General features: G+C 43.3%; 2 protein-coding genes across 4 annotated transcripts; one reads left to right on the top strand and one right to left on the bottom strand.

Annotated features, from left to right (window-relative positions):
- Positions 1-21,912: 21,912 nt before the first annotated feature.
- Positions 21,913-54,848, top strand: DNAI3 (dynein axonemal intermediate chain 3). Its single transcript, XM_066625430.1, has 21 exons — positions 21,913-21,949; positions 24,709-24,890; positions 26,503-26,607; positions 28,165-28,320; positions 30,293-30,492; positions 31,097-31,213; positions 31,697-31,887; positions 32,713-32,837; positions 32,965-33,054; positions 34,624-34,701; positions 36,656-36,802; positions 38,682-38,755; positions 40,191-40,347; positions 42,379-42,463; positions 47,902-48,032; positions 48,886-48,949; positions 50,037-50,167; positions 52,160-52,364; positions 52,770-52,861; positions 53,578-53,700; positions 54,609-54,848. Exons 1-21 carry the CDS (start codon positions 21,937-21,939, stop codon positions 54,744-54,746), a joined length of 2,604 nt encoding a protein of 867 aa, XP_066481527.1. The 5' UTR covers positions 21,913-21,936; the 3' UTR covers positions 54,747-54,848.
- Positions 54,849-62,505: 7,657 nt separating this feature from the next.
- SYDE2 (synapse defective Rho GTPase homolog 2) lies at positions 62,506-108,247 on the bottom strand. 3 transcript variants are annotated; one of them, XM_066624214.1, is made up of 8 exons: positions 106,674-108,247; positions 95,165-95,869; positions 83,852-84,948; positions 82,523-82,649; positions 74,150-74,331; positions 70,550-70,781; positions 66,675-66,731; positions 66,021-66,109 (listed from the first exon to the last, which is right to left on the bottom strand). In XM_066624214.1, the coding sequence occupies exons 1-7, from the start codon at positions 108,085-108,087 to the stop codon at positions 66,721-66,723; spliced, it is 3,768 nt and encodes a 1,255-aa protein (XP_066480311.1). In that variant the 5' UTR covers positions 108,088-108,247; the 3' UTR covers positions 66,021-66,109; positions 66,675-66,720. The 3 variants fall into 3 exon arrangements, with proteins under 3 accessions (XP_066480309.1, XP_066480310.1, XP_066480311.1); XM_066624212.1 differs by lacking the exon at positions 66,675-66,731 and having other exon boundaries at positions 62,506-66,109; XM_066624213.1 differs by lacking the exon at positions 66,675-66,731 and having other exon boundaries at positions 62,506-66,109; positions 95,177-95,869.
- Positions 108,248-137,548: the final 29,301 nt, after the last annotated feature.

Below are 137,548 nucleotides of genomic sequence, written 5' to 3'. Positions count from 1 at the left end.
CTCTGATACATTTTTGTGGTAGGTTACATGTGTTGTTACCCTTTAAAGCAGTGATTTTCAGCCTTTTTCATCTCATGGCACACTGACAAGGTGCTAGAATTGCCAAGGCACAACATCAGTATTTTGACAATTGACAAGGCACACCATGCTGCTGGTTGGGGGCTCAAATCCCCCAGTGGCCATACTAATAAATGACCCTCCCTGGCGTACCTGTGGACCATTCATGGCACACCAGTGTGCCACAGCACAGCGGTTAAAAATGGCTGCTTTAAAGAGATGGAAGGTTCTGGGATAGAAATATACTTTAAATAAATATGTTTCACTGATCCAAGAACATCATTCAAAGCATGGTTATTATAAAACCATGAATCTTTAGGTTATGCCATGGTAAAACTTTAAGGTGCAACTTAATCTTTTTTCATGTTCTAAAATGTATTCCTATTCCACTCATAGCACTTCTTTCTCCTCCCTTCTTTCTGGGCATGTTTCATTTCATATACTGTGCAGGTTTTCAGAGCTTTGGACCTTTACCCACTGAGTTAAGTGGAGCTTTGGGGAGGGAAAGCCTCTGGACAAGAAGACTTGCAGGGAATAAGTGTTTGTAACAATAAATTTGGTTAATTGCTATAGGTAAGAAGTACTGTGTTAATTCCTTTGTACACCACAGCTGTTGTTTCTAGAGATGAGGACATGTTAATTAGCCAAAAAAGTGGGCATTGGGAGACTGAATGTTTTTCAGATGGGACAAATTGGTGTAGTTGGCAGGATTAAAAGACAATAATGTGTATAGTGTCAAATTTATTATGTTGTCATTCACATGTATAGTGTGTGTACATTTTCTTGAGGCATCCTGTATCTAGGTTTGTGACTCACTTGCTTACTCAGAGGGGTAAAACCATACTGGTTGGAAAGCTGGCACTTGTTCATGCATAAATAGAGCAAGTCATCCTGTTTATTAGAAGGATCTAGAAATCTGCAACATGCTGCAAGTGGTGAAGGGCACATCTGGCCATCATCACCACTGGGCTTCCAGTTCATCCACAGATGTTCCCTAAAGCTGCACCCTTGAGATCTTTAGGAGTGGTTGGGTGGCAAGTTGTAGTCTCTCTCACATGTCACAAGACCTGCCTTCTACAACTACAGCCGTTTTCAGCTTTAGGCTGCAGTTTTAGTTTTTAGGCTATCCACACTAAATTTGTGTGGATAAGCTTTTAGGCTATCCACTAAAATTGAGTGTTGGGCGGGTTAGGACAGACAAAAGAAAATATTTCTTTACTCAGCGTGTGGTCGGTCTGTGGAACTCCTTGCCACAGGATGTGGTGCTGGCATCTAGCCTAGATGCCTTTAAAAGGGGATTGGACAAGTTTCTGGAGGAAAAATCCATTATGGGGTACAAGCCATGATGTGTATGCCCAACCTCCTGATTTTAGAAATGGGTTATGTCAGAATGCCAGATGCAAGGGAGGGCACCAGGATGAGGTCTCTTGTTATCTGGTGTGCTCCCTGGGGCATTTGGTGGGCCGCTGTGAGATACAGGAAGCTGGACTAGATGGGCCTATGGCCTGATCCAGTGGGGCTGTTCTTATGTTCTTATGTTCACACTTACATGGGAGTAAGCCCCATTGACTATAATGGTAGACATGCATCGGCTTGGGTTCTTAATTATTTTCTTAAAGTCCCAGATGGAAGAAAGAAGACTTCATAACAGGGCCCTTAGTACAGTATCTGAGTCTTTAATGACATATCCTTTCCATCCCAAAGTTGTAATTATGAAGAGCAATCGCTTGGTGCTGTGGGAGGAGGAGGAGAACTCCTCTGAATAGATCCCTTTGATTGCATCTTAGCAAAAGCTAGCAAAATGAAGCTGAGATGTAATTAAGCTATTAAAGCCATTAGCTGGGCTGAAGAAACAGTCTCAAGGCTGTTGTGTAGTCAGCAAGAGAGTCTGGCTTAGTCACCAAAGAGGCAAGGGCAGTCCTACAGATGGATGGATGGATAAATACACTAGTGATCTAACCACAACCTCTGGGTTCAACCTCAGTCCCAGACACAACTGTTGCTGTTTTGTCTTTCATACACAATTAGAAAGGAAATAGGGAGAGAGGCGTAGTAGCCCCCAGGTAAAATAAGAACCCCCCCCATATTGTGGGGGGGGGAGATCTGAAACAGATCAGGGACGTGACAAGGAGCGACAGGTTTGTAATCATGGGGGACTTCAATTAGCCTCATATTGACTGGGTCAATTTGTGTTCTGGTCATGAAAAGGAGACTGGATTCCTTGACGTGCTAAATGACTGTGCCTTAGAGCAGCTAGTCATGGAGCCCACCAGAGGACAGGTGACTCTGGATTTAATATTGTGCAGTACTCATTACCTGGTTAGATATGTCAATGTTATTGAGCCATTGGGGAACAGTGATCATGCTACAATCTGTTTTGACATGCAAGTCCGTGGAAGAATATGGGGCAAATCTCTCACAAAAACCCTCAACTTCCAATGAGTGGACTTCCCTCAGATGAGGAGGCTGGTTAGAAGGAGGTTAAAAGGGAAGGTAAAAAGAGTCCAGTCTCTACAGAGAGCATGGAGGTTGCTCAAATCAACAGTAATAGAGGCTCAGTGGAAGTGTATACCGCAAAGGAAGAAGGTCTCCACTAAATCCAGGAGGGTGCCCGCATGGCTAACCAGCCAAGTTAGAGAGGCTGTAAAGGGCAAGGAAGCTTCATTCCTTAAATGGAAGTCTTGCCCTTATGAGAAGAATAAAAAAGAACATGAACTGTGGCAAAAGAAATGTAAGAAGATGATAGGGGAGGCCAAGAGAGACTATGAGGATCACATGGTCAGCAGCATTAAGGGAAATAATAAAAGCTTCTTCAAATATGTTAGAAGCAGGAAACCTGCCAGAGAAGTGGTTGGCCCTCTGGATGGTGAGGGAGGGAAAGGGGAGATAAAGGGAGACTTAGAGATAGCAGAGAAATTGAATGAGTTATTTGCATCTGTCTTCACAGATACCGCTGCCCGAACGGCCCCTCCTGACCAAGGAATTAAGTCAGATAGAAGTTAAAAGAGAAGATGTTTCAGACCTCATTGATAAATTAAAGATCAATAAGTCACCAGGCCCTGATGACTCAAGAGTGATTAAGGAATTGAAGAATGAAGTTGCTCATCTCTTGACTAAAATATGCAACTTGTCCCTCAAAACGGCCACAGTGCCAGAGGATTGGAGGATAGCAAATGTCACACCGATCTTTGAAAAGGGAAAGAGGGGGGACCCGGGAAACTATAGGCCAGTCAGCCTAACATCTAAAAGTGGGGATAGGCTTGTAAACTAAGGCTGCAATCCTATCCACACTTACTTGCACGTAAGCCCCTTGACTATAATGGGACTTACTGCTGAGTAGCCATGCATAGGATTAGGCTCTAAAAGATTTCTCCCTCAAAGCACACGCAAGCGAGCCAGAGCTCTTCGGGATGCACTTGGAGGAGGGGGGGCCAATGCAATGCATGCTGGGAATTGCAGTCCAGTCGAGGCTTCAAGGGTAGTTTGTCTGCTTTTTGTCACCAAGCATCCAATGGCACGTTGGCTTCGAAGGGGCGGGTTAAACCCAAAGAGCACTCATTAGCTCTTGCGCCTGCCCATCTTGAGCGGCTGTTGACCATAGCAACTGAACGACGCCTGCTGTGAGTGCGAGGACAGCCTGAAGGTTCCAAAGCAATTGCAGGCAGGTGAGTTGTGATCTCCACCAGGGAGGGGAAGGGTTTGGGGCAGCTTTGAGCATCAGGCCAGCAGTGCGTTGGGACACCGAAGTTGCCTATGAAGTTGATAATTCGCTGGGATTTTGCAGCCAGTTAAACAAAAATCCTGCACAGGGCAAAGCTGGCTCTGCAAGGCGTAGACCTCAGAAATTGTTTTCTACGAGCCCAATCCTATGCATGTCTACTCAGAAGTAAGTCCCATTATTGTCAATGGGGCTTACTCCCAGGAAAGTGTGGATAGGATTGCTGCCTGCATCCACAGCTGGGATATTGTCAGTGGCCATTTGTGTGCAAGGTGCTGGAAAAGCCCTGGTTTCCCCCCCCAAAATCACAAATTAGACTGTGTTTAAGTGGAGGGTTTTAAAAAAAAATCCTTGAAGGTTGAGATACTAATGTATCCATGCTAACAGAATGGAAAGGGGGAATACTGTGCATGAAAACCAACACATTCAGATTTAGGATTTTAAAAAACCTCTATCTCTTTATGCGAAAATCATTTAAAATAGCGTTTCTCAAGCTGTGGGCCACTAGATGGGTCACAAGCTAATTTTCACGGGTCACGAAGCACCTCACTCAACCGTCACTGAAAACACAGAGCTAAAAATGCAGGGTACAGAGCCACTAGGCAGGGTGGGCGCCCGGTGGGAGAGGCATGGTCCTTTGCCCTGAATAGGTGGGAAGATGGGATGCTGGAAAGGTGGAAGGGCTGTACGGTTGGAGAAGGATCCAAGTCTGTGTTCTGCCTAGGCTGAGGTTTGGAGCCTAAATTGATGATGTCACTTCTGGCTTTGACATCGCTTCTATGTTAACAACTTCACTTCCAGGAGGTCTCGAAAGATTGTCATTCTAAAAAGTGGGCCCTGGTGCTAAAAAGTTTGAGGACCACCAATCTAAAGCCTCTCATGTGTAGGTCTAGGTATCTTCTTGAAAAAATCCAAGGTTACTTAAAACAGGAAGTAATGTAACTGTCACTTGTATCAAAGTAAGATACTCCTGCATCTGCATTTTGTAATTCATTTGCTTTTGTGGGGATATTATTAAACAGGATTGCAGACTAAATAATTAACATTACTTGTTGAGGCCTGTAATTAGAACATTTATAGGATTTTGTGGAAATTCCTCTGTTTAGCACCGACCATGGTCAAAAATCTAAAGTTTCATTTTAAAATGATAGCATGTTTCTGGTCAATATAGTGCAGAAATGAATATGAATCTTATTATCTCCCTAAGGGCGCAATCCTAAAGGCGCCTAGCACCTCCAGAACAAGTGTTCTGGTGGGGCTATATGCTTTCCCACTGTCACAAAAGGTGACATGCTGGAACACATGATCTGGCCACCAACATAAGTGACAACCAGCTGGCTCTGTGCTCCAGTGGACGCCTGCCAGACTATATAAATGAGAGTAGGGAGTGGGAGGGAGAGGTGAGTAGGGGGTGGGAGGGAGGATGGGCAGAACAGGGTGGGAATGGGGGTGGGCAGGAGGACTGATCAGAACCAATGAGGGGGTAGTTTTGGTGACAGTGGCACACACTGAAACCTAACCCCCTTCTCGGCCTCGATCCACCTTCCTGAATGCATGCGGGCTTGCACTAGTGATATCACTGGCACAAGTCTGAGTAGACCAGGTGGGCCAGCAGGGGCTTACCCCCGAGGCAAGGGAACAAATGTTCCTTTATTCTGAGGAGGCCTCCAAAGGCTGAAACTCCCCCTTGGGATGCAGTGGGTACCACACTGGCGCAGCTGAATAGCCATGAAGTGGCTTATGGTGGATTGGGCTGTGAGTCTATAAGAAGCTAACTATAGTAACTTGCATATCTGAAATTTAGAAAATTACATCCTGCATTGTGAACTTTCAATATTAATAATTGTTGTGAGAAACAGGGGTCTGCTCGGTGGCCTGAGCAAAAGGGACTTAGCCCGGTGTGAGGGAAGAAATAAACAAAAATACCAGCGCTGGGTTTTAAAATCTTATATTGCAATATAAGGACGCAAGTCAGCGTGTGCCTAAAAAGTTTGCATCCCAACCATGTCTTTCAACAACTTTTTATACATTCAAACAGTCCATGCAGCACATTCTTAACATGTTGTTTGTACATATAACTATTTTACTTCCTTCCAGGAGAAGGGATTATAGTTTATCTCTTGTCTTTTCCTTGGTAGACTAAAAATATCTTCATATCTCTGTTACCTGGAGTTCTTCTGAGGTCTCCCAGAAATAATACCTAAAATCAGTGAATGTCCCCACTGAACTGTTTGATGAACTCTGTTCACCCACTGTTGTTTGTGTTGGCTCCTGAGGCAGCAGGAGTCATTCCTTAATTTACTTATTTACCCTTCTCTGGAAGACAAAGGAATAAGAAGGGATTATCCTGCTTCCCAGCCCTTTGCCCTTTTGGTAGTTTCAGCACATACTAAAATTCATGATGGGGTCTCTAAAATGTCTAATGACAGAATACATTTCATTCAATTTGTTTTATAATATACTCTCACTTCATAATGAATGCTAGATCTCCTTCACTTCACATTGTGCTGAAAACATGTGCACTTATCTTGCATTGTCTGGTGACTTCCTTGTACCTTCTTAGATGGGATGAGCCTCACCTTCCCTCAACGGACAAGCCACAAGGATCCCTCTGAATGTTATTCAGTGCTGTTATAAATTGCTGAGGTACTGCATGTATTTGAGGCATATTAAAAAACAAAAACAGATGGTCTGCCAAACAGAAACAATTTGATGTTTTAACACCTGACCAATGCCCAAGCCAGAGTCTATTCTGGCTTATAAAGCAACCTCCATTTTTATCCTGTAAACCGGTATTTCTCACTGTGGGTCAGGACCCACTACATGGGTCGCATGCCAATTTCAGGTGGGTCCCCATTCATTTCAATATATTATTTTTAATATATTAGACCTGATGCTACCATATGTAACTGCATTTGGTAAAATGTTACAGACCTTTTGTAAAATGTTACAGGTGCTTTTAACAAACTATTATTATTATTATTATTATTATTATTATTAATAACAGTATTTATATACTGCTTTTCAACAAAAGTTCACAAAGCGGTTTACAGAGAAAAATCAAATAATGAATGGTTCCCTGTCCCAAAAGGGTTCACAATCTAAAAGATGCAAAACACCAGCAGACAGCCACTAGAAAACACTGCTGGGTTGAGGAGGGCTAGTTACTCTCCCCCTGCTAAATAAAAGAGGAGCACCTACTTGAAAAAGTGCCTCTTACCCAATTAGCAAGGGTAATTGTATTGTATTGGCAACCTTCAGTCTCGAAAGACTATGGTATCGCGCTCTGAAAGGCGGTTCTGGCACAGCGTCTAGTGTGGCTGAAAAGGCCAATCTGGGAGTGACAATCCCTTCCACAATGGGAGCAAGTGCAGTCTGACCCTGGTCTATCTCCCTGGCTATGGACCTTCCTTCATTGCCTCTTTGCCTCAGACTGCTGGCAAAGTGTCTCTTCAAACTGGGAAAGGCCATGCTGCACAGCCTGCCTCCAAGCAGACCGCTCAGAGGCCAGGGTTTCCCACTTGTTGAGGTCCATCCCTAAGGCCTTCAGATCCCTCTTGCAGATGTCCTTGTATCGCAGCTGTGGTCTACCTGTAGGGCGCTTTCCTTGCACGAGTTCTCCATAGAGGAGATCCTTTGGGATCCGGCCATCATCCATTCTCACGACATGACCGAGCCAACGCAGGCGTCTCTGTTTCAGCAGTGCATACATGCTAGGGATTCCAGCACGTTCCAGGACTGTGTTGTTAGGAACTTTGTCCTGCCAGGTGATGCCGAGAATGCGCCAGAGGCAGCACATGTGGAAAGCATTCAGTTTCCTCTCCTGTTGTGAGCGGAGAGTCCATGACTCGCTGCAGTACAGAAGTGTACTCAGGACGCAAGCTCTGTAGACCTGGATCTTGGTATGTTCTGTCAGCTTCTTGTTGGACCAGACTCTCTTTGTGAGTCTGGAAAACGTGGTAGCTGCTTTACCGATGCGTTTGTTTAGCTCAGTATCGAGAGAAAGAGTGTCGGAGATCGTTGAGCCAAGGTACACAAAGTCATGGACAGCAAGGGGTATTAGCAAGCAAGCAATTACCCAACAAGCTACTACGTATATTCTTTTAACAATGCTAGTAAATGGAACTTACTCCTGGGTAAATATGGGTAGGATTTCAGCCTAGGATAGTTAAAAACTTTCCTGCTTGAAAATGTCACTTCTTATCTTGATATCACTTCGGGTAGGTCCTGATAGATTTTCATTCTTAAAAGTGGGTCCTGGTGCTAAATGTGTGAGAACCACTAAACCATCTGTTAACATACACTACACTTCCCAAAAGTCAAATTCAATATCCCAGGCCCCTCCCATTGCTAACCTCCCATCAACTACACAGGCCTACAAAATTGAGGGTCAGAAAAGTTTTTCCCAGACTTTATGATGGTTTGATATGTATTTGGGGTGCCGATTCCAAAAATGGCATCTGTTTTGCCCTATCGCGTCTAGTTTTGGAGATATAGTATAGCCTCATTAGTGAATGGTTCAAGCAGCTTCCTCATGGGGAAGCCATGGTGTAGGCTTCCTCATGAGGAAGCTGCTTGAACCATTCACTAAAGGGGCTATGCTGTGTCTCCAAAACTAGATGTGATAGGGCAAAACAGATGCCATTTTTGGAACTGGCACCCCAAATATACCCAGGAATTGGTGTAATGTTTAAGGAAGCAAAATGTGTGTTGGCCTGTGCTATTATTTATTCTTCCTTCTCAACTCCCTAGCACCAGGACCTACTTTTTAGAATGAGAATCTGGCCTGCAGCTTCATGTAGATTAATATCATAGCAGCATAGAGAACATAACAGAACTCCATTGGCACATGGAGTCTCACAATGAGCAGCAATTCCCCCAGCACCACTTTCTGAACCCTACCTTCCAGGAAGAATGGGAATCACCATAAAGTGGTACTCCCATCCCAGCCACATAGTTCAAAGGATACCATGGTCAATGGCACTGATCCAGCAGAACTAATAGGGACATATTTCTTCTACCTAGTGTCCAGCACAGATCATCCTCCAGCCTGTTTCAGGTCCAGGCCAGAAATGAGGCTGAAAAAAGATCTAGATCAGTGTTTCTCAAACTGTGGGTTGCGAGCCAATTTTAGGTGGGCTATGAGCCAATTTCAGCCAATTTCAATACTTTATTTTTAATATATTAGATTTGATGCTACCATGGTTTGTGATTGCATCTGGGGAAATGTTACAACTCTGTACTTTTAACAAGCTACTATGAAGATGCTTTTACCAAAGATAGTAAATGGGACTTACTCCTAGGTAAGTGTGGGTAGGATTGCAGCCTAGGATTGTTAAAAATTTTCCTGCTTGATGTCACTTCCGGTCATGACATCACTGCCTGTGGGCCCTGACAAATTCTCATTCTAAAAATTGGGTTCTGGTGCTAAAAGTTTGAGGACCACTGCTATATGGTACACGTTTTCCTGGGAGTAAGCACCATTGTGCATAATGGGACTTACTTAGGAGTAGACATGCCTAGGATTGCTGAACCAATTTCAAAACTCACCAAAACAAGGACTGAAGTGAAGGCAGGATTTTAGACATTAGATATAACAATAAGATGGGTAGGATTTATTTTTGTTTTCCTTCTGAAAGAAACATGGCTCTTTAACGCTTGAAATGACTTTTTCTGGAAAAGCTCTTGTGACATCCTTGCTCTGTGAATTAACAAGGGGTGGGGGGAAAAAACTTTGTGTTCTACACCTGTGCATTCTGATGATCCAGTTGTTTGTGTTGAAATAAATTACAGCCTTTAATGAGTATTGCACACAAACATGACACTTTAATAGTTCAGTCTGGTTCCCAATTAATCATTCATCCCTTCTTGATTCAGACAGCACTCGTGTTTCTGCTGATAACTAATTAACTTTTCCCCCTTGAGCACCTAGCAACTTGCTATTCAGTTTCATAATGTTAAAATGTTTCAGCCCATTAGATAGTTAAAAGAACACACTGTTTTGACTATGTTTTGTTAATTTCTGGTCAAGTTAATGTAGAAATCTCAAATAGCAAGTTATTGGCCATTTGCAGTCTTGTTTATGCACGACCAGTTTAAAATGTTATTTTATGGCACTAGAATTGTGGGTTGGTTTTGTTAAATACAAATGTAGCCTCCCCAGCTAAAATGTGGCAGCTACATTTTACCCTATTGTCAATTTAGTGGAAAGTATCTTTAATTAGCCCCAAAAGATAATGGGGAAGACTGAGCAAAATTTAAGTCTGTTTTCATGCAATGGTTCTGAAGGACCAAGGTTGAATGAACAGAAAACAATTAGGCTTGCAATCCTGTCCACACATACCTGGGAGTGAATCCCACTGAATTCAGTAGGACTTACTTCTGAGTTGACATGCCTAGGATTGCAATGTCCCCCTCCCCAAGTGAATGAAATGAAAATTATCATCTTTGTGAACAACTCCCATTCATTTCAAAGTGTGCAGGAGAAGTTGTTGTAGGTGCAGTTTGTGCACACCACATGTAAAACCACATCCTGATTTGTTTGCCACTTCCACATTTGATTTTACTAAAATTAGTACCTTATATAATGTGCACTAACCATACCACAATGCCTCTTGACTCAAGCAAATGGTTGAATGAATACTCACAATTTCTTTCATCATTGCCATTGTCCAATGCCCTCCTTTTCTTCCTTTATATTCTTTATTAATGTTAAAAATAACACAATCCTAGGCAAGTCTACTCAGAAGTAAATCCTATTATGCTCAGTGGGACTTACTCCTAGGAAAGTGAGAATAGGATTGCAGCCTGTGTTCAGTATTCTGTTTGCTTATCTGTCCACCAGTTTCTTCGTCCATATCATTAGTTTCCTCTGAAACTTACATTATTCATTCAATAGACTGAATTTGCAGTGTCACTGAAAAACTACTGTGTTGCACTGTTTTCCATGTTGGCTTTCTATCTTTTAAAAGAATTGGTTCCTGATGATTTTCTGACTTTAAATGGAATTGCAGTGCCAACCTGTTCAGTGCAAGCTGGCAAGAGACTAGTGGAAGGAGTGGGATGTGACACAATTAGCGAATATAGTTGGTGATGCCTTACTACATTCTTGGCCTTGCATTTCCCGGTTGCACTGCCTTCTAACATGTCCTTCTATACAGTCCCTTTTGTCCATCGCCAGAGTTTTGTCATTTTTAAAAATCACTTGCAGCACAATCCAGTGCATGCCTATTCAGAATTAATACCTGTTGAATTCAATGGGGCTTACTCCCAGGTAAGTGGGCATAGGATTGCAGCCTCAAAGTGTGAGTAAACACATTTTTTAAAAAAACCCAAACTTTTTCATTTTTTTCAACAAAGCACAATTGCATTAATAAAAAAATAAACTAGATGATAAGTAAGTAAGTGGGATTGCTCTGGCTGCAAAGAGGAAATGAGTAATTAGAGGGCGAAGAGCCAGCAGGGAATGACTAATAAAAGGACTGGTTTCAAATAGGGAACCTTGGTTGATTTGGAACAGAATATTCAGTTCTGCAAAAACATAGACTCTTGCCTATTAGGATGGGCACTGTGAGATTTTTGTGGGAAAAAGAGCCCTATTAAGTGCCATGCAGAACTACCTTTTACATTTTGCTTCCAGATAACAGCAGAAAAGTCATGCGTTGGCAGCAATAAAGGACCACCACGTGACCAGAAACGAACACACAAAAACACCCATATTTCTACTTCCTCATCCACAAAGATCCTAGCTGTTTCATAATGACAGAGAAAGACAGCAATTCCCCCTACATTTTTCAGTTGGTTTGATGGTCATGTGTCATTAGTTGTTGTGTTAATGACCCACTTTTGATTCTCTCCCCACACTGCATTCTCTCCCCACCTCCTTACAATTTACAAGAACTCAAGCAAGAGAAATGAAGTTAACTTGACAGAATATTTTTTTAATGGGTTGAGAGAGATCCGTTTGATAGTTTGCTGTTTTTTGGAGTTTACTGCCTTGCCTTGTGTGTGGCTTGTCTAAAAATAGCCCTATGATTAATCTGAGAAACTTCAGCATTGCCTCTGTCCTTGTGATTCAAGGTTTGGATGAGTTGGTAGAAACAAATCATATTTTCCAGTCAGTGGTTATTTCTTCAGTGGCTTACTGTAGAAGTGAGTGACAGTATTTCTGTAACCACTCAGTGATATTCAGGGCTGCTGGGTATCCTCTTTTTCACATTCTTCTTAGCTTGATAAAATGATGAAAAGTTGAACAGGCCCACAATAATAGACAGATTACAAACTGTCATGTATTCTAGATGGAAATGACTTTTAAAGTCATCTAGGCCAGATGTCATCATCGCATCCTGTTCCACAGACTAGTTACATGCTGGGTAAATAAATATTTTCTTTTATCTATCCTAACTCTCCCAACACTCAATTTTAGTGAATGTCCCCTGGTTCTGGTATTGTGAGAGGGAAAAGGACATCCTCTATCCACTCTGTCCATCCCCTGCATAATTTTGTATGTCTCAATCATGTCGTCCCATCCCCCCAGGCACCTTTTATCTAGACTGAAAAGCCCCAAACACTGTAGCCTTTCCTCATAAGGAAGGTGCCCCAGCCCAGTAATCATTTTGGTCACCCTCTTCTGCACCTTTTCCATTTCCACCTTTTCCTTTTTGAGATATGGTGATCAGAACTGGATGCAATACTCCAGGTGTGGCCTTACCATCAATTTATACAATGGCATTATAATATTAGCTGCTTTATTTATTTATTATTTATTAGCTGCTTTATTCTCGGTACCTTTTCTAATTATTCCAAGCATGGAATTACTTTCTTCACTGCTGCCTGCATATTGGGTCGGCACTTTGAGCTGTCCACCAGCACCCCAAGATCTCTCTCCTGATTTGTCACAGACAGCTCAGAACCCATTAGCCTATATGTGAAGTTTTGATTTTTTGCGTATTACTTTAATGCGTATTACTTTACACTTACTTACACTGAAATACATCTGCCATTTGGCTGCCCATTCTCCCAGTTTGGAGAGATCCTTCTGGAACTCTTCACAATCCCTTCTAGTCTTCACTACCCAGAAAAGTTTAGTGTCATCTGCAAACTTGGCCACCTCACTGCTTAATCTGGTCTCTAGGTCATTTATGAATAGGTTGAAGAGCTCTGGTCCTAGAACAGATCCTTTGGGCGCACCGCTTTTCACCTCTCTCTGCTGTGAAAACATCCACTCTCTGTTTCCTGGTCCACAACCAATTCCTAATCCATAAAAGGACCTGCCCTCTTATTCCCTGCCTGTCAAGCTTTCTCAGCAGCCTTTGGTGAGGGACTATATCAAACGCATTCTGAAAATTCAGATATATAATATGCACGGGTTCTCCTGCATCCACATAACTGTCAACCTTGACAAAGAATTCTAAAAGGTTCATGAGGCAAGACTTACCTTTACAGAAGCTGTGCTAATTCTCCCTCAGCAAGTGAAGAAGATATAAGTTTTGATAAAATATTTTTGATTGAGGGGAAGTATATAAAAAAAAAGTACAATTTTCTCCTTGAGATAAGAATGGAGGATGAGACAGTTAAAGATGCAGTGGTGTGCTGGGCAAAAAATTTTAGATATATCGATGGATGACTGGAAGCAAATTTGGAATATAAATATTAAGATAACTAAATGTCTTTTAAAGAGAATTTATATAAAATGTTTTATAGATGGTATCTAACTCCAGAGAAATTAGCAAAAATGTATTCTGGGTCATCAAATAAGTGTTGGAAATGTAAAGAGGTTGAAGGAACCTTTTATCATATTTGGTGGACATGTGAAAAAGCAAAGAAATACTGGAAAATGATACATAAATTGTTGCAAGAGATACTGAATTGTGTATTACCATCCAAACCAGAAATATTCCTTCTAAATGTGACATCAGAAATTAAAGACCAATGTAAGAAATACCTTATGGTACATATTGCTACAGCGGCAAGAATATTGTTTGCGCAAACATGGAAATCTACAGACGTGCCAACTAGAGAAAATGTAATAGACAAAATTTATGAAATAGCAGAAATGGAAGTTTTAACAGAAAGAATGAGAGATTTAGATAGAGTAAGAAAATATTGGAAGCCTTTTTATAACTGGATAGATAATTTTAGTTAAACAATATTGAGTGTTTTGATAAATCTAAATTTTTATACTGATAAATATGATAGCCTTTGTATTGATGATTATTGTGTTTTTTCCTGTTTTGATTTTTTTTTAATTATGCATGTTGTAATCTAGGGCCAATACCCTCATGTGTAACCTGTGTAGTACCTGCCCAAAGTCTAACCCATTTTCCTTACCCGTATCTGTAATAAATAAATAAAATATTAGAAAAATAATAATAATAATAATAATAATTAATAATAATAATAATTCTCCTTCAGCTTGTTCATCTATGCATTTTAAGATTTTATCTTTGATGAAGCCATCTTATCTGGAACAGATGTTAGGCTGACTGGCCTATAGTTCCCTGGTTCCCTGTCCTTCCTTTTTTAAAGATCAGTGTGACATTTGCTATCCTCAATCTTTTGGGACCATGGCCATTTTAAGGGACAAGTTGCATCTTTTAGTCAAGAGATCAGCAACTTCATTCTTCAGTTCCCTAACAACTCTTGGGTGGATGCCATCTGGGCCAGGTGACTTATTGATCTTTAATTTGGAGAACACAGGAGAAGGATACGGCAGTGCCAATATGTTGGATGGGGGAGGTATTAATGGTCTCTGCTGTTAATAGAACTAAAGCACCTATCAGACCAATCCAAAACTGTGCCAGCACAGTGTGAGTTAGGAGATGGTTGGAGGTCTCCTCGGGGTAAGGGGATGTTTTCCCCCTTACCCCAAGTCAAGTGCCAGCCTGCCTTATGAGGTTTCTCAGATCCATGCCAGCTATTTAGCTGATACAAATCCGGAAAACCCAGTATAACACTGGGAGGGCCAAGTAGTGGGTTAGGATATGGCAGAGGAGACTGCTGATGATCCCACCCCCATTCCAAGTTTGATCCACTCCATTCCACGTTCCCCTGCTCAGAGATGTCCTCTCCCTACCACCTTCCCTACCCAGCACAAGCCTGTGTGCTCCATCTGGAAGCAGCGCCAACACAGGCCTTTGAGGCGGCGCTACCAGCTCACAAGTAGTCACAAACATGCTCTATGGCCTGTTTGTGACACTCTGAACCAGCACAAGGACAGCTTCACCAGCTCAGGCTGTGAAACAGATATATTAGTTTTACTACTCTGTCCACAGAATTTGTGTAATATTGTAGTTAAGAATGTAAACTGATAGACCTCAATTCAGACCTTACCCAAGCAATGCTCTCATTAAGTAGTCTTAGATGAGCCACTGTCCTGTCAGCTTCACTTCCTCCAGTGCAGTTGTAGGGATTATTGAAACAATGCATGTGAAATGTTTTGAACATTCAAAAAGTGTTGTATAAATGCTGAGCATTATACCATGTAGATGTGGTCCAAGGATTTAACTTCTTGTAGTGGTAGCTCAACATTGCCAACACTATGTTCACAAAGTGTGTCCTATGGCTCTATCTTTTAAACATATGAAGCCACCCTATATTGTCAAGTCCAGAGTGGACAAAAGCAATTAAAAAAATTAAAAATGTTAATACAGTCACATTGTTTGGTTTGTTTGTTTGAAGAATTTCTGCCTTGCCTTTCTACCATACATTGGGGCACCCCTGCTGAAGCAAAGCCCGTGCTTAAAATCTCGTACAGTTGCATCTATGGCTTGGTATCAAACACACAGAATCCCAGTGCAACTTGCAGCTTGTAGAACTGCATTCCTAGTGACCTGATGACAATCCAGCTTATTAAGCATGTTTTAGTGGAAAAAAATGAGCAATGCTGAAATCCCTTAGTGTGAAATGTTCTTTTGTTGGATCATGTCCTATCTGTCCATCTCTTGTTATTCAAGATTCAATTTTTAAAATAGTGTTGTGTTATACTCTGGACCAATGGTTCTCATGCTTTTAGCACCGGGACCCACTTTTTTAGAATGAGAATCTGTCAGGACCCACTGAAAGTGATGTCATGACCAGAAGTGGCATCATCAAGCAGGAAAATTTTTCACAATCCTAGGATGCAATCCTACCCACAAATACCCAGGAGTAAATCCCACTGACTAGCATTGTTAAAAGCATATACGTAGTAGCCTGTTAAAAGTATAGATCTGTAATATTTCCCCAAATACAGTCACATACTATGGAGCATCAAGTCTAATATATTAAAAATAAAATATTGAAATGAATGGGGACCCACCTGAAATTGGTTCGCGACCCACCTACGGGGTCCCGACTAACAGTTTGAGAAACACCATTCTGGACAATGTCAAGAAGTACCCACTCCAATGATGAAGCTGCAGTTTTGTTTGCTGTTACATAGATCATTTCCACACGATGGTGCTAGAGTTTTGTTTTTACTCTACCTCTCTTTTCAGTCTCATCTATGGACCATTTCTGGACATTTTTTATATTTCATTCTTAAGCACAGAATTAGGCCCTTTAACAGAGCTGAAATTTTTTTATACATAAATGAGCTTTTCTTGAGAATAAGGAAAATCACTCTTCAGCTGAAGTGAGTGCATAAAAAACTTAAGATGCCTCAGTGCAGCTAAAAAATACAGTACTGAAATGGCAACAAAATATCAGTGCAATCAATATAGTTCAAACCAGATAGCAGAAATAATAATTATAAAGCAGCAAATTGTAACAAAACTGTGAAAGTCTTGGGTAAAATGTAAATCTCCTCCAGTACAGGACATTTTAACCATGTTTCTAAAAACCACAGCTGAGCAAGCCTGCTGGCCCTCTCTTGGGAAGCAGTGTCATAATGAGGGCACAACTGAAAAGAATACCTTGACTCTACCTTAGGTCAGCTAATCTAAAGTCTGACAGACCCTGGCTGTACCTGTCAGGACACAATGGGAGGCTCATACAGGAAGAGGCTTCCCTGACGGCCAAACAAGATCTGTCATAAACAGGATCTCCAGCAGTTTGTAAAGATTTAAAAGCAGCTCCAGGAAGTTCAGATCAGGATGTGGTGCTTGTGGGAAAGGTCCGACCCTTTCCCCATGCTGTCTTCCCAATTTAAATTGTTCTCCATTGCTGCTATTTGCCTCGTGAGAGAAATGTGGGGGAAACCTATGTAGCTGTAAGGTACCTATATGAGTATGCCCTGCAAAGCATATAGCAGATAAAGGAGGGCATAATCTTACCAGTAATGCAAAGGACTGGTAGTAAACCATAAAACCCTCTATAACTTGGGGTCAGAAATATAAAGAACCATCCTCTCCCCTAAGAAACTACCTGCCCATTCACTGAAGCCATCTTGTGAGATCCTGATCCACATGCCCTGAATTCTGAGGTCAGGCCTGTGGTGAATGGGTTATAAGATTGGGTGACAAGACTTTTTCTGTGGTGGCATCCTGGTTAAGGCACTCTGCCCCTGCAAGAGGTTCATGTAGCACCTATTCTTTTGAGTGTTCTGTGCCAGACTAAAACAGTTACATTGCAGTGGCGTAGCTAGCGAGGGGTGGTGGGGGTGGTCCACCCCAGGTACCAGCCTTGGGGAGGGTGACACCACAAATGAGCCAACATCTTGGAGGTTAGGATTAACCCCATCATGCTATATACTGTTGGATGTGGAATTTCCTGCAGAATCCAATGCAAAAACAGCAGTGAAATATCTCCTTTCCATCAAAAGTTATGGCCCAAGAACCAGGAACAAAAAGAATGCATGGAGTTCAATGGAAAGTGAAACCAAGCCATATTGCATGTTCACTCCCAAGTAGGCAAACATGCCTTAATGCTTCAGAAAGGGCAGGCTGAGAGGAATCCAATGACACCAGAATGGCTCCTCTCCAATGAAAGCAGCCCAAAAAAAACACCCAAGAAGGAGGTCCCTCCCTCCAAGCAGTCCAATGTATTGAGCCCTGTGGAAAGTGACAGTACGCCACATGGTAGCGTTTACTTGTGAGTAAGCAAATGTGCCTTGGCTCCTGGTCAAGTCAGGTAAATGAGAATGCAAGGCTAGCTGCATGGTCCCAATCTGATGAAAATGGAGCTCAAATGCTTCAGAAGGCAGCAACCCCCGCCCTCCAAAGAATAAAACAGAGGCTTGAGCTGGTAAGGTGGGCACTGGAGAGGGTTGAAAATCTGACTGATTTTTTTGTGGGGGGGGGGTGGTGGTGGTGGTATTATTGCAGGCAGGCTACAGAGAAAATTCACTTGTTGAAACAGGGTTGTTATTCATTCCATGTCATGACTATTATTATCTCTCAGTCTCACCTACCTCACAGGGTTGTTGTGAGGACAAAATAAGGGGAGGAACCATGTACACCACCCTGATCTGCTTAGAGGAAGGGTGGTATAAATATGTGAATCAATCAATTAATATAATCAATATTATAATTAATAAATAATTACATTAATTAATTATGTCATATGGAGTGACAAAAATTTATGGGCCCCAAGTGCCAAATGACCTAGCTACACCTCTGGTTACATGTACCCGAGCTTCTCAAAATAACAAGCTGTTGTGCAGCAGTTCTTTTTACATAACTTATTTCTTTTGGCTTTATTTGGTAGTTTGTTGTTTCATGAGTATTCATTTTTACTGTAAGCCACCTGATGAATTTATCAGGTTAAAGGGCAGGATATAAATATCTTTTAAAAATGAATCAATGAGGAATGATCCCATTTCAAGCCTTTCCAGGAGCAGCCTTAATAGGGCTGTCATGTTTTGCTTGCCAGTCTCATGTAGCAGAAATGTCATGGGTGCAGCTTTCTCCCTCATTTCATCTCTTTACATACTGGGAAAAGTGGCAGATGCAGTTGTCTGTATGTTACATAATGTTACTTTTTCCCCTGCCATGAGCTTTAAAGGGAACAGAAGCCCTGAAAGAGAAGCGTGACTTATGAAGGATCAAAACAGCATGCAATTCAAGATATCCCAGTCCAGGATCCAGGATGCCCTGGAAAGTTACAGAGTGACTTTGGAATTACACACAGCTGTATGGCAATCTTTTGCCCCTTTGTAAGGGTTCCCGAGGTGAAGATTCTTGGATTGTGCTATGAAACTTCTTGGAACAGCAGAATATTTTAGGCCAAACCTAGGAAAGCTTTGATCTGCACTTTGAGCATATAAGAAGTATCTGTCATTGATTATAACTAGAGGTGTTTGAAAACAGTGCTATTTATTTTACTCAGAAGCAAGCCCATTGAGTTCAGTAAGACTTAGACTGTAATCCTATCTTATTCACCAGAAACAAACATCTCTAGTTATAACCACTGTAACTCAATGGTGTATCTGGGGGAGGGGTTTCCATGGGTGCAAGTGACCCTGGATGTCACATCTGAGGGGGTATCACTGACATCCCAGCTGTGCTGCCCTGAAAGCCACTCTTGCCTGCTGTCTCCCCCCAGAAGCGTTCTGAGGCTGGAGAGGCCACGTGTGACCTCCCTGACCCTAAGATAGTCTTCTAAGGCCTCCAGAGGGCCTTAAAACATTTCTGGTTTTCAGCCAAAAACTGAAAGTGACATTTTAAGGCCCTCCAGAGGCCTTAGAAGGCCAGGACCACCATTGACCAGAGCACGGGTTATTAAAAGCTGTCATTTTTAATTCTAGCTCATGACCTATTCATTTCTCCTCCTTGCTACATGCTCTGTTTATTTTCCAGACAAAAATCTGAGCAATGGCTGAAAGCCCCGGAGCCACCCGTGGCAAGGGTTCAGCAAAGAAAGGCAAAGGGCCACCAAAAGCCAAAGGCTCTCCAAAAGGTTCTCCGAAAACCTCTCCAAAAGCCTCTCCGAAAGGTTCTGCAAAAGGCTCACCCAAAGGCTCGCCCAAAAGGAAGCAAAAATCTCCTGGTAAGTGTAGTGCTGCAGGACTAAAGTAAGTCACTTTTCTGAATTCTGCTGCCATATGTAACAAATCTGAATACAGTATGTCTAATCTGAATACAGTGCATCCAGAATTTTCCACTGTAATTTTCTCAGTTACTCAATTGAAGGTTTTCAGTGATTGACTATAAGTATTAAAAAAAAAAAAAAGACAACTTAAGGCTGCAATCCAAACCACACTTTCCTGAGAGTAAGCCCCATTGAACAAAATAGGACTTACTTCCGAGTAGACCTGGTTAGGCTTGTGCCCTAAGACAGATCACTGAAATAAATCAACTCAAGAGGGCAGAAGCAATGAAAAAGGCCAACTGATGTTAGGAATAATTGAGAAAGTGATTGAAAATAAGGCAGCTGAACAGTAAAATGCTTTATAGAAATCTATGATCTGGCAACTTTTGAATACTGCATCCAGATCTCATTATCCTGTCTGATGGATGATGTCATAGCACCAGAAAAGGCTACACACAGTGATCAAGGCATTTTCCATATGGAAACAGACTAAAGCGTTGGGAGGCACTTTAGACTGGAATAAAAAGATGACTGGGGGGGACATGATAGAGTGTGAGAGAGACTTTTCTTCCGCTCTCATTGAAATTCTGGGTGAAATGAATGATTGACATTCATTCATCAAAAGAAATTGACTGGCAGTGGCTTCAGGACAGATGAAAGGGAGACCTGTTTCCTGAGCCTAGGTTAAATGGTGGAATATTTATGTGAAAAGAATGTGAAACCAGATCAGATAGAAACAGCTGAATGTTGTGGTTCTTGAAAGAAAGAACCTTCTTTCATTTGTAAAAATCCCTACGGGGATTTAAATAAGCCTGCCTATGTAAATCGCCTTGAATAAAGTCTTGAATAAAGACCAAGAAAGGCGGTATATAAATACCTGTATTATTATTATTATTATTATTAATTCTGCCACAGGATATGACAACACCCACTAGCTTAGATGGCATTAAAAACGAGTTAGACAAATCTGTAGAGGATTGATCTGCCAGTGACTATGAGGCATGGTAATGAAATGGAACCTCCAGTGCCAAAATCATCTCTGAGTTCCAGATGCTGAGGGTAGACAATAGGGGAAGGGCTGTAACTGGCATGCCCGACTTGTGAGCTCTGCAGAGTAATCTGGCTGCTTAATGTTCTGATCCGACAGTCAGTCAGATCTCGCTACAGTGGTCCATGCCCTAGTGACATCTTGTTAGGATTCGTGTAACACACTCTACATGGGGCTGCTCTTGAAGACGGTTCAGAAGCTTCAGTTAGTGCAGAATGCGGCAGCCCAATCCACGCTGAGTTTCGGCAGCCTGAGTCTGCCATGCCGTTGCTCAATCTGGCTGCCGTTCCGAGCGCAATTCAAGGTGGTGGCAATTACCCTGTAATCATTCTGTATGTCATGAGACATGAATGGGTTGCCTTCTACCGCATCATCCTGTCTGTCCCCTATGATTGACAGATACAGCTCAGGATACCACTGCCATCTGAAGTCAAGAGGGTAGTAACAAGGTGCAAAGCTTTTTCTGTTATGGCACTATGCAGTGGCATCACTACAGGGGTGCGGGTCACACTGGGTGATGTGCACTGGGGGGGTAACATTGAAACAAACCCTGTTAAAATACCTCTATTCTATCAAAGGTTATAGCCAAAAAAAACCCAGCAGAGGGCGAGGCAATGGAGTATGCCCATGCCCTCCGCCCAGGGCATTGCCCTACCCACTGTGTGGGAAGAGGTCCATCATGGGGGTGACGCACCAGCCTCCCGTACCAGGTGATGCAAACCCTAGTTATGCAACTGGCACTATATCTATGGAATTAACTCCCAGAAGATGAGGGCTGCCCCTTTCTATATAGTTTCTGGAGAGGTTCAAAAACACACTTGTTTTACATGGCTTTTGAGGAGGGATGATGCCCCTAGGGACCCCTTTTAAAAAATTAGTGTATATAATTACCCTGTGCTGCTTTTATGGTTTTAGTTTTGATGTTTTTATCTGCTTCTTGTAAGTTGTTCTTATATTCTTGTATTTATTTTTATATGTTTAATTCTTTTTGTTCTATTATATTCCACTGCACACCGCTTTAAGTTTTTGGAAAAGTGGTCTATCAATCTTTTAAATAAATAGTGTTGCATTTACTGGACAAGATGGATTCTTGGTTTGGGCTCTTCTCAAGTTAAGACCATTTAATCTCATTTCAGCTAAGAAAGATGAGGAACAAGACCTATCAATGGCAAGCATGGGTAAGTTCTTCAGAAGAGAATAGGTTTTGAAGGATGTGCAGCATGCAGGATCATGAAGATCATAAACAATATGAAAGAGAAGAGAAACATTTTTGTTCCTGAGCTGCAAGAGGTCATAAATAAAACTGTAAAATTAAAACACAGTGCAGCATTTTAGAGGTTGTAGCAGTAGGAGTTGATAAGTTATTCTATAAAGTAAGTGCTAACATAACGTGGGGAGCACTCAAAAGTGGGTATGATATAAGGCAGTGATTTTCAACCTTTTTCATCACATGGCACATTGACCAGGCATTAAAATTGTCAAGGCACACCATCAGGTTTTTGACAATTGACAAGGCACACTGTGCTGCCAGTGGGGGCTCACATCCCCCATTGGTGGGGGGATTGGTGGTGGGTCATTACTAATAAATGACCTTCCGTCAAATTCCTGTGGCACACCTGTGGACCACTCGCGGCACACCAGTGTGCCATGGCACAGTGGTTGAAAATGGCTGATATAAGGAATCGTTAGGCATTTGGTACTGTTGTAAAATCACTAGCTAATTCTGACTGAACTTTGACCATTCTTAGGGCATTTATGAACCAGACCGTGAGCTTGTTCTTCCTCAAATAACAATACCTAAAAGTCCATTGTCTTTCATCTTTTGGGATATTCAGGTAGAGGATTCTAATTATGTTACCAATGTGTGAAACATGCCAACTAACTGTTCTCCTTTTATGGATTTTAATGAATCACTATAGCTGAGCAGATGCAGTGGGAGGACCAAATATGAAAAGGCTTAAAGGATAAATGTGGAATTTATCACATGTTACATATTGATAGACATTTGCAGAGGGATTTGGATTTCTGGATGAGAGAGATTAAAATAGGATTTATTGTTTTGTCAGTTCCAAAAAGGATTAAATGAGCAGAGGGTTCCCCAAAACATGTGTACCTTGCTGGTCAATATTCTTAAGCCCAAATTTCATTCATTTTTTTTAATAACCAAAAATATGCCTGTCCTTGTCATTTGAACTAGCCTGTTGTATGCCACAATGGCTATTCTTTAACTGCAACAGAAGTAGCAGTCTTACGTGTGCATCATATTGTGTATATGTATTGACTGTCCTCATTGAGATGAATAAGGCAGCCAGGATACAGACAAGCTCTGAGTGCGCTGGAGCAATTAGCATAAATAAATAAATAAAAATAACACAGTAGTGTATCCTGCAGAACGTTCCCCCAATGGCAGTTTTTTTCCTAGTAAAACCTTGCCTCTGTGTTGCCTGTCACTTGGAAAACAGCAGGAGGAAAACTATATGGATCTTTTATGTGTGCTTTCAGATCTTGTGAATGGGGGGGATGGGACATGTGCTAACCCCACATCAGGAGTACTTGCACGTTTACTATGGGTGCAATCCTAACCGGCACTTATGCCGGCATAGGTGCCCTGGGAGGGTTGCAAACGTGCCATAAAGCACGTTTGCGCCTCCGTGGGAGGAAGCTGCATCGGTGCATCTAGATGTGCCGATGCACGGAGGCCGGCAGAAGCCTCCACGGTGGCTTCCTCCCCGCCGCTTGTGCTGGCGCACCCACACTGACACAAGCGGCGAAGGTAGGTGTGGGGGAGCGTGGAGGAGGTGGGAGGGGGGCATTTCTGGGCAGGGGGAGGGCAGGCGATGGGAGACCCCGGGGGTGGGCGCATGAGGAGATGGGGGCAGGGCTGGGACCTGGTGGTTAAGCCGGATCCCAACCCCCATCCCCGGGGAGAACGGAGCGGCTTCAAGCTTCTCTGCTTTCCTTGGACTTGCGCCACCTCCAGAGGTGGTGCAGGTCCGAGGAGACCCATTGGGGCACGCAGCCCTTACCCAGGGGTAAGTGGAAGAGCTTCCCATTGCCTCTGGCTGAGCCACGGCAGCCAACGAACCTGCATTGGATGCAGCGCAAACTTCCTGGCTTGCCTGCTCCAGCACAGGTTTGGATGCACCCTATAATACTCAAATCATCCATGGGTCTAATCTCCCAGGAAGTTCTCCTCTGCACAGAAAATCTATTAAAATATAGATTACAATATGAATCTTTGTAACATTGGAGGACCACTTGAAAGAGATTCACCTGCTGGAAGATTCAAATGATAGCTGATCATTCTGAGCACTGCAAAATTTGTGCCTCCAGATGTCTTTTGCGCATTTTCTTATACGCTTCTTAAACTCGTACATTGGGAACAGTGTCAGCAGAACTTGTCCACAGTGCAGCCTACACAGTTGCACAATGTTTCCTCTTAATAGGAAAAATTCTTATTAACAAATGGATACACAAATACTTTTGGTTTGGACTTCACAATTATAATTACAACTGTACTGAATGTTCACCCATTTCAATTCTGTGGTTCAAACTAGTGCTTTCACTCCCTTTTAACACGGGGGTGGGGTGAGGGAATTAATTTTTCTTTTTGTTTTCTTGAAACTAGAAGGGCAAATTTTTTATCTATTTAGAAAACCTGTTTCAAAATATGTAATGGTTGTTCCTTGATCCCTGATTGGTTAGGATCACTAGAACAGTGAAAGAAGTCCTAGTCAAGGCAAAAATGTTTCTGAAGCAGCAGTAATGTGAGGAAAGTGTCTTTTCTCACTTCATTCCAAAAAAAATGCACTCTCTAATTATACTTGTGCAGAAATGCTGTGAAAGTTTTTAGATTTTCAATAACGTGTTTGAAATGCTGAGAATTTTTTGACAAATTTCTCAAAACTTTTTTTGCTATTGTTGTTTACATTTTCAGGCCACCCAGAGATCTTTCCCCTGGTCCTCACAGAAAAAACTCAGGAGATATTTAATTGTCGTGCTGATGTGGATGTCACTGCCGAAAAGCCTTACAAACTTGTGAAAAAGGAGGATATAATTCATGATATGAAGACAAGAGCAGCAATTTCTGACTTCCACCCATTTAAAAAACTTGTCCTAGTGAGTTGCCCCTTCTAGGGAATGAGTACTCATGTTTTGTGCGGGAACTTGGGTTCACTGGTTTAGGCATTATTGAACTCAAGTTGCATAGTATTAGACCTTCACATCAATAACATATGAGGTCCTTCTGTTAACTGACACATTTTATGCCTTTTGACATAATTGACACATTTTAAACAGGCAGTAGAAATAAAGTTGAGCTGCAATCCTATATGCACTTTCCTGGGAGTAAGCTCCACTGAACACAATGGAACTTAGTTCTGAAAAGACATACATAGACTTGTGCTTTTAGTTCTCTCTAAAATGGTGATTACTGATTACTGAAAAACAGTGCTGACTTCAAATATAAGGGGAAATGCTTTCATTTCCTTGAACTTGTATAATGTTTTTGAACACTTTGTTCAAAGGCATTTCATAAGCTCAGCAATCATGTATCGTCTGTGTACAATATGATTTTGTAATTGAACCATAGATCTACAATTTTAACACCTTCTGGTCTAATTTATTTTAATGCCTATTAATCATGTTCCATTGAACACTTGGAATGATGAGAATGTGTATTAATAAATCTCTTTTTTCCTGCTATAAATTGCTAAAACTATTTGTGAAAAATCTTCCTTGGTGTTTCATAAACATGGGTACCAGAGGAAGGGGAATCAGTGCTGATAGAGTGGAACCAAATCGGGGAAAGTCGCAATTGCCTGACCTTTTTGTAGAATTCCAAATCTGTTTGATTGTCATGATTGAACAAACAGTGATGACTTAGAAACTGATGCCTAAGGGCCCCGTCCTATTCAGTTTTTCAGTCCCAGTGCAGCTGTGTCAAGGGGGCATGCTCTGCATCCTGTGGTGGGGAAGGCAGTCACAAAGGCCTCCTTGAGGTATGGGAACGTTTTTTTCCCTTATCTTGAAGCTGCAGAGGTAGCACCGGAGCTGGAAAGTTGAATAGGATTGGGCCCTTAGAAAGTAAGGGCGCTGGATCTGGTGAGGTGAACAGAGAACACTGCAGGATATAGTGGGGCAGGATGGTAGTATATTCTGGAAGAAGCATAAGGAGGGTTGCAGTAGCAGTAGACAACAAAATTGAAATTGGAGACAAGGGTTGCATGATCTCAGGTCTACCACTGCCACCTCTGCACACAAAAACAAAAGTCTCTTACCATTCTCCTGGTGCGTTTTCTTCAAATACAGAAGTGCAGAACTTCTGGTTTAATTTACCAAGACTGTGCTAATGGGCTTCTTCAGTTGAGTGGTCCTGCTAAATAAAACCTGAAGTCCTCCACTTCTGCTTTTGAAGTTTCTGCTCCAAGAGCAAAGTACGGAGACAGATTATCTGCTTTCTGCTCACTGTTGGTGGGTGGAAAGCAGATCAATATGACCTGAGTCCATGACAGTCTGGAACGAGGCATTGAAAGGCATCTTGTATCTGCCCCTCCCTTCCCTTCCCTTCCCTCTGCAGTCCACTGCTGATGCAACCCACATCACCTTGCCTAATGGGTTGGCTGGTTCCACTGTTGGTCCCTCATATCCATCTGGTTCAATAAATGTCACTTGTAGCAAGATGCAGAGATCATTTCACCTTAAGTCTTATCAGCTGCTCATATTCACACAGGATTATCCTGGGGAAGAACTTCTGATTGTCTTTGACAGAGAACTAAAATATGGACAAATCTTTTATCTGATTGGAACTGAAGAGGCAAAAGAAGGAATTTTAAAAGTAGGACATTTTGATATGATTCCACATGTGCCAGATAGAACATCAAAGCAGTGTCATGGGTGCAAGTGACTGAAATGGAGGTGAACTACATTTTAATATTGCACATGCCATTGAATGTGGCTAGATTGGGGTTGGGAAGGCACCATTTTGCAGTGGCTCCATTCCTTTTTGGTGGGTAGGAAAGTGGTGCTGAGACATAACTATCTGGCCCCTTGATCTTTGTGCTGTGGGGTCCCACAGGGTTCTATCTTGTCTCCTTTGCTGTTTAACACCTGCTTGAAGTCACTGGGGAAGAGTATAGAGAAGTTCAGGCTGAGGTGTTACTGGTATGCAGACTGTGCCCAGCTCGACTTCTCTTTTTCATTTGATTCTAGACAGTTAGCCGAGGTTTGAATGTGTGCCTGAACTTCATGGGCTAATAAGCTATATAGGAGGGGTTGCCAAACTGCAACTTGTGAGCCAGATGCAGCTCACAATTGTGCAGCTCATGGAAAAATGTGGGCTGAGCTCCTTGTTGCCTCACAATTAATATAAAAGGTAAATAAAAATTTTTTCAAGCTTTGTCATTATTTACCTGGTATAAATTGAGAGTCAAGTGGATTAAAGCATAAATTTAATGTTCGTGGTGAGTAAATATATTTAAGAATTTAAATGCTTCTTAAATATTGTGGCTCTCAAACATCTGACATTTGTTGTAAATGGCTTACGGTGCTATCCTATCTTGCGCTGGAACAGGCAGGCCAGGAGACCTGCACTGTATCCAGTGCAAGGTGGGGCCCAAAGTGGCTCAGTCAGAGGTAAGGGGAAACTTTTCCCCTTACCCCCGGTAAGCCACTGCAGCCTCAATGGGTCTCTGCGGACTTGCGCCACCTCTGGAGGTGGCATAAGTCTGAGGAGAGTGGAGTGACTTGTAGCCGCTCTGTACTGCTCAGAAACGGGGACTAGGATCTGGCATGCCTGCCTGCCCCCGGGACTGTCCTTCCTGCTTCCTCCCTGCCTCCTCCCAACCCACCCCAGACCCTTGCATTGGCTGACTTTGGCCAACGCAAGTCTCCCTGCCTGAGTCGACATGGAGGCTGGATTCAGCCTCTGCAGGCCAGTGCACGTCCCTGTGCCGGACCAGCCAACTCTAGAGGAGGCGCAAATGTGCTGTAAAGCACATTTGCAAGCCTCCTGGGCTGGCACAAGGGACTTGCACTAGCCCAAGGGTGAGTTTGGATTGTACTCTTATTCGCTTACATTAAGTGAGTTTGGCTACCCCTGCTATATAGGCTAATAAACTATACTTGAATACAGGCAAGGTGAAGTTGTTGCTGGTCTGTAGGAGAGCCATCTTGGATCTAGTAGTTCAACCTGTTCTAGACAGGGATGCACTCTTCCTAAAAGTTCAAGTTTTCAGTTTGGGAGTGTTCCTGGATCCAACCTCATGCTTAGGTGATCAAGTGACAGCAGCCAGATGTTCTTTTGCAAAGAGTTGTAAGCTGCTTTTTTGGGGGGGAGGGGAAAGGTGGAATACAACTGCCTAGATAAATAAAATAAGTACTTTTTCCCTCATAGTCTCCAGAGCCAGAGGAAGAGGAAGGAGAGGTTGTCGAGGGAGCCCAAGATGAAGGAGGCTCCCTCCTTTATAAACCTCCTGTACGCAAACCCTGGGTCTCACTTGGAAGTGAAAAGGAAATTGAAGAAGAATCAGTAAAGGAAACAACAACAAAGGTCAGAACATACTGTTTGGTCCTACAAACATGTTTTACATATCTACATGGAATAACAATATTGAAGATATTACTTACAAAGTCAGAAAGTATAGGATTTTTGGTGAATTTCCTAGATCTGTCCATTCCATGATTAAGGACCCAATCTTATCTTTTCCATCCCCACTGATGCAGCTGCACCAAACAGTGCTGGATCCTGTGGGAAGGGGAAGTTTGGAAAACTTGGGAGAAGAAAGGGAAAATATTTTGTCACAATAAACTGTTAAAGAATTTATGATGTTCCTCAGAAAAGGATCTTCAGAGAAGTCTGAAAGCTTTGATAAGTCCCTTGAGAACCCAACGATGTTGGGTCTATAGAAAAATAAATACATCTTAAGATAATTGAAATAACCTAAGTCCACTCCCCCACCCAGTCTTGACTTCCCCCTGGTTCCCCCCCCCTTTCCACCCTTTTCCCTCTCATTGAATATTCTAAACTTCGCCTTTGTGGGATGGCCAGCTTGTGTTCTATTATGAAACAGATATTTGTACACTAAACAAAGTAAATGGAGAGTTAATTTAAAGACATCTGTGTCATGGTTGTAGGATAATTATATACAATACTAGGAATGGTTTCTCCCATTGATATTGTTTAATGATAACACAGTTTATATTCAGGCTTTGCCACAAAGTTCTTTTCCAGTATATACAAACAGAAAAGGGTATTTTGATTAAATGTTAGGAAGAACTTTCTAACAGTGCAAACTGGCAGTGAAACAGGAGGTAGTAGACTTTCCGTTGTTGGAGATCTTTAAGCAGAGGTTGGTTAACCCTCTAATGGGTATGCTGAAGCAGGGCCTCCAAGAGGAATTTTAACAGGGGGTACAAAGTTTTTGGGGGGCACCTTCCCAAAGGGCGAGAGGAGGGGATGAAACAGAGCAGGGGTGAGGGTGACAAGAGTATGCAGAACAGAGGTGGGGATGGGGCAAAACAGGGCAGGGAGAGGATGATGACAGGTGGAAAAGTCTTTGGAGCCCAGATCTACTGGGCTTCCCAATGCAGAGCCCAGGTCTACCTGCCCATGCAGTGTTGGCAGCTAGATACAGTAATATGAAAAAAACCAAATGCACTCCTAAGTCTCTCTACAAAATTTTAAATATAGCAAATTATTGCAGAAAATTAGCAGCTTCGTATTTAGGCTCACACTAGAATGGAAAGTGTCCTGTCTGACCACAACATACTTCTGCAGCAACTATAGCCCCTCTGCTGTGTCCCTGATCATACGCTCTTTCATGAAAGTGGATCTACACACCAAAGAGCTACTGCAGCAGGCCAGTTTCCTCCCAGATTTGACACCATGTTAAGAAGAGTCATGTATGCATTTCTTGGCCCAGTACGTATGGCTTTCGGTAGCAGCAGCAACCACTCACCCAGCATCCCACACTGGCAGCAAATCCAGGGGAAATAGGAAAATACAAGATCCCTGGAAATTTCTGGGCCCCCATCTTTGGCTCCTGGGCCCCCTTTCTGACTCTGGGCCGAGGTATAAATTGCCCCCTTTAACCGCCTCTCCTAGACACTGTGCTGAAGTTGTGGTCAGGCTGCATTGACAGGGACTTGGTCTTGCAGGTCCCTTCCAATTCCGTGACATGAGTGCAGGTAACATCATAAACCACCCTGCAAGGACCTCTGTGGGTGTGAAGCTCATGTCAGCAGATACAATTCGAGAGCTCAGTTGCCCTTCTTGTCATTGAAAATGTTAAACATCAATGAAATCTGATTAAATACAAGCACCATCTTTGCAGTCTAGTATTTATTCTAAAATTGCCCTTATATTGCCTTAATGCAATTCATGCAAGACACTGTATAGTCAAAAATATATCTTTATTAAAAACAGTCCTCCCTTCTGTCTCAGCTATCAAATCATCAAACCTAGAACTGACATTTCTCCAAGGAAACACTTCCATTAAGCAATATTTTGTCTGTACTTGCAGATTAAATATATGATTTCTCGACCACACAAAGAATTTGGAATTCGTATGAAATTCCACAACAGAAATGCTTCAATTGATAAACATGGATATGTGGAATGTACATCTTACCAAGATAAAAACTTCACCATTCAGCAGCTGGAGCATCATGTTGGGACGCAGGTAGTTCCGCAAGAAAAAGAGACAGGTACTCAGACAAAATGGTAAGTGTAAGACTTTACGCATAGTATAGTAACCAGGGAAATGACATTCCTATTAATTTGGAGTCTGCTAGTATAACTGAGAACCAAACAACCTGCAGTATTTAAAATCTGCTGTACTTTGAAAACAGAGTCAGGCACTTAGAGAAGTTACAATTTCAGATTATTTATTGATTGCATTTATATCCCATCTTAAGGCCAGCATTTATTGGGTTTCCCATCCAGAACTAACCAGACCCAGTGCTATTGGGCTTTGGCAAAGCTGCTGATATAATCTGCCTTGCATCCCATGACCTGGGATGATGTATATTACCTTTTCCTTGTGCATCCTAAGCCAGAGTGATCCTAGAAATGGGGCTGCAATAAAAAGGAGACCATGTCAAGTTCTCCTCTCACACCGTTTAATCTACCTTACCTGTGTGTTTCTCCATTTGCCACAGTAGAAGCAAAGATATGGAACTGGGAAAATTACACAGATAATCTGGCAAAGAGACAAGGACAAGCTCCATGTCAAGTGTCGCATGAGGCATCTAGTTCTTTCCTTAATGTTGTGAATGTCCATCTTTCTTCTCAAAAATTTCTAAACAGTGTATTTCATTGACCTTAGGACCTACCCCAAAAATGCAACAACACAGTATTACCCTAGAGAATTTTCAGATGAAGAAAAAGAGGTGTATTTGTCATCAGAGGAGCTGAAAAATTTTATACTCACCGTGGCTACAAGGTTAAGTATCAAGCTTCATTAAAAGTGATATATGCTTAAAGTAGCTAAAATTTGTACAATCATAAAATAAGATTTATAGGGAAAATATGCAGGGACAGGTAGAAGGTAGGTTGGGAGCTATTGATAGATATCTAACTATTCTCTCTTTAGAAATCAGCCAGTATTTCTCCGATATGAATGTGATAATGAATCATCTCAAAAAGAAGATGTGATAGAGAACTTATCTTTCTTGTTTCCTTGTTCTTGAACAGTGCCAGATCTCATATTTTTTTAAAAAATGATTTCTCCCAAGTGTATACCTCTGATAAGTATAGAGATCTTGGGTATCAGCCACACCGAAGCTATGGCATGTACCACTTTAGTGGATGTGACACTATTTTTCAACCGAAAAATGGGTCTTTCCAGAAATAATAAAGTACACGAAGGCCTGACTTTGAGAAGTGGCATATAATTTGGTTTTTTTTTTATTTTCCTGTGCTGCAGAGTTGAAATCGCACTGCAGCAAAATGAAATAATGAATGCCTTTTTTGATGACTGGAAAGCCCTTGCGGAGGACGAGAGTGGCTTTGTGGGGAAGTCAGATGTTTTCCTTAAGGAATACCAGTCGTTTACAGACCTGCATTATCTCAAGGATAGAACCGTGAGCGACATCTGCTGGCATCCAACCATTTATGGTAAAGTTTAGAGAATATTCAGTTCAAGGCTAGAAACATTGTGAGGCAAGTTCTGAAGGCTTGGAAAGATTGAAATCTGTACAGTCTGTTGACCTTTCTCTGTAAGAAAAATGTTTTGTGATAGCAAATGATACATTGTAGCTTAGATAGGCAGGTTTCAGCAGTGATTAAAACAAAAAAAGTGGAAAACAACACATCAGAGGTGCTTGGTTCACTTCTATCCAACATCTTCCCTGTTGGCAGGAATGGCCTGCTAAAGAGACTGGGTGAAGTAGCTCCCTCGGGTGGTGGGGGGGGAAGGCCGCATGCAGCCCTTGCTTATTCTTCACCTCCATCAGCTTCCTTGCTGTGTAAGTAGAGGCTGCAGCAGAGGTGAAGGTGGCACTAAGGGAAGGTGGGCATGCTTGCCAAAGCAAGTGGGCAGGGCCAACAGAGGAGTAGGTTAGCCCTCCCTGGGAGGAAAGTCAAAGCATTTGGTGTTTTTTGACTTAGACCAATAGGGTAGGGATAGGAGAGAGGTTTATAAAAGTTTGAACAGTGTAAAGAGAATCATTTCCCCCTCCTATTATGTCACCATATTAGAACTCAGGGTAACCCAATGAAATTGACTAGCAGTTGGTTCAGGTCTTCACCACCATCAGGTCTTCACTACCATCAGTGGTGATGATGATTTGCTTGGAATTTGTGCCTGGCCATGCCCCTAGATAATCCTTATCACAATTTCTGACAGTACCCTGTTAAAGCTAAGTGTGAATATGGCCTCTTAATCAGAACACACAATGCTTTCCCACTGCAGAAGGTGAAGCTGCATTTGTCTTCATTCAGGGATTGTTGCAGTGTCCGTAACGGAACGACTTTCTTATGAAGAGCGAGTGGAACAGCCTGGGAAATTACTCCTGTGGAATGCACCAATTCTTTTTTGGAGTTTTGCAGACCCGATTCACCCTCAGGTACTTAAGAGAGAACTTTAGTGTGTCTGAGCTGCTCAAACAACAAAGAAGCAATCACATAAACAGAAGACTGTGGTCAAGTCTTAATTTTTCTCCCCACCCCTGTTTTCATAATTATATTTTTTAGCTGATGCTGGAGTGCCCCGAAGACATCTACTGCTTTCAGTTCTCTCCAAGTGATCCCAACATCATTGCAGGAGGCTGTTTGAATGGACAGGTATGAGATCTGCTGTATGCCCTTTTTATTTGTTCAGCACTGACATTCAACTGTCTGTTTGCCTTTACAGCAGACCTCACATGGCCTCCAGCAATTCTGTAAATATTCAGGGGTCCAACACAGACTGAAGCTCAGGAGTTTATTATCTACTACAGTCTTTGCCCTCCCATCAACTGTGCAGGAGCTTGTTCTGAAAGACTCTGACATAAAATTCTGCCTTTAGAAATTTGGGTACTTGTGTGAGTCCTGCCTGGGACATCCCAAAATGACCCCTTTGAACCTGGTTGGTTAATTTATGCAAAAGAGTCAGAGTCTAATTGTTGTTTCATTCAATTCATTTTTACACACATGGGAAACCCTGGCCTCTGAGTGGCCCGCTTGGAGGCTTGCTGTGCAGCATGGCCTTTCCCAGTTTGAAGAGACACTTGGCCAACAGACTGAGCCAAAGAGGCAAAGAAGGAAGGCCCATAGCCAGGGAGACAGACCAGGGATAGACTGCACTTGCTCCCAGTGTGGAAGGGATTGTCACTCCCGGATTGGCCTTTTCAGCCACACTAGGTGCTGTTCCAGAACCACCATTCAGAGTGCGATACCAGAGACTTTCAAGACTGAAGGTTGCCAACTAAAGGGTGCCAACTAGACACACATCACCCTCATCATCATATGGAATAAATGGGCGCAAAACACCAAAGAAACGTGGCCAGGTTATTATTACCAGGGCTGGCCTTAGGCTGATTTGCCTGATGTCTTCAAATTGGACCCCATGCTTTGGGGAACCTTGCACTGGGAAAGCTGGCATATTGATGCCCAGGATGGTGGTGAGCAGAGCATCAGCTCCTGCCTATCTGCCCACCCTTAGGACTGCCCACCCTTGGGACAACTTGGGCCTCCCAGAAGTAGTTGGTGGTGGCGTCTTCACATCACTGTCAACTATCTCCAAGTGCCACACTTTATGCATGGCACCACAAGTGTCTGGCTCACCTGGTGAGTAGGGGACTGCGGCGAGGGTGGGGACCCCACATAAGCACCAGATATTGGGCACTGCTGCTACTGGGGCTGGCCCTGATGATTACTATTACTGTTTATACAACATCATCAATGTGTTTACTGCTTCATAAGCAAAAAAAGTACTTGCCTCCAAGGAGTTTACAGTCTAAACTTTAACATTAGGGAATAAAACCTAGGAAGGGGATATTAACTTCCAAACTAGTTGCTTCATGATATGACACAAAGTGAATTTCACTACCACTCAAGCCTCATCCACTCTCTGTCCTGCTCAATCTCAGTGTTTTTATATTGCCTCCTTGCTTGCATAACTCAGGCCTGATCTTATGATGTATATAAAGAGTATACAAGGAGCTCCTGGCTATTGTGTGGAATTCTCCTGTTTAAAAGACAATCGCTTTTTAAGAAGTCCCTCCATTTTCAGTGCTATGAAGCACATTCCTTTCGGTAACCTTTAATAATACTCAAATGTACTCATTCTGTTGAGACACATTTTGTTCTTTTTGTCATACTGCATATCAACATGTCGGTTAAGTATGTTTTTCCCCCTGCTGCCCATCATAGGTTGTACTGTGGGACATTTCAGAATATGAGGAGAAGTTAAGAAGTGCAAAGACAGGCACAGGAAGCAAGAGCACCACAGTTAATATGGTTAGTGCTTCTCTACTTATCGTTCCATCAGGCAGTATTTGCTAATGTTGGGTTGATTCACACAAGATGTTTCCCTTTACACTTGAAGCACCAATCGTTCTAGAGTACATATTTATGTGGACAATCTAAGGGAGGTGCAGACAGATGACCCTGGAGCTACAAGTAGCTCCCCCAGTGATCTAAAGCAGTGGTTCTGCTCCCAAAGTCCTACTTGGAAGTTGGAACCGCTGTGAGTACATGCGGGGGTGGGAGGAGGGAAGTGGCCCCAACAGCGTTGTAGCGATCGCAGTGCTGTGGGGACCCTTGGACATCCCTTATACCTGCGGATATCCTGCAGCCTCCCTGAGGGTCTTGGAGGCATGCAACTCGGTTCTGATCTTGGAGCTCACTTCCTGTTTGCACGAAATGATCTCCGAGATCGGAAAGGAGCTGACTGCAGCCATGTGGAGGGTTATGGAGTCTGCTGCAAGCCTCCAGGACTCCCAGGAGCCTGCAAGACACCCCCAGGTACCTGGGGATGTCCATGGTTCCCCACAGCTCCATGAGGGACCCATTCCTGGGCCACTCCCATTAAGGGGAAATGGCTCAGGTTCTGTTCACAACAGTGGGTCTTGATCCACACTTTGGGAACCTCTGATCTAAAGTCACTCATGATTTAAAGGCACTCTTCAACCTTCTGCATGTTTCTTGCTGCCTTGGTGGTTGAATTTTTTTCCTCGTTTCCTCCCTGGCTCTTGGGAACCCAGGTTCCCAGCCTAGCCACATGTGAGGGAAGGAGAACAGAGGCCAAAATGGGCACAGCACCAATATGTTAGCATTGTACCTAGCAATGTCAATCAGTTTGGTATTTACTGGAAATTGATAGTCTTTCCATTGCCAGCACCCACGACTAGAAAGCTCAGATAGAAAGAGGCCACTTTAGGAGACCTGCTCTCCCAGGTTAGCAGAGAGCCCCCCAGTCCAGGGAATGCACTTACAAAACAAGTCAGTAGTGGACTGTAGCAATCTGGTAGGCATAACAACCCTCTCAAGTGAATTTAGGGCAGGTCTAGTGAAGGTAGAATTAGAGGAAATATATTTTAAAGGCTGAAGAAACAAAGCAACGCAGAGAGGGGTACAAAGGCATGGATCAATAAAGCAAACAGGAACAAACACCAAAGAGGGTGTTGGCAAACTGCTCATTTGGCCACGTGCCTGCCGTCCCCCCACATCTGTGGGGAGGACAAGCACACAAAAGTGATATTTGGGGGGATTGAGGCAGTGTGGGGCACACTGCCTTAGATGCCAGGAGTTCTTGGGCCAGCCCTGCCCCTCCTCCATATTTCCTCTTCTGCTCCATTTTCTTCTTCCTTTTTTAAAATTGAGGGAATGGGGGAGAGCAGTGGGGGTAGCAGCTGATATACCACATGGGCTGCTGCTTGTGTGAAAGCCAACAAGCCATCACCTGAGGTAATTGCATCAGGCAGCCTCACATACAGGCTGACCTTACTTGTCGTCATTTGACTTAATTGGCCTTTGCAAGCTTCAGGGCAGAGCTTTAGATAAGTGGCGATCAAAGTCACGACCACTGTGCACTTCAAATGTGGTCCCTGTCCGGACCGTATCTGAGTGTACCTCCTGGGCACCCAGTGAAGTCCTCCTTGTTTGGAGGACAAGGACACTTTGGGCAGTCTTGTCTCTCCCAATGGCCTGTCATGCAACCTTCTAGGATGCTGGGCAGAAGACGCAACTGCCCAGAGCGTCCCTGTCCTCCAAACAAGGAGGACTTCGCACGGTGCCTGGGTGGAACCGAAAGGTCTGCTCACCAGGCAGATGGATCTGCCCAAATGCCAGATCCGGCCCCTGGGCTGGGTTTTGCATGGCCCTGCTCTAGATTTTCAAAACAGTGTTAAATAATATGCTATAGCTTTTATAAAAATGCTAATTTAATTTTTTTCTCAAGAAGAATCATTCTTCATTTCAGCCAAGCTTCATGCTGGAGCAACAAATTGGGAAGGAGCCACATGTGGTGAGGTACTGCTCAGTCTCTTCTATAGACTACAGCCATAAGTCAGTAATAACAGATCTACACTGGCTTCCAGACACTTTTGAGGTAAGTTTTGTAATTAATATTTCATACTTGGGCCAGTGCTGCAAAAAAAAAATATGTGCCTCCTTCCTTCTTATTTCTGTGCTACTGCCTGGGACAAACAACATATGAATAATTATTTGAACTACACTCAAGAAACAATGTTTTGTATCCTGAGTCTCTTGACTAACAAGATGATCCTAGGCATGTTTACTCGGAAGTAGGTCCCATTGTAGTCAGTGGGGCTTACACCAAGGTAACTATACATAGGATTGCAGCCTAAGGCCCTGCTCCTATCTCCCACCATTAATGTTGCAGCCGCTCTGACAGTCATGCCTGAGGTATTTTCTTCTTACCCCTGAATAGGATCCTTGTGGCCTATAGGTCTCCTCAGGCCTACACCATATAGCTGGTGTAAGTCTGAGGAGAGAAAAGGGGAGAGGTGGGTTTGAAAAGAGGGGATTGGATTCTGGCATACGCTGATGCTGTTCTATAATGGGGTTGGTACGTTCTGCTGAGAGTAATCATTAACAATCATTTTACAAAAATAGCAAGAGTAATCAACACTATGAAGTTATAATCACAATAACTTTGCTTTTGGTATCTGGAGAGGATTTCAAAACATGCTCTCTTTATTCTGGGAATTTCTAGCCTGGCCTCAAGATCAAGATGGTGATAACAAGGCCACACTAGACATGACTTCTAGCATTAGCTATGGCTGATACGGATTGGCTCGTCTGAGGCTCCCTTGCATGTTTAAGGGAGAGGCAGGATTTGAACCAGGATCATCCAAGTGCATAGGTCAATCCCATATCTGTGTTGTCAACTGTCCCTTCTGTGGTTGGATGCATACAATCTGCCCTATATCAATGCACTGCATTATACATAAAACAAAATACCTCTGGGAGAATAAGCACATTGTGTACGAAAATGACACCATGCTACTACACTGAAACAGTGGAAGAATACTGAAAGGTAGAATCCAATCATTCTCAGTCTTTTGGGTTTGATTAGAATGTGCTTCTGGAGCCTTGGCCATCCAAGTGTTTTTGCACATGTAGAAACCTGATGTGCTGAGATCTCAACCCCGCAAGCCACATTGCACTTTCTTCAGCCCATGTGGCTCATGCTGCATGTGCTTGCATTGCAAATCAAAACCATTCTTTTGCCAGTTTTGTGGTTTTTTTCTGCACTTGAAGTTAAACCACATTTTACACCATTTTGAAATTCTCTGAAACGTTGCACAATGATTTATTATTCTGAGATAAAGAAAAATGACTACATTTTGAAATCTTTTTCCTGCTTTTCCATTCTGGAGAAATACACAAAGCAGCTGGGCAATAGTAAAATAATCACATCCAAAGTTAATTTTGAGGGGCACATTCTAAAACAGCTGCATCTTATGTCTTGCTGATAAATGTGAAAGGCATTAATGAGGCGATTAACTTGATGGATTTAATGCAGTGGCAGTCAACAAATCCAACAAGTGAGGTTTTGCAAGCAGGACCAAAATAAACTTTGCTTCTCTCCCCCCTCCCCAGATGTTTTCAGCTGGACACTAGCCAGGCGACATTGGTTTAGAGCAGCCGTTTTCAACCACTGTGCTGTGGCACACTGGTGTGCTGCGAATGGTCTGCAGGTGTGCCACGGGAGTTTGGGGGAGAGTTGTTTATTAGTAGGGCCATTGGAGGATGTGAGCCCCCACCAACAGCTGGTGTGCCTTGTCAATTGGCAAAAATCTGATGGTGTGCCTTGACAATTTTAGTGCCTTGGCAGTGTGCCGTGAGATGAAAAAGGCTGAAAATCACTAGTTTAGACTTTGCAGCCATGCCAGCATTTGGAGGTCATGACTTTTGCATTCAAGCTTCTGGTGCTAAACACTATTTCTCTTGCTCTTTCTTAGGTCAACAGAATGGGCACTGTTTTTGAGAACAGAGCTGGAATATGCGCGCAGCTTGTCACCTGCTCACCAGACTGGTAGTACTTTTTTTAAAAAAAGTTTTATTTGCAAAATGAGCTACGTATACCTTTCACTGTTTCTTGGTTCCCCTCCTCCCTGCACCTCATTCCCTCTTTCTTCCTATAGCTTCACACAGATAACTAGTTTCGTATTCAAACATATAAAGAGTAGGAGATGACTATCTCCATGATACCAACTACATTGTTTAAAAAATGCCACCTGCAAGGATCAGCTGTATGAAGTTTGCATCACTTTAAAGTGTTTCAGTGTTAATGCTTATACACAAGCACCCTCTTCATCAAGTGCCCTGAGCCTCTGTTCACATATTCCTTAGAATGGGTGGGAACTTTTTCAAACCTGAAGTGCCTCTCAGAAGCCTCCTGGGAGCCTTCTGAGAAGCAAGGAGGGCACATGCAGCCTCCCTGTGCCTCAGAACACCTCCAAATGTAAACAGAAGGCACTTCCAGTCACGTCCAGAGGTCCTCTGTGCCCCCCCCAATGGATTTGAATATCCACAGATTCTGGTATCTGCAGGGGGTAATGGAATAGATCCTCTGTGGATACCAAGGTCCAACTATATATGCATTCAGCCACAAACAAAAAGGGGAAAGAGAAACCGTAGTTTAAATAGTGTCTCATCATTTACAGAGTATGTGTCCTGGAGTGAGTCTGAGATGAGAGAACAAATCTGCTATTCTCTCAATCAGTCGCAGCTCCTACATGCGTTTCATAGTTTTTAAAGAGACGGTATGTTTCAGATTTTGACTATATGAAATTGTTCCCTTACATGTTGACCACAGAACATGCTAACCCTCATGTAAGATGCAAACTGACTTCTTTCCCTGCTTTCCCCATCTCCATTTTCCTCCCCCTCCTCAGTGGCTTCCTTTGTGTCTATATAGATAGTCCCCCAAAGCACTTCTGACTCTGTGTAAAGTGCCATGTACATTGATTGTGCTATATTATTAAAATAATCTTTAACCGGCATCTCTATGGAGGCCAGATGCCAGTTAAACTAATGAGTTGCTTAATGAATAGTCAGGGTGTGTGAAAGCTTTGTTAAATCACACATTCAGGTAGAATATGACTTTTACCATACTATTACTAATTTCCATAGTACTATTTATTGCACAGTAGATTGTGGATGTTTCCTTTTTTAACCTCTATGAGTGACGCAATTCACCTGCAAGAGCCATTTGATTGTGTTTTATGAACTTATGTTTCTTGTGGGCACTCGAATGAAGCCCGTCTCATTCCCCCCATGGTCTCTGCCAGAGGCACTACGTAGTCGATACAGCCAAAAAACAAGGAGCTATTTTCTTCTATACTATCTACTTACCAGATACAAATATTTGGCTTCTAGGGAGTCTCCATTTCTGGGGAGGGCTGGGCTAGCTAGTTTTTAGGTCTCATCCAGCCTTACTGTTCCATCATTGTACTTTTCCTATGCAGTATGATATATTTTTGGGATCTCCGGTCCCAAAAACCTGCTGCCCAAATTTCAATTGAGAAGAAAAAGGAGGAAAAGGTGGAGAAGATAATTACAGCTCCTCCTGATGTGCCTACTACTTTCAAACACCTAGATCTCACCTGGAAGCCTCTCATTAAGGTACAGTATTGTGCAGAATTTGAGAGACCAATCAAGATATGTTGATAATGATGATAACATTAGGAAAAGGCCTTTTGGATCAGACCAAAGGCCCATCTACTCCAACATTCTGTTTCCTACAGTGGCCTCCACCAGGTACCTTTGAAGCCAAATTCTCAAACAGGAGAGAAGGCATACTTCTCTTCCACCATTGCTTTCCCTGTAATGGTATTCAGAGGCATATTGCCACTGTTGGTGGCACATAGCCTTCATGACTAGTAGGCGTTGATAGACCTGACCTCCATGAAGTTGTCCAATCCCCTTTTAAAGCCATCCAAGCTAATGACCATCATGATGCTGCTGCTGTTGTGACTAGAGTGTCTTCCTGAATTTTATATTTAATCCCTCAACTATGCTTTTCAACTTCTGAAGGCAGTGAGATTTCCCTCTGAATTGTTTGTATTTTAGGAATGAATGATTTAAAACTAGGTTATACACTTACACTTCTTCCACTCCAGAGAATCAGAAGCAGAGTGCAAGGCTGTGCAACTGTTGCTACATTTGCAGAGACCCTCCTCCCACCAAACAAATGACTGTTGTCAGCTCCAATGAAGTCCTGGGAGGGAGAATGTCTGTACAGAGTGCAGTTTAACATTACATATTGAAACATAAATCCAAACAGAGCAAAATCTGGCAGATATTGCTGAGACAATGGAGAACAAATTAGTCCAGGCAGCCATATTTCAGAGGCACAGAGGGAAAATATCCTCACAGCAACCAAATACCAGACAAAACAGGTATGTTTTGAGCCCTTGCAGAAAAGCTATGAGGGAGAGAGTAGTTCTCAATTCCCTTGGAAGGGAATTCCATAACAGTGGCACCACTACAAAGAAAGCTCGCCCCAGAGCTGCCACTCCTCTCACTTGGGACAGAGGTGGCACTTTTAGAAGAGTCCCCTCAGATGACCTAAGAGGGTGGGCTTTGTGTAGAGGAACTCTGAGTTTCCATATTCACATTGTTTTAAAACTTGGTCATTAAAAATAAATGAAGTATGGGCATTGAAAAAAATCCAGCCTGGTGATAATCAAGAAAGAGGTGGCTATTATGGGTGCAACCTATCCAAAGTTGAACACTTTTAACTTCCATTAATATCAATGGAAGACTTAAGAACATACTGTAGTTATTTTGGACGGGGGGGGGGGGAGAATCCTCTACCTTGCTTTCCAGCCAAGGTCAGTTCCTGCAAAATAGCTTACAATGATATACAGGCATGAATATAATTTTAAAAAAAGCAATGAAATAAGTTCAAAACAGAAAGTAAAGTATAACAAATCAACCTACAATGCAGTCACCAAAAAAAGTTAAACACAAATTAACCCCATTTCAAATGTCCTCCAAAATTTATTTTTCACATTTTAATGTCGCCTTTCCTCCAAGAAGCTCAGTTTGGTGTACACAGCTCCTTTTCCTCCTTTTGTCCTCACAACATCCCTGTAAGATAGGTTAGGCAGAGAGATAGTGACTGGCCCAAGGTCACTCAGGAAGCTGCATAGCTGAGCAGGAATTTGAACCTAGGTCTTCCAGGTCTAATACCACAACCACTACACCATACTGGTGCATAAAACTGTTCTCACATGACACCTGAAAACAAGTCCAGAAGGGACAAGGTGAAAATGAGTTTCGCAGTCCCAGGTCTGCCACAGAAAAGGGCTTGTCTTATGTCACCATCACTCTTCTGCACTTCTAACAGAAGGGAACATGGACCAGGTAGCATAATGCACATGCAGTTTCATATGGAAAGATGGCCCATGTGAAATCCAGGTCTGTTCACTCTATCCAACTGAAATTAGTATGACTGAATAGTGTGTTGACTGCTTTGTATTGGATATTTGCAATCACAACCATTTTATTTGAGGAGGACTATGTAGTGTAAATAAGGCTGTGGGCTTCTTTTTCCAATACTGTAGGCAGCCCCTCTGTTATAGAAAGACTGCAGAACTCAAATGCTTTTCATTACTTTGATTAGCAGATGCTCCTTCCATTCTAAAACAGGTGACCCTGCCCAAATCGGAAACAAGTGAGTACAGTCCAACCAGAATTAGCCTCAGAGAAGAGCACTACTATGCCAGAGTACAAGGTAATACATTTAACTTTATATGTTATGGGGAAATGAATAGTAAAAATTAGCATCATTAAAACCTAGTAGCCAGCAAGAAGAAATAAATTGCACTGGTATAGTCTCCTAACAGATAATCCAGCTTTGGTCAGGTACTGATGAGATGCAAGTTAAACAGGGTCAGTGTTGGGTTGTGGAGGCCCTTATAACAAAGCCCTGTACTGGACACTGCTCTCCATGGTTGAGCAGCAACAGTCAGTGATGAGACAAGCACATTATATTGTTATTGGAGAAGGATGGTTTCTCCAGACTGCTGTCACCAGCCAGGTTGTCAGCCAAGACATGCACTGGGCATGGCTTTAGGGCTGGACCATAGGCCTTCTGATGGTCCTGGGCTGCCGGCCAGTGTTTGACGACCACTGGCGTCACTAGGAGGGTGCGGGGGGTGCGGGCCACACCAGGGGATGCGCCCTGGGGGGAGGATGCGCTAACTTCACGGCTTTAGGAGCTATCATGTCATGCCATACACTGTTGAATGCAGAATTTCCAGCAAAATGCAATGCAAAAAACAGAATTGAAATAGCTTCTTTCCTTCAAAAGTTATGGCCAAAAAACTGGAAAGAAAAAATGACTGGGTCCCTATGGAAAGTGAGCCGTATCGTGCATTTACTCACAAGTAGGCATACTTGCCATAGTCCGGTGGAGAGGACTCCAACGACACCAGAATGATCCTGATCCAATGAGTGCAGCCCCCCAAAACACAAAAGGGAGAGGGAGGTCCCTGCCTTCCTCCCAGCTGCACCTATTGAGCCGGAAACGAAGCCACGTGGCTACATTTACTTGTGAGTAGGCAAACTTGCCTTAGTTTGTTGGAAAGAGCAGGCAGAGAGGACTCCAAGGACATCAGAATGGTTCTGATCCAATGAATGCAACCCCCAAAACACCTGAGAAGGAAGTCCCTCCCTCCCTCCTGCAGTCTATTGAGCTCTATAGAAAGCAAACTCAGCCATGTGGTCACATTTACTCATGAGTAGGCAGACATGCATTGCCTTTTGGTCAGTCCAGGCAAAGGGGAATGTGAGGCCATCAGAATGGTCCCAATCCGATGGAGCTGCAACAAATGCTCCAGAAGGCAGCCTCCCCCCCTCCCCACTAAGAAGGACAAAGAAAAGAGGCTTCAGTTGGTAAGGGGAAAGTTTTCTATTTTGTACTTGCAAAGCCAGATGGGTCCTTATCTTGATATGCTTGAAATAGAAGAACTTTAAACTGGGCACTGGGGAGGGCTGGAAATCTCACTGATTCTTTTGGGGGGGGGGGTGTTATTGCAGGCAGGCTACAGAGTAAGCTCCATTGACCACTATGGGACTAACTTCAGAGTAGACATGCATTGGATTAGGCTCACAGGCTGCAATCCCACACACACTTTCCTGAGAGTAAGCTCTATTGATCACAATAGGACTTACTTCAGAGTAGATTCACTTGGTGGAACAGGGCTGGCTCCCCCTTATTTAATTATTTCTTTTATTTTAATTTAATTATTTTAATTTGCTTAATGATGTCACTTCTGGCCATGACGTCACTTCCAATGGGTCCTGGACAGATTGTCATTCTAAAAAGTGGGTCCCAGTGCTAAAAGTTTGAGAACTGCTGCAATAAGCTGTTAGTAAGTTGCGTGGGTGTGTGTGTGAGTGACTCTACAAGTTTTCAAAATCACTAAAATCAGAGTTTGGAGGAATAATACTATCATGTTATATATCAATCAAAGCGTAATTTCATGCAGAATGCAATGAAACAAACCACATTGAAATATCTGTGTTCTAACAAAAGGTACAGCCAAAAAACCAGTGGGGGCATCATGCCCACCACCTGGGACATTGCCCCGCCCACTGCAAGGGGTGACGCGCAGGCCTCCCACACTGGGTGACATGAATCCTAGTGACGCCACTGTTGACGACTGACCCCTGCTGCCCTGAAATTAATTTCCAGCAGCTTCTGTTCAGATTAATGGGTGGCACCAATCCTGTGTCATCCACTTTGTGCCTGTCAGATGTGTGCTTCTGAAATCTACAGTCAGCAGAGCGAGTGCTCTCTTGGTGCATGACTTCGCACTATAACCCAAGCCGGTTCCATTGGCATGGATTCTCCTCAAGAAATGTTGAGAAATACCATCTAAGGAGGAGCTAGAGGTTTCTAAAGAGAATTCACAGTATTTATTGATTTGATTTGATTCGATTTCTAATCTGCCTTTCTCCCCGGTGGGCAGCCAAGGTGACTAACAACATTTAAAAATAATAAAATACATTAAAATACATCAAAAAAATATATAAAAACGGCAATAAAATAGATAAAAAGCAACCAGCAGCAATAAAATCAGCAGTAAAAGCAATTAAAAGCAGCCATCAGTTATCAAAGGCTTGCTGGAATAAAAACGTCTTCAGGGCTTGCCAGAAGGTTAATAATGAAGGAGCTGTTCTCAACTCAAAGGGGAGGGAATTCCACAATACAGGCGCCACCATTGAGAAGGCCCTATTTCTGGCTGCCATCCCCCTCACCTCTTTTAATGGCAGCACAACCCACAGGGCGCCCTCTGATGACCGAAGAGAATGGACCGGAATATACAGGAGAAGGCGGTCTCTCATATGCTGGTTCCAACCCATTTAGGGCTTTAAAGGTCAAAACCAGCACCTTGAACTGTGCCTGGAAACGAATGGGCAGCCAGTGCAGCTGCCAGAGCAGAGGCGTGACAGAGTCAAACCCCCAGCCACATGGGCCGCCGCATTCTGCACTAGCTGCAACTCCTGGACTGTCTACCCTGCCGCTTCATCATTCTTAGCTCCTTGGTAAACCAAGGAGCCACTTTGACTCTGCTGGCTGGGAGGCGCCGCTCAGGAGCAATGTCATCCACAGCCCTGGCTAGCTCCGTGTTCCAGAGATCAAGAACATAAGAACATAAGAACAGCCCCACTGGATCAGGCCATAGGCCCATCTAGTCCAGCTTCCTGTATCTCACAGCAGCCCACCAAATGCCCCAGGGAGCACACCAGATAACAAGAGACCTCATCCTGGTGCCCTCCCTTGCGTCTGGCATTCTGACATAGCCCACCTCCAAAATCAGGAGGTTGCGCACACACATCATGGCTTGTACCCCGTAATGGAATTTTCCTCCAGAAACTCGTCCAATCCCCTTTTAAAGGCGTCCAGGCTAGACGCCAGCACCACATCCTGTGGCAAGGAGTTCCACAGACCGACCACACGCTGAGTAAAGAAATATTTTCTTTTGTCTGTCCTAACTCGCCCAACACTCAATTTTAGTGGATGTCCCCTGGTTCTGGTATTATGTGAGAGTGTAAAGAGCATCTCCCTATCCACTCTGTCCATTCCCTGCATAATTTTGTATGTCTCAATCATGTCCCCCCTCAAACGTCTCTTTTCTAGGCTAAAGAGGCCCAAACGCTGTAGCCTTTCCTCATAAGGAAGGTGCCCCAGCCCCGTAATCATCTTAGTCGCTCTCTTTTGCACCTTTTCCATTTCCACTATGTCTTTTTTGAGATGCTGCGACCAGAACTGGACACAGTACTCCAGGTGTGGCCTTACCATCGATTTGTACAACGGCATTATAATACTAGCCGTTTTGTTCTCAATACCCTTCCTAATGATCCCAAGCATAGAATTGGCCTTCTTCACTGCCGCCGCACATTGGGTCGACACTTTCATCGACCTGTCCACCACCACCCCAAGATCTCTCTCCTGATCTGTCACAGACAGCTCAGAACCCATCAGCCTATATCTAAAGTTTTGATTTTTTGCTCCAATGTGCATGACTTTACACTTACTGACATTGAAGCGCATCTGCCATTTTGCTGCCCATTCTGCCAGTCTGGAGAGATCCTTCTGGAGCCCCTCACAATCACTTCTGGTCTTTACCACACGGAAAAGTTTGGTGTCGTCTGCAAACTTAGCCACTTCACTGCTCAACCCTGTCTCCAGGTCATTTATGAAGAGGTTGAAAAGCACCGGTCCCAGGACAGATCCTTGGGGCACACCGCTTTTCACCTCTCTCCATTGTGAAAATTGCCCATTGACACCCACTCTCTGCTTCCTGGCCTCCAACCAGTTCTCAATCCACGAGAGGACCTGTCCTCTAATTCCCTGACTGTGGAGTTTTTTCAGTAGCCTTTGGTGAGGGACCGTGTCAAACGCCTTCTGAAAGTCCAGATATATAATGTCCACGGGTTCTCCCACATCCACATGCCTGTTGACCTTTTCAAAGAATTCTATAAGGTTCGTGAGGCAAGACTTACCCTTACAGAAGAACCAGAGTCTCAGTTGAGACAGTGGCCTTAGCAGCAGGAAAATCCCCCAGATGCCTCAGGAAACCATTTGGATCCATCAGTCTTCGGGGGTGGACCATACAATAAGGTCCTCCGCCTCTGGGAAGACAGGAGGCCGCAACAAGTCTAAACCTTACCAGGAAGTGATCTGTCCATGACAACGGAGTGATGTTGATCTCCTCCACCATCCCTTTGCCCAGCCACAAACATCAGGACTAGCATGTGTCCAGCCTCATGGGATGGGTTAAGTCATTGGTCTACACCAGGGGTGCCCAAACCCTGGCCCTGGGGCCACATGCGGCCCTCGAGGCCACTCAATGCGGCCCTCAGGGAGCCCCCAGTCTCCAATGAGCCTCTGGCCCCCCAGAGATTTGTTGGAGCCCGCACTGGCCCGACGCAACTGCTCTCAGTGTGAGGGTGACTGTTTGACCTCTCGTGTGAGCTGTGGGATGAGGGCTTCCTCCACTGCTTGCTGTTTCACGTCTGTGATGCAGTAGCGGCAGCAAAGGAAAAGCCAGCCTTGCTTTGTGCAAGACCTTTTATAGGCCTTGAACTATTGCAAGACCTCCATTCATTCATATAACTTCATCTTTAATATATTCATTTATGTAAATTTATTCAAATTTTAAATGCAAATTAATTCCCCCCCCCCCGGCCCCTGACATAGTGTCAGAGAGATGTTGTGGCCCTCCTGTCAAAAACTTTGGACACCCTCTACACTTCTCATGTCTACCAGTATTTGAGGCAGTTGTAAGATAACACAATTTAAAGTGGATAAATGTGGAATGTGGATTTGCCATGGGACTACAACCTTCTTCTTAAGCTAGTGGATGAGAGCCATTAATTGAAGGAAAATGCAAAGGTACATTGCTATAGCTGGTTTGCTATTGATGCAAAATAAGTGTTGTGTGGTAGGTGTGAGCCAGTAGCACGCGCCACCTTTCAGTTTACACAAGAGCTTTTCTTCTAGCAAAAGTGAGAGTTGATTATTTAACAGCCAACTCATATTATTAAAAAGCATTTCTCTTTTGCCCTGCCACTTGCTATCATTCTTTGACACAGAAGGTGAAATACGGTATTGGTGCATGTCTTCTATGTGGCAGTAATTTTGTCCAAATTCTTTTAAAGATAAGACACAACCCCAAGGCAAAGCAGAGGCATCGATAGAGAAAATTGGTTATAGCCAGATACTGACCCCATCAACGAAACCACCCAAGCTACTAGAAAATATCACAACCAATTTTTTTGTTGGAACTGAGGTAAGTTTATCTTTTGAAATGATTATCAACCACAGAACTGATAATAAAGACAACTGAAGAATGCAGGATGACATATCTGTGTAAACCAGAATTCTATATCTTGATCACTGAATTCTAGTCCAAAATTAACATCACCAGGAAAACCCATCACCTGACTTCTTCACTTTGAAGGTGTGTGAGCAACCTGTTTTTCATATAGTAAGGGAGGTGGGAGGGAGTGGGGGAGGGTGGAATGGGGAGGTGATGGGGTGGACTGGGCAGCTTGGGCCTGTGAGCAGTCAGGTTTGGGTGGTGCCTGCCAAATTCTAATCCCCCTTTCCTGGGCCTGATCTGCCTTTATAGATCAAAGTGGACCTGTGCCAGTAATATCACTGCTATAGGTCTGATTGACCCATAGTGGCTGCTGGGGCTTACCGCAGGGCAAGGAGACAAATGTCCCCTTACCCTCAGGAGACCTCCAGCAGCCAAAACTCCCCTGCAGGATACAGCGAAGGCTAACTCACTGTGAGGGAGGTAGTTAAGATTGAACTGTTTGTCCCTTCCCTTGGCTCTAGTCTCTTGGCCCACAAACACAAGATGTTGGTGCCAAAAATTCATTAGCTGAGCTTAAAGGACAAAACTATTTCATAAGATACATTTTAAAAGTCTTTTTAAAATCTAGCGTCTTTTGTGTTTATTCTTATTGCTTTCACTCCAAATGCACCTAAATATGAGCATAATGCATGATACCTTTTCCATTTTTCAAGCACTTTTTTGAACTTGAAAGAGAGAAAAGTTTAACTAGAATACTTGTGACCAGTATTTTTTCTAACCTCCTGCCACCCATATTTATGATGTTTTTGTGGCATTACAGGATGGTGAAGTCCTTTATACAGACTGGAAGATGGAAAGAGATGGTGACTCAGGAAGACTGCTTAGTATGTACAGATTTCTTAATGCGGACCACTAGCGTACCCGGGAGAGGGTCAGTGGGGGCAACTGACCCCAGGCAGCATGCCTTTGGGGCATCACTGCCATCCACAGCCCCCCTCACACCTGCTCAGAGCAGTTGCGAGTTGCTCAAGTGTCCACCCGCTTCTTTTAAAGAGAAAAAACAGCCAGCTGCTCAGAGAGACATGCAACTGTTCTGAGTGGTGCGCTGCTTCTTTGAGCATGCTGCAAGTAAAAGCAGTGACATCATCTTATTACCACAATTACTTCAGGTTCAAGGGGGGGGGTGGCAGTTAAAGGGACAACTGCGGGGCAGCACTACACCCAGGAATGCCACTGACATAGATAAAGTGGGCTGTGGGTAGTACATTTTTCAGTAATAACTCTTAGCATTGATATGCACACTTTCTGAGTGTGCAAAGTGCTCCAGCTCCTATGTATTATTTTAATGTAATCATTTCAACAACCCTTAAGGTAAGTAAGTATTATTTCATTTGGGAAGCTGAGAGAGAGAGAGAGAGAGAGAGGCTTGCCCAAGGCCACCTAATTAATTCATGGGAATTCAGATTTGAACGAGGTAAAGCCTGATTCACAGCTCAGTCCCAAATTATGTATTACTTTTACCATGCAGTATGCAGTCTGTGTCTTTTTTCCTTCCTTGTAGCAGCTTCATGGGACTGTGGCTCAGATTGAGGCCACAGCACAGAGGGAAGGCAGTATTTAACCCTTTACCTCTGCACAATTATTCTGCAGGAAATCACACCTCTACAGCGGCATGCACTTATAGCAAATGGCACTTTAACCCTTAAACGGTGATTAACCCTTAATCACCATTTCAGGGGCAGGATTTTCAGTGGAATAATGGTGAAGAGGTAAATATTAAGAAGAATTACAGTTGTGCTAGGCTGTCCTTTCTTGGTGTAAGAGGAGGGAGGTCCTTCTCCATCTATAAAGAGGCTGGTGGGGAGGGGGGCTGATGAATTATGTTGAACACCTTGCAAAAAAAAAAGTCCTGCAAAATGTGCAAATCAGGCAAATGTATGCATATACAAAATATATATATTTTTTTGTAAGGTCAGAAGCCATCCAGTGTACATAGCATCCATGATGGACTTGTTCATACCATACAGAGGTCTCCATTTTTCAAAGACATAATTCTCTCAATTGGAGGCTGGAATTTTGTAATATGGAAAGAAGGTGTTACGGTACGTTTCTCTGGAATCAACAGGCATGAGCAAAGATGTCACAAATCCAAACATGGCACAAAGTGATTCAAACCAATGCAAGGGACAGTTATTTCAAAATTGTCCAGTAGGGTCCAGTGTGTTTTGACTTGGTCAAATATTAGTTATTGAAATACTTCTCATCATGCTTCTGTAAGAGGAGTTTCAGACACAGTGTTTTGTTGTTATACAGTTAGTAAAGGTATTGGAAGATTTGTAAATCTCCCATCACACATTCAGTGCTTCCTGACAGTTTGGAGCATGTTGAATAGTTTTGCAACAACCTTTTTTCCCCTTTATCTATTCAAATCAATTTGTCCTCCACTGATGTGAGGCATGCCATAGCTGAAGGAAACAAGAGAGTTGGCACAAAATACAGTCCTGCGAGTACAATGGAATCTTTGGGATTTAAAAGACCTGGGTTTTTTGAACTAAGAATTGTTTGTCTGCCAGAGCTAAATTTTAAGTCTATGGTAGGGAAGTAGTGGTTTTCTTTAACAGTAGCTTTGTGAAAAACGTGGCTTCTTCCAAAGCTACGGTAACATCGTTTTGAAAGACCTGCTACCACTGGAGCTGGAAGTCCTAAACAGTGTCTGTATACTTGGGACATCTTCCTTCAGCAAAAGTGTGACCAACAAAGACTGCAGCCCTATACACACTTTCCTGGGAATGAGTAAGAGAACATAGGAAGTAAACATGACTAGGATTGCACTGAAAATTAGGGTGAGGACTCCCTCCAAAGCCCCTCTCTTGCTTATATATGTGGGCTGTTCTGGCCTGGCAGCCCATTGCACAGATTCCTGGTATCAAGCAAAAATACCTGAAAGAGATACGAAAAGTGTTATTCATCTACACTTCCTTCTTAGTTGTCTGTGCAGAGGGGTCCGTTTGCTGAAGAATGCCTTTCCCCCAAAATGAGCATAAGCAGTGAACTAAGCTCTGCTCCACCTTGCCCGTATTCTTTCTGTGTGCAGAAAGTCTTCAACTTTCTGGTCTTCTGTGTTTCTGGTCTTCAACTACTGTAGGGGCACACACCACCAGTGCAATACCTGCATACATTCATTGTGAGGTATAAGTTTGCCTTCTTTCACTATAGTGGAATTGGTGGTCATTATTGTTTAATGGATTTGTATCTCATTCTTTGAGCCCCAAAGTAGCTCACAACATATATAATGCTGTTGGTACAGTAAAAGAACAAACCCATTCTATGTGGAGCGGGAGCAAGCAATGTCTTTATATATCTTTTGTCTCCAGGATTCCTTTCACTCAGCATGATGGGAGAATAGGATTATATTAGCTCCTCCTCCCACTTGCTGATGCGGTTGGCCTACTGGTTTTAGCCTGTGCAGGAGGGCAGTCCCTAAGGTCTTCTCTGGATAAGAAAACCAGAATAGGCCCTTGCTACTCTACTCAGAGTAGGCATGGGTAGGCCCTTGCTGTCCCGCTTGGTCTACATAAACCTGTGTGGACGCAGGAAGGTGGATTGAGGCCGAAAAGGGAGATAGGATGTTGGTGTCATTGCTGCCACCAGTACCACCCCCATCTCAGCTCAAGCCACACACATCCCCCCCAGGTTCTACCCAGACCTGCCTCCCTCCATTTTATGTGGCTGGCATATGGCCATAACTTAGTCACGCAGAATAGTACGAAGTTTTGCAACAGCTGTAAAAGACCTTGTGCTGCTAGACCACTAGTTCCAGCAGTGCTTGGCCCTCATGTGACTGGGTGGTAAGTCACATTTCAGTTTCTGTCAGATTTCATCATATTCTATGAAAGTGAAAGCAGATTCCACCACCCACATGGAGACAATGGACCAGCGCTCTGGGTGGAGAGGGAGAAGTTAGTGCACATGCAATGGCTGGCAGTATTGCTTGAACCAACCCAGGATGATGGAATGCATTAACTGAACAGATTTCTTTAGCTGCCTGTAGATACTTCTCTCTGGCTTTTGACTTACATGTTTTTTTTATTCAGAGTGGACCACTCCTTCAGTCAAGCTGCACAGCAAAAAGATATACTGCTGGACACTGGTCCTTGTCAAGAGCAGGTGTTTTCTTCATTGGAAGAGAAGATGGAAATATTGACATTTGGGACCTATTGGAGAAAACTCACGAAGCATCTCAGACCCAGAATGTCTGTATTTCACTGATCACCTGCATCAAACCTTGGATCTACTCATGTATGTCAGTCCACTGCATTTTTATTTTGCTCCTTGAAATGGAGCTATTCGGGAGGTCTGAGATCATGTACAATGAATATGCAGGATGAAAGATTTGCTTCCGATTTGGTGTGCTAGTGCCTAACAGTACAAAGCATAATTGGAAGTTCAGTTGAGTAAGCTTTGGTGAGAAGCAAAACAGGATTGGTAAAGACAGTAGCAGAGAATATTTTGTTAAGGCCATGGATCCATCTGATTTGGTATACAACAGGGTTTTGTGCCACAAACCTGCTAAGAAGGAACATTCACTGATTCCCAAAGCAAATGCATCTATGCTACTCATTCATTAGCCACCATTGACCACAAAATATTGACCACAAGTATTCTATTGTGTTTTTGTAATGCCTGTAATAACCTCTGTTACAGCAAAGCAACACTTCTTAGCGGTGTCTGATGACTTTGGTACCCTGCATATTTTAGAAATTTCATGGACTTTAAGTCACCCTTCCAGTACTGAGGTTTGTAACCAGTTCCACAAAATGGGAAGGGGGCGGGATGAAAAACTTTCTGCATGGAGTTTTAAGAGAATTAAAGGCTCTGCTTGGCAGAGCCCCCCATGGACCATCCCTGGCAGCACAGTATCAGCTAGTAGACAAGATACTTATGTGTCATCACCTTCATGCAATAGCAGGGGCCCATGGGTAGGAAGGACCCATGGTTGGGCAATCTGCCAAAAGCCCTCTGAAATATGGAACCAAGCCTGCATTAAATTTGCACAACAGCCCAAACATGCTGTGTAAGCATGCTGTATAGCCCCAAAAGAACTCTAGCAGCTGTATAGCTGTGAGGTTGGAATGGCAGTGAGACTTAATCAGAATACAATTGCAGCCATCAGGTTTTCAGCAAGAAAGGGGGACTATGTGAAGTCCCCTGCTGAACATCTGAACAGCATGATCACCCAATTGCTAGCAGCTGGTTAAGAGGGAGAAAATGGCCTGCTGACTTTCTTGCTCACTCATGTAAGAAAGGTGTCACATTTTGTTTTTTTCACCCTTTCTCAAAGGAGCTTAGTAGAGTGGCATACATGACTCTTCCCCCACCTGTTTTGCCATGATTGAGTAATACAGATGCTTTCTTCCACATAGGAGGGGCCCTTAGTTGGACTGGTCCAACTATATTGTTAATGGCTACTGAGCCTAGTCTTCCTAAACTAAAAAATTTTTGGTAACTTCAGCGTTCCAGTGTTCTTCATTACTTTGAGCGAGAAGTCAAGCATCTGGAGTATTTTGAACAGCGGCAAGAATTCAGAGCCCAGGAAAGACAGCAGCTGGAGCATGAAAAGTTGATGAAGAAAACAGTAAGAGCCTCTCAAGTGACAGAAAAGATGCTAGGCCCATTAATATGTGAAAAATGAGCCCATAGGGTCCATGTATTCCTTTGACTTTTCTCAAGCTTTTCATTTGCCAAGTGAAATTGTCATTTTTTTGCAGCAGCCATGTTCTGCTGCAATTAAAGACTATTTCACCTACCAATTCCATTAGAGTTTCTACAGTTATGGCTTCTCTTTGCCATCAGTCAGTGTAACTTCTGCTCCTTTTTTTGACGGCTGTATGTATATTTTCTTTTAGTGGCCATTTTCCTTGACAGTGGCAAAAAGATCAATAAACTTCATGCAGTAACTTACTCCCCCATAATAAAATTAATATGGCGTCCTCACAGTATGATGGGGGTTTATTGTTAGTACAAGGACAGCATTTGCTTTTGTGCCTTTTTTTGATTGGAAAGTTACTAACAATACCATTTCAACATCTGGCATCAGGGCAGTGCTCCACTTATAAGGCTGCAATTCTAACCAATTTCCCAGCACTGACATAAGGGCAATGCAGCTCCAACATAGGGGAACAAACATTCCCTTACCTTGAGGAGGCCTCCATGACTGCCCCCAACTGTAGAATGCAGCACATGCCCCACTGGCACACCTATGCCAGTGTTGAAAAGTTGGTTAGAATTGTACCCTAAGGCAGTACATTCACTGAAGGATGTATTGTATTTGGGTGTACTTGGGTGTACTTGAGTATTAAGGCTTTTAGTAAGTATATAAATGCAGTCTCTTCTCCTTACTGATGTGAACTTACAGGGATGTGTAAGGCATTTACAGAAGATGTCTTCTGAAATGTGGTGTTAGGATCCTTCCACAACTCAGAGAATAATGTTCTGGTAATTTTTTCTCCTCTCTCTCTCTCTCTCTCTCTCTCTCTCTCACAGAAAGTGATTGGTGGTCAGCACTCAAGAGAACTAATGGAAGAAAAGACAAATCAAGATTATGCAGAATTTATGGAACTAGAGAAATCTGTTCTGCATCGACTTGGATTATTGAAAGGACTGGATAGATATAGCCCCTGAAAAGCCAACTGTCTTTGCATCTGACCTCTGTTATTTTACTCAGGACTATACAAATTGTTATACAAAATATTTTCCAAGCTACTGATTTAGAATGGCTATGATTCAAAGACATTGTGCAAAGCTGTGGTTTTGTCATTAATACTGCAGCATGCCCTGCTGCCAAAGAGAAATGCAGCTCTTCAGTTTAATTAACAGCTTGACTCTTTGGCACTGGCAACTGCCAAAATGTTAAATAAAGTTACAGCTGCATGTGCTGCTATCCTCTGCCTGTTACATGTATAATAAATATCAATATAGGCATCTTTTCACATTTTGAAGGTGTGTCGGCAAACTTTTAAAAGACCCTTTTCTTTATTTTCTTTTACTGAGCTGTGACAACAAACTTTAATTTCTTAGGTCATCCGGGCGGTTGGAGTGAGGTGCCATCAATATGCTGATGACACCCAGCTCTATCTCTCCTTTCCTCCAGACTCCAGGATGGCGGTTGAGGGCCTGGAGCGCTGTCTGGAAGCAGTGAGGATCTGGATGGGGGCTAACAAGCTGAAATTAAATCCAGATAAGACAGAGGCTCTCCTGGTTCGGAAATCCTCGATGCAGGTGCTGGATTATCGGCTTGCTCTGAATGGGGTTGCACTCCCTCTGAAGGAGCAGGTTCTCAGCTTGGGGATCCTCCTGGACTCGCAGCTGCTCCTGGATTCCCAGGTGGCGGCTGTGGCTAGGGGGGCCTTTGCTCAGCTTCGGCTGGTGCGCCAGCTGTGACCGTACTTGGATCGTGCAGACCTGGCCACGGTGATCCATGCCACGGTGACATCAAGGTTAGATTACTGTAACGCGCTCTGTGTGGGGCTGCCCCTGAAGACGGTTCGGAAACTACAATTAGTACAGAATGCGACGGCCCGTGTGGTCACCGGAGCCAGGCGGTTTGACTCTGTCAGTCCGCTTCTCCGGGGGCTACATTGGCTGCCCATTCGTTTCCGGGCCCAATTCAAGGTGCTGGTTTTGACCTTTAAAGCCCTATACTGCTCTGGGCCAGGATATCTTAGAGACCACCTACTCCCGTACAATCCGGCTCGCCATCTCAGGTCATCAGAGAAGGCCTTTTTGCAAGTGCCACCACCCAAGGAGGTCCGGGGGGCGGCTGCAAGAAATAGGGCCTTCTCGGTAGTGGCACCAACATTATGGAACTCCCTTCCCCTTGACTTGAGAATGGCTCCCTCTCTTGAGAGTTTTTGGCGAGGCCTGAAAACACTGTTGTTTATACAAGCCTTCTGATTTCTGGCCTTCTTAACATTTTTATACATCTTTTAGCGTTTTACAGGCTTGATTCCTCTGTGATTTGCTCTTTTATTCTGTCTTTTATCTGACTACTGTTTTTATGGCCTCTGTAATGTGTTTTTAAATGTTTTTATCTGCTATGTGTTTAATGTTTTTTAAAATCTGTTGTTTTTTTTACATGTTGTTTGCCGCCCTGGGTCCTGTTAGGGAGAAGGGCGGGATATAAATACAGTTTATTATTATTATTATTATTATTATTATTATTATTATATTAGGGCCCAGCAAAACCCTTGCATCTTGTCACCAAAAAGCAAATGTGCTTGTTCACTGGAAAATATTTTTTGTTGAAAAAAATTCATGAATACATGCTTAAGAGCTCAACCCTGTGGCACAAGAGTACTGCCAGCACTGGGTATAGCAAAAGGGCCATAAGGCACCCTTGTGATACCTTCTGCCAAGTCAGCGCTGGCTTCTGCACACCACCTGGAGTGAGGGAAGAGTTCTAGGTGCTAATAAGGTTCGTGGGGGGTGGGGGTGGGAAGGGGATGGGTTTGGTGGAACTCTACTCCACTGGATCCAGAACCCTGTGTCAGGCCTTCCTGCCTGACACAGTCTCTCAACTCTGTGCCAGCAAAGTACCCGGTGCAGACTTGAAGCCCCATGGCAGGACTTGGGGCTTTCCCCAGGGGAAGGGGATGAAAGTCCCCTTCCTGCAAGTTGACCTCTGGCAGCTGCCATGGTACTGCAGGATGCAGCAGTAGCCACTTTGGCGCCACTGCACTTGGTGGCAACTGCGCCACCTTTAGGATTGTGTCCTAAATGAGACGGTAGCTTTCAGCAGCTATATTTGGGAACTAACTATGACCACTTATTATTGTTTGAAATGCAGTTTAATTCCTATGTTTATTCAGCTAATTGATAGTTGATTTATGTATAATTTAATGTGTTTCGCTTTATGAGAATCTGGAAAGAGAATTCTTTTGGGGGGAGGGGGTTGCTAGGTACACTGCAAAATGTAATCTTTAAAGGTTTATTTCTTAAATAGTGGATTTATTTAAATGAAAAGGCAGATCGCACCTCAGTAGTTCAGATGACAGAGGGAAAATGAACCATGCAACTAAATAGGCCCTTTCAAAATTACAGTAATAAAGCTAGTTCTCTGTCTCCATGCTGGATGTCCTTTTATAGGTCCTCTAGTGGCCTGAAAGGGCCTATAATTTTTCTTCTACCTCATCAAACCACCAGTCACAGATAGGAGTGGAAAATTTCAGACTTTTGATGAGCTGGCTTATCACTAGCCAGTGCCATCATTCTGTTGACCAAATCATAAAATGGGTTCAGTGCACTAAATTATCAATGTGTAAAAGTCAGGATACATAAACTGTTCCACAAAGGAAATCAGATTGGAGTGCTTTTCCCTTAGAACACAAAGTAGATGTTGGGTATTTTGAGAGCAATTATCCTGGAGACATATTACCCAAAAACTTACCTTCGAAAGGGACCAGCGGCTAATGAATATTAATGCTGCCCTCTTATCTGTTGCAATGACATTTTTCATCATGCACCATTCTGGCCGTTGCTATGTTTCCATTGCTAGGTCAGGCACTATGAAACTAAGCAGAGCCCATAAAGTGGAAATGAAAGGTATGAGAGCAGGGCAGATAAACCTTAGGCAGGTGAATGCTTGCTTTCCACAACTTGCTGTTCAGCTGGGGGGGGGGGGGTGGGGAAATAACCATCCGTGCAGTTGCAGCAGAAACAAAAAAGCAAAGTACAAAATGAGGCACATGGAGAAAATTTTGCAAAATGCAACAGTATCCTGCCTTGCCTTTGAGAAAAGCTAAGACTGTGGGAGAAATAAGGGCCATCCTCCTTAATTACAGCACAGTGATGATTAGAAGTGATTGGGAAGAAACATTTTTTAAAATAGCATGTGAGAACTGAAGGCACAAAAATGAAGCGGGGTGGCCACTAGTTTCCCAAAACACACATTTGCACTTACATAATTTAGTTAGTGACAATGAAATGGTACACTGTTAGTGTTTGCTGGCAAACCATTCATTTTGTTAGATTACTGATTAATGCCCAGAAGGCCCAGGTTTCTTTAGTGAGAGGTAATGGCTTGGAGATACCTGGCGATCTTTCTTGAGAGTTATCCATTAGTTGGGGAGGTATGCCCCCAAATTTCAGGGAGAAGCTCATGTGAGGTGTGTGAGTATGAAGAAAACAGGAGCTGGCAGTTTGGATCACGAGGTTGAAGGTTTGTGGTCTGGCAACGGAACTACCAGATGTGGCCCTAGCTTATCAGATTTAGAGATTTGTCCTGTCAAAATCCTGACAATCTATTTTTTTAAGGGAAGTTACAGCTATTTTTAGAACACATAGCTAGGCTTGCTCTTGTGCACTCTCTCTCTCTCTCTCTCTCATAAAACAATTGTCTCCTCAAACAAATTGCCACAGTACCCAACAACATAATTAAAAGGTACAGGTAAGTTTAACGAGTTTAGGACCTCAAGCTGAAACACACTCCATGCCTGTTGCAAGTCACAATGTTCCATATGACAGTCTTCACACACAAAGTTGGCACAGAAATGTAGGAAGTAGCAGACACAATTCAGCAGCCTTTGTTAAAGATTTTGTCTCTTGTTCCTTTGCTCACAAGGAAGGAATTCAGGACAGCCACTTCAAGCACTGAAAAGAAACACTAACTACTTTGGAAGTAACTGCAGTATGTGCATGCAATAAAGTAGTGGCCCTGGGAAAATAATCATATGTATTTATTGCAAGCACACAAAAAAAAGGTGGTGGGGAAGGCACATTCTAAGCACACAGGAAGTTCTATTGAAATGAAATGAATGAGACTTGCTTTCGAGAAAATGTGTTTAGAACTGCCATGGAGCACTGTGGCAGAGCAGAGGAAACAAGGCTGTCTTTTACGCATGAAAATAACCACTTATGCTATAAAAAACTGGACAACAAAGGCATTTCAGAACAGTACACAGACAGCTCAGAGGGTGGAAAGCAAAGGGAAGATGGGACCAGATGTGCTAAATCCTTATTTAACAACAGAAGCTGTGTGGGAAAGCAGCCGGTTGTTCACTGACCATTAATGTATGCTCTCACTTAAACTTAGAAATATATGACCAGTGAAGAAAAATACTGCAGACCATAAAAACATAAAAGCAAAAAGGAATGCATATACTTACACAATATAACATACCAGAAGAGGCTCCTCCACAGAGGCAAATGGGGTTTGGCCACTCCAAGAAAAAAGAAAAGCAAAAAATACACTTAAGGCACAATCCTAACGAACTTTCTAGCACTGACCTAAGGGCAATGCAGCTGTGAGGTAAGGGCACAAACATTCCCTTACCTTGAGGAAGCCTCTGTGATTGCCCCCCAACTGCAGGATGTAGCACATGCCCCACTGTCAGAGCTGGAAAATTGGTTAGGATTTGGGCCTTAAAAACTTAGTGTCCAATCCGATCCAAATTTCCAGCACCAATGCAACCACAATGCAGCCCCAAAGTAAGGGAACAAGTGTTCCCACACCTTGGGGAGGCCTCTGTGACTGTACCGGCACTGGAAAATTGGATAGGATTGGGACTCCAATTGCATGAAATCAATCAGTCAAAAGTTCTGTGTGACCTACGAGTTTGATAGTTTTGCTAGAGTATTGGTGAAAGTGAGGTATAACACTAAGTGAGTAAGGAAGGGCAATGCCATGGTTTGTGCAGCGCCAGCACAAAGGTGTGTGGTGTCTTTCCACATCCAAAGTGGATGTGCGCCACATCCAAATGCAGGGCCAGCCAACACAAACATGTTCGGCACAGGGGGTGGGGTGGAAGAGGGTGGCAGGAGGGCATTTTGCAGGCAAAGAGAGCATTTCTGGGTGGGCGAAGATGGAACCAGGGAGGACTGAGCCTAGGAGGGGTAGATTTGGCGGTGGGAATGCACAAACTGGGAAAGTCCCTACATGAGCTTCCTGAATTTGCACTGGTGCAGATCCAAGAAGCCTATAGTGACAACTGGAGTTTTACCCAGGATAAGGGGAAAAAATATCCCCTTGCCCCAAGGAGACCTCCAGCTGTGTCCTAACCTTCATAGTGCAGTTTAGGATTGGGCTGTTAATGTGAAAAGCTTGTAAGCTGGAAACAGATATAGATGCTCCTAAACAACTGCTCTCTCTCTCTCTCTCTCTCTCTCTCTCTCTCTCTCTCTCTCACACACACACACACACACACACACACACACACACACACACACACACACACACACACTTTGCCGTCCATACATGGAACCCCTGGCTGGGGCAGCACATACAGCCTAGCACCATGCATGAGATTAGGCCTGTATCTTCTTCCTAATTTCACAGCATACTTAATTATTATTATTAACTCTAAAAAGATGAAAAATTCTATTCAAGTAGCTGATGAATTTTGAAAGAGGCTTTAAAAAATCATATTTGAAACCACATATATATGTCACAAGAACTTTTTTACAAGCTCTCATTGCATTTTTTCACCGGCATCAACAGAAGGCATTTAATATATTACAATAATGGCAACAGTTTACAAAATACATTCCGTTTTTATTCTTAATTCAGCTTTTATTCAGAATTAACATTTATAGTTCAAAAATAATCCACTTCCTGTACATACACTTAAAAAAATACATTGACTTATCAATAAATGCTTCTGGTTAAAATTTATGCTTTCAAAACAGTACCATAGCTATTGTATTGCAATGATTGTATTGTGTATTGCCACACTAATAATAATAATAAATTAATAAAAGGAGACTGGATAAAATGCTGAGATATTTCTTTAGAAAACAATGCGACATAAATCATGCACCAAATTCAGTCATCCTATTGTAAATAAATAACTAATAACAATAATAATAATAATCAGACATTATATAGGACAGCGCAGCCAAGTTAAATAGCACTTATATCAGGTCCATAGGAAAAAGCAGTGACTGAAAATGTACTAAAACTGAGAAAATTCAGCCCTGCAATCAAGTCCGGGCATGTGAGGTCTAAAACACTCTTTAAAAGATAACTAGCCTTTTTATTTGAATATTTAAAGGATTTCTGTTTTCAAAGCTTACTCATTTACATTACTGACTCAGAGCCCAATCCTGTGGTCCGTGGCGCGCCTCCGCAGCGCGAACCAGTTGCAAACGTGCCGTAAGGACTTGCGGGGCTTACCGCCGGGCTCCAGCCGGAGCTGGCTCAGCTCTGGCCAGCGCACAGCGGGTGCCCACATTCCGCGGCCTGGCAGTGCCTGTGACCACTGGGCTGCGGAACGGCAAATGGGGGTGGGGACGGGGGCGTTCCGGGGAGGGGGGAGGCCAGTGTGACGCGGGGTAGGGGGTGGGGAGGCTGACTTGACGTGGGGAGGGGGCATGCCAGAGGTGTGCCGGGGTGGGCAGGAGGAGGATTTGTGGAGCTCCACTGCGCAGGATCCTAGGCGCTCGTGAAGGCTGTGTGCCTTACACGAGCGCCTTTACTTTAGCGGTGACCTTTTGGTTGCCGATAAAAAGTGTAGCCCCACTGCAGGGCTGCCTCCCTTACCTGGGAGAAGGGGATGAATGTCCCCTACTCCCAAGGTGCCTTACCTTGGATTTGGTGGCAGCCCTCGCGGTGCTGCCGAGCTGGGGCACCCCAGGCAGCTCAAGATTGGGCTGCCTGTTAGGACTGGGTTGTCAGCCCTTGTCTTTTACAAGGCAGTAGTTGCATAACTCTTATTGCTTAGGTCTTATTGCTAGTCACGGGATAAAAGTTCAGTTTTCATTTAGAGTTGCATAAGACTTATTTGCTTTGGTTAACTACTAAGATATCCAACACTGGAGGATAAATTTAATAAGGGTTTATCACATTCACACTTCCAAGGGCAGGGCTGAGGAGCTGCCAATACTCTTTTAAGACAACTGGCAAGAAAAACAGTAAATTGATATTCTTAATATTAACACTTACAAAAACTACCTTTAATATTTCTGGTATTAAAGAAATAAAAACATTTGAACAAGAAATGCAGAATAGTCTCAGTACTTTAGATAAATTATTTGCTTTCAAAGGCACTCTCTCCATAGTGCACGTTGGCCTTTAAAAAGGTGCTGGGGTTTTTCTACTAATCCTAAGAAAATCTGAAAAATCTCACTCAAAGCAGAACTATCTTTCTCCTATATCAGGGCTTTTCAAACTGGGGTGTCGTGACGCCCCAGGCTTTGAGCCCTGGCCTCTGCCCCCTTAAGGGGCAGGGGCAGCCTGGAGGCAGGTAGGAGGCAGCAGTGTGATCCCCAGGATCGCGCCGCCCAGGGGGGCTGCAGGGGCTTGGGTGCACTTACCCAAGCCTCCTGCAGCCTCCCCAGGTTGCAGGGAGCCCGGCGCGACCTGCAGCAGGGCTCCTCGCAGTAGTGAAAGTGGAGCGAAACCCCCACCCCCGCTGCCTTCCCCCCACCCCCGCTGCCTCACCCCCTGCCCACGCAAGTACTTAGTGGCTCTCAAACTCTCCCAGAGAGTTTGAGACCACTGTCCTATATTCTTTCAGTCCACATTTCTGTGCATAAAATACATAAAAGTTATGCTATTTAGGACAAGACTGGGCCCCAGAGAGACTAGATTACACAGCTTTATGTATGCCCCTTTCTACCTATATTTGTGCACAAGATTTGGGTCACATACCAGACTGGCATGCTAAATCTACACATAGCAGTGTGGGAATCTTCAGCTTGTGCATGCTGTTCTCAGAAATCAGTGTGTACATTAAAAACGCGTAAATTAAAACTATTTTTCCCATAGGAACAATGCAAAGGTTGGAGAAAAGTCAAACACGCTGACAACTGGCAACTTCAGCTTGCCCAAGATGGTGTAGGCAACACAACACACAGCAGGTTATGCAATGCAAATTCACTACCTTATGCCTGTCCATTAAGTCACAGACTTTGAGTTGACCCGTAGAGGCTCCTGTGTCTTACCCCAGGGCAAAGGGACAAATGTCCCCTTACCCAGAGGAGATCTCTAGCATCCAAAAACACCCTGCAGGAGACAGCAGAGGCACCACTGCATTGCCATACAAGGATTTAGATAGACTGGGCTGCTAGTATATACTAAACCAGCTCTCTTCTTATGAAAAAAATTTTCTGAATCAACTTGCTTATGATGCTGCTGCTGCAAGGAGGGTTCTACTCCCAGAACTCACGTGAATGGAAAAAAAAAACGCATTAAAGCAAGTCCATGAAAAAAAATGTCCCTTTGCCGGGCAATTTAAAAACAGCCTTGCTGATTTTTGTGATGTAAGAAGTCATTAGGCAGACAATCCATCAATCAGTCTCTCTTCAGAGGCTTAGAGAGGCTTTACTCTGACCTTTCCCTTCACCAGTGCAAAGTGATGATCTTTCTTTCACATGCTGGGGGACAGGAGGGGTTGCTGGCTCAGAGGGAAGGAAGGAGTTGCTGGCTCAGAGGGAAGCCTAGAGAGAGAATGATGGATGAATTGTCAGCCAGCTGCCCTCTCTCTTTTTTAAACTGTGATTTTAAAGGGATGAATTTTCCCCCTTCTCCAGAGATCAGCACATTCCTTCTCATTTGCAGTGGCCATTCGTGTTGAGTTAAATCCGTGTATAAAAAATCAGTGTCTAACAAGGCTGGACCTGTAATTGGGGCCGATACAGTATCGTCATTATCTGCTTCCTTTCTCAAGATGTGATGATTTTGCTTGACACAGTCATCACAATGGTCTCCATTAAAAAAAAAATTCCTTGCAGTTCAGTACATAATAGCTGCCTTTTCACCACAGGACAGGGAGCACAGACCACATTCCCATCTGAATTATATCTGTTGGCATGAGTTCTGGCAATACTTCTTATATAGGAAATTGATTTAGGAGTAGAGCAAAAGTGATGATATAACAGAGCTAAAACCCTCCATAAATGGTTAAGAGGAACAATGGGTGGTACTTTCCAAACATGGTTCAGCAGCGGGACCTGTGCACTTGAATCAGGCCTACCAGGCTTAAAGGCTCAAACAGACAGCCAGATCACTCTTCAAATCCCATCTTCTTTAAACATGGAGGGTGTATCCTTTGTATATTTTCTAAGTACATCAATGTATTCTGAACATTTGGCATCAACCAAGTCAGGGCCACTGATTATGGATGTGTCAATGCTTGGTTCAATGGTAGAATCTGACTGATCTTTGGACATATTACATACATGAGTATTTGGGGAGGGGCAACACGCATTTCAAACAACATGCAGATTTGAGGATAACCTTGGTGTAAAACTATGGTTGTTTACCAAACAACCCTCTTCCTTAATGCCAAAGCCTCTCATGGTCCACTCTGGTCTAAGCTGACCCACTGTTGCTTAACAGCCCAATCTGAACTGCCCGGTGCATGGGGCTGCCACAGTGCCAAAATGGCTGCCATGGCATCCTAAGCGCACTAGGCAGCTGGCAGCAGCTCCTTGGGAGAAGGGGACAGTCTTCCCCTTCTCTGAGTAAGGAAAGCAGCCCTGCAATGGGACTACTTGATTCTGCTATTTAGCGGGCGCAGAGTAAAGATGCCTAGTGTTGGGCCACAAGGCCTGACACAGGGCTCTAGACCCGATAAAGCGAAGCTCTGCTGGTCCGGCCCCTTCTCTCCTGTGCCATGCCTTCTCCTCACCCTCCACCCATCCTGGAATACCTCCCCCCCCGCCTGACTTACCTCTCTGCCCTCTAGCGCTCTGAGTGAGTGCCAGGTGGCAGACTGCTGGCCTCTGACTGGCGCTGTCCCAGCATGGGCTCACACTGGTCCAGCTCCAGCACTGGGCCAGTGCTAATGCCCGCAAATGTGCCTTACAGCACATTTGCAACAATGTGCGCCAGCGGTGAGCCGGCACACACTGCTCTGGATTGGGCCCCAAGTCACCTCGTACTGTGGACCTTGGCATCACAAAATGCAGATCTTGTTCAAATCTTATATACCTCTTCCCAGAATATCTATACAGAAAGGCTTAATCCAGGCTTACTCTACTTACACCTCCCGAGTGCAAAGGGATCCCCAAAGAACACAATACAACTTCTCTGCAACCCCCACCCTCACTCAGAACTCACATTCCTTGAGCTTGCCGAGGCCTCCTATTCCAGTAAGAGCCTAGTGTGGTGCCTATACAAATCAAGAGTCAGAAAATGCACCTTTAAGCCTCCCTGTTCAGGAGAACCTGTACCAGGAAGTTTCAGGAAATGCTGTTTCTGTGTAATGTAGGCAGAGAAGATGCTTTGCATAAACTGCCCAAACTTCGTAAGTGCATAGTACCTTGGAGGGGAGAAGGGGAAATTCTAGAATCATTTCACAAAACAGTAACATATTTTAAACCCAGCAGGTTACGCTTTGACTTAAAATGCAAAGAAAGTGACGGTGAGGCAGAGGTGAAAGAAATTTAAAAAACAGATTGTGTAATGTGAATACACTTACCCTATGGTGGTTCATAACCACTGCAAAACGCAATTAAAGTACCAGCACTCTAGCAAATGTTAGGTGTGTTCCCCAATCCGCTTGGTAAAGAAACAGGGAAGAACATACCAACAGGTGGTGCCGTGCAGAGAGATGATTAATACCTGATATTGAGCTTGTTTTTATTAAGTTCCCGTTCTAGGTTTCCTATCAGAGTATCAATACTTTCCTGCAGGTCTTTGAGGTTTACTTTGTGGTTTACTGTAGATTCCATTGTTTGCACTGTCAAATAGGCCTGAAATGTGTGTTCTCTGGACATGCAATTCGTTTGTTCAATCAGTTTATCTGAGCCATCCACTTTGCTGCCATCGTCCCCACTCTCTGCATCTTCTGAAGGTACATCATCATAGTCCGCTTCATTCAGAGCCTCTTTGGGGTTTATGAAGTAGTTCTCCCCACAACCACTCCAGTCTCCAGCATAGCGGTTACTTGAAGGACTATCCAGTCTGGCTGGCCTGGACCTCAGAATTCCTGAAATCTCCATACTGCTTAAGTTCAACATTTGAGGTCGCTGCTTCTTAGGTCTCAGATAGTTCACAGAAGACTGTTGCTCAGGCAATGCAGATTCTTTGGCAGCTGAATGTTGCACTAAGGCAAAGAATAATTTCAATACAAGTTAACTGTAAGTATGAAAAGAAACTAGCACTACAACATTTGCCATCATGTCTCTCTACTTGGAACGTGCACTAATGCATGCATTTGACTGCCAATACATTCCACTATTTTGGTTTTGCAGCTAGCCAGTAATCTTATATTAAGGCAGAGGAGGGGAATCTAATACACAATGTCCCATCTCACAACTATCATGCCTTAGTCTATCCACAACTGCAGAAGCTCATTAAACTTGGAGTACCTTGACTAACTCCACAAATTAATCATAACCCATCACAAATATAGTTCAAATAAAAGCGGAAAAGTTTTCATCTCTTAGGCCTCCTTCACATTCAGCTATGTAAGAGAAAGCAGGCACAGCAAGTGTTAGAATGTTTGCAAATATAAATCCCCACTCTCAAAAGCTGGCCTTTTAGGATCCCAAATGTGTGCAATGCCAGCCGAAGCTTTTCAAGGTTGTTGTTTTTTTCCTAAGCAGCCATTAACTCCAGCTCGGAGGGGGGAAAAATACACTCAACACACATTTGGTATTTTTAATTACCTGAACTCATGATTTTACAGCTCAAGAAACTAAGGGTCTCTTCTTGTTACCGGTTTCCTACAGTAAACAGTACAAATGTTTTATTGATCAATGAACGCTGAGAATTTCAATAGTAAAATGTCTTTGCCCTGTGTATATTTCATGTAATATATTGTTGTTGCCGCTTTGTTGTTGTTGTTTTATTACTATTAACTGCCTTGGGACTTTTGTTTCAGAAGCGAAAGGCAGAATATAAATGTTTTAAAATAAATAATATTTGCTGAGATTGAAAAACACACTGGTTGCTATACAAAAGACACAAGGATACCATTCCTGCCCAAAAGGTTTAAAATTAGGCTAGTCTGGACAGGGCTTGGTAAGGGATGGGGACAAAAAAGGATCTAACAGATGAAAGTCAGAATCGCAAAGATTATCATGATCCAGAAACAGGCAAATGAGAAGAAATTGGCCAAGGCAAGAGAAATTGCAGATGAAGTGACTGATCCTTCTAGTCGGGGTAAGTCTGACGGCCACATTACAGAAACTGGGAAAACAAAAAGCATTTAAGAGCCACTCAGATGGAATTGCCCTAAATTTTAGGATCAAGAGCTTGAATGTGAATAAATGGAAGAAAATGTTACTATTTAGGAACACATGAATCTCGGTGGGGGGGGGGGAGAAGGAAGAATTTCTTTTTTGTAAATACTGACCATTAAATTTAAGCATAGAACATCCAGTCTAATAAGTCCATGAACATGCTTTATGTGGCCATCTAACATGAAGCAGGGATGGAAAGCACCCTGAAAAGGGCTACATGAGTTTCCTTCCCTTCCCAGAGCTGGTCATATAAACTGGTTTGTTTGTTTGTTTGTTTGTTTGTTTATTATTAAGCCTACTTTGTGGTGATTGTTCTTCTAGAAGTATTCAATGTGGCATACATCCAAATTCTTAGGATTTGGTTGGCTCCTAAGAATTTCTGGCATGAGCAGAAGGTTGTTCATTGATTCTTCCTCCCCTCTACAGACCACTGAGCCTTCCCAAAACCAGCTCCAACAAGACCTTTCAGAAACAAGAAGGCAAGGAACACAAGGTGGCGAGAAGGGGGGAATCGAAAAAGTGGTCCCTTGTGGAAATGGAAGTACCTTCTGTTCAGACAAGAAATATTTTGAATTCAAGCCAATGTGGATGAACACGATGGCACCTGTACAACACAACAAATGCACATGATCAATGCGCCACAAACTAGGAGTCAACCTATACCAGCACTGATAGTGGTCTCTGGGTTCCTAGATGATCAGGTGAACCAGCTCTCACTCCAACTCTACTGCATATATTATCTCCCTACAGAAATAAGTTTTATTGGAAGAGTAGGTCTCTTATTAGTGCATAACAATTCTGCTTTTCTAAAAGAAAAAACCCTGCACTCCAACAAAAGCCCTTCTGTTTGAACTGTGCTCTCTTAAAGCAAAGAGGTCATGTGTTAAACCTTAACTACCAGCTTTGTTATGCTTTCCAACTAAACAAGGCCCATGTGTTTTTCATTTATAAAAAAAAGAAGAAGAAGTGAAGAGCTGAACTGTGGCACAAACATGGTTATCAGGTTTTCCAAATCCATAGGAGGATTAATGTTTGAGAGTCTGTGCTCTGGTTGCTCACTCCACAGCATTTAATTAAACTCTTGAAGGACCAAAGGACACTGCATGACACCAAGCTGTAAACTTCATCAGCAACATTCAAAATGCTATTTTACGCCACAGTTTACCTCTTTGACAATAGAAGAAATATTTTTATAGAAAACTTTTTTCATGTATCTTATTGTTCACAATTTCACTTAAAATTAGAGACACATAAATATGCTAACCTACGTCAACCACATACAAACCTCATTTCCTAGGCACATTACCTAGATGACAATTTGTCAGGATATTAATAAATCTCAGTCTTCACTGTTAAATTGACATGGTCTGGATGTCATGGTTACAAGTCAGGGAAGTGCAGCCTTGACACTGTACCGCAGTGTTTCTCAACCAGTGGTATGGATACCACCAGTGGTACTTGAGGCCGTATCTGGTGGTACTTGCAGGCCCCTGGACACCTGCTGCCCAGCAGCGAGACCAGGAATACAACACAGCAAACAGAGATAGGAGGCTCCAAAGTATGCTTTTCTAGTCTCATAAAAGCCCTCCTGTTCACCCTGAACAGACTCTTATTGGATTTGTTGCATTGCATCTGGCCTCCCAACTCAGAAGTAAATGGTAATTATGTCATTGCCAATTACTTTTGGTGGGACCTCAAAAAGGTGAACCATGTGAAGTGATACAGCAGAGGGCAAACATTAAGAAACACTGCTGTATAGTATTTCTCAAATGCTGGCATTACACATGTGACCACCAGAAGGTGCTGTTATTGAGGCTCAAACTTATTACAGGACTCAGAACGCACTTATTTGTTTCAGGCTCATCTGTGACAGGAGTTTGGAAACTGTTACATGAAAGTAATAACCTGGATCCCATAACAGAATGTGATAAACACAAAGACTTTCACAGTCAGCATTAATAAAATTATTCCTAAAATTATTCGGGACCATGTTAGTTATTATGCTGGACCATTCGGATTCAGGCTCCACAGACCTTTGAATTGGTTTCCTTTTTCACTGCTATGCCCTATAAAGTACAAAGTTGGGAATTCCACATAGAGACCCTAGAGATTTGCTTCACCAGTGTGAAATGGGTGCAATCTTATCACTGAAAAAATAAAGCAGATGGAAGGGCTGAAAACCACGAGTTACTTACAAAATTATCTATAGGTTTTAAAAACGTGTTTCAAACAAATCTGTCTTCTGCAAAAATATGTTTAGCACTGATCACACTGTTCAAGGTGATCTTAAAGCATCTCTTCAGGTTAAGACCCACTTGAAACGATTCCCCAAACAGAGGAACGTGTGTGTGTTAACTCAGAGTTGGAAAATATTTAATGAAAATCTCATGCATAATAATAAGCATTTGTGTAACACTTTTTTGACTGTACAAAGGTATATGATCTTGACATGGTTCTTATAACCACGCTAGAAGTACTATTATCACTGCATTCAGCTAAGGGGCTGAAAAGGAGTAACTTGACTACGGCTACATAGTCAACTCAAAGCAAAGGAGATATTCAAACTGGGGAGTCCTGATTTGCACATCAGCCTCTTAGCTACTATACTGCACCAGAAGGCTCTCACAGTATCTTTTACCAAGATAAGGTATTCTTTCAGGCTGGCGTATAACTTGATCACAGTTTATTACAAAATAATTTGCCATTACTTAAGCCTAATAAAACTGGGGTCAGGGTTTTATTTTTCCCGTGAGACTCATTCCTCAGTTTTTAAAAAAAGACAACAAATGAAAAACTAATGTAAAAAATTTGACAACCCTGCAGTACATAATCTGACTGTCCAGAGTGTTTCCTTGATTTGCAGTAACAGAAGAAGTAAAGCAGGTGACTGCTGAAGCAGTTCTGCCTGAAATGGCAATAAGCTGGTGATATAATTGGCTTTGACAACTATTCTGAAAATTGGCATAAAGGTATTTGTCAAGACATGGACATGGGCACTCTCCCTGAACCCTCCTTTATAGTGGTCAGTGTCCTGAAGTAACACATAAGTTCTGGAATTATTCCAAAAATATTCCAGTATTTTCCAGGTAGTAATGACAACACTTTGCATATCCCTCCCTATTCATCAACCTTTCCCATTACAGTTTGTGTACAATAAAATTAGAAGAGGCTGTTACTGTCACTCCTTTTAATTAGAATATTTTTACCCCACTCTTCTCATAGAAACTCAAAGCTGCTTACAATTTAAAAAAAAATGTAAACAAGCAGATGTTCTCGCCCTTGTCCCGGAGGCTTTTTACCTGGCCACAGCTGGAGTAAATAATGCAGAACTTCTATGTGTTTTTTGAAATCCAAGGCACTGGCAAGCTCTTCCGAATCACTGAAAACTCTATTGTTATGATTGCTGGTTTCCTGCCACTGGCTCAGCAACACAGGCCCAAAACACACAGCTAGGTTCTGGCATGTCATTCTATTTACTTCGCTGTACGAAGCCACCAATTTCAGATGGTCCAACAGCATCCTTAGAGTTGCCTAAAAAAATGTGAAGAGACCAGTTTTGGTTAGCTGGCTGCAGAAAAGAGAAAGAGAGACAGGTGTTATCTGACTGAAGCACTAGTTCTTTTACTGTAGCCACAATACTGTCATGTATGCATGATGTCAACAGAAGATAACGCACAAAAAGATACTATCAAGGTATTAAGAAGGGCACAGAGAGCTGGTGTTTTTGCAGCTGCTCACTATTCTGTAACGCTTCCCCCAAGGAAGTCTGCCAAAGGACATTAAGACTCATTGAGTACATATCCTGTGGTAGAGGAGCATTTTAGCTACACTTTATAGTTCCTTTGGTATGTTTTACATGTACTGTTCGTGTCCCCTTCTGAAGCTTTACTGGTACAGCAGTTCACAGGAATCAAAGCACAACTAGTGCTATCCAGCCAACACAAAGATTGTACCTCTGCCCCAGACCTGCCATTGCAGCTGCAGCTAGGACTGCTGGCTATCCCTCTGCCCTGACAGCCTGTGTCTGTAGCAGTAAGAGCTGTTGCAGGAAAAATGGAAGGGCAGTGCTCCAACAGCACACATTTTTCTCTTTTGTGTGTGTATGAGTTCTGGCCAAGCCTCCCTTTCTCCAACAGATACCAGGTGCAGTTTTAGTGCACATAGTGCAATCAATTAGTGAAATTTCCTTTTGCATTAACAACAAACAGCACATTAAGTCTTTCACCAGGGATTCTGCACAGACTGGTGTGGGTGGCACCAGCAGCAAGGAAGTCACCATTTAAACTTCAGCAGTGAAATTTTTGGACAGGGGATCCCTTTAGGAGAACCCCACTGCTGATACAGAACAGATCAAGAAAATCCAGAGACTGCACTCTGAAAAGATGGAAATGAAAAGATTTCAGCTCTGGACTTGCTCCTGCAGGGTTTGGAAACAATGAAGGGCATGTTGTCAGGCACACTGGCACATGCACCCCCACTATGCAGAACAGAAATGCCGCAGGTGGTTATAGGGCTTGTTTTTTCCCCTATGCACAAAGAAAATTATTTGAAATCAATGCATGTGGAAGGTGCAGTTTTCACAACTTTCAATAAAATTACTTACCTATTCAGAACAAAACATTCATTTTGATCTGCCAAGGTCAAAATAAGTGTGAACTTCCATCACACTTATTGAAACAAGTGCACTACTGAAACATAGACCCCTAAGTTGGCTCGATCATGTCATGAGAATGGATGATGGCCGGATCCCAAGGGATCTCCTCTATGGAGAACTCGTGCAAGGAAAGCGCCCTACAGGTAGACCACAGCTGTGATACAAGGACATCTGCAAGAGGGATCTGAAGGCCTCAGGAGTGGACCTCAACAGGTGGGAAACCCTGGCTTCTGAGCGGCCCACTTGGAGGCAGGCTGTGCAGCATGGCCTTTCCCAGTTTGAAGAGACACTTGGCCAACAGTCTGAGGCAAAGAGGCAAAGAAGGAAGGCCCATAGCCAGGGAGACAGACCAGGGACAGACTGCACTTGCTCCCAGTGTGGAAGGGATTGTCACTCCCGAATTGGCCTTTTCAGCCACACTAGACGCTGTTCCAGAACCACCATTCAGAGCGCGAATGGTCTTTCGAGACATACCATAGTCTTTCGAGACTGAAGGTTGCCAACATGTAGGTCAAAATAAGTGTGAGCTTCCATCAACAAATGTCAGTTATATCCTTTCATTTATTTCTAGTCATTCACATTTTATACCTATGGCAGATTTCATCTGAGACTTTATAGCTTGCTCTTTGAAAGTGATCAAGTCACATAGTACTAGTCAAAGGTGCTCTGGTCAAGGATTCAAGAAAGGGGCATGCATGTGTAGAACTCCACAGCTGGAGAATGGCTTCCTACTGCTGAAGAGACAAACTGGAGCTCATTTGAAAACATGAGTTATCTCTTTGTTATTGGAAACTGCATAGCAAATAAACAGAAACATTTAAAGCAGATCGTTACCACAAATATATGTTCCTTCTTTGCTTCCTAGCCTTCTGTATACATGGTAATAATAGCAGTGCCTGGCGGATTTCCTCAAACATTTTTAGTTCACATTACACACTACATTATATGGGGCTTTTCTGCAGCACTCAGAAATATTACACTTCACTCCTCTCAACTGCAAATAAATTCCTATTCTCTAGGACAGGGGTGCCCCGGCCCATGAACCACTTGTGGTCCTTGGGGACTCCCAATTCGGCCCACAGGGAGCCCCTAGTCTCCAATGAGCCTCTGGCCCTCCAGAGACTTGCTGGAGCCTGTGCTGGCCCAATGCAACTGCTCTCAGCATGAGGGTGACTAACCTCTTGCGTTAGCTGTGGGATGAGGGCTCTCCCCACTGCTTGCTGTTTCACATCTGTGATGCAGCAGCGGCAGCAAAGAAAAGGCCAGCCTTGCTTTGTGCAAGGTCTTTTATAGACCTTGAGCAAGACCTTCATTCATTCATACGTTCCATCTCTAATATATTCATTTATTCAAATTTATTCAAATAAATAAATAGGACAAGGGAGCTATAGTGTATTCTATAACTGTTACAAATAACTAAATTATTTCCCAAGCTGTCTTTCTCTCTGTCTCCTTTTCCTGTATACCAGAGCTTGAGATGCTCCAATGAAAGTAACTGGCAGTAGTTTCATAACAAACAAACGGGATATGCTATCAAAGATGTCAGTTACCATTAGCTAGTATTCAAGAAGCCCAGCAGTACAGAAATGAAACAGTCAGGGTTCAATCCTATCCTCCCTTAGTGCCAGCACTAAGCTCCAGGGCCGGTGCTAGGTGTCGCAGACATGCTGAGGCATAAAGAGAGAAGGGGTCTCCAGCGCTGGGTTTCAGCACCGAGAAGAAACACTGTGGGAGCTCCTGGGGGTAAGCTGAAGCAATGGGTGGCAGTGTAAGCTTTCGGGGGTGGGGAGGATATGTTCCAGGGTGGTGGAGTCCTACTCCGTCGGATCCTATCCTCCATGTTGGGCCCCAAACCCCAACAAGGAGGTTCTCCAGTCTGTACAGGCAAAACAGCCAGCACAGATTTAAATAGCCCCACTGTGTGGTTTGTGCCCTTACTTGGGGGAAGGGGACAAACCTCCCCCTACCCCTAAGGAGACTCCAGTGGCCTCCACAGAGCCACAGGATCCAGTGGTCATCATTTTGGCACCACTGCACCCAAGGACCCCACTGGAGATAGGATTGGACTGTTAGATTCATTAAAAAGCTGTAGCTCCATCCTGCAGAGACTTTTCACTGTATTATAAAATTCATTTAGCCCGAAGTCTTTATGAAAAGGCCCAAGCACAACAATTAAATGCAATCTTTTTTGAAAACTGAGAGACAGATTAAACCATCTAACAGAGGCTCCCCCAATAATACTTACCTTCTCAACATCTGGGAGACAATCCAAGAGAGCCACTGTGTCCTCAGAATCACAAGGGTCATTCTCACAACCATTTACTGTCATTTTTAAGGGGTTTTTCGCCATGGCATCCAATACTGCTTCATACAGTTGTTTGGTTATCAAGGGAGAAGGCAGCTCTCTTAAATAATCTTTGAGGACACCTTCATAAGAGAGGCAGAAGAGATGCAATGAATGGATGGCAAAATCATACACCAGTTTGGTCACATAGGTCAGTGATAGTTGTTAAGTCAACTAAGTTTTGGTTTACTTATGCAGCAAAATGAAGAGGTAGAATGACTTATGTCACTTTAGCATGCAGGCAGGAGATGCTGTTTTTGAATGCAACTCCCTGCAAGTAAAATCTAGCTCATTTAGAAGAAAGGTTCTAACCTGGCCCACCCCCACCTATACAGGTTTTCTAGTGGCACAGAGTTTTTTACTCTGTGGAAAATACAGAAATGATGATCACACACCTGCAGTACAGCTCATTCTACCATCTCAATCTGCTACTTGTGTAGACATTTCATTCTGCCAGAGGAAAAAAAGGCCATGTTGTGGGTGGGGAATTGGGTTAAGCAGCCGCCAGGTATTTCCCCTACACATGTGCATAATCCACTACTGAGAGACATAGCAGCAAACTTTTAACTATGAAGTCTTTCTGCTACTATCTCCATTGGTTTATTGTAAGCAGTTCAGAAGTGTTTGATTTTGTGCTTCTCAAGCCAACATTATCAATGGTCTCATACACTTGGTGTCTCCTCCTTCCAACAAAAAGACAAAAAAGGAAACACACATCGATTAGTAGAAATGCTAATTTCAGCACGACAGGGCTGTTGGGGAGCAACAGGAAAACAAATCCCACACAGATAGGTGGATTAAAGAACAGCATCACATGCTTATGCAATAACATCTCTTATCTCAAATACCTCATATTTTGCTTCAATGGGCTTGTAATCCTATTTATTTCAGGCTCAACTTGTTCAAAGAAACTCACATCAAGCAGCCAGGTTGAAACAAACTATGCACACTAAGGCGAATCATTCTACAAATTCTACAGTTACTGTTTTAAACTGCTCAGTGCTGAATGTTTTGAGAACACCCCAATGGCAGAACACAAACACACATTTCTACCAAACAATAATTATGATTTGTACTACAACATAGCCAGGCACAGAAACCTAAGTATTTAATAACCATGTAAACTGTTAAAATCTCAGCTCAGTGATCCATTTTTATTTTTAAAAAAACGTTCATACTGTTCACGATCTATTAGCCAACTAGGTGAGTGCAGCTTGCTCTTTGAGAAATAGCACCATTTAATGCAAAATGAAAACAAAGAACTGAAAATAAGAAACCAAGATCCCAGTTTAAGTATCTGCCAAATAAAGGCCCTGTTAATCCCCGAACCATGACAGAAATACTACTGCTGAGTGTTCCTTAACAAAGCAAGACTTGTTGCAAGCCTCAATGTGCCTACCACAAATCCTGCCCTATGACCCAACTGTAATGTGAACTGTGTTAATTGAAGACTTTGTTAAGAGCAAAATCCTTAAAAGTATTGTAGGGGATTCCATCTTCACTCTTCACTGAAGGGGGCCTCAAAAAGCCCTAAAGACTACATAATTTCAATGACAAGGAATATTAGAACCAGTCTGAATGCGGAGACTAATTGTACACTCGTAGCATGACACTAAACAGCTTTTAAAGAGCTGTATAAATTCTAACAGAATTTATATGTGGGGGGAAAAACACCACAGAGCTACTAGGAGACAGAGAAGCCCCATATAGTATTGAATAGGGCAACTGTAGGGAAGGTTTGTGGGTTGCTAGCAAGCCCAAGGGGTTGCACTTTGGCCCATTATAAGATTCAGAGCATGGGATAGTGACATTCATATATTAAGAAGCTAAATCAACACTGGGATCAAATGAACACAAACTGATCTCTATAAATTATGGGTCAAGGAATGGAGTAATGGTGAAAAGGTACTTCAAGATCATTTCTGTCACCTTGCTGGTTAAAAACTGTTTTGCAGACAAGTCTGGCAACAAACATACAAGTGAGGAGAAAGGCATCTATGCTGTTTTCAAAGTGTGCAATCTAGAGCCAGTGCTTAGACTTCTATTAATAGCATCAACACTGAGTTATGCAATACAGTCACCTGGTATTTCTTTCTCAAAACACTTTCTCCTGCTTAATTCCCAAAGAGAATAAATTGTGAGCCCTCTGATCTGCCCACCCCACCTTTTCACCAACTGAGCCCCATAAGAGAGGACAGTTATTTTTATGGACTAGCCTCTCCTGACAGCTGCATTTATCTTGACACAACTACTGTTCACACAGAACTAATTTAGACAGCAAGCAGAAAACGCATACCTCCCAATCCACTTCATTAATTTCTCATTTTTCTGACCCACTGAGCTGTTAACTGTATGACATGCTTTACTCCAAGATGAGAATTCACATGGCAGGAAGCAGACATGATGCAGCAATATCAGAAACAGCCAGCTTCTAAATCTGGCAGGACACATTATTCTGAATCACATGTGCATTTAATTGTGTGTAAGTCAGTGCCAGCCATAGGAGCATTTCTCAGTCAAGGTTTAATAATTAAATGTGCATTCCTTGACCCACTGGAGAGCTTTGTCAGCTGAAAATTCCTGCAGAGTCTTGGGAAAATTGGATGATGACATCCCCCATTTAACATTTTAAGAAAGAAAGAAACAGCTATAAACAAGAGACAGTTTGCTAAAATTTATGCTGTGGATTCAGTAAAATATTTTAACAAAAAACATATGTATTATCATACATATGTGCATGTTTGTGTAACAACATCGGTATTACAAGTGCTAAAGCTAAATCTGATTGCAAAGCATCACTGCAATCATTTCACCTTTATGATCAAGGTATGCCTCCCTGTCCCAAGACAGAAAATACAAAAATATCCATCAGTATTTGGTGCTGAATGCAGCACCATTTTTCACAAGGCAAGCTTCTAACCCTCATGGTTAGAACCAACACTTAGAAATACATAGCAGGTACTGAAGGAAAATTTCTAAAATCAATGGAGAGTTAAGCCAGGATTGAGGAAGTCTTAAAGTGGGCTTTAATTAAATGTAGGTGGACCCCTGTATCAGCAGATTCAGGGCCCAAAGCTATGCAATTAATGCCGGCCCAGCACTGGTGCTGAGCATTGCAAACATTCTGCAAACGCATTAGTGATGCTCACTACGGGCCCAGTGACCATCTGTGCTGGGCTAGTGCCAGCCAGAAGCTGCTCAAGCGCCAGCTAGAGCTGGTCTCTTGCTTTGGGCAGCCGAAAAGTGAGTGGTGGCAGGGAGAGGCGTTCCGAGGTGGCAGGGGGAAGGGAGTGGGGCAGGAGGGGGTGGGGCCAGAGCCCCACGTTGGGCCTCCTGGCCTGACACAGGACTGTTTTACTCTGCATCAGCTAAATAGTCAGTGCAGACTTGAGTAGCTGCTGGTAGCTGCCCAGCAGCCACAGGATGCAGCAGCGATTTCGGTGCCACTGCTTCTCTGGGTGCCGGCAGCTCAGGATTGGGTTGCCCTATATCCACTGATTCAGCCCCCCAGTGCTCCCATTAGCACCATTTAAAAGCTTGCCAGTGAAGTGTTTCTTGTTTTAACAGGTCACTATAAGCATTCAAGCATATAGCACAACATGAGCAGACTGCCGGCAGCTTGAATACTTGACAAAACCAGATCAAATGGTAACAGGAAGCAGTTAACAGCATTGCGCTATAAGCTTGAATGCTTATAGTGAGTGACCTGTTAAAAACATTTCACCAGTAAGCTTTTAAACAATGCTAATGGACATGGGGGTGCTCCTGTATCCACAGATTCCATATCCATGGGGGGATCCCTTGGAAAGGATCCCCCTCAGATATAGGGGCACATCTGCACAGCAGTTCTTGATCTCCCATTATGGTTACTATCCTGTTCAATTTCTACTTCTCTCCCAGCAGAATCATATTTCCCATCTCCATCTCTTCTTCTCCTCTCTTATTTTTACCATCTCACTGCTTGTTGAAAAAAATCAAATTTTTCAAAAACTCTGAACACTAGAATTGGAATCATCAGCCTCGTTTATTCTTAGCATAGAATATTTATTTCTTAAAGTGCTCCACTTTGGATTACTGTAGTAGAACACATCCACTCCCGTTGTAATTCCCATGAATCACAACAAATAGCAAGACTATCTCTGAAGTGATGCAAAAGTTCAGGTTAAATAAATGGTTAAGATACAGGACTGTGTTTACTAAACAAACCAAACAACCCAGAGTTCTGAGCCAAGGTAGTCCAAATTGTGCATCAACAATAAAATATGCACGTACAGGTTGAGTCTCATTATTCCCGAGGGTTCCCAGAGTTCCCAGAACTCACCTGGATTGCAAAAAATGCACTAAAGCAAATCAATTTAAAAAACAAAGTCCCTTTGCACCAGTGATTTACAGCCTTGCTGAACTTTTGAAATGCACACGGAGGTAATCAGTCTCTCCGGGAGGTAATCAGTCTCTCCAGGCAATTAGACTTCACTAGGAGGCAGCAATCCCTCCCTTCACCAGGAGCCCCAGCAAGGGGGAAAGAATGGAGAAGATAATCACTGCCATTTAGCCTTAGTTCATATGCTCAGGGGGAAGGGAGGGGTTTGCCTTGTGCCTGGAGAGAGAATGATTGTCAGCCTGCTACCCTCTCTTGCATTAATGAGGCTATTGTTAAACAACTGTTTCCTTTAATTTAAAGGATTCTTCTCATCAGCATTGAGATAGAAAAATCTGTGGACCAACCCCACCCCCCCCCCATCCCGTGAAAAATCTTTGGATAATTAGATTATACCTGTAATCACATGCATGACTGTCTCTCTACAAAAGTAAAAAGTAGTTTTTTAAACTGTGATTTTAAAAGGGATGCATTTTTCCCCTTCTCCAGGGATCAGCACATTCCTTCTCATTTGCAGTGGCCATTCATGCTGAGTCAAATCCATGTATTAAAAAATCTGTATATAACAAGGTTGGACCTGTATTTGTTTCCTACAAGTCATGGAAAGGGGCAAACAGCTGTGCAGGACACTAGTCCACCCCCTGACCACTAGAGGATGCTAAACATGCTCTCTTTCATACCAAATCAGCCTAATAACATCTACTGCGACAGGCAGCAGCTTTCAGGAAGATGTCTTTTCTGGGCCCGATACTGTAATTTAGCGAGAGATGTCAGAGACTGAACCAGGGACCTTCTGTAGGTAATGCATATGGTCTCTCACTTAAGCTACACCTGCTCCCTCCTCAAAACATCTTCTTTTTCAACAGTTTTCAAGAGATACTTCTTACGCACTTACAGGTGTTTGGCTGTAACAAACAGTGATAGAAACTTATATTTTAATCAGTGAAAGTGGATGTTCTTTCAATCAATAATACCTTTATTGGCATATAAGCAGATAAACAAAATTACAACAGTCACAAAAGGATAAACATGATGGGAAGGGGAGATGAGAAATCGGATGTTCTTAGGATGCCAAACAACTGTACTCTGTACTAATTTCTGTGTTTTCATGGTGCAACCCCGGGATACACACAATGCCCACAGAATTTGTATTAGCTGGAGAGCTGACTTTAAGAAGAAGAAAAATGTGCTGCTACAATGTGCCCTGCCTAGATGACTTCAAAAAGGTATTATGGACAATGCACATGAATGGATATTAGCCATGACAACTAAATGAAACTTCCATGTTCAGAGGGAGTGTACAGGTGTGCCCCTGTATCCTTGGGGGTTCAATTCTGGAACCCCCCCATGGATAGCTAAATCCATTGATATGGATCCCCACCCCACCCTCTGGACACGAGAGGAGCTATGCTTCCCTCAACCTAGGAGGACTTCTGAACCCTGCAGAGACAGCGCACATCTGCCAGCGGACTTTGTGGGCCTCAGAACGACAATTACAGTTTTTTAAAAAGTTACTTCCAGTTTTATTGTAAAACCGGAAGTGAAATTTTTACTGCCTTATAAGACATTCTGAGGACCCAGGAAGCCCTAGAAGGAGTTTCTCTTGCCTCTGGAGGGGATGTGGGGGGCCGCAGATATGGGATCCGTGGATACAGGTGTCCCCTAACCTCTAAATGCCAGCTGTTAAGAGACAAACAAGGAAAGGCTGTCCCTTTCACATTTGTGGGCTTCTCAGAGCATTTGGCTGGCCACTGCTGAGAAAAGAATACTGGGCTAGAGGACCCCCAGTCTATGCAAGCAAGGTTTGACTCATTATTGTGCATACTATAAAGCCAAGCCTGTGCATACAAATAAAAGCAGCTGCAGCAGCTCAAATTAAAAGAGGCAAGATCACAGGAGACATTCCACTCTCAACAGCTATAATTCAAATAGTGTTGCTTGAAAATGTCCATCCCACAGGAAATTCCACTCTAGAAATTGGTTGCCATTCAAAGTGGGGGGGGGGGGGGGGGAATAGAATCAAATGGGAATTTTCCATAAAAAGAAAACTGAACATTTTTATTCACTTGAGTGAAAACCGAAACAAAATGTTATCAGACAAATCACACTGACACCCCAAACAAGGTATTCCAATTCAGCAAGCTGGAATAGTGGTTAGCAGGCTCTCTTTAATTTGCATAATTTAGGTTGAGTTATGAATGTGTTTTCTTGGCACATATGCTGGGATGGCTAGATTTAACATGAAATATTCAAACAGAGTACCGCAAATATACTTTGAATCCTGTGGGAGGGGGAGACACTTGGGGTGATTTGGAGTGAAGAAATCATGGATGGGTAAAAGATAATGTGCTCTTGCCCTCCCCCACTAGTTTTCTGCTCTAAATTTTCCTCTCCTGGCAGCTTGACTCCTCTTTTTAAAAACAACAACACTGAAGTGCTGTTATAAACATCAGCACAGAATGTGTAGTTAACTCCAAAGATAAGCAAACTTTATGGAGAAATAATAAATTCTGGTCCCTTCTACTAAACCTGAAAGCAACCCCAAAACCTGTTCCAGTATTTTCACTGCTGAATGGCCTCCAGACATGCCACTGTATCCACAGGGGGTTCAGGAACAGAACTCCCACGCTTAAGAGAAACTGTGGATATGGGTGAACACCTCTCCCCACCCTCTGGAGCCCAGCAGAGGCTGTAGATGTCTGTCTGCAGTCTCTGCTGGCATCAGACTGAGCCTTAAGGTAAAAAATCCACAACTTCCAGTTTCCTGTGAAACCGGACGTGATGTTTTTAATGCCTTATAAGGCATTAAAAACGGCATTTCCGGTTTCACGAAGAAACTGGAAGTTGTTGTTTTTTTACCTTAAGGATAAGTCTGAGCCCGGCAGAGGCCACAGATGGATGTCTGCGGCCTCTGCTGGGCTCAGCGGACCCTCTCAAGACGAGCGGAGCAGAGCTCCCCTTGCCTTCAGAGGGCGTGCCCATGGGACCATGCGGGGGGGGGGCCCTGTGGACCTGATCCATGGATAAGTGAATCCGCAGTTACAGAATCCACAGATTTGTGGGTCCCCCTGTATTTGGGAAATATGGTTCTGGAGGCATAAATTCCAAAGTCATAACCCTTTTGTCCCACAATGAAGCAAGCTAATGTCTTAATAAAATCATTTGAACAATCCCACAAATCCTGCAGGAGGAAAGTAAAATTATTTTGTAATGTTACCTCCTGGTAGGCTGCCTGATCTCCAATGGGTCTCCTCAGATATTCACCACCTATTTTGTGGTGTATGTCCAAGGAGTGGGGAGGTTTAAAACAGGAGTGGGGAAGGGGGGAAAAATCTGGCATGCATCATTGCTGCCAGTTCAACCCCCTTCTGCCCCCTCCCCATCCCCAGTTCCTCCCCCTCTCTACCCAGTAAAACCCCAAGACCTTCCACTCCCTCCTTGCCTACAACCCACCCCTGCCACTTATGTACCAACACCTTTGCCATACAGCCAGTCCCACTTGCTGTTTCCAACAGAAGCCCAGTCACATGCTATACAATTTCACATTTTGCAATGTCACAGACTGGATTGTGCTGCTGTAACAATAGTTCCAGCAGCACAGCTTGATCACAGAATTGGGCTGCTACAGCACAATCCTATGCAGCATGTCTACTCAGAAGTATGTACTATTACAGTCAATGGGGATTACTCCCACACGTAAGTGTGGATAGAATTGCAGCCTAACCATAGCATGCAACCTCACTGGACTCTTTTTTATTTATTTTAGAATTTTGGACTATCTTATACATTATGTCACTACTCCATCTTGTTCCACTATATACAGACAGATATTTGAAGTGACAATCTCAATAGTTTAAGCACATATTAACTCTTTCCTTAAAAAGCAAATTCATTACCTGTTATGACATTTATATCTGGGTACTGGGTTTCACAGAGAGTAACTGCTTTACTATCCTTCTCAAATGCCTCTCGAAGCTCTTTCTTGACGGCTGCAGAACCACATAAACGGTACAGGCCTACAACCTAGAAGCAAAATCATAACCTTACTACATGGGCCAGCTTCACCACTGCAAAGTACTAAGATGATAAATCAAGCACCAAGCATAACAAATTTTAAATACACTCAGTTAAAGGTATTTATGCAAAATTCCAAAGAAGTAAAAAAAAAAAAGAGAGAGAGACAAATACTTTATCATTTCATTTTACCATGTGGTGAAAAAACTCTCACCAGAAAAAGACAGCATTGTTATCAATGCTGCATTAAGTACATCATTAGTTCTAAACAAAGCAAATTAAAATAAAGTGATTCTTTGTAATTGTGGGCTTCAACAACATGTGTTTGTTTCTATGATTTCTTCCTCCATACAAATACAGCCACAGCCAACATGTAACCCCTGGGGAAAATATAGCTATTAATTATTTAGAAGACCAAAAAGCTTCCTTTTATTGAAAGTCTGGGATCCACAAAAACTTTATAAATAAATCATAGGAAATATAGGGCCATTTAAGACAAAACCTATTAACCAACATTTGTGGAAATTCTAGACCTCTGCATTCAAGGATACCATGCAACAAAGCCGTAGCTCAATGGAGAAGAGCGTCACTTCAAACATGCTGAAACAGGTGATGTTTTCAGCATTCCCACCCTCCTTTAGCATTTGGGATGAAACAGGTATAAATTAAACAAATATAGACACAAACTGGGGAATGAGGGCATAGCTCAGTGGTAAAGCATATGTGGATGTTGATCCTGGGTTCAATCCCTGGCACCTTCAGGTACTCATAGGACAGAACTCCCCTGCCTGAAACCCTGAGGAACTACTGGCAGCCAGAGGAGATAATACAAGCTAGGTAGACCAAAAGTCTGATTCAGTATAAGACAACTTCGTATGTTCATATGCTTAAGTGATAAAATTCAATTAACCCATTATGACTGATACAACAACCAACGATAAGTTATATAATTTTACCACTTCTGCAGGTACTACAAACTCTTGCACCATCAAACACATCATGCTGTCATGACAGTACAAAGCAAGAAAATTCAGCATCACTTTGCTACAAGGCAGGTGAAGACAACCAACTGACCAAATTAAGGATGTAAAGGGATACAAGGAGTATGTTAAAGCATCATAATGCTTTTTGCCACAAAAACAAAAAAAGCCGCTCAAACCCTCAAAAAATGCAAAACAGATAGACATTTTTGTTTAAAGAAATTACTCTACCTGGCAGCCTCTCTTTTCAATCTCCATAATGCACTTCCTCATTAAGAGAGGCACCATTAAGCCTACATTTTCCTTCTCAACAACTTTCCGAGCTTCTACTCCAAACATGACTGGCTCTCGTTCTCCATCTAGTCCACTGAGAGAGTTCTCCCACTGCTCCAGAAGCGTCAGCTTGACGTAAATAAGGCCTCTAGGTTCCAGTTTGACTGCCAACTGGTGAGTCTTTGTCACTCGAAACAGAGCAGGGAGAACCACTGTCCCGTGGCAGCAGACCCGATTTTTCCTTGGTGTGGGCTCCCAGCTGAAGACCACCAATTTTAAATGCTGGGCATTTTCTATCTCTATGTTGAAAGTGTGGTCCATGTCCAAAAAACTTGTTCTGCATGTCAGCAAGGCAGTCCTTGCTTTATTTACTGAATCTACCTGAATTGCACAGAAGACATCTTTTGAGTCCATCCGTGGTGGTTTTAAATCCTCAGCACCATAGAAATGAATGCTCATGAGTCCAGATATGTACTGGGAACATTTAGGCTGGTCAGAAAAACTGTAGTGTCTGAAAGCATCAATGTCTATTTCTGTTTTACTACCAGTGTTGCTTGGACATGCTTCCTTTCCTTTCCCAGTCCTGCTGTCGGCTGCATGCTTCCCTGACTTTGTTATGAGCTCAGGAGAGTCTCCATCACTGAGGTAGCCCCCTTTGCTGGAGGATTTAGAACTCCTATTGCTTTTCTTTTTGTAGTTATGTTGAGAGGATACGCTGCTATCAAGATGATACCGACTTATAACATTTCTGCTAGCAGCTGCTGTGATGTTCCCAGAAGTGGGCAATGATGCATGGCCTATGTCCTGGCAATTATTTTTAAGCAAGGAAGAATTCTCCGAGTTACTATGGCTTGAATTTCCTTTGACACTCAGCTTCCTGCTGAGCTCTGGCAATTTTTTCATTTTAATGGAAAGTTTCCTCACCGTCCTTGGGGATTTTATTTTATCAGGGAAAGACCAGTTTATTGAACCACCTTTTTTCAAAGGGTTAGGACTTGGAGGAGAACATTCTGCTGCTCCAGTCTCAAGCTTGCTTGCCGACAAGATTCCAGGTCCTTTGAAAAAGAGAAAAAAGGGACATTTTTAGGAACTCCACATTGAAAACTAAATTTAAAACTAAAAAGGATTTTAAAAAGCAGCTATTTCTTTGTCAAGATGTAAAAAAGTATAAGTACTATTCCGTAAAATGCTGAGCATCAACTGTACCTACACATGCAAAGATACACACCCATCCCTTGCAGGCTTGCTCTGCTAAGAACATAACCATCAGGAGCCTGCATTAAGGCAGTGCACAAGATACAACAGGAGTAGACATTGAAACAATCCACACCGCCACTCATGCATAAGTCTAGCTGTCTGTGTTGTCTTCTCAGATGTCTTTTGGAGGACAGGGTCTTGAATTCTCTTTTGGATAAAGTTTTTAGACTATGGAATTTTATTCTCTCTCAGAAGTCCAAGGGTAGAATTCACAGTTGTTTGTTCTAGAGCAAGGGACTCATTCTTGAACAAGAAGAACTCTGGATCTTATCCCAAAGCTCTAGAAAAGAACAGACACATTGCAGATGGCCAATTTTCTTTAGGACCTGCACCTTTTAACTGTAGTTCCCTGGCCTTTTACCATCTCTTCCAAAGCATTTTAGAATGTTTCTTCATAGTAATTTTTTTCTACCTCTTCTTGGAAAACAACCATGCCCCCCTTTGCCAGGGTGGAGGTGGAATGCATTTGGAATTCATTTCTTCCAGTAGTTCCAACTTGTCTTGTCTCTTCACGTCCCAAAAAGCTTCCTTCCTTTCTTGCACAATGGTCCTTACATATGTGATAGAAATTTGTCTGTTCCCAGGTGAAAACCACCAAGGAAGTAAGAAAGTATTCAGGGGAGTTAGCAAATGTTTTACCAGTTTACGGCCCAATCCTATCCACACTTACCTGGGAGTAAGCCCCATTGACTATAATGTGACTTACTTCTGAGGAGATATGCATAGGATTAGGCCGTTAATGGGGTAAGTTAAATACAAAACAAAACAAATTGACTAACACAAAGAAAAACTGAAGACATGAATCAGAAGCCTTTGCATATAATCAGTCAATGAAACTAAATGAAACTGAAATGAAACTCCATTTTATAACATACCCAAGATCTATTTGAGCTGTCTAAGGACCTAATCCTATACTTACTGCACAATGTCAGTCCACTTCTTCCACTAGCATTGACTGCCATAGTTTGTCTTGCACTGGCATATGCGAAGAAGATTCACATGTACCATATGCAGAATTTCTTTCACCTGTCTTTTGGAGGATCTTTTTGTACAAGCAGCTCATGAGGCAAGAACATGTAAATTTTTAAGTTACAAGGAATCCTTCCATCAACACTATACCAGTTCAAAATTCTGTATCAAAAATTACACAATCTTGCCTTGCCTCCTTATTTCCCCCATTTTCAAATACTCAGCTTAACAAATGCCTATAGCCCTGATTTTTAGCAAGAGCCAGATTTTTAACAGAGTAAGGGCACAATTCTAACCAGATCTACTCAGAAGTAAGTCCTATTTTGTTCAATGGGGCTTACTCTCAGGAAAGTGTGGTTAGGATTGCAGCCTAAGGGCAGAAGGACCAGTAAGTCTGTTCATTTACTTGTGCAAACTAAGGACCAAAGGAGACATGCTGGATCACTGTGTTCCTGTTAAACATGTGTTTTCCCTATTTGCATATAAAAGAATGCAATCTTTTAATACTAAGAGGGTGCAGTAGAGAGGAGCAAAACCATAGATGTAAGCAAATTTCTCCCTTCCCAGCTAATTCCTTGCATGTGTTGAATATGCATACAGTTGGCCTGCACATCTAGTTTCACCCTTAGACACAGGCAAAAGATTCTACAATCTTTCTGTCACTGGTATGTCTCAATATTATGTACGGAATGTCTACTGCTTATTTCAACACAGGCTAAGGGCCATTACAAAGTGGATTAGATTTATAATGGGAGGGAGAATATTCTTTGCATTGTGGACTAGGTAAAACAGGGTTGGGTGAACCCCAATCCAAGGGCCGGATCCTGCGTTCAGCCGAATCAATCCCTCCTGTGACCGGCGTTCTGGAGCACCTCATGACTGTCAGTCTTGAGATCATGACAACATGTGCGTCGTCCTGATATCAGGACTGGCAGCGCGTGGCACTCCAAAACGCAAAGTGCCAGCCACACCAGGGAATGCATTCCCCATGCACAGCACTTTGCATACCATTGAAGTAGAAGATCAGGTGGGAAGCTTCAGGAGTCAGACTGAGCAACTTGGCTGTCAGCAGCCTATCCCTACCCTTATGTGAGCACAAAAACTGCAAAAGCATACTTGTGAGCCTCACTGGCAGAAATCCCCATGGTTTTCATAAATCCAAACAGTCACAAAGTATTTGCAAATCTTTCTCCCAATTTGATTTTTTCTAGTTTTCTGAAGAAACAAGATTTCTCCTAAAAGAAAAAAGGAAGATGTCTATGCAATGCTGCGAGAAACAACATTTGCATGTACATCTGTGCATTCTAGAAGTCACACTATAAAACATTCCTACTATTAGGACTCCTGTCTAAAGTGTGTTGCCTGTTGCCTACTCACAGGACTAAGTAGACATGGACTGATTCTCCTAACATCACTCTGATAATTTAATTTTCTTGTCACTCATCAACTTAAAAATTGCAGTTTAAAAAGTTAACAGTGATCAATCAAAATTCTGTAGCATCCAGTTATTTGTCCTTTGCCATCAGGTAGCATAACTTTTTTCCCAGATCCAAATTCAACAAAGCATCTTCATTAAAAAAAAAAAAAGTCTAAGATGACAATACTGCACAAAGTCTCTTTTCCAGAAGCCTCAATGAAGTTTCTTTCAGTTGCTACGTTTCTATTGAAAGCTGTTTCCTTACAGGGAATAGACTATTTCTAGCACGCCTGCTGTGCTTTTCTGGCAAGCAGCTCGTAAGAAATGTGGTGTTTGATAAAACCGGACAAAGGCTTCCCTTGTACTGCAAATCACAGCACAGTCCCACTGGTGGGCTGCTCTGAAGCATTCTATAGTAATCGGGGCCATGCTTTCACCTACTAACATTAATCTTCCTTTTCTGTCAGAAGTCTCTGGCAAGGCTTAGGAAAGCAAGCCAAGATATTAAAAAATTTTCTTCAGCTTCATTACAACCGAGAAGTCAATCGAATATTCTTGACATTTCACATCTAACTTCCGGTGGCTTCAGTACATATTTTAAAAGTGCCAAAAAGATGATAAATGAGGTTGAAAGGATACTGGAATCTTCCATGACTGTGTGGCACTCATTAATTACATATGCAGATGGAGAAGACCCCACTGTTGCTAACCTTTTAAATTTAATGCCTTTTCCATTCATTACATGTGAGAAGGTTCATGCCTATGCAGGCAATTTTATTGGAGATATAATCACTACATTACAACACACATGCCCCAATCCAAACCCCCTTTCCCAATGGTGTAACTAGAATTTTGCCAGTGGAGGCTGCTTTATGGGCTGACTCAGAGAGTTGAGTTTTTTCTACCGGTGCTTTATTTTGTTGACATTTACTTTATTCGTTTTGATGTTGTGCAATGTTTCTTGGTCTTTGAACTGTGCTTTTCTCATTCTCATTCATGGTCCCTCACCAAAGGCTACTGAAAAAACTCCACAGTCAGGAAATTAGAGGGCAGGTCCTCTCCTGGACTGAGACCTGGCTGAAGGCCAGGAAACAGAGAATGGGTGTCAATGGGCAATTTTCACAATGGAGAGAGGTGAAAAGCGATGTGCCCCAAGGATCTGTCCTGGGACCGGTGCTTTTCAACCTCTTCATAAATGACCTGGAGACAGGGGTGAGCAGTGAGGTGGCAAAGTTTGCAGACGACACCAAACTTTTCTGAGTGGTGAAGACCAGAAGTGATTGTGAGGAGCTCCAGAAGGATCTCTCCAAACTGGCAGAATGGGCAGAAAAATGGCAGATGCGCTTCAATGTCAGTAAGTGTAAAGTCATGCACATTGGGGCAAAAAATCAAAACTTCACATATAGGCTGATGGGTTCTGAACTGTCTGTGACAGATCAGGAGAGAGATCTTGGGGTGGTGGTGGACAAGTTGATGGAAGTGTCGACTCAATGTGTGGCGGCAGTGAAGAAGGCCAATTCTATGCTTGGGATCATTAGAAAAGGTACTGAGAACAAAATGGCTAATATTATAATGCCGTTGTACAAATCGATGGTAAGGCCACACCTGGAGTATTGTGTCCCGTTCTGGTTGCCGCATCTCAAAAAAGACATAGTGGAAATGGAAAAGGTGCAAAAGAGAGCGACTAAGATGATTACTGGGCTGGGGCACCTTCCTTATGAGGAAAGGCTTTGGCGTTTGGGCCTCTTCAGCCTAGAAAAGAGGCGCCTGAGGGGGGACATGATTGAGACATACAAAATTATGCAGGGGATGGGCAGAGTGGATAAAGAGATGCTCTTTGCACTCTCACATAACACCAGAACCTGGGGACATTCGCTAAAATTGAGTGTTGGGAGAGTTAGAACAGACAAAAGAAAATATTTCTTTACTCAGCATGTGGTTGGTCTGTGGAACTCTGCTGCAGGATATGGTGATGGCATCTGGCCTGGACGCCTTTAAAAGGGGATTGGACAAGTTTCTGGAGGAAAAATCCATTATGGGGTACAAGCCATGATGTGTATGCGCAACCTCCTGATTTTAGAAATGGGCTATGTCAGAATGCTAGATGCAAGGGAGGGCACCAGAATGAGGTCTCTTGTTATCTGGTGTGCTCCCTGGGGCATTTGGTGGGCCGCTGTGAGATACAGGAAGCTGGACTAGATGGGTCTATGGCCTGATCCAGTGGGGCTGTTCTTATTCTCTCTCGTTGACTGAGAGCCCAGTCCTATGGCCCTCCAGTGCTGAACACCAGCACTGGCGCTGGGTATTGTAAATGTGCTGAAAAGCACATTTATGGCACCATGTCAGGAGGCCAGCACCAGCCAGCACTGGGCCCAGCACCAGATGGACGCCGTCCAGAGCAAGGTAAAAGCTCCAGACAGTAGTAAAGGCCTTCAGACTGGGGGTGGAGTTCTGGGGCGGGGGAAAGCTTGGCAGGGGGGACTGTCTGGCCCAGGAGAGGGTGGGACTGGTGGAGTCCAGCTCCGCTGGATCCAATCCTCTGTTCAAAGCCAGCATAGACTTCAGAAGCCAAACTGCGGAGACTGGAGCTTTCCTCAGGGGAACGGGATGAAGCAGGAGCTGGAGCATTCCTCGGGCGTAGGGAATGAAAGGGGACCACTGGATACAGCAGTTGCCATTTTGATGCCACTACACCCAGCAGCGCAACTGGGATAGGAGTGGGCTGTCAGTACTATACTGTATGCTTTCTGTAAAACCTCACAGAAAATTGGGGGTATGAAATACAAGATATATGAATAAGCATGATTTTTAAAGCATTGTCTCAGGGTTAGCCTAGGTATTTCCCCATAAGCTATACTGAATCATAGGCTATACTGCTATTTCAAATTAATTTAGAAGATCTATTTAAGAGATTAATTTTGAACAAATACACTGACAAGCTTCTAACAAATTTTTGAAACATAACCTAAATTCCTGGTCCCCAAGGCATTTGCACCTCCTGTCCCCCCAGGTCCGCCGCTGGAGCTTATTTCATTCTGACGTTATATACTGTACCTAGGGATTTTAACAGAATGCCTAGGTATTCTATACAATGCCTAGCATGTTTTGGGCAAGTATGGAACAAGCTCATTTCAGTCTCACCTGATATACTTTACCTAAGATTTTAAAAGAATGTCTAGGTATTTTATAGCTATTTTATAGAATACATGGTGTGTTTGGGCATGGCATGAAAACAGCTTATCTTGTCCTGATCTCATATACTTTGTCTAGCCCAGAGATTTTAATACAATCCCTAGGTATGCTGTAGAATGTCTACCATGTTTTCAGCAAAGTATTCCACACAATACCTCAAGCTTCACACAATGCTGGTAAAGAGTAACCGACAGAATACCTAGAAAATGTGTGCAGATGATTTCATTTTACACATTGTCTTGAACTTTTAGGCATGCTATAGATTACCTAGGCATTCTAAAATCTATACAATATTTTTTTATTTTTTCACATTTTTATACCGCCCTTCCTCCAAAGAGCTGAGAGTGGTTTACACAGCTGCTCCTCCCCTCCTTCTTGTCCTCACAACAACCCTGTGAGGTAGGTGAGGCTGAGAGAAAATGACTGGCCCAAGGTCACCCATGAAGCTTCATGGCTGAGGGGAGATGTGAACCTGGATCTTCTACGCCTAAGTCTACCTCCATAGCCACAACACCACCCTCACTTTTACAGCCTGATCCTCATCCTGCCCTGGTGGAATACGCATACACACCATAAGGCTCCAGCAGAATGCCTGTGCCATGAAGTCATTGAACACACACACACACACACACACACACACACACACCCCACCACCACCACCACATTAATAACTGAAAACCAACAAGCTGCCCAACAGGTTCTGTTTTTTCCACATGAGCTTCATCTACTTATGTGAAGTCCCTTTAATGCAGCAAGCCAATCCTAATGAAATTAACATGAGCACAAATCTGCTCAGAGGGAAATAGACTGGCTCAGTCTCAGAAGTCAATATTCAGTGTCCTCTTGACAAGGACTTTCCCCTGTGATACTAGATCAGTACATATATTGGCTTGCAATGAATGCTTTCATTTGACCTGATATAAAACAGCAGTCCAAATAACCAGCCCGAAGAAGTGTTCCTATTTTTAAGTAAAATCTATAGGAATTAGATGTATTTCTACTCCAATATCAAAAAGCTGTAAAAACTCTGAATTCTTCTATATCTAAAAAACACTCTAACATAAAACATAGAAAGCAATAACCCATATATACCCATCCTGATTTCAAAAAGGGAAATAATTCCCCTTTTAGTCTCTCCTGAGCTAAAACTACTACTTTCCCTAAATTTTTCTGAGTACCTCTTAAGCATGCTAGATATAATTCTGTAAACATTGCATCCAGAAACCTCAACAGTAAACACTATAGTTAAGATGGAAATAGCAATACCAATAAAGAAACAAGTGTATTTTCTGAAGGCTTGCAATGGTCTAAAAAAAGGTTTTCCGTTAGGACAGGCAGTCGTTAAAGTATTTTTCTTAAAACAAGAAAAGCCTGTGCTTTATTCCGGAATGTTCACAAAAATATATGAAATATGTACCAAGAAAATAAAACAGTAACATTTAAGGGACTTAGAACTGTGGAGAGTATTAAAGAGTGGGGCACCTGCTGAGAATCCAAATCATGAAGCCTTTTTGCGGTCAGACAGTTCAAGACCTGCTTTTAAGTATCCCTTCAGGAGCAGTGCAGACATTGCCAGGTTTCAAAATACACAGAGAGAGTTGGAAGCAAAAGTTGCTTTCACTAAAAGGAGAAGTCAGCATATATTTTGCCTCCTATCGGTTTTAAGACTTATTGGCAGGGAGAGAGAAGTGCAGAATAAAAAACAGACAAATCATGGCTGACACTATGAAGAAGAGCTTCCCTATATCAAGTTATGCCCCTCTGCAATGTGCACCAAGGCTTGATTTGCAGCCTGACATCATCACAATGCATCCTCCAACCTCAATTACCAACAGCTGATGACAAGGAGGATGGGTGGGAAAATGAACAATATGACATCATGTCAGAGGGTGCACATTCATATCCACTGCAGATGGGGAGAATATAAAAGAGAGGGATGCTAGTTTGGCCAACAAGTTCTTGGAGCATGCAAGGAAGGGTAGAACTATAAGAAACCAGGAAAGAAATGTTCTCAGGGCAAATCAAAACATGAAAATAAAGATTAAAGATGTCAGCTGTAGTGTATATACAAAGAATAAGGGATCTCCAAGTTAACACCCACAGTACTGGCCTGCAGGAAATTTAGGTTCATTGGCAACAGTTGGGCTGCTTGCTAGTTGGGCATCCCTTATCTGAAGTGCTTGGGACCAGAAGCGTTTTGGATATCAGATTTTTCAGTATTTTGGAATACTCGCATACACCGAAGGAGATATCCTGGGGATGGGACCAAACACGAAATCCATTTATTTTCATATACACCTTATACATGTAGCCTATAGATCACTTTATACAATATTTTAAATAATTTTGCGCATTTTGTGCAACTCATCACACGAGGTCAATGTGGAATTTTCAACTGGTGGCATTAAGTCAGCGCTCAATAAAGTTATGGCTTTCAGAATACTTTCGATTTTAGAATTCCGGATAAGCGATGCCCAACCTGTACTACCAAAGCCACTCAAAACAATCACATTAGAGTAGTGGATCCCAAACTTTTTTAACTGGCAGCTTCCTTGACCTCTTGAGCCCACTGGTTGTGGCTCCCCATCAGGGCTCAATTCTATACATTGTATAGGGCAATGGATTTTTCATGAGGGTTCCGCAGCTTCCTTGGCTGGTTTCCACAGATCCCCAGGGAGACAGAATTCACACTCTGGAAACCACTGCATTTGAGGCATTACAGAACATTACTTCAAGTAACTATTAGGCCATCTCCAGCAATGGTGGACAGTCTTCTATCAGTTAAAAGTACAGGAGTAGGGGTTTTCAAGGCAATATGGCATCTATGCCTCTAAGTGTTACTATGGTTAGAGGTGAAGTGGGACTGGAAAACTATTTCGTTCTCTCTCCATCACAGGCATCCAACATAAAAATTTTACATAACTATACATTTTCTGTATTTTCTTCCAACCTACAATAAATGCGCTTCTTAAAAGACCACCATGCTGAGCACAATAGTTATAAGCCATGATATAAACCTATAAAAGCACATAGAAGTTGTTTCATAACTGTGCTCCACTTTAATACAAACAGAGGTTATTTGCTCTTTATGAGGTAATTTTGTCTGGATGAGCTGTCATTTCAACTTTAACTAAAATTAACTGTAGACACCTTAACAGGATTAAAAGAATCCCCAAGTACTCCTCAGCAATAAAGCCAATTACTTAACAGCAGGGACTCTCTTCATCAATTAATGCACTCAATGTTATCACCATTCAACACACACGCAGAGGCAAAGCTGCATTTAAAATAGCTTCATTAACTCAATACACAAGAAATGTCATGGGACAAATTCACAATCAATTTCACCAGGGTTGATTACAAACACAATCAATAGCCACTCTCAGTTTAGTTAAGTGACACATCTTCCTCTACAATATGAAAGCCACTATTTAATTTTTCTCAAATACAAGTATAAATTTATTATACCACAGGGTATCTGCTAATATTAATGATAGCTATATATTTATTAACATTAGAGCATGAAATATGGGTCAAAATTCATGTAGCTTTCCCACAATGATCATTATACAGTATCTTTCCAGCTGACAAGCAAATCCATTATTAGCATTTTAGCAGAAGCTACAAAAAAAAATGACTAGCATATCTCAACAACTCTACTGCTGCAGTAAATATTACAGGTCCTTGCAAAAAAACTGAATGCACAAAGAATTTGTTATCCATTTCTCCCCTATTCAGTTTACTAAGTGGAGCTGATTTAGAACCTTGTCAATATACTGAGTTAGACCTGTCAACAACCTTGTTAGGAAAGACATTTATTAAACAGCAATGGGGGAAACAGCAATAGGGGAAGTGTGAGTGTATGTGTGTGTTCATATATTTGACAAATTGGACGAGTTACAGTTACTGATTATTGTCCATCTTCAAGCTAAGTCTGCAGTCCTACATACCTACTCAAAAATAAGCTTGCTTGAATTCAGTGAGCATCCAAATGACCACAGATAGATCACATTGTATGAGTGGATTTAGGCCTCAATCCAATTTTCCAATGCCGGTGCTGCTGTACCAATGGGGTATGCACCGCTTCCTGTGCTGGGGAAGCAGGCACAGAGGCCTTCTCAAGGTATCAGAACATTTGTTCCCTTACCTCGGGACTACATTGTGGCTGCACTGGGTGCTGGAAAGTTGGATAGGATGGGCCCTTATATATTAATCCATGTACAAACAACTGCTTATGTGAATGTACTCACATGAACAGACATTTACAAAAATAACATATGAATTTGCTCTAAGCAAATTTGGGGCATCTAATGTTTTTTGAGTTTTTGGGGCAACTAATGTTAAGCATCCTAACAAGTCTAGTACTACTTTGGTACAAATGCTAAATGCAGTATTTATAAGTATTACAGTAGGTTAAATGCTGACACTCCTCTTACCTCCTGAAGTACCTTTTATTGTAGGATGATCGTCCATTGCAAACCCAGTCAGAATATTGCATGCAGGCTTTGGCTTTTGTCCTTGCAAATGGTCCATGGAATGTACGCATTCTACTTGACTAATTTCCCTGGGCTGAGCATCTCCAGCACAGTCTGAGGAGTGTAGAAGCCCTTCTTTATGCCCCACAACTTTAACCAAGTTGTTCCCAGAGGGCATCTTGTAATTCCCAGCTTGGGAGTCTGCATGATCAGCATTATCACCAACAAAAAAAGGGAATTCAGGCTCATCATCTTCAGGGATGGGATTGTACCATATTTCTCCTTCATCATCTGCATCATTATCTTCACCAAAATCTAAAGTACCGTTTTGCTGTGCCAAAGGGGTCGTCCCATTCTCAGCAGCATGCACAGAACTGACACTTCTATTAGGACTTTCATGTCCTAGAAGTTTGGAAAAAGTCTGAGGCATTTTAGGCTCAAGGAAAGGATTAGATTTAATCACCTGATGAGTCTGTCCTGGAATTTTCTTATACAAGTTTCCTTTTTCCAGATTAGGTACCCTGGGAGAACTCTGATGTAACCAGTTGCGTTTCTTTGATACCGTGATGCTAGCTATCCATGGTCTGCACTCAGCAACTTCAGTAGATTTAAAGTTCTTAAGTTCTCTTCTACTCACAGAAGGTATGTAAACATTTTCAATCAAATCTGTTAAGGGAAAATGGGAAGAGGCCAAGTTATTTCAAAAAAGAGCCACTAAAACCAAGTTTTACATTAAATTTTAAGGAAGCTACAACATGCTCCAATGCAAACAGTTTTCACCCTTGAAGAATGCAAAACTATAATTGCAAAACAGAAGATCAACTTGTCCCACAACCATATGACAACATATAGCATGTTATTACATTTGACAGTTGTGCTGAACAACTGTACCACACAAATGTAAAGAGTTATTTTTATTTGATAAATGTGCTTTCAGGAATTGCTCATTTGATTGCATAATCCGATTTATATTAGTAGACTGTTTCTTGAATCATGAAGGTAAAAGACATATGAGCAAAACATACCAACACCTGGTTAAAACGGGGTATATCTAAAAAAGACTTTGGGCGCAATCCTAACCCCTTATGTCAGTGCTTTCCAGCACTGACATAAGGGCAATACAGCTCTGAGGTAAGGGAACAAACATTCTCTTTTGAGGAGGACTCCGTGAGTGCCACCCAACTGCAGGATGCAGCGCATGTCCTATTGGCACCACTATGCCAGTGCTGGAAAGCACTGACATAAGGGGTTAGGATTGCGCCCTTTATTATGTGGTACAGTTGTAGGCTGGTGCGGCACAGTCTTGTCCCAAGGCACAAGGAAGCATAGGTGAACCTGATGCCACCACAAGGGCAGGTCTGCATACTTTACACACCAAATGCATCCAGTCCCCAGTCTTCCAGAAGATCAACAATCCCCATTTCTGTAATTCCAAGATGACTACTGAGCCCTGACAGACCAACAAACTTGTCTGAAAGGCTGTGTTTTGCCTATTGGGTCTTAAGCTACGCAGGCCTATGCAAGAGTTTTACTCGATATAGATTAATATTATTTCCTCTCATCAGGATCTGCACTCAAGATGTATTTAATGAACTACTTCTGTTCCTCACAACCTGAAGTAATTTTTAAAAATAAATGTATAAGTGGTGAGGGTAATTCCAGCACCATAATGGCTCTCATTTCTATTTTTTTTTTCTGTTCTAAAGGTCATTTTTGAAAAGCATTATCCTACAATGCATACAGAAACTGACTTTTTTTTTTTCTCCCATCAGGACTGCAGTCTTAAGCACTAAAAATATATGATTTGGTCCTCATAAGCCATTGAACTCACTGAGAATTACTTCCAAGTAAAACATAATAGGACCAGGCTGTAGACCTCTTTAATGTTTAAATGCTCAGCATGCTTACACCAATTATTTCAATGGAATTTATGCCAACTGTGCACAGAACTATAGCACACCATGCAGCCCAATTCTAAACAGGTTCAGCTCCAAATCGCTTCACTGTGTGAGTGGGGCTTACTTCCAAGTGCACAAACTTACCCGGGAGTTAGCCCCATTTAATTTAGTGGAACTGACTTCTGATTAAACAAATATAGTATTGCACTGTAAGTTTTCTAGAAGACTCAGTTTCAGTCAAGCTGAAAACCTCCATGCCAAGAGAGACAAGTGTACAGAAAGCCTATGAAGATTTGAATCAACACTTCATGATTTCACATTGTGTTGGGCATTTTTTAAATGGAATGTATTTAGCTACCACTGAGGTCACTATGTACACAGTATGATTTAGCAATGGACTTAAGCATGCTTTTGTACCACTTCAAGTTTTTAAATAGTTGGCACTGAACTGCATGTTGAGCATGCAGAGTGTAGCGAATTAAAATTTAGGGGAACTGAGGGAGAGGAAACCAAAGGCCTAAAGAACATACTATATCTGGTAGAAGGCCTGAGAAGAGCTAGAGTTGCATACACATAAAGCTCATCAAAACAGCACTAAAGAGTCAACAGAAGAACTCCCTTGGCCATTTGATTTTGTTCTCCTTCGATCAAAGGGTTATCAACACTATATGGCACTAAAGTTCAGCTTGTGGGCATTCAAAAAATGCAGTTTCACTAGGATTTGAAAAGAGGTTGGGAACAAAGCAAGGAAAAGGCAGAAGAGGGCTGCATATTTTGATGGCTCATATCAAAATGTTTCACATATTCATATGTGACCAGAAACACTGACAGTAGTAAAAGTTTTGACATAACTAGTCGTACAAACGATACTAAGGGTCATGCCTGAACTTGCATCCCATTCCAAGTGCATCTACATTGCAAAAAGGGAATCTGCCTCTCCATGTAATATCAGTAACCTGCTTCTCTTCAGAAATGTTCATCTAGTGAATATACTGTGATGTAGCTGTCAAGGCCCAAGAGCCAGGATTCTTGATTACTGTGGTCTTCATCCAATAGCTGAGAATACTGACTGGGAGAGGAGCATTTACAGTGAATACTCAAGCATCAAATCTACTTGAGACACACTTTTAAGAAAACTACTCATCCCATTTCTAAGAAAGCAAACAAAACAATTTAAAAACATTTTTTCTATGCTGTCTATGCAAAGCATATTATGGCCAACAAAACAGATACATTTATATAGTTAGGTAGACGGTGTTTTGATGTTACACCTTTTCCACACATTTTTGCACCTATTAGAGTAGTGGTGGTCAAACTGGTGGGTTGTGACTCACCACTGAAACATGAAAGGGGCAATTTTCACTTAAGGGGAGTGACACAGAAACGGGTGCCCCAACGACGCCACAGTAAATGCAGTGCCACAGGAACCCAGGAGCATTGTTAACATACCTGGGGGGACTGTGTAACCTCCCGGAGGGTCCTGGAGGCTCGCAAGCCCCTTGGTGAGCCTCCTCTCCACAGCAGTGAGCTTCAATCAATCATTTATTACAGTCACTGACCAGTACAACCAATCTGCCACTTCCAGTTTTCAGTCAGAGCTCTGAGCTTCCAAAACCGGAAGTAGCCTCCGATGGCAGATTGGAGCTCAATGCTGCAGAGGGGAGGCTCAATGAGGGGACTTTTAGCCTCCAGGACATTCTGGAAGGCTGCACAATTCCCCCACGTATGCACAATCCCTCCCTGGGTGCCCGCGGTGTCAAAACTTATCAGCAGTTCTCATACTTTGAGAATTGCTGTATTAGAGCTTTAGAAACACTGTAGAAACACTGCCAATGTAACTTGAAGTTCTATGACCACTAAAGTAAGAAGAGGTGACACCTGCATAAGTTTGAACCTCCTAATTTGTCTCAAGGAGACCCATTTAGGGAGAGAGAGTTCAATCAATCAGTCAATGGGATTTAAGTCAAAGAAAACAACAGAATTTAAATTCAGTCCATCTAACTTTATTCTTGGTTTTTCTATCACAGAAATAAATGCATGTATTTCCCTTTTTAAATAGATACGTTATTTATAAAAATAACTGCTCAAGGCATGGGTGTTTATATTGTTACTACTTAACTCCAAGCAAGAAGCCACTATCCTACAGCAAGTGATATTCTCTACATATCAACTGACACTACTGAAATACCTCTTTCTTTTACTGTAATTATTTAAGTATGTACAATTAACAGATGCCTGGCAATTATGTGCATTTTAACCTTTCTATGCCTGTGAAACAATACACAGAATGTAATAATATTGTGCAACCAATGCTTAGAATGCTTTTGCTAATTATATTTTTCTGAAGGAGTGTTTTGCAATAAATCTAGGAGGATTTACAGCAATGAAACCTTAAACCAGACATAATCCTAAAACAGAACTTAAAACAAAAAAGAGTGGGGAGCAATCCTGAGAAGTATTTTCCAGCATAGCTATTCAGTATGTACTTACCTGGAAAAACATTAAAGAATGAAACAATAGCAGAAACTAACTACCGTAGATACTTGCCTATAAGTCGATCCCACAGATAAGTTGAGGACAGGTTTTGAGCCAACAATCATGGAATTTTCTGTGACTCTCGGATAAGTCGGGGGTTAAACTTAGGGGGGTGTCTAACTATGGTTTTGTCTGATTTTACCCCAGGCCAGATCCTGAAAAATAACCTACCACTAATTGTTACCTAAGAACTGTAGCCTCTAATTTATTAAAAACATTGTAAAAGATCATAAGATACATTTTATTCTTTTTTAAATTCTGGTCTTCACCACTTTTTTGTAAACAATATCAGAGTAAGTGCACTGTAAACTCCATACAAGTAAAACAGTGGTTCCCAACCTGGTAAAAGTACCCCAGGCACAGTAAAAAAGCTGAAACATAATATGGAAAGTGAACAATCACCCAGAATTTCTCAGCACACTTCTGGTGCAAAACAGTGCAAAGGCACAGTCTTCTGTTCTTTAAACAGATGAAAAGAGAAAATATGTGATGAATACATGAAGTCTGGGCTTTCATATGGTGGAGATGAGGGCTTGTATTATTAATTGCAAACATTTTGCTAATATAAAGGGTACAATTTATGGAAATGGGCTGCCAAGGAATATGCAAGTGAAAAAGGTTGGGAACCACTGCAAGAGAACCATGAATCAAAGACACTTTTAAGGTGTCTGGTGTGTTAAGACAGAAGCTCTACGTACAACCCATAACACATAACTGAGAGTGTGCAATTCAATTCACAACAGAGAGATAAGATATTTGCAACCCATTTTACTCAGAAGTAGACATACTGCTTTCCATGGGTGTTATTCTTAAGTAATGGTGCACTGAATTGTAGCCTGGGAAGGAGGGTCCCATCCTGGTGTTTCTAAAAACAGACCTGCTTTGCTAGCATTTGCAAAGCAGAACAAGGCTGCAGCAGAAGGAAGGAGAATAAAAGATTAACTTTGGCTGGAATGTCCCTGGAAAGTAACTATAGCAACTAATGAGGTACCTGCCTGAGCTGAGCAACAGCTCAGCTGAGAAAGGAAACTGTTCAGAGTTGAAAGGCTCTGCCCTCTGATTGACCCAGAGATCAGGGAAGTGAGAATTGGAGCTTGACTACTTGGCAGAAATTTCACTGTACTTCTTACAGTGTACAGGAGACCACACACTGTTAAGAGAGAAAGACAAGGAGTATTGGAATTCCTATTAAATAAGACATAGTTTGTATATTATAGAAAGAACAAACACCTACTAATGCAAGTGATCTACTCACATGATAGCTCCAACACTGGAGGAAGTGGCTTGAACAAGATCCCACTTAGATTAAGCTCTTGGTTGTTCCAGCAAGATGACTGACCAAGAATGGAGAACAAGACTCCTATAGCTTCTTCTCCAAAACAGGAACAGCACCCACTGAAATGCCCTTTCCTAATAACAACATCAATCTTCCTTTGCATCTGCGTCCCTCAGAAAGAGCTCAAATATATACACATCCAGAGTTCAATTCTAGCATCCTCTTCGACTGCTGCAGCGGGCACTGCACTGGCCCACAGTGTTGCAAACATGCTGTTAAGACTGACTTGAGTCAGCAGTGCTGGTGGAGAGGTCTGTGCCACCCTGCCAGTGCTGCATCCTAATGAAAGGGCCACCAGTGCAAGCAGGTAAGGTGCTGAGGAGCATGGGGATGAGGCGTTTCTGGGTGAGGGAAGGTGGGTGGGGGTGGATCAACCCCAGGAGGAGGGCCTGATTGATGGAAGCTCCTCTGCTGTATTCTAAACCCCTTCCCAGCCATACTGGCATTGCACTGGGCTACCTGGAATTGTGCCAGCTAAACAGCTGCCATGGATCCAAGAAGCCCCATAGGCCAACCTAGGGCTCAACATAGGGTAAGAGGAAATATATGCTAGAGACCTCCAGCCGCCTCCAAACTTGGGCTGGATACAGCACAGGCCATGCAGCCCAGCTGTGCCAGTGCAAGTTAGGATTGGGCTGCCAGTTTCACAGTGTCCTCCCTTAAATAAGTGAGCATTACTTACAAGTAATTTTGAGGATCAGCCAACATAATATTTATATATCTGTGCGCTTGTAGTTTAAAGTAGGGATAAGGAGATTAACTATTCATTAATGTTCTATTTACATTACATTAAAACAGAAATATTTAAGTATTTCTTTTAATTAAAAATAGAACGAATTTTCTCCCACATTTTTGACACTTGCGCCTTAAGGGCAAGTCAGGAAAGACTACAGTCCCCTGAAGAGCAGTCTATGAGCACATAACTCATATTCAACTACTCACATTAATCACACACATATAACCTGGACCTAAGGCAACGTCTAGTTTTTTGTGTGTTTTTTAAGCAGAGGAGCAAAACAAGTTGAACAAATGCAAATCACTAGACTCTCCTGTGAGCACCTCAAGCTTTCCAATTAGAAAAGAAGAGGCTTCTTAAGGTGCACTGACAAACCTGAGCTTAATGCTCCTGAACAACTTTAAAGCTCCCAAGTGTGCAGAATCTACCTACTGATGCCACTCACTGCTGACCATTTCAAAAACAGGGTTTACACTCTAAATAGCCAGGATCTTTTCAGTCATTGCATTGTCACCCTGGAACACCTTCTCTCTTTACACACCTCTATTATTATACCAGCACATTTCTATATGCCTTCCAGCATTTGGGGAGGGGAAAACCTGACTCCTCAGAGGAGCTTTCAAGACAGATTAATCCTATGGGGCTTTTTGGACTACTAATTTTTCTGACTGCTAAAGTAATGTAAGGATTTATTGTGAAATTGTGAATACTTTTTTTAAAATCACAGCAAGTGCTCTGAGTTTCTGACTGAACAAAAAGCACGTTATACTTTTTGTTTGTTTTATGCTTTTTTTTTTAAATTAAACAATTTCTCAGGCTGCAATCCTATACATACTTTCCTGGCAAAAGGCCACAGTGAACACAATGAAACTTACTTCTGAGTGGAAATACAAAGGATTGTGTTAATTTTATGCCAGTGACTGAAATTATTTGAATATTTAGTGTACAAGTAAGTGCTTACATTCAAGGATGACTTAACTATTGTGGAGGGTACAGGAGGTCTCATCTGTTATAGCAAATAACTTGAGATTTGTATCTGTTCATTCATAGTTGTGGCATGTGGCTGCTGTAACAAGAAGTCCTTCATCTAGTGAAGTGCTCCAAGGTACTTGCCACACAGGGCATGGTTCAGCCACTTTAAGTTATGACGTTAAGCCCCATTCATCACAGTGAAAGTGACACACATATGATAGAAATTTCAATTAAAGTGCTTCACTTCCCTTGGTTTGTGTTCTTTATCTTTAAGCATGGAGGCAATTATTACACTGCCAGGTCAGACTTAGGGGGTGAACACATCCGCTTTCATTTACAAAAGGGCTAGGCCAGAATTTATTTTTCCCCACTCATGTCTTTAGGAGACACTTAGGTCTTTAGGAGACATGAGAGGGGAAGAAGGAGACAAATATTGTTTTTAATGTATTTCTATATATGTATATTTTATGTTTCATATGTTTTTAATTACAGGAGCTCTGGCAACTCCTGCGACGCTGCTGGAACCAACCGTATTGGCTTCTGCCTTTCCACTGGACCATTTCAGCGACATGGAGAGGGAGGATTTGCTGCATGGGTCTATCCTCCATATCTACATTACCCAGGCTTCGCACACTGGAGAGGACACTGTTCCAGAACCACCATTCAGAGCGCAATACCATAGCCTTCCGAGACTGAAGGATGCCAACAGCATGTTTTTAATTATAAGCCGCCTTGAGTATCCTTCAGTGGACAGAAAGGCAGGGTATAAATCTAGTAGGTAGGAAAGTAGGTAAGTAAGTATTAGTCTGAGGAACTAGGCAATGAGATACAGGTCCAATCCAATCAACTTTCCAGCACCGATGCAACTGCAATGCAGCCCTGAGATAAGGGAACAATTGTTCCCTTACCCTGAGGTGGCCTCCATGATTGCCCTGCCACTGCAGGGTGCAGCGCACACCTCAATGGCATGGCTGCATCAGTGCTGGAATGTTTGATAGAAATGGGCCCACAGCCGCTCAATGGAAAGTACTGAGCAGTATTTCTTAATGTGTTATTCTTAAGTAGAGGCTGATACAGCAGAAAAATGGTCCAGAATGCACTGGACAAAGCAAACTGGCCAAGTTAGGTATGAGAAACTCTACATCATGCTGAAAATGCAGAATTTCTGAGGTAAGCTTTTTGGATGCTATGGACTTGCCTAGTAAGGGGCCCATTTCGACAGGAAATAATTAAACATCCAGTATTCTCATCTTTTGTTCAGTCTTAGACGGCTTCTCCTGTCTATTTATAACACTGAGTTACTTCCAGGAATTTGGCCTTTAGGGAAGTAAATATAAAGAGGTTTGGAAAGCAGAGATCGCTTCACATATTGGTAGTTGAATAAGTGAGTTATTAACTACTTTAGCAAAACATGAGATTAATATATAAAGAGAGGCGTTTTCTGGAAATGTCCATATTGATTTGGCAACCTTGCCTGGAATGTTTTGCCCCTTAGGGCCCATGCAAATAACCTGAGGCAGTCGTGCTTGACCTGTACCTTACTAGACTTCTCTTCTATCCATCCACACCTCATTACTTTCTTTCCTTTTCCACTACAATTGTTCAGCCACAGTCTGAAACAAGGTGGGGGGGGGGGAGAGAGAAAGAAAATGTCTCCTTCTTGACATTTCTTGTATTATGTTTAGTATTAAAAGCGTATCAATAATGAATGCCACATTTGTTAAATTCTGTCCAGGTTTTAATGGCTACATAATTAAACAGTTTTTAGAGTGTGCGGGGATGGTGTCAATGGAGAAAAAAGGCACCTTCTCATGTTGTATTTGCAGCATGAGAACCCATGCAGTAACTTCTCCTATTTCAAGGGGAGTCTGCTCACATATCTGACCATCACAGAAAGAAGCTGCACTGAAGTTGCGCCCATAGGAGTGCTCCACAGGGAGGGCCATGTGGGGCACATGCTAGGGACCCACGATGATGCCTAGCCAACCCTTGGACAGTGAGGCGCCACTGCTGTCACTTCTCCCCACCATTATTTGGTAAAGTAGGCCCCATTGAGACACTTGTGGGGGTTTAAGTGAGGGAGCAAACACTGGACTGCCTTTTTTGTGCTGTTTTACAGCATCCTTGATGCTGCACCGGGAACGGATACATTTTGAATCATGTCGGAAGAAAGAAAAAGACCTGCCACTGCTGCCTGCTTTCCTGGTAAACTGCTTACTGGTAAACCTTCCCACTGGGTACCTACCAGGGAAACTGGGTAAAGGACAGGCAAGAATCCTCCTTCAACACTGCCACTGTAATTGTATGAGGGAGGAATCAAGTCCATCTGTTGCCATTTCCCAGGAACCACTAGGAGACTGCCCACACATGCATGTGCTTTTCAAAGCATGGGGACAAGGAAGTCTGCCATTGGGGATCCCTACAAGATTTCTGCCCTAAAGCCCCCCCCCAGCACACCACTGAGTACCAATGCCGCAAATATGTTAGAAAGGCCCCCATGTTTGCATACAATTATTAAAAAACCTCCTTGCACACGAAAAACAACATGTACTAGAGAACATTTGAGAAGAAAAGCACCTCCTTTCCTGGCACACCAGTCTTCCATGGACAGAGAATTTTGCTTTCAGGGAGTATTCATGAGGCCCATGTCATGTATTCATTTATTTATTTTAAATATTTCTATCCCACATTTTTAAGTAATATATTTTGACTGTTAACACAGGATACAATCCAGTCAAAAGCAAGTACTCTGAAGTCCCACCGACTTGAATAGCAGAGATGTACATATGTGTTCACCTCTCCTGCTGGAAGCAGTGCAACAAAATGTGTCTAGCTCATTCCAGGTCAAAGTAGCTAAACTGTGGTAGTCTTCCTAATCGGTGTGTGCTCTTCTTTCGTCAAACCTACCATTCAAGGTCAACAAGCATGAGTATCAGACATATGTTTTTCTTCCTTGTGAATCCAGTATGTGCTTCCAAATTAGAATGTGGCATGGAAATTTTTGTGAACACCTTATATTTTCCTTGACACTTTACATGCCTGATGGTACACCTGCTGATTTATCTAATCTTATACAGTATTCAAAATGCTCCCTGTGCCATTATCACAATCACTACTCCAGCCCAGGAAGTGAGGTTACTTACTGAAAAGTTAGCCATTTTATAGAAGGCAAAAGAGAGGATGAAATCGGGGGTCCAAATCCTATCCATCTTTCAAGCACCGATGCAGCCATTCCAAGGAGGCCTGTGCTGCCTCCTACAATGGGGAGGCAGCCACAGAGGCCTCCCCAAGATAAGGGAACATCTGTTCCCTTAAGTCAGGGCTGCGTTGGTGCTGGAAAGGTGGATAGGATTGGGCACTTACAGGCCTATGTATGTCTCCGAAGTGCGGCTGCAATCCTGTCCATACTTACTGAAGAGTAAGCCCTGTTGACTATGATGGGACTATATGAGTAGATACACATATCTCCAATTTGCCAGTGCTGGTCCAGCTGTACCAATGGGGCGTGCACTGCATTGTATGGTGGGGAGACAGTCACAGAGGCTTCCTCAAAATAAGGCAACATTTGTGCTCTTACCTTGGGGCTTCATAGCTGCTGCTGCTCCAGTGTTAGAAAGTTGGATAGGATTGGGCCCTCAGTTCCATTCTGTTGAAAAGGGCTTACTCCCAGGAAAATGGTCTCCACCTCACTAAAAGCTTGGATCCTGTGCCTAACCAGAGCCTTACCACAAGTGAACAAATGAGATTTTGCTCAACCAGGAGTTACACAGCCCAATCCTAAGCATCAGAAGTAAGTCCCATTAGAGTTAATGGGGCTTATTCTCAGGAAAGTGTGGACAGAATTGGGCTGGCAATGCTAAGGTCAAGGGAAATGATGGCTTTGCAGCCTCTCTCCAGGAGGGGGAAAGCACAGAGCCAGCTGCCCATAAGAATGGGGCCACCGGAGGCTTCCAGGACCCCAGCGGTGGGGGGTTAGAGGGGCCACCACCTTACCTGTCAGCAGGATTCTTTGGTCCGCAGGAGCCTTATTGTCTTCCTGACCCCCCAAGGGGCCGGGAGGGGGAGTTGTGGGGCCGTCTTCTCTGCCAAGGGGTGGCCCACACGCCCCAGGGGCCTTTGCGGGAGAGGAGCAGGAGGCGCCGGTGTCCCCTCCGCGGCCTTTCATGCCCAGGGAAAGCAGGCGCCCTTTGTACATCCACTTCTGCAGCTTGCGCACCGTCACCGCGGGGGGCTTGAAGGCGCCGTCGTGGGCAGCGCCCGGGCGGTGGTGATGGTGCCTCCTCTCGCCACGCGCCTCGCCCAGACCCCCCGCCGGGCAGGGCTGGGTGCCGAAATACGGCAGGAGCAGCTGGCCCGCCAACGGGGGCCCCTCGCAAGCGCTTCGACGGCTGCTGGGGCTCTGCTCGCTGCTGCTGCTGCCCCCGGGAGTAGCAGCCGCAGCTGGGTGGACGCACGCTTCTCTCCGCCCCGTGCCAGGCGCCCGCTGCAGCAGGTGTCCCCGGGGCTCTTGCAGGACGGCTCCGAGCGCGCCGTGGCTCCGGCACCTTCGCAGGGCGGGCGGCTTGGCGGAGGGGAGGCTCTCCAGGCTCTTGCTGATGCCCCGACGACAGGCTGAGCCCGGGGACGCAGCAGGTTCACACGCCTGCAGCAGAGCGCAGCCGAGCGCCCTGCACGGAGCACGAGGGCTGTCCTGAGCTCTGGAGGGGAACGCCGGCCGGGCGCAGCGGGCCCCGGGCGTGGGGCTGGCAGGGGGCAGGTCGTGCATGGCGTGGATCAGCAGGTAATAGGCCTCCTGCAGCTGGCTGCGCAGCCTGCCCGTGCTCTCCCGCGCCCCGGCCCTGTGGCTGCTGCTGCCGCCGCCTCCGACGGCGCCCTCGGTGATAGCGCGCGCCTCCTCCTGCGCTCCGGATGCTCCTTGGCAGCCCCAGCCAGGCAGGCTCTGGTTGTCGTAGTAGTCGTCGTCCTCCTCGCTCCCGCCTACCCGTTCCAGGGAAGAGCTCCAGTTCGCGCCGCCCGGGGAGGGGGAGAGGCAGAGCGCGGCCGGCACAGGCGCTCGGAGCCCCGGAGGCGCGGCCGCGGTCCCTCGCACGCGGACTCCGGCCGCCTCTCCCGCAAGCGCCTCCGCTGCCTTCCCCCGACGACACCAGCCCTCCGCCTCCCTCAGTCCCGGCTCCTCCAGGGGGGACACGAGGATGCGGCAGCCCCTGGCTCGGGTCTCCGGCAGAGCGCACGGCGCCACGGCCGCCCCGCTTCTTGGGAGCTCCGGGTGGTCCTGCGGGGCTTCCCCTCGACGGGCGCCGCTGCCGCCACTCCCGCCCCCGCTGGCGGTTTCCCCCGTGCCTGCCGCCCCTCGCTGCGACCGCCTGCTCCGCAGCTTGGAGAGGGTCCTGCGCAGAGGGTCAGCCATGCCTGGTCGCCTGCGGCTTCAGTGGGCGGCTGCCGCCCTCGCGGAGGAGGCTGCTGCTGGACGCTTCCCTGAAGCAGGCGGCGGCAGCCACCAGAGCGGCGGCAGCCCGCAGCCCGGCTGGCAGGAGAGCCCCATGGTCTGGCCGCTCCGTGTGCGCGTCTCTGTGGCTGCTGCTGCTCACATACTTGGCATAGCTGAGCGGGGTGAGAGGGCGCTCTGCAATGCGCATGCTTTGCTGCCAGCAGCTGGGCTGAGCGCTTCTACAGGAGCACACACGGCCTGGCCTCGCCTCCTCCTCGTCCCAGCCCTCGGGCTGCACAGGCTGGGATAGGACGTCGGAGAACAACAGGAGAGGCGAGGTTCTCCCCCGCCGCCCTCCTCCTCCTCCTCCTCCCTCCAGCCGCCAACACGCGCAGGGGCGGGACGCTGGGAGCAGCGCGCCTCCAGTTCGCTTTCTCTCCTCCGCTGAGAATTAACCCTTAAATAGGCCCCCCCATAAATCCGCTGAAGATGAACCAGAACCAGGCGACAGCCACTAAAATGGAGTGTTAGGAGAGTTAGAACAGGCTAACTGGTTACCCAGCATGTGATTAGCCTGTGCAACGCCTTGCCACAGGATGCAGTGTTGGCATCTGGCCTAGATGTCTTTTAAAGGGGATTGGACACATTTCTGGAGGAAAAGTTCATCCTAGGCAGGGTGACCAGATACAGTGGCGGGCAATCTGGGCCCATTGGATCAGAGCCTGTTGGCCCATCATGACACAGGATCCCCTTGTCAGAAAAAGGAAGCAATCCTCCATGGGTATATGAGGATGCCTAAATTTAGGTCTCACCTTTTTTTATGAGCAGGGTACTGAGAGTCTCAGTTCAGCATAATTGAATTGGATTTTAAAAGCCTTAACAGGGTTATTATTGCCAGAGTGAACTCAATACTTTAAAGCATTTTGCCAATTTGCTATTCCAGTTCTTTTGGAGAGGGTAGAACATTAGTAGGGAATAAGGTCATTGCAGAAGGTACTGGATCAATAGATGGATCCCCAAATGTTTTTCCCCAAGGGAATTGGTGTGATACTGTATACATTAAACACCAATGAACATGTGTGCAGATACATTTATGAAATGGACCCCTGCTTTGTCTTGAACCCACCTATTACAAACCCAGAAATTTGCTCCTAATGACACTGAAAAAGTCTTCCATGCCTTCAGTTGCATAGCAGTGCAAGAGGGCACCATGTCTTAAACTGCAGGTCGGCATCCACTAGGTAGGTGGTGAGCCAATTTTTTTCTCAATGTGCATTTTATTTTTAATATAGTAGATTTGATGATATGTGACTGTATTTGGGGAAATGTTACAGATCTGTACTTTTAGGGCGCAATCCTAACCAACTCTTCCAGCACTGGCATAGCTGTGCCTGTGGGGCATGGGCTGCATCCTACAGTTGGGGGGCAATCATGGAGGCCTCTTCAAGGTAAGGCAATGTTTGTTACCTTAGAGCTGCATTGTCCTTATGTCAGAGCTGGAAAATGGGTTAGGATTGCGCTCTTAATGATCTACTACTGTGTATATGCTTTTAACAATGATAATCAATGGGGCTTATACCTGGGTAAGTGTGGATAGGATTGCTGCCTTTGGGATGCTTGGTGATTTTTTTTTTTTTTTAACAGATCAGCAACTGCTTGGTAGGGTTAGGATGGTTCTTTATTTAAAAAAAAATTTAAACTTATACTTATTGTAAACTTTTAATTTACTTAATAAGTAATTTAATTTACTTAATGACTTGATTTTGTTATATGGGAGTGTTAAAAATTTTCCTATTTGATGATGTCACTTCCAGCCATGACATAACTTCTGATGGGTTCCGACAGACTGTCATTCTAAAAAGTGGTGCTAAAAAGTTTGAGAACCACTGTGATAAGGAGTTTGCAAGTGTGGCTTTGCCTTCCTATAGCAAAGGCAACAAGAAGATTTCTCATCATTTCACAGTGAATCAAATCAAGACACCAGAGAGTCCAGGGTGTGTGTTAGAAAACAGGAATCCTACCCTGACTTAGAAAATCACCTCCTGTGGCTATAAAATATGGGAATTCCATTATTTGGCATCTCCTGCAAATTACAGTATCCTTTTTTTCAGGCCCAACAGCATGATAAGCTTTTCAACTGTCTTTGGAAGTACTGGAAGTACTGTACTTTCAAAACAGAACACTACAGTTGCCTGTTTAAAAAGGGGGGGGGGTTGGCCCTCCATTTCACAGTGGCAAGGAGAAAGTGAACATATGGGACAAAGTATGCACTCTTTGGTGGTGGCAGCTGCCTGAGACCTTCCTGCTAGTCCCTTTTGGCACTGGAGCACAGACAGTAAGAGCTTTCAGGGCCAGCTGCTGCCTCCTGGCCATGACAAGGTTAGGTAAGGACACTGCTCTGTTGCACACTGTCCCAAAAGGTTGGAATCCACCAGCCAAAGAAAGATTGCAAGACAAGGTCAGAGGCTACTCTACAACTTGCCCAGGAGCTGGAAAGGTAGATGAATTACATGTTTCCCTCTCAGTCTCAGGAATTGTAAAGCCCCTAGAACAGCCATTTTCAGCCACTGTGCCGTGGCACACTGGTGTGCCACGAATAGTCCCCAGGTGTGCTGCAGGAATTTGTTGGTCATTTATTAAAAGGACCATTGGGGATAAGAGCCCCCTACCAACAGCAAGGTGTGCCTTGTCAATTGTCCAAAAACTGATGGTGTGCCTTGACAATTTTAGTACCTCGTCAGTGTGCCATGAGACAAAAAAGGTTGAAAACCACTGCCCTAGAATGAGGCAGCTGTTTTGATAATCCTAAGCATTATTGTGGTTTAAAAAAAAAAAAAAGGGTTCCCCCCCCACCCCAATTTGGATATTTTGCCGTGAGGAAACAACAGACCTGATATTATTCAGGATAATAAAGTACGTAACAAGCTCCAGCTCGAAAAGGGGACTTACGTGATTTGAATTTGAACAATCAGTTCAAATGGAGATTAATTTTTTTTAAATGTATTTTTTCTGTTGCAGACAGTTCCTACATTAATATATCACAGAAGATACCCATAAATGCTGTTAAATATTCTGTGATATCAGCTGCAAATGCTAGCTGCAAATGCTGACATGTAACCATTGAGTAGGCTACAGTCTGTGAACATTATGTAGCCACTTTTTCCTTTCTGTACCCTGGTTTTATTCTTCAACAACCATTTTTGAGAGTCACCAGCTAAACAACAGAGGATGGTGTCATTATCGAGAGTGTTTTTCCTTGTTTGCATTTGTGTGAGGATAGGAAAAAAGAAGACAAGTGCAACAGCTGGCCTTGTATAACAGCAAATGTGCCATGGAATTGGTCACAAAGTGAGTTTTGAGGAAGAAGCTTTTGAAACAGTTGCCCAAGCTGATCTTAAAAGCTCTGCCAGTGTTCTCGCACTAACACAACTCCATCTTGGGAGCTCATTGGCTGAACACAACTTTGAAATAGGGATGCCAGATGTCCCTTGTTTATCTTGGGTAGCCTTTATTGCTGAATATTACAACCCCCAGAACACAATGAAAGCCCTTTATTGTTGAAGGCGCTCTTATTTCTACAGACCTCCCTATAACACCCTGATTTATGATTAGCTGGGGAAAACTTTTTGTGTTCTCCAAAGTGTCAATACATGATCGATGTTGGCATCCTTCAGTCTCGGAAGACTATGGTATTGCTCTCTGAATAGTGGTTCCGGAACAGTGTCCTCTCCAGTGCACGAAGCCTGGGTAAGGTAGATGTGGAGGATAGACTGTTACCCATGCACCAAATCCCCCCTCTCCACATCGCTGAAATGGTCCAGTGGAAAGGCAGAAGCCAGTACGAGTCGCAGGAGTTGCCAGAATGTGACTGTGTTCAGCCATGAACTGCCTTAGGGACTCAGGCTCTGGATTTTGCCTTGAAGTTGACTCCTGAGGCCTTTTCCGTAACTGGATGTAGCCACAAGGCAGTGGAGGTTTGGGATCAGAGTTTTCCTTTTCTCAGATGAGCTGCCTTCCCAGGCTAGAGTCCCATCTACCCTTTGGCTGTTTAGTCGCCTCTTAAGACAAGTACAGCCAAACTGAGGGCCTATTCTTATCCCCAGCCCCCAGGGGAATCAATATTGCAGCAACTGTTACCCTGCATGTGCCCAATCTCATCTGATCTCAGAAGCTAAGCAGGGTCAGGCCTGGTTAGTACTTGGATGGAAGACTGCTTGGGAACACTGGGTGCTGTAGGCTTATACCATAGTGTTTTGAGACTGAAGGTTGCCAACCATTCAATACATGGTAAACAGTGTCAAAACACCAGATCACATACTACTACTACTACTACTACTACTACTACTACTACTACTACTACTACTATTATTATTATTATTATTATTATTATTATTATTATTATTATTATTATTAACTTTATTTCTATCCCGCCTTTATCCCTGAAGGGACTTGAGGCGGCTTAAAACAAGGTTAAAAACAAATTTAAAACATAATTTAAAAACAGATAAAAGCATTTTAACAACATGCATTTAACAACAATATTACATTAGTTCAAACATTCCTCTACATGCCCACTTGAGAATGAAGAGTTGCCATGTGGTGTCTGTCTTTCTTTCCCTCTCAATATGCACATGGCAAAAATGATCCTGTGGCTGGTTTGCCATGTGATAACACTGCAAATTGAGAGAGTTACGAAGTTACGATCTGCTTTGGTTTGGCATTTTCTCATGATGTGGTCTGTTGCTATTTTGCACTCAATATTATTAGATCAATATTATCCAAAAAAGTAGGATTTTTAAGATGAAAATTTATTTTAAAAACCCTCAAGATAAGATCCTGTGACAAATGCACAGTACATGTGTCATAAATATAAAAATATTTCACTTTTAAAATATTCTGCATGATGTAAAAATTTGTAGTGTTCCTATAACAGTTACTATTTATAATGCTAAACTCAGGGTTCTAATCCCATTTTTTACTCTAAGCATTGTTCCATTCCAAAATCTAATAAAATAAGTCTCCTTTTTTATACATTGCTCATATTCATTTGTCATTCCTTTTCAGTTTTTTCAATGCAAGTATGACAAGCAGTTGCCTCAGACAGCAAACTGGCGGGGTGGGGCGCCCACCTCCATCTGCCCACTTATTTCTACTGCTCCTCCTTGGACTGGGAAAGGATGAGGGGAATGGAGCCGAGCAGAAAAAGAAATGTGCAGTAGAGTAGAGGCTTAAGTATCTCCTTCCCTTTCTTTCTTTTCTGGTCTAGGGAGTGGGAGAAGTAGAAGCTGGCACATTACTGGGTAGAGGGGCATCACTTAGCAAGCCATTGCAGGTACCAGGAGGTCTTAGACCAGTCCTGGGGATCTCATATCTAATTATGGGCACAATCCGGGAGGGTTGCAGACGTGCCATAAAGGACATTTGCACCTCCTCGTGTGTCAGCTGGGCCAGCGCAGGGATGCATGCCGGCCCACTGAGGCTGCATTCAGCCTCAACGCCAACGGGGACAAGTAGGGGTCTGCACTTGTCAAGCTGCACAGGGGCCTGGGGAGACATGGGGAGGGCAAGGAGGAGGCATTTGGGGGCAGGGGGAGGATGGGCAGCTGGAGAGCAGGGGGTGGGTCCAGGACCCATAAATTATGCTGGATCATGACCCTGGGCAGCGCGGAGCGGCTCCAGGCTACTCGGTTCTGCTTGGATCTGCACCACCTCTTTAGGGATACTTTACATCTTCCCAGGGTAAGGGGAATTATTTCCCTGCTTCTGGCTGAGCCAAAGCTAGCCCCAAACTTGCGCTGGATATAGCACAGACCAGCTGGCTTGCCTGTCCCAGTGCAAGTTAGGATTGCGCTGTAAGTGCATAACAAGACTGGATCAGACCAAAGGCCCATCAGGTTGACCATCCTGTTCCTCTCAGGGGCCAACTAAATGCTTCTGAAAATCCCTAAAAACAAGGCCTGAAGGCAACAATCCTGGAGATAAACCAAAATGATATTTCAGTAATTTTACACCACATCACACATCCATCAAACGTGTACAAAGGTTCTGTTATGCTTTGGAGCAACAATGGAGATCATTACAATGGGCAACACTTGTTAACTATGTAAATGTCTAATCTCATTTATCATCTTTTCACATTTTTCCTAGATCCTGTGTCTACAACATAGTTATTTATTCCATTCAATATTTGGAACAACAGAGTTTCCATTATTTGAATGCTTAATTCTGTTTTATACTTCAACTTATGTCAATTCCCATTAGGCATTTATATAATCTAAACTGCATCCCCTTTTGATCATTATTGGCCCTTATGATTTCAGAGGGATTTCAGAGTTAAAATTAGTTGTATGCAGTTTTTGTTGAATAGAACTCCTCTAATTCCAAGTATCAGTAAAAGATGACAACCCATTAAGAGCACAATCTTTATCTTTGCTAGCACTGGCACAGCACCTGCTTGCACTAGCATTAGCCATTGTAAAAGTATTATAAAGCACTTTTGACTACTCAAGAATAGGTGACACCTGCCAGCACTATATCCTGATTGTTTGACGCTGGTGGAGGTGAGTAAAGCACCAAGTGGTGCAGGGGCTTGGAGAGGATGTCAGGAGGGTGTTCCAGAGGCGATGGGGGTGGGACAAGCCCAAGAGGGGACAGTATTGGTGGATAAGGTCTCTGCCATGTCCTAACCTTCCCAGGCCTGCTGGTGTTACACAGGGCTGCCAGGATTTGTGCCAGCCAGATTGCTGGCACAGATCCAAGAAGCCCCATTGGGCAGGCTGGGGCTTTACCCAGCGTAAGGGAACAAATATCGCCTTACCCCAAGTAGATCTACAGCATCCTCCTAACCTGCACTGGATTCAGTGCAGGCCATATGGCCTAGCTGCACCAGGTTAGGATTCGCCTGCCAACGTCTGACATAATAAAGCCTCCAGGGGATTTAATACTGACTGTATATCCAAGATCAGACTTGCAGTTTGAAGTCGTACAGTCAAGGCACAGATTTATGTCACCTACTAAGCCTAAGAAGTAGAAATATACTTAGTGCCCATTCTCCAGATAAATATCTAATGCATTCACCGCTGAATAAATGCTGACTCTATTAGTGTAACCACATTTCTTTTAAACTTTTCCAATCTGTTTTTCACAGCCAGAAAGACTGCTGAACTTTCTCTGAGAAAATTAATAGCTTCAGCCTATCTTTCCCACAGTGTCCCTTGGTATTTGAAGGAAAACATTGCTACAGGTCTTTGTTTTCTTTCACAACATGGAAGGTCAGGAAAAAAATGTTAGAGCCCTATTTACGTAATGTGTATCTTTGGAAAATGGGCTCAGGAGCAGAAGGAGCATGTGGTGACATGTGTCAATGGAACCATTATCGCTCACTAACAAGGGGCTTTTAATGCATCTTGTTTTCATGTTCTTGGCTGCTTGCACAAGATAGTCCACAAAGTCCGAGCTCTTCCTTTTTAAGTGGGTGAGATGTGTATTGAACCCCTGGGGGCTGGGGGATAAGAATAGGCCCTCAGTTTGGTTGTACTTGTCTTAAGAGGCGACTAAACAGCCACCGGGTAGATGAGACTCGTTAGCCTGGGAAGGCAGCTCATCTGAGAGAAGGAAAACTCTGATCCCAAACCTCCACTGCCTTGTGGCTACATCCAGTTATGGAAAAGGCTTCAGGAGTCAACCTCGAGGCAAAATCCGGAGCCACAGTCCCTAAGGCAGTTCATGGCTGAACACAATCATGTTCTGGCAACTCCTGCGACACCGCTGGAACTAACTGTATTGGCTTCTGCCTTACCATTGGACCATTTCAGCAACGTGGAGAGGGGGGATTTGCTGCATAGGTAACAGTCTATCCTCCATACCTACTTTATCCAGGCTTCGCACACTGGAGAGGACACTCTGTTCCAGAACCACCATTCAGAGCGTGAAACCATAGTCTTCTGAGACTGAAGGATGCCAACATTGGATGTGTATTGGAAGAAGACAGACGTAGCCTGCAGCCATTCCCACATTACGCTTTATAGTTTTTCTGACATGATGATGATGACAGATTTATGTAGTTGTCATCAGTGTGCATGGCACTTTAAAGACTAACAGAAAACACATACAGGTTCCTCCCCAAGAAACTTACAATATACATTTTGCCTTGGGAGAGAGAGAGAGAGAGAGAAACAGAGAGAGAGACAGTCAGACAGACAGACAGACTAAAGGTTTAAGCCAAATTCTCAAATATCAATATGAGTAATACATTGTTATAAGTTTTAACTAAATGCAGAATATTAATTTTTGAAACAGATCAAAACCAGGTAGTTGTCTTGGGCTTTTGGGAAAAATAAATATCTAGTGTCAGTAAAGTGATGCTTTTAACAGGACCGACCAATATCCCTACAGAACTGTTCAAGTTGCATATGATTAGTTACTAATTACTAACTAGTTACTAATTAATTAATTAGTAATTTAGATGTGACACTTAAGAAGTCACATGTTAATATGACTATCCAAGTGCCATTGTGATTAATATACATTCTTAGCATCAGTATTGCATAATTAATAATAATAATAATAATAATAAACTTTATTTATATCCCGCCCTTCTCCCCAAAGGGACCCAAAGAATTAATTAGTGTAATTCTTAGTATAGTGGCTTCCCCGGGCCTCTTAATGCCTCCTAAACCTCCTAAAGGTTGTGATGAGAAAACTGGAAGTCACATTTTTTGCCTTGTTAGAGTAATTCTGAGCCAGGCAGAGGCCACAGGTGGAAGTGCACAGCCTCTGCTGGGCTCAGAAGACCCTCTGGAGGTAGAGGAGTGTTCCTGGTATCTGTGGTTTCACTTAACCCCACAAATACCAGGGGCACGCCTGTATTTGTTTTTATCTATTTTAATTATGTCTTATTTTTATTTGTACACCACTTTAAGCTTTGGATAAAGCAGCATAAAAATTTATTAAATAAATAAATAACAGCCTAATCCGGAAGCTGGCAACTTTGCTGGATGCACCAGCACCGAAATGGCCACCGATGCATCCAGTGGCATGGAGACATTTGTCCCTTTTTCCTGGGGAAAGCCCCAAGTTCTGCTATGGGGCTCCTCAAGTCTGCACCAGCTATTTTACTTGTGCAGACTTGAAAGACTACTTTACAGCCCAACACAGAGTTCAGGATACAGCCTCCCTCCAATCCCTAGAGGCCATACTACTGCCCTGCGATCTCACCACCAGTGGTGGCGCTTTCTCCTCCTGCCAGCACTGGGCCTGGTGCTAGTGCTCCCTGCTTGCCATAAACATGCTTTATGGGCACATTTATGGCACCCAGCACCAGCGCTAGGGCTCATCACCGGTGCTGAGGGAGTTCAGGATTGGGCCCTGACTCTTTGGGGGGAACATTTGCTGCTATATTCGGTTAGCAACATAATTATTCCAAACATAGTCAGTGTGCAACCTATGCAATTTTTATGTGCTTGCTTTTAAAGTTGCTTCACAAATCCATGTATTCATATTTCCTCTTGTTTTTATTTTTTATTTCACACTTCTGGGGCTGCGATATTTCACCTTTCATGGTGATGGGGAACAGGGGCATTCCATCCTTTATCTTAGAGCAACAATTGCAAACAGAAAAGCAAAAGTAGCCTTCATTGCTTCTGCATTTTACTGCATTTGCATTTCATCAGATTGCTTCCAGCAGATTTGTGCTTGCAAGAACACTTTTTTTAGTATAAAAACTATAAGAAATATTATAGGAAGCTGAGTTTTTTTTAATCATTAAGCACAACACTGTACACAATTACTTGCAAGTAAGTTTCTTGGTTTTTAATGATACCCACTTCCTAATCCAGTGTCTTAATGGCAGCCTAAGCAGCCTATATTTGCAGAGAAAAGTTGGTAACACAAAAATCAGATTTCGTTGAGTTTTGTGCATATTGAGTAGCTTCAAGCCAGGCACTGGAGAACTATGTCCTTGAATTACTGGGCAGTGTTCTGTGCAGGTACTCCATTAAAAGAACTATGACCAAGAACACCCTGAGGAAGAATGTCTTCTTGTGCTGTGCAGCTCCCCTCAACTGTTTTATGTGGTTTGATTCATTCATACCTTTAAAATATCTGTGCTGAATTAATGCATCTTTGTGTGTGTGTGTTTGTCCATCCGTGTACATGTGTTTATAAAATAACAGATTTCACTAATAAGATGCAGATGGAGCTTTGCCATTTTCAAGTTTCCTTATTTGGCTTCTGCTTGCATTTTTGGGTGCCTTCGTTATCAGATATGGCACCAGTGAAGTCAGAATACTAATGACTGCCATCGGCATGAAATTCAAGACACATGTCATGATAGTCTTGTTTGGTAAAGCAAACTCTGTGACACTGAAACTACAGAAAAAAGTGCACATGCAAACTGTAGCTCTCCACCCCAATGCTTTGAACTAGTTCCAGTCTGTCTATGGGATTACTCCAGAGTAAGTGGCTTTAAAGGCCTGCAGCCAGCACTTGAGACCCAAGAACAGAATGTTAGTTGAGGGATTTCAGTGGAGGTGAGATGGCCAAACTCAAAACCAAGGACACCTGCATCAGCAACAATTCAACTAATGCATGGAAAATTTTAGACACCTTTAGAGAAGTCTGACAAACAGCTCTAGGTGACCTTGCTTCTGCTTCAGTGTCAATTTAGTTTCAGCAAATCACTTTATGCAAACGAAGCTCTTTTTCTGAGCCAGGGTGACTCTGATTTAAAAAAAAAAATTCCAAATCACTGACACTGTCTTATTTGACATTGGTTTTATTGACATAGTCTCTCTCTCTTTTTTTTTTCAATTACCAGCGGTATCTCTTCTACCTATCTCAGGCACATTGCATATTTTTTAAAATACACTGTGTGCTATTAAAAACATCATTGTATCTGCCGACCAGATGGCTAAACAACAATAAATCAATAATGAGCAGTTATTGAAGGTTGATTCTTATATTTGAGCTGCCTATCAATATGAGTGTGTAGTTGACTGATTATTACCTATAGATTGTTTTCCAACATAGTAACCCATGTCTTTGCTCTCAACTTAAAATATTTAGTTACTATTGCCACATTTTACTGACTGAGCTCATGTGCTTTTAACAGCTCTGCCACTTTTCTCAGTATAAAGCAGCAATTTGCTTTCAATTGAAGCTTTTAAAGCAATACAAATACTGTAGCACACCAGGGTGTGTATGTGGCAGGAGCTAAGAGCTAAGCCCCCTACATCCTGCTGGTGTTTTCTGGCCCCCTCCCTGTGCTATTTAACAAAATGAAAAAAACAGCTAACGTGAAACCCACACTTAGATTGACCCTCCTGTCTCCTAATCTTTGTGATCTCTCAGCAATCCTACAAATGAATTCTGCTCTGGGATGGATGCATCCACCATTGTATGAAGGTCCCATGCTGTAATGATCTTCTCCTACCAATATATGGTTCACAACACTGTCCTAAGGGAAGGTGAAAAAATGTACCAGGATTCCATAATGCAACTTGCACTACAATCACCAGGAATAGGGGAATCCTATAAGCATGACTAACACCCAGGAAACTCCATCCTCTCCCTCAGCATTGACTGATTTGAAAGCAGGGAGTGTAAAATGCCAGGAAAGTACTGGGTTACCTTGTAGCTGTCCATTGTTCTGGGAGCTTGTTGAGAAAATACATATAAGAGCCTGGGAAGCTGCTTCACCATGGGTAAGAGCACTGGACCACTAGTACTGAGTGACAGCAGCTCTCCAGTTTCCAATGGGGGTCTTTCCAATTCCAATCTGGAGATGCCAGGATTGAATCTGGGACTTTCTGAAGGCAAACATGTGCTCTGCTACCAAGCTATGACTCCTATTTCATAAAAGATACATGTATCTTCCTTATAAGAGTCAAGTATTCCTCCAATTTTAATACACATTTACTTGGGATCAAGTCCAATTGAATTCAAATGTCAATGTACATGTAATTGTAGTTAATCATTCTGTATTCCCCATACTGAGAATAATTTTTGCATTACCATGTGGTGTGATGTCAGTTTTACACCACATACACATGGTCATTTTTTTGTTTGAATATAAAATAAAAATGAATACAATTTGTAAAGAAAAATAAAGTGCAACTTAGGAGAGAGTGAACCACCTGAAGTGTTTAGATTGCTTGAAACCACATTTTGCTTTCTCTTTAGGTTACTCAAAACTGCTGCGGTATTAGCCAAATGGAGTTTAAAAATAACAAGGAAGTCTATACAGTAATTGTACAAAATATTGTGGACTTCTCTTTGGAGTGTCACAAGAAACCTAAAGACTCCAGTTTGTTTTTGTATGTTGTCATTTACTAACTAAGGAGTACGTTAACTAGGTATATATACACAGTAAATTCCAGCAACACATATGTAGGGATTGTAAAGCCGAGAGAGAGAGAGAGAGAGAGAGAGAGAGAGAGAGAGAGGAGTAAAAAAACTAGCAAGCAAAGTCCAAAACTTCAACTCAGACTGCCTGGAGGCATGTGGAATTCTACATCTGTTTACTCTGCCATGCAATTAAACAAATGAAATATTTCACATGTGAGTCACAGCTATGTTAGACATATATATCGTTTTGTTGGTTTTTTTCCAGGCAAGAGTAATTTCTTGCCTGAAACTGGAGGGAGAAAAACATTGTGTATGAGTTTACGAGCTTACAAGCACATTCAAAGAGTTACAAAAGCTTTCTGAATGGCATGTAAATTAATGCACAAGATGTTTTTAATATGATCCACGCTGTAACTTAACAGCATCGCTAGGCTAATAACAGCAACAATGGCGGGAATTAACAGCCCAATCCTATTCCTGGTGTCTCCACCAGGTGCAGCAGCACCAAAATGGCTACCACTGCATTCAGTGGCACCGCCCGGGCTGCTGGAGGCCTCCTCAGGGGAAGGGGACTTTCATCCCCCTCTCCCAGGTAAAGGTGCAGGGGTCACAATGGGTTTCTGCCATTCTGTACTGGTTATTTTGCCAGCAAAGACTGGAGAAACTCTGTATCAGGCTTTTCAGCCTGCCTGTTCCACACCAGCTTGGCTGGTCCCACTCCTATCCCACCCCAACCACATAGCCCTCTCCCTGCCTTAGAACACCACTCCCTGCCCCCAAGGCTCTCACTACTATCTGGGGCTTCTACTGTACTCCAGGCAGTGTCCATCCTGCACTGAGTTCAGTGCTAACTGGTGCTGGACTGGCACTGACTCCTCTCAAGATATTACAAATGTGCCTTATGGCACATTTGCAACACCCAGCGCTGACACTGTAAGTCAGTGCTGGTGCTGAGATTAAATAGAATTGAGCCTAAGGCAGCTATGAAAAATGGTAAAATTCCCATGCCTCATGGTTTTCCTATTGAGTGGTACCAAACTTTTTTGGAATTATTGGTTCCGAAACTAACTTTATAAATTAAAAATGAAATGTTTAAAACAAGCTGTCTCCCTTCTTCTGCAAATGAGGCATGCATAACATTAATTCATAAACTAAATAACATTTAAGGAAGCAAAATGTGTGTTGACTCATGTGTGTTGGCCTGTGTAATCTTAGACTTGTGGTGATGTACAGCACAATCCTAATCTTTGGCTCTGCTGGTGCAGCAGCCACTGCACCGGCCTAGATTGTAGCAAACATGCCATAAAGCACGTTTACGACTACTCTGGAGTAGTCAGCCAGATCCTAACCTGGTCTGGTACAGCCAGGCTGGATGATCTGTGATGTATCCTGCATAGCTTAGAAGGTAGCTGGAGGTCTCCTTGGGGTAGGGGTTCCCCCTTACCCTGAATAATGCCACAGCCTGCCCTATGGGGCTACTTGGATCTCCACCAGCTATGTAGCTGGTGGAAGTCTGAGCGGCCAGGTGTAACACCAGCTGGCCTGGAATGGGGGTTAGGAGATGGCAGAGGAGGCCCAGCTCCTGTGCCCCATCTGCCCCATCAGATATTTGCTGATCTTTAACAGACATGCAAATACTGTTGTAGTCTTACTTAGCCCTCATTCATTTTGACAATTCAGCTTGTGCCAGAGAACTCCCAGGTGTTATATATCTAATGTTATGTACTGTGCCATTATAATTTTCCACCTTAGCCATAAAAATGCATTCACCTGGCCTACCTCATATATATATATAGTCCAATGTGCATCATGTTCTGCCTTTCCCCACAGGAGTTTCACAGTAAGCATGCTCTTCAGCTGAGGATTACTGCTGAGACATTGAATAGGTCAAAGATATTCAAAATATTTGCATTCCTTCCATGGACAAAAGCACTGGTTTATTCTAATCTTCTCTTTAATAGTTTGATTTCTCAGGCATCTCATAGCATAATCTTTCCTATTCATTTCAAAGGAAATAGAAACATTTTAGTATAGTATAGTGCTTTAAAATGGGAAATAGTATAGGCAAGAGTATAGTAAAATGTAAATAGTAACATGGGGATATTATAGTCTTTTAAAATGGGAAAAATACCAAAAAACTGGGGACACACAGTAATCTCTGTTTATCAACCAATGTGCCATTTAAAGGATTATGGCTCCAGTCCAGAAAGCACCAACTCACAAATAGTCCATCTGGCCTCCCTGCTGAATAGCTTTTTTCAGGTTTTTAGCATTTGGGATATTTTCAGAACCATGCAGTGGAGGCTCCTTAATAGGGACAAATGGGGCTTGCCCCCTCCATAAAGAAAGGAAAGGCTTAAAAACTTAACAACATTAAATTAATAAATTAAAGAGATCTGTGTGACCTAAGCTAAGTCACCGACTAATTAATCCTGCTTTTCTACTGGATGTCCAATCCCATTGCTTCTCTCTTATGTCCAAGATTGCAATCCTATGCACACTTACTTGGGAGTGAGGCTCACTGAGTTTCATTGATTTACTTCTGAGTAGACTTGCATAGGACTGTATTGTCAGTCTCTAGTTTCAAGATTGCTTTTCATTCAGATCTTTCTAAGCCTATCAGGGCAAGAGAAAGGGGCCTGTAGGCTAGAGACACACTTGACAAAACACCTTGACAACAGTCTTCTCAGTGCAGGGCAATCCAGTTTACTTGTTCCTATTGTTTTGACCCTCATCCTCAGAACAACAGCTGAAAGTTCTGATCATTCCCCCTTCTCAAAACTTTCTGCTGATTGCTGCTGAAGCTGCCACTTGTGAGGCAATTTTCAGCCAATCACCCAAATCCACTGGGAAACATGACAACAAATAACCTTGAGTAGTGCCAGCCCTACCCAAAATACCTCTTAGATACTGCTTTCTTCCAACTGGCTGAGTCTATTTAGCAGTGATTTTCAACCACGGCACACTGGTGTGCTGCAAATGACCTGCAGGTGTGTCGTAGGCGCTTGAGGGTGGGTCATTTATTAGTAGGCCATTGGGGGCTGTGAGCCCCCCCCCACCAGCAATGCCATGTGCCTCTCATTTGTGAAAAACCGATGATGTGCCTTGATGATTTTAGCACCTTGTCAGTGTGCCGTGAGATGAAAAAGGTACAAAATCACTGCTATATAGGAACCAGTTGCCATATTAGGAAGGAAAGTCACAATTCTAATGCAGATTCCCCTTTCCGTTTGCAACAAGGCTTGTTCCTAGTCTGATAGACACTGTTGGTGTAGAAAGGTAGACCTGGCCTAATAGGCATTTATGTTCAAATTTCCCTTCACAGTCCCCTCCCTCCCACCAAGGAATTATATTCAAATTTGAGATCCTTCCTTCCAAGGAGCTCTAAGTATCAGACATGTCATTCCCTCAACCCCCTTTTATCCTCACCAAAATTGTGTAGTAAAGCTGTGAGAAGAAGGAATAGGATTGGGCCGTCAGTCTCTTTCATCATTTCCTAATGCAATCATTTTTTTTTAATTAAGCACAAATTGTTCAAAGGTTTAGTGGCTTGCCTGTAATATCACATCATTTGTATGTTTCCAACAACTTGATCTTGCATCTGACAAGGAAAAAGAGCTGTCCTGTTTCCCAAATTTCTCTCTAAAGCCTCCTGATTGCCAAATCCTATCCAACTTTCCAGCACTGATGCAGCGGTTCCAAGGGGGCATGCACTGCATCCTGCCATGGGGAGGCAGTCATGGAAGATAATGTTTGTTCCCTTACTTTGGGGCTGCATTGTGACTGCTAAATCATGTTTTAATCTGTTTTTAACCGTTGTAAGCTGCCCTGGGTCCCTTTGGGTGGGGTATAAATAAAGTTATTATCATCATCATCACCACCACCACCACCACCACCACCACAGCTGGAAAGGTGGATAGCATTGGGCCCTGCATCATTCTGCAAGGCATAGAAGTGGAATGGCTAACCTCAATAACGTGATTAGGAGGGCATACTATGGCAGAAATGTCCAAAGGGGACCTGTGGGGAATGGTGGTGCTACAGGTAGACCCCATTTCCTTACTGTTGAAGCCATATAATGTCTCCTCAATAAAACCTGCAGCACAAGGGCTGATAACTACTGTACAAACTCTTATTCTAGGTGCCCAAGTCCTAAGTGCCCAAGTGCCCAAGGGGAAATGCATTCTAGGTGCCCAAGTGCCCAAGGGGAAATGCAGGAAACTGGGGGGGAGAGGGGAGAGGCATAGTGACAGAATAGTGAAGATATCAGCAGCTGCCTAATTTTCAAAAAAAATAGGGACTATTTCTTACAGCCATTTCAGCACATCCACTGTAAGGGAAGGGGAACTCTGGTTGTTGGCACATGATGTGCTGAGTCCAGGCTAAATTTAGCAGCAGGTATATGTGGATGCCCTTTAGATATAGAATATAGCTTAGATATAGAATGAAGCAAGGGATAGGCTGCTTCCTGCAGCTGCCCTGAGCTGAAATGGTCACATGAATGGACCCTGGGCATGGTTGACAGTAATGAAAAGCCAGAGGGCAGGGAACCAAATAGATGTGGCCAGTGAGCTGGGTGCTGGGGTTCCACTTCTGTTGTTGCTAGGACTCTGTGCAGGACTCTGTTTCACACCTCTGTGTAGTTGGGAAATTGCTGCTTGACAGAAAGCACAACAACAAATCAGGAGCGTATTATTGTAGGCCAGGCTGTGTTCATTTGCACTGGGCTTCTCACCTCACAATGTTCCATTCCACTCATACTCCAATTATATCTCATGCTTATCGAGGATCACAGCCTGAACTATGTGATAAGAGGCATTGCTCCTTTGCTGTCTTGCTGATTTGACGTGGCTGCATAGTTGTATGACAGATGAGTCCCTGTTTGGGCACTTATTAGCAGGTCAAAGCCTGCAGGCCTTGAAAAGAAAAATCTTGGAGACAGACAGAAAGACAGACAAATGTACACATGGACACACACACACAGTCTCCAGCAGCTGCAACCTGCTCAACCTGTTTCATGACCTGCCTCATACTAGCTGCTAGGTATACAAGACGACAATCTCAATAACAAGTTGAACAGTAAGTGTGGCTTTTGAAAACATTTAAACAACTTCATTGATTTTTTTTTCTGAAAAAATACCTTTAGACAAATCCTTAAAAGGATACAAAGTAGTTCAAGAAGAAATAATTTTGACAACCTATATAAGAAGAATGTTTTGCTCTCAGAAGAACTTTCAACCCATCAACCAATATATACATGTTTTCCAAGATGGCTTGCTTCTGCAAAACCCATGTGAAATACATTATGCTACCATGTTCCCTAACACACCATGCCTTCTAGAAGCCCAATCCAATCCAATCTTGAAACTTGCCAAAAATAAGAGATGGTCAAGACAATGTTTGTACAGTGGTGTACCCAGAGGGGCAGGAGGTACAAATGCCCCAGGAGCCAGGAATTTAGGTGCCGGGGTGCCCCTTTCTTTAAAGGGGAGGAGAGGAAGGTGGCCCTCAGATCAGCTGGGGAGCCACCCCGGCCAGAAGTAGCACGTATCTCCTCCAATTTTGGAGGAGACATGCACCACTTTAAGCTCCAAAGGAGGCTTTTGTGCTGTTCTTCGTGGCGCAGAAGGCTCCTTTAGAGCCTTTCTGCACTGCTAGACCCAGGAGGCAGGCAGTACCGCCTCCTGGGTACCTTCCAGCAGCACAGAAAAGCTCCTTTGGAGCCTTCTGTGCCACTAGAAGCAGTACAAACGTTTCCTTCGGAGTATGGGCTGCCTCCTCCCTTCCCCTGTATTTGAAAAGGGGGGAACAGAGGAAGTGGTGTGCTTGAGGTAATTGCAGTGATGATGATGTCACCGCAATTACTTTCAGGTCGAGGGTGGTGGGTGAGTAAGTGGCTCCTGGTAGGAAACCCGTTAGGACTGCCACTGGTTTGTACAAGAAATTTTCAGGATGCAGACACTGAATGAGAATTCATACAATGAGGAACCATTGATTTTTTTCATGTAAACCGCTTTGTGAACGACTCTGGTTGATAAGCAGTATAAGTATTCTTTAATAATAATGATAATAATTCAGGTTTGACTCCATCTCTGTAAAATGCAATGTGTGAATTAGTTCTTACTGTCAGACACTTTGCCCCAAGGTAGGATCAGATCCACAGTAGCCCTCATTTATACTACGTATATAATAAACCATGTATACATATGGACACACAGATTAAAGATTAATCATTAAACCTATCAGTCTACATTGTTCAATTTGCTATCTGCTTGTGGCATACTGTAGACTCTACAGTATTGAACAATGTGCCTCATGTCAACAAGCTGCATATGTGATTTAAGGAATATTTTAGACTATCTGTTTAAACCTATGACTCAGCCATACGCTGTACAAGAGGGACGGGCTCCATTTGAACCAGAATGGAACCAGACTGCTGGCGCATAACATTAAAAAGGTGGCAGAGCAGCTTTTAAACTGATCCCTGGGGGAAGGCCGACAGGAGCCGAGGGGCATCTGGTTCGGGACTCCTCATCCCTACGGGATGAGGATGGGGAGCTTAGAGAACAACAAGACAAAGGCAGGGTAGGAGAAGAAATTGGGAAAGGTAGGGTGATGGGATGTGATAGACGGTTTGGCACAATGAGAGGATGCGGGGACAAAGGAGCAAATAAGCAGCCCATCCTGGGGCATTCTGTGTATAAATGCTTTTATGCGAATGCCCGAAGTCTACGAGCAAAGGTGGGAGAACTGGAATGTCTGGTGACAAGGGAAAATATTGACATAGTGGGCATAACGGAAACCTGGTGGAATGCGGAGAATCAGTGGGATACCGCAATCCCGGGCTATAAACTCTACAGGAGGGACAGGCAGGGGCGTGTTGGAGGTGGGGTGGCCCTTTATGTTAAGGAAGGGATAGAATCCAGCAAAGTAGAGACTGAAGGTGGGTCCGACTCCACCGTAGAATCTCTGTGGGTTAAATTACCAGGCTTGTGCAGCAATGTAATACTGGGGGCGTGCTATCGTCCTCCAGACCAGAAATCTGATGGGGACCTTGAAATGAGGAAACAGATCAGGGAGGTGACAAGGAGGGACAGGGTTGTAACCGTGGGGGACTTCAATTATCCTCATATTGACTGGGTCAATTTGTGTTCTGGTCACGATAAGGAAACCGGATTTCTTGACGTGCTAAATGACTGTGGCGTAGATCAGCTAGTCACGGAGCCCACCAGAGGACAGGTGACTCTGGATTTAATTTTGTGCGGTACGCAGGACCTGGTTAGAGATGTAAACGTTACTGAGCCATTGGGGAACAGTGATCATGCTGCGATCCGTTTTGACGTGCACGTTGGGGGAAGAATACCAGGCAAATCTCTAACAAAAACCCTTGACTTCCGACGGGCGGACTTCCCTCAAATGAGGAGGCTGGTTAGAAGGAGGTTGAAAGGGAGGGTAAAAAGAGTCCAATCTCTCCAGAGTGCATGGAGGCTGCTTAAAACAACAGTAATAGAGGCCCAGCAGAGGTGTATACCGCAAAGAAAGAAGGGTTCCACTAAATCCAGGAGGGTGCCCGCATGGCTAACCAGCCAAGTTAGAGAGGCTGTGAAGGGCAAGGAAGCTTCCTTCCATAAATGGAAGTCTTGCCCTAATGAGGAGAATAAAAAGGAACATAAACTGTGGCAAAAGAAATGTAAGAAGGTGATATGGGAGGCCAAGAGAGACTATGAGGAACGCATGGCCGGCGACATTAAGGTGAATAATAAAAGCTTCTTCAAATATGTTAGAAGCAGGAAACCCGCCAGAGAAGCAGTTGGCCCTCTGGATGGTGAGGGAGGGAAAGGGGAGATAAAAGGAGACTTAGAGATGGCAGAGAAATTAAATGAGTTCTTTGCATCTGTCTTCACGGCAGAAGACCTCGGGCAGATACCGCTGCCCGAACGGCCCCTCCTGACCGAGGAGTTAAGTCAGATAGAGGTTAAAAGAGAAGATGTTTCAGACCTCATTGATAAATTAAAGATTAATAAGTCACCGGGCCCTGATGGCATCCACCCAAGGGTTATTAAGGAATTGAAGAATGAAGTTGCAGATCTCTTGACTAAGGTATGCAACTTGTCCCTCAAAACGGCCACGGTGCCAGAAGATTGGAGGATAGCAAATGTCACGTCTTTTTTTAAAAAGGGAAAGAGGGGGGACCCGGGAAACTATAGGCCGGTCAGCCTAACATCCATACCGGGTAAGATGGTGGAATGCCTCATCAAAGATAGGATCTCAAAACACATAGACGAACAGGCCTTGCTGAGGGAGAGTCAGCATGGCTTCTGTAAGGGTAAGTCTTGCCTCACAAACCTTATAGAATTCTTTGAAAAGGTCAACAGGCATGTGGATGCGGGACAACCCGTGGACATTATATATCTGGACTTTCAGAAGGCGTTTGACACGGTCCCTCACCAAAGGCTACTGAAAAAACTCCACAGTCAGGGAATTAGAGGACAGGTCCTCTCATGGATTGAGAACTGGTTGGAGGCCAGGAAGCAGAGAGTGGGTGTCAATGGGCAATTTTCTCAATGGAGAGAGGTGAAAAGCGGTGTGCCCCAAGGATCTGTCCTGGGACCGGTGCTTTTCAACCTCTTCATAAATGACCTGGAGACAGGGTTGAGCAGTGAAGTGGCTAAGTTTGCAGACGACACCAAACTTTTCCGTGTGGTAAAGACCAGAAGTGATTGTGAGGAGCTCCAGAAGGATCTCTCCAGACTGGCAGAATGGGCAGCAAAATGGCAGATGTGCTTCAATGTCAGTAAGTGTAAAGTCATGCACATTGGGGCAAAAAATCAAAACTTTAGATATAGGCTGATGGGTTCTGAGCTGTCTGTGACAGATCAGGAGAGAGATCTTGGGGTGGTGGTGGACAGGTCGATGAAAGTGTCGACCCAATGTGCGGCGGCAGTGAAGAAGGCCAATTCTATGCTTGGGATCATTAGGAAGGGTATTGAGAACAAAACGGCTAGTATTATAATGCTGTTGTACAAATCGATGGTAAGGCCACACCTGGAGTACTGTGTCCAGTTCTGGTCGCCGCATCTTAAAAAAGACATAGTGGAAATGGAAAAGGTGCAAAAGAGAGCGACTAAGATGATTACGGGGCTGGGGCACCTTCCTTATGAGGAAAGGCTACGGCGTTTGGGCCTCTTCAGCCTAGAAAAGAGACGCCTGAGGGGGGACATGATTGAGACATACAAAATTATGCAGGGAATGGACAGAGTGGATAGGGAGATGCTCTTTACACTCTCACATAATACCAGAACCAGGGAACATCCACTAAAATTGAGTGTTGGGCGGGTTAGGACAGACAAAAGAAAATATTTCTTTACTCAGCATGTGGTTGGTCTGTGGAACTCCTTGCCACAGGGTGTAGTGCTGGCATCTAGCCTAGACGCCTTTAAAAGGGGATTGGACGAGTTTCTGGAGGAAAAATCCATTATGGGGTACAAGCCATGATGTGTATGCGCAACCTCCTGATTTTAGAAATGGGTTAAGTCAGAATGCCAGATGTAGGGGAGGGCACCAGGATGAGGTCTCTTGTTATCTGGTGTGCTCCCTGGGGCATTTGGTGGGCCGCTGTGAGATACAGGAAGCTGGACTAGATGGGCCTATGGCCTGATCCAGTGGGGCTGTTATGTTATGTTCTTATGTGAGAAGGCAAAATTTATCAGGGTTTGCTACTAGAACTAATTATGACTTCCAGCATGATGTGCTTAAACAGAAGTGTTTTCAATTTTCTACACAGAATGTACTTGGGACTCTTGTACTCATCATCATCATTCAATATCGCACCTCCAGTTATGTTAGGCTGTAATGCCTCAGAAATAAGGGAGCCAATACTCTAGTCTAGAATAGTGAGGTGGCAAAGCCTTCCTAAACCAAATGGGGTAACATGAATATACTAAAATAAGATACCTTTCATAAATGTATTCTGCTCTTATTGTGATAGTGTAAAGATGGCGGATAAAACAAGTGCAGGGCCTCATGGTTAGCAGTGGCATCAACCTCCCTGCTTCACTCTTAGATTGGGCAAACTATTGGATTGGACTGGACTGGGGAAGGGCAGTCTGCGGCTGCAGCCAAAAGCTAGAAAGCCCAGACAGAAAATCAGTTTAGAAAAGTATTCCTAATTAACAGAGTCTCAAAATCCAAGGAGTCTCCATAGAACTAAGCAACAGCAGAACATGAGCAGTCTAGCAGATGGTGCAACTCATTCTCTCCTGTTAACTGACACCAGGCAGGTAAAAGTAGGTCATTAAAAGCCTGGAAAATCAAAACTGATGGAAAATGCAAGGAATAAAAACAAGGCAGTGATCACTTAGCAAAAGATGAAGAAGAGATTGGGGAGGGAGAGAGAGGTGGCAAAGATTGGCAGGCAGAAAACAAACAAAAACCCATGTGATGTTTCTAAGTACTTTGTTTACACCAGGTACTCAGGCTGCCCAGGATCCTGGTCCCAGAACCCTTATTTACTGTTCAGGAGCTCACCTTGTTGCATCAGCTGCTTTGGGTGTTGGACTTGTGCAAATACTCAAAGGGATTGTTTTTATAACCTAATATTTATTTTTATAATTTTAGAAATATACTGTAGACACTCGCCTATAAGTCGATCCCACAGATGAGCCGAGGGCAGGTTTTGAGCCAACAATCATGGAATTTTCTATGGCCCTTGGATAAGTCGGGGGTTAAACTTAGGGGGGTGTCTGACTATGGTTTTGTCTGATTTTACTCGAGGCCAGATCCTGAAAAATAACCCACCACTAATTGTCACCTAAGAACTGTTTCTCTAATTTATTAAAAACAGTAAAAGATCATAAGATACATTTTTATTCTGTTTAAATTCTGGTCTTCATCACCTTTTTGTAAGCACTAACAGAGTAAGTGCACTGTAAACTACATACCAGTAAAACAGTGGTTCCCAACCTGGTATTCATGTACTCCCAGGGACACTCAACAGGACCTTTAGGGGTACTTGAAAAAGAATGGTATAATGCAGGTCATGCTCCAGAATGCCTTGCAAGACAGGAATGCCTTGCAAGGACCAACAAGGCAGGAAGGGAGGTAGCTAGTTGGTATGTGAAAGCCCCACCAACAGCTAGTTTTTGGTCATCAATTCATGTATGAACCAGTGATTGAAAACCAGCACAGTAAAAAAGCTGAAACATAATATGGAAAGTGGTCAATCACCCAGAATTTCTCAGCACACTTCTGGTGCAAAACAGTGCAAAGGCAGAGTCTTCTGTTCTTCAAACAGATAAAAAGAGAAAACACTGTGATAAATACATGAAGTCTGGGCTTTCATATAGAGGAGATGAGGGCTTGTATTATTAATTACAAACATTTTGCTAATATGAAGGGTACAATTTATGGAAATGGGCTGCCAAGGGATGTGCAAGTGAAAAAGGTTGGCAACCACTGCAGGAGAACCATGAATCAAATCCACTTTTAAGGTGTCTGGTGTGTTAAGCCAGAAGCTCTACGTACAACATACAACCCATAACACATAACTGGGAGTGTGCAATTCAATTCACAGCAGAGAGATGCAGCTGCATATATTTGCAACCCTTTTTGCTCAGAAGTAGACCCACTGCTTTCCATGGGTGTTATTCTTAAGTAAGGGTGCATTGAATTGTAGCCTGCTTCAGATGGAAAGGAGGATTCCCATCCTGGTGTTTCAAAAAACCAGGCTGCAGCTGAAGGAAAGAGAATAAAAGGTTAACAGATTGCTTCTAAGGAGCTGCCTGATGCTTGAGAAACTTGGCGCCTGTCTGCCCTTGAGAAATGCAATTTGTTCAGAGTTGAAAGGCTTTACCCTCTGATTTACCCCGAGATAAGGCGAAGTGATAATTGGAGCTTGATTACTTGGCAGAAATTTCACTTACTATAGGAGAGTATCTATGGTAATTTTATAACCCAGTGTTTCTCAAACTGTGGGTCGGGGCCCACTAGGTGGGTCATGAGCCAATTTCAGGTGGGTCCCTGTTCATTTCAATATTTTATTTTTAATATATTGGACTTGATGCTCCCAAGGTATGTGCCTGCATTTGGGGAAATACAGACAGATCTGTACTTTTAACAAGCTACTATGTATATTCTTTTAATGATGATAGTCAATGGAACTTACTCCTATGTAAATGTGGGTGGGATCGCAGCCTAGGATTGTTAAAAATGTTCCTGCTTGATGATGTCACATCTGGTCATGACTTCACTTCTGGTGGGTCCTGACAGATTCTCATTCTAAAAAGTGGGTCCCGGTGTTAACTGTGTAAGAACCACTGTTATGACCTTATTTTTATAACCTCTAGATCAGGGGTCAGCAACCTTTTTTGGACCGAAGGAGCCTGATGTTTGGTGATGTCATGTCATCGCCAAACTTCTGGATTGTTGAGTTCTGCGAACCTGGGCAGGTGGCTTTGCCATTCCCCGTCCAGCACATGGCAAATTGGGTGCTTCCCAAAACAAGCTCGGCGCCGGCCATCAGTTGACAACCCCAGCTCTAGATGTTAACCAGGTTTTACTTGTGGGGTTAGGTGGGGGTTAGCTTGCATTGTTGCATTTCCCAAACTTGGAAATCAGGTGAACTTCATAGTCTAATTAGCTAGCTCAAAGAAAGTTCTTTAGTGATTGGTCTGGTGGGGAACAAGATGTTCAACAATAAACACAAAAGATAATGGCTACTGCATCTGGATGACTCTGTAGCCTTTTTGGGATGCTGAGGTATCACATACGCCTCTGCACTATGAAGTTCTGAAACAGTTGGTCAAATAGGCAAAAAAAATTATTTTCATCATAGATGCACCATACATTCACCTGCAATCATTCTCAAAAACCTGGTGTAAAAGTTTATATCTTTAGTACTCAAAATCTTTCTGTTCTCTAAGCTGAATAGTTTGAATTCATCAAGTCCTATACCTCTTGTTGTTCTTAACCACAGTCCCTGTCCTGTGTTTGTAGAGTGCAGTCATCCTCTTCTCTGCCTGTTTTAAAATAAATCAAAGCCATTACTTCTAGTGTGATTGATTTCTTTCCATGATTTTAAAACAGCCAGTGCAAATTCACTGCAGATTCCAGGTTCTGAGATGTCAGCATACGTAGTATTTTTTGTCCCATAAAAGTCAATATCAATAGACAAAAATACAGCTTTTTGGAGGTGCAATTCAATAACCACACTCCATTCAATGCAAAGGTGAGTGTGTACACACAGACTTTTCACACTGAAATTATTCCTGTGGGTAATAGCACCAACAAGAGATAGAACCTTGTTTCATGAATGGTGTCTCCGGATTTGTTCCCTGCCAATTCTCTAACATTCCTTTAGAACAGGGGTCTCCAAACTTTTTGGCCAGAGGGCTGCATCAAATATCTAGCATGGTGTTGAGGGGGAAAAAAAATTAAATATAAAATTTAAATAAATAGAGATGGAACTTAGATGAGTGAATGAATGAATGGGCTCATTCATTCAACTTCTCTGGCCCTCAGAACACCCTCCAGACACAACCAGAGGACAGCTCTGGTTGTGTTCAGTTGAGTGGGCCAGAGGCTTTCAGGGGACAAGAGCCTGGCTGTGGGCCAGATAGAGGCTTGCTGCGGGCTGCATCTGCCCCCCAGGCTGGGGTTTGGAGACTCCTGCTTTAGAACACCAGTTTGAGTTTCAGAAGAGGAGCAACTTGGGTCAGGAAATAAAGACATAGGCTCATTGTTATTTCTGTTCTCCATCATGAAACCGTGTTAGAGAACAGCAGTACACAAATACTCTTAATAATTTATTAATTTTCTGCATGGTTTTTTGGTTTATTTATAGCAGAAACTTAGAAGTGGTCTTCCATCACAAGGCTCCCAGTGCTGCATATATATAAAACACTAAACCAAATGCAACATTAAATGAAAGACAACCAAGAGGTTTTGGTTTTCTTGCTTTCTCTTGAATTTTTTCCCCACAACTAGGGATCTTGTCTTATATAATATACATTATATATTGCCTTATAAATCATATATATTTATATAATTATATATAATATAATTATAATGATTTATATTTGGAAAGTAAAAGATTTTTCTCAAAATTCAGATTTTTTTTCTTTTAATTGCTGTAGGATTTTACACAGACCTTTTATGCCACAGGACAAGCAATTATGGACTTCAGTCAGCAAATATTTTTTTAGGGCCCATCATATTGAAAAACTCATTAGTGCATTTTTGCTTTTAAGTGTGTCCATTGCTCAAAGGCGACAGTACATTACTGACATGCAAGAGGCAATGGTCAAATACCAATCCCGATACCTCGTTTTTGTGCAATGAGGAAGGGGAAAAATTCACAAAGCTTGGGGTATTACTACAGGTCATATAGCAAGTTAGAGCAAGTATCCATGTACCACATGCTCCTTTCTTGCAGAGGTGACATCGATGCTCCAAAACAGGACACAGAATGCCTGAAATTTCTCTTTGCCACTGTGTTCTTTCAGGCCACTTCAGTTGTTCTCCATCTTGCCAGAAAAGTTGGTTGAGTTTTGCTTCCATCTTAGACACCCCTCCTATTTCTGCCATTTCCAGAAATTGAGGCAATAGGCGTTTCAGCAAGCGTCAGTTAAATGCTACCTTTTAGCATCTCTCCCAGCCTGAGATGATAGTGGTAGTGATAGTGATAGTGAAAGTGAAAGAAAGTAGGCAAGTGACTGAGGTTGGGTTTATCAGGTTGCTTGTAAAAGCCTGTTTCCTTCTGAGCACAGAAGCTGCTTAGAAAACCTATAACAATAGGAAAAGTAAAAAAAGAGACCACAATAGGAGAGTAACATATACTACAACAGGAGTTTGCCTTACCTGGGTAAGTCTTGTTCCTGGTGGAGGCAGGGGGTATTCCTCACCAATGGGATTGTCCCTCGTTGCTGCAGGAGGCAGGGCCAACAAAAAGGCGGGTGGAGCTCCACAAGCACAGGGATCCAGTCCCCAGACACTACTTGCTGAGCTGTGACAGGATCCTCATACACACTACTGTGACTGGTTATAAACTTGCATCACAATTGTACTCTGTTTGGAAAACTGCTTTGCACATACATAGGTTTAATACCCCAGAAACAGAAGGGTTTGAACAAGGGAAATAGGTCATAGGAAACCCTAAATACCACCTTACATTTATGTTTATGCATGTCGCAAACTTAGGGGATTTTGGGGTGCTCAGAGTTCTTGGTTCTCGAACCCTAAAGTCCTCAAGGCCCCCCTGTTCAGTAGTACTGCCACCACCCTGTATGTGCCAGTGCAGGGGTGCTCACACTTTTTTGGCTCTAGAGCTACTTTGAAACCCAGCAAGGCCCGGAGATCTACCAGTTTTTTTTACAATGTTCGCGCCATCATAACATATAACATTTATGTGTACAATGTATGTTGGTGTACCTTGAGCCCCACTGAGTATAACAGGACTTACTCCTGACTAGACATGCCTAGGATTAGGCTGTGAGGCTGCAATCCTAGCCACACTTACCTGGGAGTAAGCCCCATTGAGTACAATGGGCCTTACTCCCGGCGTTTCCTCCCAGAGGCACCTGAAGGGCACTCCAAGATCTACTCATTTTGCCTCGCGATCTACCAGTAGATCGCGATCCACCTATTGAGCACCCCTGTGCCAGTGCCTCAGTCCAGGGACACTGAGACCCTCTAGGCTTAATTCTATCCCTTGCAGGCACTGAGTGCTTTCTCCAATTAAAGCTTCAGTCTTCAAGTTACTAGACCTCAATGAGCACTTGGTAGCTTGCTGAAAGGCTAGGCAGGATTCTGAACCTTTGTCCCCAACAGACAATGAAACTACTTGGTAAAAGAGATTTTAGTTTATTAAGTACATAAGGTTACATAAAGTTACAGTAAGGCAGCAAATGCTAGAGGCATAAACATCTAGGAAACATATCAGCAATAAAAGAATAAAGCTAGCTGGCTATCTCTATTAATCCCTAACTCTCGCCTGTGTCAGCTTCTCTTTTAGATCTTTTTGCTCCAGGCTACCTGTGAGGCCAGATGCCCATGGTGGACAATGGAGCTCCAGCGTGCAGGATGTTGCACCAAAAAACTTTGCTCAAGAAGTACCCTTGGGGTACATATTCATGACAATGCAGTAGAGGGAGTGATGCCCTGAAGTGTGGTGGGCGGAATGCCCCCTGCCTCCACCAGGAACAAGACTTACCCAGGTAAGGCAAACTCCTGTTTTTCCTGGTGGAGGCAGGGGCATTCCTCACCAATGGGATCTACCAGAGCAGTATCCCTGGAGGTGGGGGGCAGTTAGATCACTCACTCTCACACCTTCAGTACCCTCTGGAGAACTTTCTTCCTGAAGGAAGCCTCTGCAGAGGCTGATAGATTTACCTTGTAGTGCTTAAAGAAATCAGGATGCGAACTCTAAGCCACTTAGCTAGAGTTACCAGGGACACCTTCTCGTCCATGGTTATAGATAGAGCATCCGTCTTCCTGTATGGATGAGTGCGTTCAGTATGGAAGCTTAGAACTCTTCTGACACATAGTGTGTGCCAAGCCTTTTTCCTTGTAAGTTTAGGATTGGGACAAAATGATGGTAAAACTAGTTCTTGCGGTCAAAATTGAATTAACTTTGGGTAAGAAAAATGAGTCAATCCTAAGCACCACAGTGTGTGGAGTACACATAAGTCAGGATGGAAAAGGCCCCCCATTCAGATACCCTTCTTTCTGATGTTATAGCTACTAGAAAAGCAGTTTTGTATGACAGGACTTCATGGGACTATGGCCACAGGCTCGAAAGAAGGACTCATTAAAGATATTAGGACCCTGTTCAGATCCCAATTTGGAAGCCTATGAACAGGAGGAATGTTCAGTAACACTACCCCTCTGAGAAAATGTTGAGATAGACAGATAGATCTCAGCTCCAGGAGACTGATGCTTAGAGACATCTCCTGAGAGAAATAATGACCCTGAATCACTCTGCCATTTAGCTGGGCTCTCCAACCAAATATGCTGGCATCTGTGGTCAGGATTACTTGTTGCCAGTCCTGAAGACTCACCCCTTGGACAGCTGTCCATTGTACACTCACCACTGCAAATC

Source organism: Tiliqua scincoides, chromosome 4, assembly GCF_035046505.1.
Source record: "Tiliqua scincoides isolate rTilSci1 chromosome 4, rTilSci1.hap2, whole genome shotgun sequence".
Taxonomy (NCBI): domain Eukaryota; kingdom Metazoa; phylum Chordata; class Lepidosauria; order Squamata; family Scincidae; genus Tiliqua; species Tiliqua scincoides.
The sequence above is the reverse complement of the archived record's forward strand: the minus strand, read 5'-3'. Positions and strand labels throughout refer to the sequence as shown.

Coding starts and splice junctions, on each gene's coding strand:
- DNAI3 (XM_066625430.1), top strand. Junction 26,608..28,164: donor CAAAAGAAGGAATTTTAAAA/GTAGGACATTTT, acceptor TTTCCCTCATAG/TCTCCAGAGCCAGAGGAAGA. Junction 38,756..40,190: donor GTCACCTGCTCACCAGACTG/GTAGTACTTTTT, acceptor TTTCCTATGCAG/TATGATATATTTTTGGGATC.
- SYDE2 (XM_066624212.1), bottom strand. CDS start 108,087: ATGGCTGACCCTCTGCGCAGGACCCTCTCCAAGCTGCGGAGCAGGCGG. Junction 84,949..95,164: donor AATAAAAGGTACTTCAGGAG/GTAAGAGGAGTG, acceptor TCTTTTTCAAAG/GACCTGGAATCTTGTCGGCA. Junction 82,650..83,851: donor TTGAAAAGAGAGGCTGCCAG/GTAGAGTAATTT, acceptor TTTTGCTTCTAG/GTTGTAGGCCTGTACCGTTT.